General features: G+C 41.8%; 2 protein-coding genes across 2 annotated transcripts; one reads left to right on the top strand and one right to left on the bottom strand.

Moving 5' to 3' along the window:
• Positions 1 to 25,913: 25,913 nt before the first annotated feature.
• FAM120B (family with sequence similarity 120B) lies at positions 25,914 to 73,774 on the bottom strand. The gene is made up of 10 exons (XM_033054759.1): positions 73,728 to 73,774; positions 71,801 to 72,846; positions 67,269 to 67,449; positions 61,255 to 61,350; positions 55,406 to 55,578; positions 51,514 to 51,606; positions 35,808 to 36,014; positions 31,951 to 32,059; positions 30,586 to 30,699; positions 25,914 to 27,691 (listed from the first exon to the last, which is right to left on the bottom strand). The coding sequence occupies exons 2-10, from the start codon at positions 72,818 to 72,820 to the stop codon at positions 27,639 to 27,641; spliced, it is 2,046 nt and encodes a 681-aa protein (XP_032910650.1). The 5' UTR covers positions 72,821 to 72,846; positions 73,728 to 73,774; the 3' UTR covers positions 25,914 to 27,638.
• A 6,800-nt stretch (positions 73,775 to 80,574) lies between these two features.
• On the top strand, positions 80,575 to 89,061 carry DLL1 (delta like canonical Notch ligand 1). The gene is made up of 11 exons (XM_033054758.1): positions 80,575 to 81,031; positions 81,207 to 81,518; positions 81,719 to 81,779; positions 82,016 to 82,273; positions 84,728 to 84,788; positions 85,270 to 85,400; positions 85,544 to 85,713; positions 85,851 to 86,067; positions 87,012 to 87,804; positions 87,920 to 88,034; positions 88,383 to 89,061. The coding sequence occupies exons 1-11, from the start codon at positions 80,972 to 80,974 to the stop codon at positions 88,386 to 88,388; spliced, it is 2,184 nt and encodes a 727-aa protein (XP_032910649.1). The 5' UTR covers positions 80,575 to 80,971; the 3' UTR covers positions 88,389 to 89,061.
• Positions 89,062 to 144,179: the final 55,118 nt, after the last annotated feature.

The raw sequence follows: 144,179 nt of genomic DNA, 5'->3' as shown, positions 1-144,179 counted from the left end.
TTCTTTTTCTTCCTTCTTTCTTTCTTTCTTTCTTTCTTCCTTTCTTTCTTTCTTTCTTTCTTTCTTTCTTTCCTTTCTTTCTTCTTTCTTTTCTTTCTTTCTTTCTTTCTTTCTTCTTTCTTCTTTCCTCTTTTTTATTTTTTAATAATTAATGTATATGTTTAGGGATTTTGACATCTAACATATGTAAGGAGATCACCTTATATACAGCGATGTGATCACTATGTGTAAAAGGAGAAAAGGTGTATATTGTATATAGTGCTGAAAGTGTACTCATGCATGTGTTAATGTCCATATATACTATGTATTTTCAAGGGACCACAGGAGTGCTTCTTCTGGAATAATGAAGGGAGCAATAGATGATTGGGGCGGGTGGAAAAGTCACCCCATCCCCTTGCAAAACCAAGCATAGTCTGAACTGCAGGCTGGCAAATAACAAGCATTAATGCCCTTAAACAATGTGTGCTTGAAGAAAAAGGGATGGATGTATTGAGGGAGGGGAGATTTGTAAATATTGCCCACAAATCATTCAGTGCTGCTTTCACAGTGCAGTACTAAAGACAGACTAAATTAGCAGTCCACTTCCCCCGCTGTCCTTCCCACTCAAGTCATGTCTGTTTACCCTCAGTAATGACAAAACGTAGACAACTGTCTGCTAGGACTGTGGTGACATTGGCACACACATACCAGACAAGCAGAATGTTGTGGGAAACAGAGATTGAAGCATCTTGATATACGAGAAACAATTATCATGGGAATTGTTGTTTCTCAATGCAACAGCTATAATAAATAGTTGCCATATGCTAAGCACAGATGCCTCCTTAAAAGCAGCCTTGTGATGGCACAGCCCATGTTCTCCAGAGTCTGGGTCTTTGATGAAATGTCTGGATTTTTACAAGAACTGCTGTCCCAAAGAAAGGTATCTCAAGCTATTGGAGACCTTAAGGATAAAAAAAAAAAAAATAAACAAAAACGGCAAAGTAGCAGCTTTGTGTTTTGCTCCTGGGTTTTGCAGGGGAACCTGAGGCTGATTCCTTCAGTCAGGTGAGAGAGCTGGGATGCCTCTGTAACATGATTTTCACCTCTGCTTGCTTCTCAGAAAACCAGGTAAACAGAGGGGCACAGAAAACCTTTCTGAGGAAGAAGTACTGCCTGCATTATGCACGTATCAGATCTGCAAGAGGATTTGGTGCACAGTGGGGGTCTCAGGCTTTGTTTGATTTCAGGACTTATGGGTGGAGCTCTTCATGCACATGTATGCATGCACACACACACACAGGCACGTATGCACACATGCATGCATGCAGCCTGCAGCCATCTGCACCCACGTACCACAGGACTGTTCTGTCAATCTAGACAGGAAAATGTTATTTTTGTAGCAGAGGAAGATAAAGAAGCAAACAGAAGAGGATGATGTTCTTCCACCCTAATGCATAACAGGAGATTTGTGCTGTTCAATACAGAAAGCAAAGCAAACCAAAAAACTAACAGGTCCAAATAAACCAGGTAGTCTAATTTTCACAGTGCCCTGTTGAAGCTGTCAGAACTGATGCTATTTTATCACCACTCCTGACTGCATCTTTCTAGATCCCAGGTTCTTTAAAACCCCATCTTCCTGGCATTCACAAAACCCTGCAGGCACATTCCCAGCCTTTCCCCCAGCACAGTGCAAAAGCTAGATTGTTTAGGTGCCTAAGAAGAGCCCAGTCCCTGGGCTTCAGTGTCTGAAGGCAGCTAGCTACCCGGTTATACTGGCAGTTAGAAGGTTAGAGTCTTCTGGGGAAAAAAAAAATCTTATCTTTATCATTAGGCATCAAAAACTTACAAATAACCCCTGCTTCTGTATTCTTCAGATTTTACAGCACTCAGCAGTCTCAACCCTTGCAGGGTGCTACATACAGCTACTGGAAATTTCTACTTCACTTTTGCTAAAACGGAATTACAGCCTCATTCTGGGCATCCAGGTGTTATTGCAACAGAAACATCTGGTTAACTCTTGGGTCTTCCCTGCCAGGACACACAAGACCTGACTCTCCAAGAAACGTGGATGAAAATTTAAACCTGACAATGAAGCGGGGTTAGTGTGTGTTTTTGTGTGTGTCACTTTAAGAACATGGCGGGGCATATATTTGGAAAGCCAGCTGTAAACCCCTTAGATAGGCTTTGGAAAAAGCCAACCCATCGTGCACAGCAGATGCTGGCTTCATAAATGTCACAGAAGGCAATGATGTAACCTGCTGTACTGTTTGGCTGACATAATTTATGTGTGCTATCATACAGAATACTAATAGTATTTAAAATATATTTTTTAAAGTGTCAACCAAACGAAGAAACATGTTGCAAAAATGTCAGCTAGTTTTTAATTTCTCATATGATTAACACAACAGTGTTTTACAGCTATGAGGAATTTCCAATAACTTTTCACATTTTTCATTCATGCAGTCCCATTTAATCAGAAACTTTCTTTTATCTGAATTCAGTTGTATGCTTTGCTAAGAACTGTTACTTCAACAATACCAGGAACTTCCTTATTATTATCCTATTTATGCCAAGGATTCTGATTGCTACCCCCCACTCCCATCTCAAATTTAAAGGAAAATGGAAAACTGTTAAGGAAAATTAAACCCTGCCGAGTGGTTGCTATGCATTTTGAATAGCCCTTTTGTGCATGTATTATACATACATACATACTACATGAACCTTTTATTGGCTAAATTTGTATCTAGTGTATGTTTATTAAACAGCCAAAAAAAAAAAAAAGGCACTGTGAAGAGGCTGCCTGTTTTCAGCTCTTACTGGATTTGCAACAACACAAGATAGCTGAATAAAGAACAAATGCTGAAGTGTTAAACATCCTTTTTTTTTAGCATATCAAGACTTTACAGCTTCACACTTGAAGTTCTCAGAAGTGCCTCTGTTTCCAGGATCTTTTTGAGCTCTTAAACCTTTGTTTTTTTTCTTTTTTTTAAGCTGACCAATTGGTCAGTAAGTAAAAAAAAAAAAACCAAAACCAAAAACAACCCCAAAAAATAAACACCAGGATTTTTCCCATCAGCTTTTCTATTAGCCTATTAAAGCTATCATACAATGATGACAGCATCAATGCACAGGGTATTTTAACTCTGAATTCCACAGTGCTGTTATTTGTGAGGGACATACAGACTCAGATCCCACGTCTGCACTTGGCTGGTGACAGAGCAGGCTTTTCAGTCTCTCAGGGCTGAAGAGAAGGAATTAAGTTCAACACTGGTACTAGAGTCTGCTTCACTTTATACCTAGGGCTGGAGGTATTTTGCAGTTCTCACCTTAACCTTCTCCTCACAACATTTCTATTGAAAGCCAGAGAAACAGCAGCTGGAGTAAGAACCCCATCGCATTCAGCCTGTAGGTAATGCCTCGCAAAACAAGCTTTTTGCTGGAATGAGGTTGCTCCTGACAAGTGTGGCACAAGGAAGCAGTTTAGCCTGTGAAGTGCTACCCAACATTTCAGGGCAACACCTGCAAGAGAGAACAGAAAACACGTGGATAAGATGAAGTTTGGTTTCTCCAAATTTAGCTGGAATTTAGCTGCAATATGCGAGTTGGCACTTGCCAGCTGTGAACAGCAACAAAAGAATGAGTCGGGACCCTGCCTTTGCAGTCTGTTTGAAGGAGAAGTTCAGGCACATCAAACAGTATCTATGATGGACCAACTGTGTTCGTAGAAGGCAGGAAGCATTCCTCCTCTTTTAGCCCATGCTCATTAAGGAGGGTAATTTCCTTCTGCTTCCTCTGGATGAGAAGGCTTGCTCTGGAGATATTTGCAAGTGAAAAATCTGACACTCAGATGAAGGGAAGGGTTAGAAAACCAGTAGCTGGTGGAGTTAATGACAAGAGGTATCTGCCATTATGGTGTGTCTGTGAGGAGTGACACAAAGCACTCTGCAGGACAGATCCCGTTGGACAGGACACTCACCTGCTGAGTTACACATCTCACCAAGCCCTGCTAGCAGGAGCCCTGCCCAGCCTCCCTGAACAGATCTGCTAGCTGAACACACTGATCAGTCAGCAACATGTAGTGCTACCAATACATGACCTCAGGACCTAAGGGTTGCAGCTTTTGGAAAAGATACCATTTCCTAAACTATTCCCTTATCCATCTCTAAACCCTTTCCTCATTTCTTCTTATGAGCTCAGGTGGAAGTATGATTACAAGTAGTTTTATGGCACACTGTCTGCAAGAAATTCTCCATGAATGCCCTGAGCTTGAACTCTAAATGTAAAGCAATGCCTCCACCATCCCTCAACCCCTGCAATGGCTTGCAGCACACCCTGCTCCAAGTGTTTCCCGAGCTGCAGCAACTGTGGGCCAAGAGAGCCATCACTCCTATGTCTCATCAGCCACTGGTTGCCATGAAAGGGATGAGTATGAGTGGCACCAACATGTCCCACTATGGTCTGAATGCCACCACAATGCAAATACTGATGGAACAAAGGACTGGAAAAAGACAAGTGCAAAATGTTACTCTCCTGCCATAGTGCTTCTCCACAGCCAAACAATTTTGACATTTATCCCATCATCTCTAAGCAGCTCAGAGGATTTATTTCAGCAACATCTGTATATTTTGTGCCAGACCAGATTTCAAATATTGTTGCACACCTGTTGCCAGCATTACCCCATAGCCCTGTCCTGAATAGGGGCTATTGCAGCAATCCCGAGGGACACCTCCCGCCCCTGTTGTCCACCCGACTTGCTCCAACCAAGCAGGGCTCCCTTTCTTTCACCTCCTCTGTCCCAGACTAATTTCTGATGGGCAGGGAGACCTCTGGGGAGCAGGGATGAGCCTGTTGGGCACAGTGGCTTTTGTTAGCTCCCCGTTCTGACACCTTAAATTCGGACAGCTTCTTAAGCTTTCGGCTGGAGTGTCAAGAGTTCCTGTAGTGGGATCTTCTAATCTCCTCTGTGATAGTCTTAACTGCCTTGTTTTCCCTTTTCCTTTTCCTTGGGCATTGTTCTTTTTGGTTTGCATGTGGCTAAATTCTCAAGTTGACAACAGTTACTGAGAGTATGGAGGTAACTTCAATTACTTCTTTCATGGTGAGAAATCCCTCCTATTTTCCTCACCTCTGCTTTACATGGACTGAGTGGTTGCTTTGGCTAATTACCTTAATTGTCCTGCTCTAAGGCAGATATAATACCTGTGTTTGACTCTCAAGTTTTCAAAGGCATGGGGGAAAAGAAAAGGCAAGAATGGTTTCAAGCATGCAGAGAACGTTTGAAATAGGACAAAACCTCACATTTGTTCATTTTACCTTCCTAAATTTTCAAAGGAGAGGAGCTGTTAGCAAAAGTGACCTTCACATCAGATTCCTGATGGAATGGACACATCAGCAGATAAGAAAGTGCCCAAAGCATCAAGGATTCACAACTGCAGCAAAGGCATGAGGAGGATGGAATATTATTGCACAGAGATAAGAGCCTGATGTTTCACAACCATTTTAAACCAAGTTTACTAAAAAAGAGGTTTGTTCAATAATTTTTCTGCACATTTGCTTATATTCATGCACACTCAGCTCCCTTAATGGCCTTCAAGTTGACTGGCCACTCTCCACTAGGTTTGATGGACGTTGAAGTTACACTACAAGTTATTAAATTCCTACAAGTCTCATGCAAATAGACACTTGGGTTGAGGAAGGTGGTTCTGTTTGTGGCCTCATTGAAGACAAGTCCCTATCAAATGCTAAAGGTGCAGGGAATCTGTATGGGAGATAGTTCTCAGGCACAGGGGAAAACCTTGCCTAGAGCCAACATTCTATTAAATATCAGAGTATACAAACACAAAGGAAAAATCCTGCAGACATCATGCTCCTCTAGTGTCTCTACTCTTGCCATTAATTTCTTGCCTTAAATTTTTAATTAATTTGCTTAGGTGGATGATTCTCAAGTTTCCCTGCCTTGCTCATTGTGGGTCTTTTGAAACATCTAAATCAAAGTAAAAATACAAAGCGTTATACAGGCAGTCTATCTGCCTTATTAATCAGCTTATTTAGTCTTGCATGTTTGTCCACCCATTAAACCTACCATGCAAAGGCAGCTGATCCAAGAAAGGCTAACAGCTAACAGTGTTGTGCACAGGATGTTGCTTTCTGAGGGTAATATTTATTTCATTTATGGCACTACCAAATACTGCTCTGGGGCCTAATGAGGGCATTTGCAAACATATAATTTTTTGCTATATATGTCATTTTATTAAAGATTAAATTCTTCCCAGGAACATTTCCATTTCAACAATTTTCTGGTCCAGATCCCTCTAGTCACTTCTTATTACAGAAACAGTAAAGAATGAAAGGAAAGGTTTCAGTTTTCAAGACTGTGTACACGAAAATCCAGTAGCAGGGGAGTTCTCTATCTGATTCTAAAGGGGAGACAGAAAAATAATAGTAATATCAGAAATTTATGTGAGCCGAATAAAGCAAAGCTTTGAATGAAAGCAATTTGTTCTAATGGAAATCCATCTTTGAAATATTTTGCTGTTGTATCTTACTGAAGTTGTCAAATTCTGCCTTTTTGCTAAAATTTCACACTCTGTGATTAGGGGAAATCAGGGATAGTGTAAAGAATATTTGTGTTCCTCCTCCTATTCCTTTTTCAGTGTTCTCTGAGGTGAAAATGGAGCACTTTTCTTCTTAATCATTGACTCTGGTACTTAAATGGTATAATTCAAAAGGCCAAATTTTGAGTTAGTATGGATTTATTATATTTTATTTTTATATGAATCATCAGATTTTTCATTATCTCTTTGTTTTGGCTGTTGTTACAGAACTTATCAATGTGTTTTAGAAGTTTGATGAAAATCTGGTTAGCTTTTCCGAGATGGCAACCAAATAAATGAAACCAGAATGCCATGATGTCAGTTTCCATTATACATGTGCTCATTCTGCTTATGTTTACATGATGGCGAACTTTGCTGCTGGCTCCTGTACTCATCTTTTATTGCAAATTTGTTACATCCGTGAAAATAAGCAGTGGAGAGAGGAGGAGTCAACGTTTCTGAAACAACAGAGAGAGTGTGTGAGGGTCCAAACACTTCACACAATTTTGGAAAGCCAAGCTCTAAGCTAAAGAGCATTTGAAAATGCTCTTCTGAAAGCTGCCTAACTCTGCAGCCAGATTCTGTTTCAGGATGCTGCCTGAGGCTTGAACCAAAGGGAAGCATCACATATTCAAGATTATGAAAAGTATGAATAACCATGGCCAAAAATAGATCTTTTGGGGCGTCATTGGGTCAAAGGGTTAAAGCAGCAATGGCTGCATGGGAGACACTTCTAGAAAAACAAAACTCCAGGATCCTAGTAGTATGAATTTGTCTTCAAAAGGAAAAGAAGCACAAAACTTAAAACCCACAGCCCTCCAAAACACTTCCCCCACCTGAAATACCTGAGAAGACAGAGGAGTAGCAATTGCCTGTAAAGTGTAATACACCATGTGCATCAGCACAAGGAACACTGCAAAGAACCAGAGTCCTTGCCATTTTCATAGAGAAATTGTGGGTGCAAGAGTTTGCTAATTTCTGGTGGTATTGCTATTTTACTTTCAAGCAAAGGCAACCAAAGTAACAGCACTGAAAAATACCAAATGGATAATGGAATTTTTTTTATATTTCACAGGGAAAAACCCTTTTGCATAGCAAGCTATCTTTGCATTTTTCATGAAGTGTCTTTGTCAATCCAGATATGATGGCTTTCATCTCAAAGCAAGAGTGATTCTGTTGAAAGAGAAAAAATAGAAACCAATAAATAATAGTTCAGCTGAGAAAATAAAACCTTTGGAGCCCAAAAGACCAGGTTTGAAGGAGACACTAGGTACGTATCAGCTGGGGTGACAAAGGAAAAACAAATCACGTATCCAGACAACTTGTTGATGGATATGCTTGCCAAAGATAATTTAGTGCTGAACACAGAGCTGAAAGCAACCAAGTAAAAATCAATAGCATCCAAGTGGTGCTGTGTAGAGCAGTTTTACAGAGGACAGCAGACATCAAAGTACGCAGTGAGAGTGAGCTGTGGCCTTTTCAGTCCTCAGAGCCGAATTAAGTCGAACGCACATGGCTTCTTCATACAATGCTAACAGGATAGAAGGAACACTTAAGCCCATCAGCAAGAACAGAGCAACGGATAAACCTCTTTGACTAAGACTTAGTTTATTTAGTCAGATGGGGGAAAAAAAAAGCAATCCACCAAAGCCCCCCTGAAACCATCACTATCCCATCTGTCTGTGTTATTAACAAAGACTTGTCCAAAGGCAGAGTGGTGTTAACAAGGCATCTCTGCTCATTTGAACTATACTAAGGTGCAGAAAGTCATAAAGTTAAAACATTGTTAAGCATCTTCCAGACAATAACAACAAAAGGTACTGAGAAATCCAAGAGGATCCACTACCAGCAAATATTTCAAGGACACAACTGCAAAACATGAAATCCAAATTAGAGACAAGTTGTTCTCTTGTCCCATCAGCAAGTCAAACCTCATAAAATTCTTTCTTTAACGATGGGGTGTGTGGAGGGGGCGTATGTGTGTGTGTGTGTGTGTGTGTGTGTGTGTGTTTAAATCACAACAGTAAAGTACGTCTCAATTCCACTGTGATCTGTGGTCCTCTCTTTCTTCCTAGTCAGACACCACCACAAGAACGCAGGACTTGTCAGAGAAGGAAGATGCCTGTTATGCTGCATGCTCAAACAATGGGCACAACCCAGCAGAATTATAGATCTTGGCTAATGCATGAGAAAGTCAGAAAACAGCCACAAAGCATCACTCACTGACAGAAATATAATAGCGTGCTCCCCTGGGACTGATGCATGCAGGGCACTGATTGGCCTGCATGTCTTCTGGGGATGCAATGCTGTTGCTGTTTTTTTCAGACAAAGGAAAACTGGGAGCCCTAGAACTCATGCAAAGAAAATGTCATTATCAATATAAATTCTCAGTGTTTAGACAACCCTGGGAGCTTTCATCAGGCGTCTTTCAGAAATTACAAGAATTCACATGCCATCTGTTTGTCCCTAAAAGTGCAACAACTGATGCCATTATCAATCCTTCTCTGCCAAAAGGGATGAAATCGACTCCAGCCAGCTTCCCCCATGCAAAGATTGCTTATTCCAGCATGAACTGCATGCAAACCATTAAGCAGGCATTTGGAGATGATTCCTGCAATGTGAACCCACTCTGCTGGATCCAGCAAGTTATGGCTGGACAACTGATGCCAAAGGGAATTTGGACATTCAGTGGATGCCTGAATCATCATCACCAAAAACTGTCTTGTGGCTTATGAATTACAGATGTGTAGTGTCCATTCCTGCCAAACTGATGAATGCTTGTGCATTAGTAATGGATTCAAATGCACAGAGATATGCAAATTCCAAGCTGTATCAAGTAAAAGACTGAAAGGAACAGTTTGCAAGATCACTTCAGTAAAGATTTGACAGAAAGATTAAAAAGAGAATGTTATACAACACCTGTGAAGCAAATATCTGACATGATTCCACAGGGGAAAATATAATATTGTTTATTAGGGTATATTTAAAATTATCAGTTCCCTACTTGCATTCAGAGTCTCTTTTTTTACCCAAAACCTATGTACTCTGATAAAGAGAAGGCTGTTAACAAATACATGCTTAGCAGCTCTGAACTACCCTGCCGAGGAAGCTCGCACATCTAAACAAAGTCTAGAGGTAGCAATACCTTCAAGGAGCTTCAGAAGAATTTTGACCACAGGAACCATGAGCAAGAGGAATGCCTGACCTTGGCTCACCAGCTGTTGGCTGGACAAGACACTTGTGCCTTGTAAGATCTCAACTCTCTTCTTTTGAAAGGTGATCCTTTCAAAGCTGCTAAGAATGGGAAACTGTCCTTGTTTAGTGGAAATTAAATAAACTTCAGTGGAGACAATAAGATAGTGCTAACATAGGGAAAAAGTAGCCCTGCTCTCTCCATGTCCTGGCTGTCACTGTCCATCCTGGTGGTACCTTGTCCTCCCTACTGAAATGTGGGCTTGTATTCATGCAATGAATTAGACTGGGGAAAGCAGATTCAGGTACACTCTTGTCCTCTCCCAGCTCCAGCTGAATCTGCTCCAGTTCACCATTCAGCTAGTAAAAGTACTGTGAAAGGAAGAGAATAGCACAGGGTGAGAACAAGTAGTCAGAAGCAGAGGAAGTGTGGATCTACTGCTTTTATCAATACTGACAACTTATGCCATCTTAAATTATTTGTCTGACTACAATCCTGAGATCTTCCAAATAGCTTCTCATTCCAGCTTCTATATTACCACTCCATAATCCTGTCATCACCGCCTGAAGCTGGTCAAAACACTGCAAGGGAAGAGTTTTATGAAAAAGAAAGTTTCTTTTTAAAAAACTAAGCTCCAAGTTTTCTTCATGTGTGAAAAGGACTGAATACCTGAAGACTACTCCTGCACATGTAGATCACCCCAAACCCCACTTTGTCTCATTGTCCTTGACAATCACTACTGCCTGATTACTGAGCACTGAAAGTTTAAAGTAGTAATCATCCTACTGCAATGATGATTGAAGAGACTGAGGAAGAAAACCAAAACCCAAAAGCTAAAGCTGAATGAATTGCTCACACTCAGAGACCAGCCTAACCTAGCTTGAGCACTTCCCTCCCAAGTTATGGAAACAAAACCATCCCTCTATTTCCCTCTTTTCTTGCATGCCACACACAGTTTCTTGTTGAGCTCTGATAGTGTGCAAACCCCATGAAGGTCTCTCATCTTCAGTGGGAAAAGCAAGCATTATTCACATGGCTCTGCCTCACTAACATTTCTGTTCACAAACAGTGTCAGCAACAAGTGCCAGCTTGAAAGCTCCAGGTCAGGATTTTATGGTCAGGATTTTATTAGAGTCCCCATCTCCAGGATGCTTTGATTTTTACATTGCTATGAAAAGAAAATCCTTATACATTTAATTTTATTAATTTTGTCACAACTTCTTAGCTTCAATTCACCTGTTATTACAGTTAATTGGCTTTTGTAATGAAATAATTTTAAACACATTTTAATAAATATTTTGTTTTACAAACTTACTATAATCTGCCATATTTTATCATAAATTAATATCCCTTTTAATATTGCATTTTTGAGTGCTTTAATATAAGGAGCATAAAGGAAATGACATGACTGAAATAAGAATTTCAGCCTTAATAAAGACATTAAATTAATCTGAAAGAGTAAAAAGTCTCTTCTTTGACCTAGATAAACACTTTTTTCCTATGCTTTCTCCTTTTACATCAATTTGGAGAAAAAGCATCCCTGACATCCATGCCCCATGTATTCCCACCCCTGGCTGCGCTGGCTCACTCAGTGGAACAGCGGCTGCTGCTGCCTCTCCTTTGCACAAAGCACAGCTCCCAGTGCTCTCCCTGAGCTCCAGCTCACTACCAACAGCTTTTTTTTTGTGAAACTGATTGTTAGGCCAAGCTTCTGCAATCCAGCACCTGCACTACTCTTGATATCTGTGTACTCATGCTATAAATTTCTCACCACAATTGGGTAGGTCAATTAATAAGGCAATTTATTAGATCGTTAAGGAACAGGCAGGCAGCGCTGGGGATGTGGGGAGTCTGTGCTCTACCAACAAATCCATCCCACCTTTGGTCACTGCCCCTTTTATAGGCAGCTTCTTGGTGGGCTGTGACATGCCCACCCTGTGGGGGTACAAGTCCAAACAAGCCCTAACATGTTGGCCAGCACTCAAGCAGCAGTGGCTACAAGCACCCACCAGGTCTGGACAAGGCTCAAACATGTTCTCAGGTTGCAGTCCTAGCAAGCAGGTAACAGCAGGGACATGTTTGCTCATGTCTACACAAGCCCACGTTTTTCTGATACATAAAAGTGGATACAATTCATAAATAAAAATACATAAAAACAAAAGCCAACAATTCACAGCAATGTGATGAAAACAAATATATTGAAATCATTATATTTTCCTGTGTCTCATGTCCGTGCTTTAATCTGAGTCCAGTATTCTTGCTTATATTGATCCCATGGTGTATTTCCATAATGACACAAATCACTATGCAACATCTCACACTCATTTGCTTCATTGCTGAAAATAATACCAGAAAGAACTAGAAATTCCTCCTAGAATGCTGGGAGGGCAGCAGGTAACGCAGTTCCCTCTTGTCCCCAGCAGATCCAGCCCTGGACGGGAGCGCACACGGGAGCGTTTATGAAGTGCCATATGTCTAATTGGCTGAAAGGTAATATTCAAAGGCCCGCCGCTGCTCCCCGAGCTCAGGGACTGCAGCTGGCAGAGTGTTAAATCAGTGAACAGTTGGGCCCTTTGCGCTGCACCACTGCTGCTGCTGCTGCGGCTCCCGGGGCTGCTGCCCAGTTTGGCTCATTGAGCTCCCCAGTCAATGGAGAAGGCATCTCTATTGTGCACCTCAAAGCATGCTCACAGCCCCTGAAAGAGAAACAGGCCCCAAACTACTGGGGCAGATCGTATGACAGGATTACTTGCTTGTTGTTCCTCTTTCTTTCTTTTTTTCTTCTTTAAAGGACTTCTATTGGACTACAGGAAGGAATTACGTGAGGGGGAGACCGTATTACATAGTGACAGCTGGAAAACTGGGGATTGCAGGCTAGTAACGGAGCTGGGTTCCTTCTGTGCCGGCTGGACACCTACCTAAGGCATCTTTTAATTAATTTGTGCAGGGAGTGATCTCCAGATCAGGCAGTGCAGGGCAAATCCTCGCATGGCTGGTATCAGTGGCAGCCTGCCCCGGCACTGCAGTGAGGATGGGATTTTTTCCCAAAAACACACACAGCAGCTCCTCATTGCCAACCCTAGAGCACAGAAATGCAAGCATTTATTGTTCTTACAGGATCCAGACATCCAGATCCAGAAAATGTGTTTAAGCAGAGCTCTGAGTGCCTGACACTTCAGGCACAGCAGATATCAAGTTCTTGACTGGCAAAAATCAGTATTTCTCTAATGGTGTCAATAAACATTGCCTGGCTGATGAGCTTCCCCAGCACTGCTTCTGTAACTGGCTCTGACACACCTACCCTAGCAACATCCGACAGACAATTTGTGAGCACCCTTCTGCTTTCTGCAGGCTGAGGCTGTGTGTGCCCTCAGACCCCTGCACCTGTGCTTCCAGTAAGATGCCTACAATTTACCTTCCAGTGCTGTAAACAGGCACGGCACCAGGCACCTGGTGCATTGCTCAAGAGGAGGACAGTAATCATTCCATAGCTGTCCATGATGGCAGCAAGGGAATTGCTGTCTGGAGTTTCAACATCACCCTTGGCCCCTGTGCTTTCCCAGAAATACACAAACATTACCCATTTTTGGTAAATTATATGTGTATGCCTCATCTCACCTTGCTGGTAGCATCTCAAGGCTTCAAAGCTCTTTAATTCACCATTCTCACTGTTCAAATTGCACTCAGTTAAGACACAGCCTAATTTATCTTCTTGGCACATGTAGCAAGCAGTGCCACTGTTTAATCTAGGCCTAAAAACTGCATAAAATGTGCAGTCCTGCCCTGGGTAAAAATAGCACTTTCAGTTGGGAACTACAAATCCTGCTGGAGGCTGGACTTACAATGGCACATATCAGTTTTCCTTCACATTTTTGGACTGAGGGAAAATCAAGTTGTCAAATCATGCTTTGTTTTGATTCAAAATGCAGAGTTTTCTCGGTCTGTAAAGATACCACAGCTCCCAAGCTCTATGGCATTCTTGGAGAGAAGATTGGCCCAATTTTCTTCTACATGCTTGCACATTTGCACCATTCAACAAGCAAGGACACCACAGTGGATTTAAAAGCAGACTGGCATGAAACAAGTTGCCACAAGAGAGGGTTTGAATTGAGAGTGCTCAGGCTCCATTGTGGTAACTGTGATAAGCTGCAGATAAATGCTTTTATCATAACCACAATAAAGGCAAGGTAAGAGACTCAGCATGCGGCTTGACACAAGCAGAGGGCACTACCCACGTGCCACAGAGTAAGACCCAATACTCAGGCACTCACCACAAAGCAGATGAGGCAATGTAAATCCCCACCCTTGCTGGCTTTGTGGCAATTTGTTCATGTGCTTGTCCCCAGGGTGAGTAAAACCAGCCTGCTCTGCCAGAACAGCCTGAAATAGCAACATTTGCTGAAATTGTACATTATTATTAACACCTAGCATTACGTCAGAATGGATCATATCTTATCCAGCTCTACCACACGTCATGTAGTCTCTGAGCACACAACATTATTATACTATTCAGTCATTTAATTAAAACAATAATTGGTGCACAGGATGAAAAATAAAGAGCCTTTTTTTTTTCTGAAAAACTTACAACTTAGCCTTACAAAAAGATGGTAGAGATACCTGATAAAAATGAGAAGAGGATTTTTGTACTAGAAAAGGGGATTTCAGAAGCAAGAGAAGTAAGGGGAGCTGGTAGAAAGGCCAGGCAGAGTAGAGCTGACTGGCCAGGCTACAGGAATTACTGGATTGAGGTAGGAAACAGAAAGGACAGATAAAAAGTTTGCTTTTGCAAGCTAGGGACTGCAAAGGGAAAATATAGCTGATAAAAAATTTTCAGAAAACTTGAAAGGGGAAAGGCTGGGGGGAAGGGAAGTGAGAGAAATGTAAAGATGATGGGATAGAGTTCAGTTCCAAAGTTGGGACAAAGAGATTAAGTAAATGACTGCTGTCTTCCAGGAACCAAAACCCCAGGCTCAGTGAGGGAAACAATGAGGAATACCAACACAGAAAGTGAAAGACCAAGACATTTCACAACTTCAGAGCATTTACCATTCCCAAGCATCCAGACTTTCTGTATCCTGACAGCTGTCACATTTTACCCTACCTATCGCGCTCAGCTTCACCAACAGCATTCATTGATCAGGTGCTGCTCCATTCCCTTCACATATAGGATGGAAGGAGATACAGGGCAGAGTCCTCTCAGCCCTGGTGTCTGGAATGCAGCTCCTCTTGGCACCGTGGCAGGGCTGGGTGGGTAATGAGGGGCAATCTGGTCTAGTGATCTCAGCAGGCGAGGCTGGGAGGTGGGCATGCCGCGCGTCTCGTGCCAGCTCCCACACTCGCTTCTCCCTCTGGAAAGTGGGAACGCCACCTGCCAGCCCCACAGGCTTGTCACGAGGATTGATTAATGTTTGTAGACATTTTTAAGAGAGGGGGAAAGCTCACCAGACAGAGCTGCTAAAAGGCTGTGTGTGGGAAAATGGTTTTATCACCGCTATGGCTTAAACTGGGGCCCGCAGCATAAAAAAATTGTTACATTTGGATTCAGTTACGTCCAAAGGATCTGTGGCTGTCAGGCACAACTACAACATGCAAAAGTCTCAGAACAAGTGACTCTTTACCAAGGGAAAAATAGCCCATCCCTTGCCTTTTGCTTTTCTCTAAAAATCCCTCTGTAGCCTTGCATGTCTTCGGGGCTATGGGTGTTTCTGCATGATGCCAGTCCCAGTCCCATCACAAAAACTTTCTAACCACTACCAGACATGCTCCCTCCACCCTGGGCTCCCACTGCCTGGCACGGGGAAAAAGCATGCCTGGCCCTGCGTCCTAGCTGTAATGCCAGCAGTTAATTCACAGGCACATTAGCTCTGCTGCAGCCTTTTAGTAGCTTGCCCCAAAACTCGCATCCTGAATTTTGACTGCGCTCCCCGCCCAGGCCGAGGGAAGACGCAGGGATGGGGTAACCCCTGCCATGGCGGAGCTGCCATTCCAGAGCACAGATAAAAGTGAAACCTGAGCAGAAAATGTTTGTGGTGCCACTGGCAATCAAGGGCCGGGTTGTCCCAGCAACGGGAACACTTCATCAGCTCAGCTAACAGATGGTCAGTGAGCAACAGGCAGCATATGTTCCAATAAGCACTGACATCAGCACAGATGGAGGGTGGGCAGGAGGCTGGCCCTGAAACATAACCTGACATTTCCTTCTCATTTGGTGCTGCATTGTTATAACTCACACAGGAAGATTAGCAGGGAAAAGTGAATAGCATTAGGGAATCTGCTCAGGAACCGATTACTAACACTTCACTGCAGTTTTAGATTTTTACTTAACCAGAGTGCAACATTGTTAACAACATTCAGGGGCAGAAAAGGAAAATGCACTGGTTTTAACGATGGGGCTTTATTTTCATCACAGACAGGTTTTCCCAAGAACACTAATTAACAGATTGCCACCTTCTAGGAGTCTAGATCTCCAGTTCCACTATTTCTACAGCTTTTTCTTTTACTCCTTCCATCCCTTTCCCAACAAAATGCACCCAAATACCCCACAGGATTAAATAAAACTCCACAACACATTGTTACAAAGGGCATAACTTTCCTCAGCCCAAAATAGACTTTAATGCTTGCTACAAAAGACAGAAGAACAGCCACAAAAGGGAAAAAAAATAAAATAAAACATTAATTCCTGCTGACGAACATTCAACAAAAAATAGGTTTAAAGGAGACTGTAGTCCTTGGAATCAACAACAGATCAATCTGGGGCCCAGAGGATCAGTGTACAAACAGGTTACATATAAATACACAAGTTGTGTATTTATATGCACTGTGGATAATGGGCAAGCATGCTGCATGTCTCCAAAGTGCCTCTGTGACAGACAGCAAGATGTCACGTAGATACACACAAATGGTGTAAGTGTACAGCTGTATCACAGGCAGATATTAAAGAGAGGCAGCGTGTGCAGCCACAGCCTTCTGTTACCTCGTGAGATACCTTTAGAAGCCTTTTCCTCCGCCAGCGCGTGGGAAAGTTTAGCAGGCACCTCCCTTCAATGCTAATGGGACTTGTATGTACATCCATCTCTTGTGTCAGCAGAACAGACCCTCCAGTGAAGCCTGTCTGCAGTCCTGGGGGACTGCCAAGCTGTTTTGGAAATGGCAAGTGCTTCCATTTCTGTTCCTTGTGGCTTTCTTTGGAGAGCCTGAATTTGGTCAGAGATTTGCAGCCTGGATAACCCCCTGTGCATCCTCCCGTTTATTCACAGTTTCTTCTCTGGGGCTTTACCCAGATGCTCAGCCCAATTCACACAAGGATCTCCTGCCCTTTCTCAAACTACAATATCTCTGAGAGGTGAATACAGCTCTTTAGCAAACAACTGCACAGGCAATCATCTGCTGATATTTTCAAATGGCTCCTAGTTTTGTACAGCTCAGTATCTGGCCTCAGCATTACAGAATTATTGGGATAATACTCCACACATTTAGTGGCCACGCACTGCAGCAATCATTTCCCATATGTCTCAGCTTCCTAGGAACTTCTGAAGATGGATCTGTGCTCCAGCTGATGACAAATGTCACAAGAATCTGTAATATCTTGAGCAAGGTCACTGAGTTAGTAAATGACAGATCTAGGAAGGTGCAGGGAAATCAATCAGGTTTCCTAGCTCTGACCCCCATTAGACAGAATCCTCTCACAGCAGAACAAATTAGATACTCATCAACTCTGAACACATGCGTTCAGTGAGAACTCCCTAATGAACCAGCCATGTGTGTCAGAGAGGACAGACACAAACTGCAGATCACTGCATTGTTGCTAACTGCAACTCCAGCAAAGCCACTTGAGAACACTTCTAACCTGAAAAGTCTGAGTAGCTGAGCCATTTTGGATAAATTTCAAGGATGCCAAGCTGCTGAGAGATGCTCACTTTTTGCTCTGGGCTGTGTTATGCTTTATACCATCAATGACTGTCAGTATCAAAAAGGTAATCTGCAAGGTAATCTGGGACCGTGCTCTTGGAAATCCACCTCTTTTTGTGCTGTTTGGGGAACAGTCACAGGGGGTGCTTTGTTCCCTTCCTCCACTGCATGTACAAGCAAAGCTGGTACATACTTACTAGTTTGGTGCAGCCTCACTGTCCCAGTTACACCAAAGACTTTATTTCAGTCATCTCCATTTAGTCCTCTGGCAAATCTTCACTGATGTTAAAGCAGTGTAGATCCTTTATGGTGAATGGTCTTCTTAAATGGAAGTTGGAGATGGTCAATGATAGCCAAAGTCAAAACGAAAAATCCAAAGCATATGTTTTAATTGCAGCAATAATGCTGACTGTTTACAAAACAGCTGCAGGGTGAGCACATACAGCCAATATCTGCCAGTTAAGAACATTTGGAATTACATTTAACAAATGAAGTCTTTCATGATTCAGAAGAATTGGTTTGGTTTCATATAATGTGTTTTTTGTGAGTTAAAAAATTTTCTGTATCTCTGTTTGGACTACATGTGTTCCAAAACATGAGGCAAGTGGGACATTGGGAATATTTATCCAACAAAAAAGGCTCTGAGTGTGCTATTTCTGGACAGAGGGAGTTTTTCTAGGAAAACCAGCAGCCAAAGGATGTTAACATTGCTTAGATCTCCAGAAGTTCCTGCTTCCACATCCATCAGTTAATGAATCAACCTGGCCAAGATATCTGAACATTCCCTTCTAGTGAGTCCCTCAGTTCTCTGAAGCAGTATGGATAATTTGATGGGTAAGCATATGGGCAATCTGAGTAAGAAAGAGAAAGAGGGAAGATTGCTTCCACCTCTCCTTCACTCTCCAACTTCCTGATCCTTAGAATGAGCAGGATATTCATGTTTACTGAAAAAAAGAAGACAAGGGGCAAGGGGTACAAGTTGCATCAGGAAATATTTATATAAATAAATCACAGTATCACAAAAATCACAATTTATAGTAAATAAATCACTGTATTTACAATATAGTAAATAAATTCTTTACAATGAGAACAATAATTCACTGGAACAACCTCTGCAGGGATGTGGTAAAACCTCATCACTGCAGGTTTTCAAGATGTGATCAGACAGGGTGCTAAATAATCTCATCTGGGCTCCTTCTCCCATGGAAGGTTGGGTCAGGTGATTTTACAAGGCCCCTTCAAACCTGGGCTGTTCTATGATTCTATATCTCCCACTGCTTAAAAAGAAAAACCAAACAAGTTTTACAAAATGCTTGTGGGAAGTGAGACCGGTTTCACCTTAAGGTGGAGCAAGTCCTTCTCCTAAAGGGAAGGGAAGGTTCTGTGTTCCCTCACCTACTTCCAGCTCCCAGTGTCTGTCCCTTCTTTGTGCTGGCCACAAGAGACAGGTCAACTGGTCAAAAACTAGTCTGTTGTTGGTTTCTTGGGTTAGAGAGTTGCAAATAGAGGGATCCCAGCAAAACTTGCTCTGAAGCAGCATAAACAGAGCAGTTCTAACAAGGCTCATGCAATGTCAGGAGCATATTTGTGCAGGGACTGGCAGTGTCTTACAAGCAATTGCAGGTGCCTGATCTTAATGCTAGCAACTGCTTCTTTTTGTCTGTACTGTAGGCAGGACTTGTGAGCGTGAGAGAGATTGAATGCTTTGTAATGAAGGTATATTGTAACATTTCTCTCCAGGTGGCACTTTGTTAACAACAATTAGATCCTGATTCATCTTTGAAGGGCTAATTCTTATGTGGTTTGCAAGGGTCCTACAAGGAGCAAGTGTTGAGTGGGGGCACTTTAAAAGTATTAGTGAGGGGGGGAAAAAAAAGAATAGTGCCATAAGAAATTTGCAATACAATGCCCAAGCCTCCTTTGCACCCCACAGTAATTTGTTCTTATTCCTGTTATTATCCCCTCGGGCACTAATGGTCACTTTATTAATTAGTTGAAAATTGCATTCTAGGTCAAATGGCAGCTTTTTTCCCTCCCATTGTTGCAAATTGCTACTGGTATGGCCCAGTAAATGGCAGTGTTACTGCAAAATGGGAAAGATCCTTTGCTTTTCAAGATAAAGCCTATGGACCAGCTGCACTTTCCATGACATTTCTAAGCAGAGCATTTCCCCAGGCCTGCTTTTAAGCAGTTAGGAATTAAACAGAACTCACTGTCATTGTTAAGATTTCTAATCATAGGCTGTTACTGTATTTGCTCTCACTCTCCTCACCCTCCCCCCCATTTTAATTCTAGCTGAGCCTGTTTTCTAAGGTGCATCTCTGCAGTGCTTAGCCCCATTTTCCAGCAAAGTAGGCAGTGTATTTAGGTGCCTTCATTTCTGGTGCTCTGCTTTGGAGACATCTGCTTTTGCAGAAGAGGACAGATGCTTAGCTTATTTCTGAGAAATAAGGCCATGTCTGTGCCTCTGAAGTTAGAGACTCGAAAATTACAAATCACTCTTGAAAATATTTGCTGGCTACTGAATGTAGAAATAGAGCAAACCACAGTCTCAGAAAACAAAATGGAAATTACAGATTTTGAGAAAGTTTTTTCATAAAGAAAACTCCTACTGGGGACAATAGATGTTTAGCCTTTAAACCAGAGGATCAGCCCACCAGAAGTGAACATCAAAGCAGTCTATTTTCCATTAACTACTTTCTGCAGCCTACTGTGCTGGATGCAATCTGTCATGCCAGTTTGTAGTCCAGCAGTCAGGGAAACTACCAGAAGTCAGAAGGCTTGGGCTAATTTCTCAGCACTGTCAGCCTAACACATCTAAGAGGATGCAGCTCATATGAAGTAAGTTGCACAAGCCAAGAGAAAGCACAGCCTTTATTTTTTTTTGTTTTTCAACTATCCTGGCCTCCTAGCTGCTGAATTTTCTTCTGTAAAATTACTTTTAAACTTCTGTTCTGGTAATCTCTATTTAAAACCAACAGAATTCAGAAAACAAACAAATATTCAGGGCTCCCTCTGGCCCTTCAGGGATTTTACTGAAGTCATATAAAGAGCAAGAAAACTTTTCGTATGGGAGAAGCATGCTACAGAGTGTCTTACAGGAACTTCACACAGGCTACCCTCACATACCTAAGAGCACAACTGTTTTGGATAGATCATATCCTGCCCACAGAGAGGCATCTTATCCTTCAGCAGGCTGGGCACTCATCCTCTCAGAATCTAAATGCTTGATCTGGCACCAGCTGTAGTTCCTAGTGAGCATCACACAGAGCAGTCAACAACCCCCTGAAACACCGCTCTCCTCCATCATAAGGACAGCAGAAAAGCTTTATTTATCTTTTCTCTTTTTGCCCTCTCCTCTCCCTGCTCCCTTCCTAATTTCTAACATCATAAAGGATCAGCCTTGCTTAGTTGGACTCTTTCTACAGGCAGATGGGGGTGTTTATGAGGGAGAGGGATGGTGGAGTGATTAAGCAATAACACGTTAGTGTAAACAAATGCACAGTGACAAATTTGGGATTTCTTTCCTGCTCCCAACAAGGAAGTGTTAAGACATGCAACTGACTCCTGTTAGCACTTAATATTTTTGCTTTGATGCTATTTTTTAACTTGCTTGGAGCAAAAGTTTCTTACAGCACTATTTGTTGCCAAGAATTAGTATAGTAACCAGCAATGCAAAGAAGTAAAAGAATTCCCTCCTCAAAAAAAAGAAGACTGAATTTGCAGGTTGGTATTTATTTTGTTCAAAAACTTCAGGAAATCATTAAAATCTAATCTTTATTTAAAGCATAAACCACAATCAGTGCCTAGATTTGCACTGATGTCACACAGTTACAAGATAAGCCTCGATATGCAGGTAGTCAATAAAAACACAAACAAATCTGCATTAAGTGTATTCCAAAGCAGTATATACTCAAGGTTTCTGATTTGTTTTTAAACAGTTGCTGTTTTGTAAAACAGTTGAAGTTTTGGTCTAGATGCACTGGCCAGCTTCCAAACGCCCTGTGCTACCATACATCAACTGTTTAGCTGCTCTCCCTCTTCTGTTTGGAAACGCAATTTCGTAGTGGATTTGTTTGAAATTGTCCTATTTGCTCCTTTGTGAAATCCCCCCTCTGCAGAGGAAAAGTGGGGTAGAAATTAAATCACACTCACAAAATGAAGGCTTTGTTAAAGGAAGGAGTATTGCAAGCTGTTCAAAGATGGTGAAGATTTGGGAGTAGCCTTATCACCCTGTTTAAATGTGGTGATCTTTCATATGTGTATTACGTAACAAGAGGTTCAGCTTTGTCACCAGCACCCAGCCTCACACCTCCATAAATTTCACTGGTACTGAAAACCCTCCAGAGAATGTAGATCAGAAGGACTGAAGGTCCTGATGGGTAATTGAACTACAGGACAAAGATGATTATCAAAAGGCAGCACATGACACACTTACATCTCTGTTAAATGAGCTGCATCATGATCACAAAATGAAATACAGAGCCTGCTAGTCTTCTGCTATTAACAAACAACCTCTTGCTTAAAATAAAGCTGAGTGTGATGAAAGTAACTCCTGAATTATTACCTTGACCTAAGTTTTCCAAATACCGTAAATGCCTTGCAAGTTTCTCATCACTTTTCTGAAAACTATGATTGCTTTCACTGATTAATGAATTTTAAGCCACCTAAAGCTTAAACATATTTAGGAAAAACATCTGATATCAGAACAGCTCTCACAGTACAGTTTTGCTCTTTAATATGAGTCAAAAAACCAGCTGCAGACTTGGCTACCTAATTTTTAAGACAGGGTGCACTATTTTCTATTAAAATAACTGCAGCTATCAGTCATTTTCAGAGAGCTTGGTTTCTGTGCCTAGTATTTCTTGTGTCTTCTAGCATGAAAAAGAGAAGCTTGATACATTTGATATATCAATGTATTAATATAAAAGAGACCATGCCTAGATTAACTATATTAACAATTAATATATCCCTGTTTATCCATGCGACCACTGCTAATAAAAGATCATTTGATAAGTGATCTAATGTGTAACTGGGAAAATAAGAACCAATTGAAAGACAAAAGCCTCAAAATACTAAATTGATGGGTTCTGTGCACCTTGCATTGTCTTGTCCTTGCTTCCCTGGCCTGTGTAACTTTCAGGTTTGTGCTTGTGTCTGATCACCAAATCAAATCTCCAAAGGAATGGTAAATAGTTGTACAAATATCACCACTGAGGAGAGTCTTTTGGTGATGTTTATAGGCGAGATACAATTTTTATATCAAACATGAACACCCAGTGCAGAAAACAACTCTGTGTGACCGCAATTCTGCACTCAGAGCAGTTCTTTGCCCTGAAGAAATGCCTGTCTTCCTGTCTCACAGAATCACACAGAATCACAATATATGCCCAGTTGGATCGTTGAGTCCAACCCCTGGCCTTGCCCATCATCATCCCCAGGAGTCACACCACATGCCTGAGAGCATTGTCCAAACCCTTCTTGAACTGTGTCAGGCTTAGTGCTGCATATTTGTATTTGTAGTTTTTAGAGGTATGGGAGACAGCAGCTGCAATTGCTAGAGCTGATGTCCTGCCTGCACTCTGATTTCGGGCGTGTTGGGGAGTTGCAAGCTGTGCACCACCATAGCTGCTACCCAGGCAATGAGCAGCACCAGTACAGCATCAGGGTCAGTAACTGGCTTGGATTCCTTACCTGAACAAATATTCCAGACTGTAAGGTCGAGGGGTTTTAATAAAATAAAGATGTATTTTCCCAGCTGGCACAGCAAAACCAAATATTAGACCTTAATTTGGTAGTAAGATTAAATAAATTCAGGCTGGCGAGCATTCAGAAAGAATACCCTGCCAGTTGCCCCTGTCTTTTACAAACAACTCTTCAACTCATCATGCACTGTCTCAATGCCACACTTGTAGCTAAAAACTGTAGGCTAAATTAATGTCTGATCACCAGCCTAGGGCTCCAAAAGCAGTACAAGGCTGAAAGCTCTAAGAGTATCAGTCTCAAGAACAGAATCTTTAACAAATGAGATTCTGAAGCTGAACCAGCTTCACATTTGTGGTGGGCACAGTTGAAACACAGTGTACCCATCAGCCTGGCTATGGGTGAGAAAGGTCTGTGTGTCAGCTGCAAGGTCTAGAAAAGCAATGAAAGCAAGATGCTAATTCTGTAGGCATACACAAAGACATTTGGCTGTAACCATTTTCAGTCTTTCCAGCTGTTTTCAGCCCACAGGCCATATCTATTGTTTTGACAATATCAATGTACTGTGGTAATTTCAGCCAAACTTCCTGACCCCCTGTGCTGTCAGGGTCTTAAAGCTGTCATGGAGCAGCAAGGGGGGCCTGCTTCACCAGGGAAAGCAAGCCAGCAGTGGAGGGGCAACGTAGGGCAGTGAGCTCACTGCTGAGGGTACAGTCCCACAGCACCTGAAGAACAGCAGAGCAGGCCTGATGGTAGGAACCAGCTTCATCCAGCAGTCCTGTGATCACTAGACAAGTCCATGGGGATGGGGATGTCTCCATGTTGCACAAGGAAGTCAAATCATGAAGGCAAAGGCAGAATCAGACAGGCACAGGACTTAATTCCTGCAAGTAGATTAGGCAAGCACCAAGGGCAAGGACCTGGACTTAGACACTGTTCTTGAGTCAAGGGTCTCAGGAGACTCCCAGGAGACTTCCCACAGCTCTCTCACACAGGTCTTCCTCACTGACCAGCTGGATCCAAAGTCACCCATCTGCAGGTGTCAAACCCCTCTGCGGACCAGGAGGAGAGCCTGGCAGTGCTTTCAGGATGCAGGCATGGAGCTGTCAGTCACCTCTGCACCAGGGGCACCAGGAAGCACTGGCACTTGTAATCATCACCATCTCCTAGCCCATCCTGAACAACCTCAGCCATCCTGAATGACCTGCACTGAGGAGTTTACCAGGCCATCAGCGTGTACCCAAGGGCAGCCTCACCAAACTCACAAATCCTCTGGCGTTTCTGGGCTCTCAAACATCATATGCCTTTATGCCAGAAACACACCAAGGTTTCTGGATATTTACTGAGCTGACCATGTTTCCATAGAGCCAAAAGATACTACGGAAGAGGCTCTGCACCACAGAGGAATATCCCATCAAACTTCCAAGTGAAGGAGCATATACTAGCCTGTGTCTCAGTTTAGCTGCCAATGGGGAGTCTGTTTAAATGTGAACATGTGAACTTCTGGTTTTCCTCCCCAGCATTTAAATAAAGACCACCTTTGCAATATAATACCATATGTTGGACCATCCCTATAATTTTGCTCAGACAGCATGGCACAGAAAGATCTGTAGAGCTTTAGGACTGCTGTCCCCTCCATCTCAGCACAGCACTTGCTAAGAGCAGAGCAATTACAACTGTAGTCTCCTGTTTTATAAAAGAGGTGCAAACTATACGTTTTAATAATTGCAGTGCCATAGCACCCTCAGATTAACTCGTTGTTTCGTTGTTTCTTCAGTCCAGATTTGGATTCCCAGTGTGATGGTATCACAAATGAGCACAGCAATTTGAGAGGAAGGATATATAAAGAGAAAGTTGATAGGTGCGCTCCCATCAGTCACTTTCACAATGACCATGTCACAATTTCTGCTGAGTCACTGCTGACTAAATTATTGGTGTTACAGAATGTTGTCTGGATCCCCATCCAGAAGGGGAACACATAAAGCTAATAAATCAATCCACAATTTCACTGAACACTAGACAAAAGACAGCTACCCAGTGCACAGGCTAGAGAAGACTAAGCAGTACAGCTGAACAAGAATGCTTTTCTTCACAAACACACGTTCCTTCACTTCAAATCTGCATGGCTGTTTTTTTTATGTTCTGTAACCATTCAAAACAACCCTGTAGTCCATATATTAAGGAAACTCTATTAAACTGGAACCTTTATGGTCATGTTCTCCAATTTGATTTCTTTCTAGAGTCCATAAGCTTTGTAGTATTGTGAACAATTCAAAGTTCAGTGAGATGGCAAAGAAGCACCTCTATGTTTCAACTTCATGCTTCTGCTTTCCCTTTACTATGCCTGGTGGAGAAAAAAAATTCTTTTGGCTTGGAAATAATAATAATAATAATAATAATAATAAGCAGCTTCTGCTTATGGCCTAACATTAGGAAGAAAAACAACCTCATAGAGACGCTATCAATTCTTCAGTAGTCCGGGTAATTATTACCAACAATTCATACCACAGCTAGCACAGCAAAACTCCCACTCTAACTGTATTTAACTTTGTTTATTGAGGACAACAGACATCTTTTCTCATATCAAAGCCTGAAGAGGGAATTACCAACAAATTCTGGCACACAATCACATTTTTTTAAAATACTCTATTATACATCATGAGATCCCTGAAACCAGAGAAGTTTCCATAAAATTCCGACCACATTATTTCAAAAGGTTTGGAGGGGAGGGATAAAAACAATAGTAAAAAAATGATAGTACAATTACAGTCAGTGGCAAATTATTGAAAAAGGAAGCAGGAATACCCCTATGATGACAGTGCATTTCCTGAAATGCAAATCAAGACACCATGTTATGTGAAATGGTGCCTGCTCACACTTTTAATAAAACAAGAAATCCTTATTGCTTGCTTATTTAGTTGGATTGTTGCTATATATAGAGTATGAAAAATATATTTACTGGGTTACAAACAGAAAAATACACATGAGGAAATTGAGTATGGAGTTATGGATGTGTGACAGTGCTACTCATTTTGACATAACCTGGATACTAAACAGGAATAAAGTCCCAATGATAGTTGACTCAAAGGAGTTACCTGCCCAAGGTCTAAGAAACAACATTAACTGAATAATCACAGAATCACAGAACAGGTCAGGCTGGCAGGGACCACAGGGGCTCATCTGGTCCAGCCTCCCTGCTCAAGCAGGGTCATCCCAGAGCACCTGGCACAGGATTGTGTCCAGATGGTTCTGGAGTATCTCCAGTGAGGGAGACTCCACAGCTCTCAGGACAACCTGCTCCAGTGCTCGGTCACCCGCACAGTGAAGTTCTTCCTCATATCCAGGTGGAACTTCCTGCGCATCAGTATCTGCCTCTTGCCCTATTGCTTGGCACCATAGAGAAGAGCCCAGCTCTTCTCTTGATACTCCCTTGATTTTAGGACTAAACAAATACATATATTTCTGAAACTGAATCACAAAGGGAAACATACAAATTTTTAAGAAATAATTTTGAAGGCAAGTGTTTAAATTAGACTTCTGGACAGAAAAGAAATATTGAGCTCTCATATGTATTATTCATTATAGAAGTAGAGCATGATAGATTCTTTCCTCAGTTGAAAAAATTATAAAAAGTTGCTTAACTAGAAGTATAAATCTGCTTAATTAAAAATAACAAATGTAAATGCAACTTTTTTACTTTATAAAAAAATGTTACATTTTACAAGAAGGTCACACTTTCACTGGCAGATGATGTCATGTTTCAAACTTTTCAGGGTTTCAGCAACAATGGGATAACCCTTAAGATACAGATACAATCAAAAATCAAGACATAAACCACAATACAGTATAGATATAACACATTATTCATGGTGAGGAAAGTATTGTGATATAAACAATTATTACAAAAATATGCCAAAATTACAGTTTAAGTCTTAAATTTACACGCAGGAATACCTCACAATGTTATAAAAAACAATTCAGACTTTCCTTTGTCAAATGGACAAAGCAATGTAGCTACACTGGGATGCTACTGTGCCTCAGGTACCTGTAACTTCAGTTTTAGTGATTCTGGTCTCATAACAAGCTTAGACCTAACATGGTAAGTGATTAACAAGCTGAACAGCCTCAGCTTTGTGTGATTTCTACCACAGTCACACCGTTCAGTCACTCTGCAAATTCATGAAAACAGGTTTTTGTAAACAAAAATTATCCCAATGGCACGATTCCACTGTCCCAGTTCGCCACTTGTAGACGTGAATTCTTTACTGAGGAGGAAGGTGATATCTCCTCCAGTGTGGATGTCCCGATGCTCTACCTGGAGGAGTAAGGCAGCAATTAAATACATTCCACGAACATTAAAGCAGGAAAATAAAGGCTTATTAAGATAGCCTGCAAGAAAAGTTACATTTATACATATCTTAAAAAAAATACATGTCCCTGTTCAGCTGGTGTGTAATTATGGCTTGTATTCTGAGATCTTGGAGTATAAAGTGCATGGTGGCTCTTCTTAAAACTCTTGGGTGACTGTAACTTTTAAACCTAGTCCAATTAATGGGCTGGGAGAGTGAATTTCATCTGTAGCTGTTAGATCTGACTGTATGAATTCAAGTAAGGATAATATGCAGTTCAGAACCAAACATAAGCCGTATTTACAAATATTTTCATATTGATTTAAGAGTGCCTGTGCACAACAGTGATTTAGTTAGAGAGTTTTAGCAAACCAGTACTCACAATGTAAATTAAATCTTTTCTCAGCACTGAAATTCTACTAGGTCCCATCTGCATTACAGTTCTCCCAAAATCCTATTAATCAGAAACATACTTGAAAGCTACACCAGTGTGGAATTCTTGACTAAGTACCTTGCAAATGAGAGGCTGCTTGTATTATCAGCAGTTATGTGTTTTACAGTGTGCTATGACTGAAGTGAATGTACTCTTTTGATGCAATTACATTCTGTGAAGAAACAGATAATTAACAGTGATTTCCATAGTTCTAAATGCTCAGTTTATTTTTAGGTTCTTATAGAATGAGTTAACATTGTGATGTAAAACAATGTATTAGTGGCCTTAACTTCTATTAATGAAGTTTGTCTACCAATAGGGTATATGGGCTGTGGTGTGGTATTGCAGCCACAAAGCTAAAATAAACTATCAAATAGTAAATATTAAGGGAAAATCTACTTTCCTGAGGCTTAGATGGCCTGCTCTGAGTAGCATGGATGTGCTTTTACCCATTTGTAACACACAGCCAAGAACTTTACAGAGAGAAGTTAAATGAATGAAATCAAACAAAAAAACCCCCAACCCTCCCAAAATGCAAAAAAAGTCACAGCTGAATTCCCTGCACTCAGAATACAGCTAGAGGACAGACTGCTTATTACAGCAGCTGAGTGGTTACTATTGACCATAGAATGAAGAATGCCTGAGTCCAGTTCTTGTACTGCCTGAGGGCATTCAAGCTATCCTCTCAGAGAAATACCACTGCTTCTTGGGTTGATGTTTTCTTGGTGGAGGCACTCTTTCCTCCACTGGTGAAGCTGAGACATTGTCACAGAATTCTTAAACATTAACTGATAAGAGAGAGCAAAGGCTGCTTAATCATTATGTACACTCGTGACACAGAAGATATGGGTCCCATGGTTACTCTTCCGTTACTTTTTACTGCATTTAATCCAATGATTTATATATTATATGCAACAGCAGGAGCCATAATAGTGTACAATGGTACATAAAGGTACATAGAAGATGGGATAGAGAGATATCAGTAATATTACTAGGGAGTTTTATCACATAATCTACCATGAACAGAAAATGGCTACTTTTTTGTTCTTTTTTTCCCCTCTGGTGAGACACACGTATAGCAGAGACAACAGCTACATAGAGAAGTAACCCAAATACCTGTGCTAATATTAGCAAACTTAGGACAAGAATTTTGTCAAAATAAGTCATGTTGGCAGATCACATTAAAAGGAGCTCTAAAACATTGCAGGGCTTTTTTATAAGGACAGATGTATTTTTCCAATGAACCTGTTTTACTTATAACACAGGTAATTAAACTCCAGTTATGGGATCATGTTTTAAGAGTGTCCTGAGGGTAAGAAATAGGGCTAGTGTAGAAGAAGCCAAGATGTTTAAATAATGCTACTGAAAGATATTTGTAAGACAGCAGCACAGTTACTGTGGAACATACTTTGTGGAATACACCTAGCTGGTCAGAGATTATCTGACCCCTGAATATCAGGTTTTTTCCAATGGTCAAGAACTGGTAACAATGACCAGTTTGGGTTTTGCTTATGGTCAGCATACATACTCTATATTTTAGCTTCATATTTTACATAGAGGATCAAAGAATATTATTTGTGAATCGAATTATATTATCTAACTCTGAAGCATTCAACAGTGGCAGCCGAAACACATTAAAGACTTCACTATGTCTATTTATTATTTATCTTTCCTAATCACATCAGTGATCTTATTTGAAAATCTCCCCTGGAAACATAAAAGAAATTCAGGCTTTGCAGACTTAATAAAATAACTGATGTTTCTTAGACACCTCTCTTCTTTTTGCTTATTTTCCTTAATCTATGTGTATTTGCTTCAACTCACACTAATGAGGTTGTAAAACTGAATTAAGTCAGCTCAACAGTGTTATCTACAGTGGCATTTCACTGAAATGTCTGTTCTTTTCAAGAAGTGAGACTGGTGAATGACTTAAGATTAATACCAAGGCAAGACAGAACTTGCATTTGTATCACTTAGGCAGTGACCTGGAATTGGAGACCCTGATCTAGAAAACCACTTAAGAATGTGTTTAACTTTATTCATAAGCTTGAGTGTTTTGTTGAAGTATGAACGAAGATCTGCAGCTAAAGACTTCAGACACATTTCTTTGTAGCTGTACCAATTTGTTTTAGAACTATTACAATTTTAAACACAGTTCAGCTGAGACCAAGCATGAAAATTACAAATACCACATGAAAGCTTATTTCCCAGAACACTGAGTAGAAGACGACTGCAGATTACAATGCTACACTCCACCTCACCCCGCAGAGTTAGTTTTTGAAAGTGGCAATACACAACTCATGCAAGTTTTGGTGCTGACTGCTGTAGGGTAACTGCACACATAAACATGAACTGCAGGTAGACACAGAGCTGTTACACTGGTGATAGGGACAATTCCAAACTCACAAACATATACACATTTTTTACCTTGGGATTGCAGATGTCTTTGTGTGAACCCTCTCATCTGGTTATGATATGGAGAAACAAAATGACTTCTGTGTTGCTGTTGGAACCTGGGATTAAAATCTCTTTGTTCTCTTCCTGAAAAACAATATTCACTAAGCAACTCTGACAGTATGTAAGCTTAAATAAAGAAAAAGAGAGATGGTGTATTCTTTTTCAGGAAACAGCATTTCTTAATTTTGTGCCAAAATATTCATGCACAATTACAATCTTTCCAAACTAAAGTCAGCCTAACAAGCATGGTTCTTGTCCTCATTTCCATCTATGCACATCATGATTACAGGCTGTTAACAAGTGTATTTAGAAACCAGATCAAAATTTTATGACACAGATTTGGAGACTGCAGTCATTAAAACAAACAGAAATCTCTCTCCAAATTGGAATCACAAATCATAATTAAAACGGTTAAATATAGCTCTCAAGGAAAAGCAGATGCTACCAAGGTCTGGTATTATAAATCATCAACAGATATCCTCAATTTTCAGTGTCCAGCATGAGCTTGTTGTAGTCACATCAGAAGTATTGCTGTCACATAATGTAAAGTACTTAAATAGCAGAAAATCATTCTGTCTGGTGTAATTTGCTCAAGGAATTCTGAAGAGGTAATTTTTATCCTCACAGATGTTATAACTGATCAGGTATTATGCAAATAATAAATATAATATGAGCATAAACACTGAGATTTAGAATAAATTATTTAAAAGTCTCAAAGCCTCAACATTCAGGCTGATCCATTAAAAAACTTTTAGATGTTTTTTTCCCTGAAAGTCAGGAAGATCAGGTAGGGAAAACAAATTTGTATACTGAGTTCTTTAGCAAACTGAGACATAAAGTTGGGGGAAAACAGCAAGATCTCAAACAGAAAAGCACAGTTCTTCAAATTGCCCAAAAGCTCTCTTCTATTTTGAAATATGTCAGCGAGTCCAATAAGAAGTATTTCATCTTCAATGCCTCACTCAGACCTTCAACTATCAATGTTAAATGCCTCCCCTGAGGCAATGAAAGAAAAGTCTGAGTCATTTAATTTCTCCTATAAAAATATCTTTATAACTGAATAAATAGTGATGTTTCTGTCGATGAATGATACTTAGTGCATTTATCTCACTATGTACCTAGATGGAAATATTATTCTATGTAAACTTGGGTAATCAAATTCACATAAATTGCTAAAAAGGGAAATATTTTCTTAGATGCATTAATTGCTTATTGGAGAAAGAACTGAAAATTTACTTAGCTTAATTGGCTGCCTATGTAATAGCTGCTGCTGTTGTAGGATAATTTAGCTCATCAATATATTAACTTTATTGACAAAATTCACAAAATGCCAACCTGTGTTAAATCTGTTCCCTCTTGGTCTGCTCAGTATTGTTCTTTTCTTTGCCAGGCAAACCTTGCAAATGAGAGATTTCAGATTCTGGAAGGGTGTGTACAAAGACTCCTGCAGAAAACACAGTTAAAAATCAATAGCTCTTCTGCTCTTCTTTATTCAGGCGTAGCACAAATTAAACACATACACAACTGTAGGTCTTGTCTTAGCCACAGCTGTGCATGCATGAAGGTGGTAGATCTGGTTCACACTTTTACAGGAAATAAAGTTTGAATATTTAGTATTAAATGTGGATACTTGGAAGGATGAGTAGGGGTGCATAAGAAATGCTTTTCCCTTTCTCAGTGAAGCATTTTTTCCTTCTCTGCCCACATCTGTAAATCCCTTGCTGTCCTATTCTATGACCTTGCACCTGTAGATACACTTAACTAGACTTCCATCTGCAATACCTCAGGAAGAGATGGTTAAAGCCTCCAGATAAGGACAGATGAACTCATGGAAAATACACCAGTTAAAATCAGTCTCTTAATCTCATACATTAGAAACAAAACTTAACCCAGCAGTAATACATCTGCTCCAAGTCCTGACTGAAAAAACATAACTAAGTCTAAAAAGAAATGGGGGGATTAAATTCAAGTGTTTACCTTGTGGTGTGATGAAAAATTCTACTGTCAAAAGACCAAGCTGAAGCTATTTAAGGATGCAATATTGAGAGATGTGATACATCCTTAACTTTCTCTGATTTCTGTGAGCTTTGAAAAAGTGACCGATATTAGAATGTATTTCTTTTTTCCCTGATTGGTACCAGGCATGTGTGACTTACTACACAATGAAGAGAATTAAGAAAACAGAGATTTTAGAACAATAGCATAATTTGTGACTTTCATAAAATGGAACTGATTTTTACAGGATGACATTTCCTTTTTTAGGAGCAGGAAGGAGAGAAGAAGATGACAGGATAAGCTAAAAAATCTAATAGGCAGCACGACTGAAGTAACTAGAGAGGTTTCTTAAATCAGAACGAGTCTGACTCCCCAAACCCTGCTGAGAACTTCCCTAATACATTTTTTAACAAACATTTTTAGAGAAAATTAACTAAAACCCACAGATTTTTTTAAAAAATATTTGTTTTACCATACAAACTGGGTCTAGCCTGTGAAGAAGACCCTCTAAAGGAAAAACTTTTCATTCAAATCCTGGGTGAATAAATTCAGAATGTATGGAGGTTGGATGAAAAGCAAGATCAGAAAAGAACAAAACATATCATGCTGACCCCATGATGCAATTTGGTTTTAATTTTAGTTTTAAAAAATTGATTATGTACATACTCATTAGTGAGAAGCACAATAACAAGGCTAATAAAGTGATAATATCATTGCCTCACTTCTTTATGAGACTATTATAGCCAATTTTCTGTGTGGATAAACAAACTAATATGATTACAGTTTTGAAAAACAGAACAAGCATAATATGACCTTAGCATAATTTTTTAAAAAACAACATGGCTCTATTTTTATTCTTATCAGAAGCTGTCCATTTTTTATATCTTTAACAGCTGTTAGGCTACAAAGAGCTGAGCTACACAAAAAGTTGCCCATAAAAATATCAACTGTATTTAATGTACACATTTTCTTCTTTTGGTATAAGAACCTGTAGGAAGCAAACCCTAAAATGTTCAAAAATTTTGATAGACATGTAAATATTTAACCAGGATTATATTTCCACTGTAATTGCCAGAAACCTATTACCTGTATTTATGCCTATCATATTCAAAACAACACTGATTCTGAGATTGCCTCAAGTCCCTGAAGTAATGCAACTGTCCAGATAATAGACAAGGGACTCTAGGAGTTAGGAGACAAGCACTGAACAACCAAAGGAATAATTTTTTCCTATTGTTTTTCTTTTCCATAACAAAACATCCCATGTAGAACAACTTTCTACTTTTTTTTTTCTGACTACAATACTGTCACTATCACCAGATTAGATTTATGGTGCTCAAGGTTAGATTGCTAACAAACAAGTGCTGAAAGATCTTGGCTTCCAGCAGTACATTAAGCTCTGCCAGGAACTAAGTACCATTTTTATTTATTAAAGCTGAACTTACAGTAAAGTTGAACTTATAATAATAGGAAAAACCAATCACAGATACTTGTTGCCTTGCCAGTGTTCCCAGCTAAACTGGCATCTCTTGGCAATTCTCCCCAAAACAGATTCTTGCCTCAGACTGATAAGCTGGAAAGCTATTTTATTAGTCTGGGTACATATCTCTGCCATATATGTACCATAAAATTGTACCTAAAAAAGAAAAAGGTATTTAAACTACTCTGAAAGTTCACATAGCCAGAGTATTTTTCTTCACAACAGAACAGTTTATCTGGGTTTTTTTAAAAGCAAAGCATCAGGCTCTTAAATACCCGAACCTAGATATTTCAGTTGACCAAGCATATTTCTAACTCTGTTCAAGAAAAGTAAGATCTTTCTTCATCTTTGTTATAAAACAGAGTAAAATAGAACTCCAAAACTAACACAAGATTTTTAAAATGTTAACTAAAACATACTACATAACACATTTAAAAATACCTGTATCAGTTAGTATAAAAGTTGTACAGATTTAAATTTTTATTGTCCAAGTTATCCACTAACCTGCATTCTACCCAAATGGAAAACAAGTATCAATTTCACACAGATCTGGATACTTTTACATTTTTCCATTTATTCTTTAAACCCTCTATTGTTTCGCAAAGTCCGGCATAAAATTCCTGGATGAACCATTAGCCCAATCCAAAATCTACTGAAATCAACAGACCAATTAATAGGAACCACAGGATTTGGATAGAGGTTATGGTCCTAATCATATGATTGAACACATATGGAAAGGATTATTCTCCTCCTTCATGCTAAAAACATGTTCATTCCACCCACCCACAAGAGCTGCACTCCTCACTCTGGACCAGCATGGTATGCAGCTGGACACAAAATCACAAAAGAAAACCAGTTATACAAAAAGAACTGGCATTGAATGCATGAGATCAAAATAAATCAAAACCAAAACCTTTTTTCTCTGTAATTACTTTACTTTAACCTCAAGTGATGCATTCAGTAGCAGGTAAAAGCATTTCAAAGGTAAGATTTTTCAAAAGTAGTTAAATGAGAAAGGTTTTTCAGACACATTAATTGAAAAAGACACATTAATTGAAGGTCATTAGATCTACCTTCCCAGATGGGTACAGACCCATCTGTACCCCAGCATCTCTCCACACATTCTGTGCTGGTGGGGCTGAAGGCAGGTCTGTTTTGAGGCTTCACCAGTGCATCAGTTCAGCCTTGCACTGTGTCTAGCAGACCCTGCCTCTGAGCCTGGACAATGCACAGTGCTCAGCAGGACCCTACACCTATTCTAAAAGAATGTACCTTCTGATTTCCAGTTCCTCTTTGACTTTGCCAAACATCTCAGAATTTGGGTTCCTTAATGCCTTTAAAAATATCACTCTTAAACATTTGTTTTTTAAAATGTATTCTTAATATGTTACTTAAAGTCTTATAGGAGAAAGTTCTCAATATCTCAGTACTAGGAAACTATTGTGAGCATTTTCATTTTTGAAATTGACAACTATTTTCCTTATTTTCTGAGTAGTGGGAACAAAAATAAAAGTAAAATCAGAGCATCCTTCATAAGCTCAGTATTTCTACTTACTTTTTTAAATTATTTTTTGTGGAGAGAATGAAAAAGGACTAAGAAAGAGAAGAAAAACTGAAAGAAAGGGGAACAGTGTAAGCATGAATATTAAAACAACAAACAAAATGGACAGGTACATTTTTACAAATAATGCAGAACTAAAAGAAAGTGATTGCTTACATTGCTTTCCAAAAGTTCTTCCACAGAGCAACCTCGATGTGACTTCTGGTACTTTTCTTGAAAAAGTTTTCCATCAAACACTGCCCAAGGCATCAGATCATCCATCCTGAACGGAAAGCCACAGGCACTGTTGGCCATGAGCAAAGTCGTAAGGCCACGGATAAGGACAGCACCCAGATGTACAGCCCTGGGGTCGACTTCTGCAAGCTGTGAACACACACACACATGCAAAGGCAGGTCTCACAAATCAGGAAATATGAGCCATCTTACCATCACATGTAAACATGCAAACAGCAGAGAAAATTATCAACTGTCCCTCTGCTCCATGATGGCCCTACTCCACACAGAATTTGTCTGAGGGTTCTGTACCTAGTTTTATTCAATAAAGTGAAAGAAGTGAAGTTTAACAAACACAGCATCTCATTCAAGTTTTTAAGACAAATACATCCAAAATGTAAATGGGAAGATAGAACAAACGGCTCCGTAGTATTTTTCAAGCACTAGCAGTTCTGCAGGAAAAAAGTTCTGTTAGTGGAATGCAAAACATGAACTGGGAGTACAAATTGATTTGTACAGTGATCCACTGACCTTCCAGAGTTTGCTTACCCCGGAAATGTTACAGCATTTAGAGATCATTTAAATTGCAGGATTTGATAGAACAAAGTTTATTGTAGCCAAGCTTTTATTTTAAACACTCTAGAATTTCCTTTGACTGTAATCTGAAAGTCAAATTATTTCACTTCAACCTGGATGTCTCCAGAAGAAATACTGGAATCGTGTGACAACATTTAGAAAATGCAAAATGAGAAACTCAACAAGACAATTAAAACTCACAGTCAAAATAAACTCCATGGGTGAATTTAACATCCTGTTGTGGCAGAGGACAGCAAAATATAAAAACCTTGAATCCAGTATGGAGAAAACTCTGCTTTTAAGTATTGTTTAAACAGCAAAAAGCTTCTCAGTGGGCAATGCTTTTTCCAGTCTGTATCAAAGCAGTCTGTTAGGATCAGGAGAGATTGTGCAGCCATCAATACTGTAATCCCTGGTAGCTGATGTACCCTTACATTATAAATTATACCAGAAATAGAAGAGTATCCAAAACAGTCCAGCACAGAAAGGGCAAAAAGTGACTCAAATTGCCTTAGCCCTAGCTCCTAGGGCTGTGAACTGTTTATCTGAAATGAAATGGAAAGGGTTGGCCATTATTACTACATCTTACATCTTGAAAGATCTCCGAAAGACTTAAAGGTATGAACGTACACCATCAGTGCCTTATTTTTTAAAAATTAACAAGAAGTAACAAAATCCATTAAGTGCAGTACTGATGAATCACATTTTTTCCTTCCTAAGGTCCACATAACAAAATCAGGAAACCTTTGATAGCGATAAAGAGCTACAAAGCTTCTTCCAAAAATGAAAATCACAAATCATTTGGAGAATAGAGCTACACCCCAGTGAAGGAGTTAGGTTTTCTGCACTGTTATGCAATCAGCTGATTTGTTGCAAAATTTACCTAGGTGAAGCTGACTTCTGTGATGGGGTTTTCCCTAACCACAAACAAGGGGCAGTAGGGTTCTGTCAAGCTGACTTGAAGATACGAGGTGCATCTCCATGGGCTGCTTTCTGTAAAATGCAAATGCAAAAGAGGGCTCAGACATGAAGATGCAGGCAGGGAGATGCCAGGCAGGGAGGTTCAGAGCCCTCTGGGAAGAACTTCTTCTGTCTCCAGTGATTCCTGGAAAGGCATCAAGCTGGCCACCAGGGCACTGACCCAACATGACAGTCAGTAGTTGAAATTCATCCAGTGCAGACAACTGGAGACAACCACTGACATCCAGAAAAATGCAAACAACACAAGCTAATTTCACAGAATTATACAATGGTTTGAATTGAAAGGGACCTTAAGGTTCATCTAGCTTCAAGCCTCCTGCCATGGGCAGGGACACCTCCCACTAGAATTTGAGCAGTCATTTAGAAAACGAAAGGTTCATATTTTTCTGACACTTCATATTTGAGTAAGGAGACTCTCTTCTGCCCTCCTTTTAAAACTAATGCATTTTCAGTAGGGGACCAGGCCCTGAGTTTCAGGAAGTTATTGCCTCCAGATGTCAGCTACCATTTTGCCAGCTGAGACTAGTAACTATATGCATACTCATAACTCTCTTGGTCTGGCAAGTAAAGCAGGGGTTTGCAAACTGTTTAACAATGCTGAAGGGTACTCGAGAGAGGAATGTGGTTTAATGAACCAGTATTTGTACTAAACTAAACTGCTAGAGTGCACACAGTCACTTTTCATGTTGCAGCTGAGATTCTTACATTGCATTTACTAGATTGTTTCTGATCACCAGATCAAATCTTAAGACCTGCTAAGGAAGTGTGTCCACATAATCTACAACCCTAGCTGTGTTTTTTTTCAGTTAAACTTGAGACATATTGACCAAAAAGATATAATAATGTTGCTGGTGATAGGCTGTACAGTTAGACTCCTAAACTGATATCCCCAGACTTCATTGTCTAGGGATATCAGTCCAAAACTTTTCTAAAGCACTGTAATATTGGGGGGTGGAGGGTTTGTGTGTGAAGATATCAGGTAAGGCTTGGTGTTTTAATGGAAATTAATATGAGCAAGACCAAGGCAAGAGTTATCAACAGTGATTTATTTATTTTAATAGGACAGGAAATACATTCACTAAAGGGCAGTCTCTGTTTTCCATGTCTGGCAATGAAAGCAAAGAAAATGAAAGCACAGTGAGCCTGTAACAATGAGGCTGTGCACATGGCAAACCACAGAGTTGCCTTGCCATGGGAATGCTCACAACTGCTTGGTGCCTGCAATGTCAAGACGTCATGATGAGAAGTGGAAAATTCCAAAAGAAAAGAAGTCTTGTCTCGCAGGGTATTATACCCTAGAGAGTACTTCCTTTTGGAAATTGTGCTCTTTTTACCATTTCTATAAACTCAGGACCCCAGTGAACCATGTGAGATACAGCCCTGTGATCCTGCTGCTGCTACTCCTGCCACCAGCTGATGACATTTGTGTGAGAGACACAGGGAATGCGAGAACTGCTCCTCCTGCACCAGATGTTTGTGCTCCTGAACCTACCCTTGGTAGCTCCCCACTGTTCCAGCACCTGGGGAAAAATGCTACTTTTTCCTATTTGGCAGCATTAACTGAAGACTGAGAACTCAAAAGTTCACAGTCCTCTAGCATCACTGCAGCAGTGATTACTGATACCAGAGGCTTGATCTGAACTGGGTAAGCTACTTGAAAAGAGCAAGAGAAGTGCTACAGCATCCACAACACTATAAAGTTTTTTTCTAACAATTTCAGAAATGCCTTTGCTAGAAGAGTTATAGATTTATCTCATATCACTGAGTTCAGGCTGATCTCTGTGGCTGTGTGCATGTGCAGTGGTGACTGAAGGAGGACTGGCAGGCTGGAAGGCGTTTGCTCACAGCAGCACTTCGCGAGTCTAGACCAAGAGACTGCACATCCTGCTGAATTGTTTTAACTTACAGAAAGAGAAAATACATGGATCTTGTATATGAAGTGCAAATTTCCAGTTCAAATTTCATCTAATAAAATAATAATTTAAAAAAATAATCAAGATGTAAAAATACCCTTATGTTTTAAGGAAATACTATTAGTCCTCTGACTCTTCTTTGTAGATTCACATGGGATTTTTTCGATAGAGGTGTAAATCTTATACTATGCATTTTGAAAGCTGAACAAACTATTTCCAGGAGCATACAAAAAAAAAGTTTGCCCCTCAACTGATTGGAGTTTAAAGGCATCAAATTCTGTCAAAATGATAAATAGTTTCAATGACAGTTGAAATGTGAGGGTGAGTATCCAAATATGCCAGATGTCAGCAGATACAGCAAAGCCATCTCATGATCTGAATTTCTTGAAACCAAGGAGAAAATACATGATGACAATTTCACAGTTCTTTATTTGTGCTACTTTACATGTTCTCTGTATCTCAATGTACTAAATATAACATCTCATTTAAAAACAGGTTTGTTTAATAGGATTTTCAATAACATTCTGAGCATGCTCTTTTTCAATGGAAAAAGTTCATATTAATAATCGTTATTTAGGTTAGAGTTACTTTTTTCCTGCTCTGTTGCCTTCTTCCTATGGTGAAGTTGAATACAGAAGATATGACTACGGCTAACATTTTGATATGGAAATTTAAAAAGCAAAAGTTTTAAAATTACAAAAGGCATTTCTCCTACTCCTCCTTTTCCCACCTTCCTCAGGCATCTACAAAAGACCATACCTGTTTTTGTGACAAAAGGGAAAACATAACACTCAAGGAGAGGTTAGTATTTGATGATTTCTAGTTAAAATGAATCAATTCAATACCAATAGTTACAAATCAATGTAATTTGTCCCATGCAATAAACTGCTGTAATTAAAGTGGTAGTGATCAAAATCTGTGTACTTGTCTAGTTTAACCAGTTCCTTTTAGATTCATTTGAACTCAGTCGGTATATCATCAGTATTGCTGCTTCTTATATTAACTCCCCCAGCAGCCACCTGTATCTTAAATGATCAAATATTTAACCATAGGCAATTTGTGCTTGAGCAATAAAGGCAGCAGGTAGATCCTATCTCAGGAACTTGTCATTAAAACAGAAAGGCTTAGCTTTGCCTGAGAGCACTAAGGCACACTGTGTTCTAAATATAGAGAGATGCACGCTCCCTGATGACAAGTCTTTGCAACAGAAAGCATCACTAAAACACCTCAACCCAAGACAGAGACCAGCCTTCAGTCATTAGTATAAATTCCCAGTAAGAGCTGGAAAAGGATGCTAAAGCCCCTGCACACTGGAGCTCTATTCTCTGTTCTTGAGAAAAAGAAAACCTGAGCTGGTGCAATGTTGGTAAACTACAGGAGTGTCACTCTGCAGAGGTGGGCTGGTGAAATAGTGCACTTACTAGGCATCAGTCAGCTTTAAGCAGAAAGCTGCTGGGCCCTGTGAAACACAGCGGGGAGAGGAGCACCAGTATTTTGAAAACAGACTAAGGTTTATTCTGATAAAAGATTACGGCTTAAATTAAGCTCTTCCTGCTTAAACAAGGTGCGTGCAAAGGAAAACGGGAATTGAAAAGAGACCCTATGAGGGCATTGGCTGCAACAGAAACTAGAAAAACCAGTTTTTAAACACTTCTAAGACTTTGAAGTAAATATTTAGCTGTAAACAAACCAATTGTTTAGTATTTATATGTTCAGGAAAGTTTATTTACTGGGTTTTATCAGGACTTTGATGTAAAATGATACTTCTCTGTGGAACAACACTCATATTTACATTAAACCAAAACCACCCCTAAAGTAAACTTTTTAAAAAAAATTAAAGTTGCTTTTGCCATTAAGCACTCTACAAATAATAACACAAAAGTACTACTGCTAATCAATTTGCAACTAGAAAAAAATTTCCTTCAGTTCCAAAAAGATTACATCTCATTTTTTGTTTAATTTCCAGAAACAGTTGCATTTATCAGAACTCTTAATCATATCCAAAACAAATCCCAGCAGAAGTGACACTTCTGTGACAATGATTTTCACAATTAAAACGTTTAGTCCTCTCAGCTTATTTATTCAGTTCTGCAATGGACAGCACATTAACACCTGTAGAAAGACTGAAATAACATTACTTCTCTTATTTTAGCCACAACTGCTCAACTCTGATCTAAAGTGCTAGTGACAGTCCACAATATCTGTGACATCTGCAGAATGTCAACATCAATTTTGTATTATAGTCACAAGGCTAACCATCTGACTGTAGCCCAGCCAGCAGCCATGTCCCTTCTACAAAAGTGAATGGATTAATCTGGATTTTAATTCTTAGTGTCTTAAATATTTGCTCATGTTTTTGGTGACATATTTATCCTCGAATCTCTTCACCTTTCCATCATATAGATGATATTGAATTTAGTTAGTGGGAAAATGTATTTTATTTTTTGGGACTCTGAAAATTCATGTGGCCTGTAGCGATGTCTCCCTCTCACATGGACACCCTAATACAAGCAATGCCATAATAAACTTTCATTCTATTGGGCAACTTAGAGTGCCTTCTCCATCTTCCCTGCTGTCTATTTAAAACAACCAGCAGTAAGTACTGCTCTCCCAAACTCCTACATTTCTGTCAAATGCAGCTGAAATTGGCCAACACATTCAAACGTTATTAGGGGACACAGAGAAAAAAATTACAAAGCATGCAAAAGGTCACTTCTCTCCCAGTAACTTTCCACTGTAAGCCTTCAACCACCGAACTTTTTCCAATTTTTTACTTTCTGACACTCCCTATATATTTCTGAGTTCACACTGTCTAGCTCCATTACCAAAATCTTCAAAATGAGGGTGCTCATTTGCTGCTGCCTCATCCTGACCACTCTGCTGATCTAAAGCCCTTATCCGCACCTTAATCCAGTGCTATCCCTTTGTTTAATCCCTAGATTCAGAGTAGAAGTTCAAGATTTATTCAATTGTCCCAATGTAGGACCACCCCCTCTTTTAAGCTGTTTGAGTTTCTATTTCTTAAGGGTCTGATTTATTTCCCACTGAAACCAACAGAAAAATCAGTGAATATCAGCAGAATTAGACCAGGCAAAACTGCGCATGTCTGAAGCACTGCAGCTTCCAGAAACATTATCAGAACTGTTATTCATGTCATAAACTCTTCAAATAAAACTGTCATTGAACCAAGACACCTTGTGTAGAGAATTCCAGCAGAGTAAATATTGTTTGCCAGCGCAATATAGGTTTTGGTTTTTTTTTTTTTTTTTTTTTCTCCTTGGGTTTCTTTGTATTGCAAAGCAGCTGCACAATAAGATTGTTGATACTGCATTTCAGCCTTTGAAGTGATATGGTCCACAGTAAACACTTCTGGCTAAGGAATTTTCTAGGTGTTAAGTCCACAGGTTGAGGACGAAAAAGAACTTGTCTGCTTCTATTTCATGACAATACCAAGCTTCAAGACAAATCAATTGAGTCACATAGCAGCATTTCAGACAAGCTATGAAGGGAACTGACAAACTGTAACCTGTGATCAGGTATGTTCAAGATATCAGGATTTTATTTGTAACTAAGCTACAATAAAGTATCCACGTCCAGAACAGCTATTCCTTTCAAAATGGAAAACTGCCATACACAAGCTTGAAAGTTGCTGCCTTTTGGCACAAGAATGCCAGCCCTGTGCTATGGTTTAGACGAATACATACAGAAAAATGAGAGAATCCTGGTTTGGTGCACACAGCTGTTGCATAAAGATGGTCTTCTGAGCTACTCAAGAACTGACTATAAATTTAGGTTTTAAAGAAAATAAAATTATTTACAGGTAGTATTCTACATTTTCTTGTATTAGCACTATGTCAGAGCAAATTCAAAATAAACAGGGAAAGAGTTTAGGTGAGAGAAACTTGGCCATTTTTAAAGACTTATTGAATACAGAGAAGAATGCTGCTCTAAAGAAAATGCATGCTCTGTAATAAGCCAAACTTAACTTTGGCATGGCAGCCCTTCAGCCTGCATTGGACTCTGCAGACACTTTGCTGATAACATTTCAGCCCCAGGAACTGATCTGCAGCCATTTTAAAACAAAGGGTACCTTTTTTTTTTTTTTAAATGCAGAAGGTGGTGTGCCAAAATAAACTTCCTGCAGAACACCACTACACTTTCAGCCTCCTGTAATTGAAAAATACTACTTACCATTGCTCCTAGCCTGAACTATTCCTCTATTGTACTGAAGCCTCAGGGCACAAATACAACACACAATTGTATGATTTTGCTAGAAAGTTAAAAGTACTGAGCAGGTTGAGGGATGGATTTTTAAAAGTGCATTGGCATAGCTCTGCTTTTATTACATTCAAAAGTAAAGCCCTCATTGAGGAACTTACAGAACTTAAGTCCTAGCATAGTAACATTTTCTGCCAAGATGTGTTTGTGTATTCTAAACAGAGAGAGAATACAGAAAACTACTGTTAAATGGGAAAAGATACTTAGGTATGGATTATTTGTCCTTGCTAAAACCAGTACCTCTATAGCTTTGTACTTGGCAAGGAACTGAATATCTCTTCTTTTAAATTTATCAGGGTAATATACAGCAGCCTAGATGAATGCAATACACTTTTTTAGTTAATGAGCATAGTGCTGGTGACAATAGACATGCTGATGACATTACTAAACAATTAACTAAACCTCTCTGTAAATCACTAATTTTCTTTGGAGGTAATACACAACTACCTTTACACATTTGGTGTTTATTGTCCTTGTTTGTTCTTTCCTCATGTGTAACACTGGGATTACAATGTCTTAACAAGTGATGATGTTTTGAGATGCTAAAATATAGTGCTGGTAAGGGATATTATAATATACTTTTAATCACTTTTCTCTTAACACAGCTCCATTTCTTTATAAAAAGTTCCTTCAACTACATCTCAGTTGTTTCTCAGTGAACATTAAATGAAATAACCCCAAAACAAAGATGAAGGGAAGGAAAATATACGTATGACATCAATATTAATGTTAACCTATCAAAAATTCACATTTACACAGCACTTTTGGCAAAAAACTTATATTAGTGAGACTACTGGTGCATGACTGTTACAAGCAAGAACTAAAATACATGAAAGAATGAAACAATTTGAACAAAGTCATAGAAGAAACAACAGACAGAATCTGGGTACTGTCCGGACAGTGGCCATGTCAATCAAGAGTACATTTGAAGGGAAAAAAAGGGAACAAATCAGTTCTTGGTTAGCCTTGCTGTTTCTGCTATCTTCCAGATGAACATTTTCTACTACAGTAATTCGAAAACTTCCAGTACGCCCTCCAAAGCACTGCCTATAAATGCATCCACCTCCAAGTGGCTCAGTTCAGAAAACACTGGGCTTCTCTGAAGCTGCACACAGTCATCTGCTTCTGCAGGGAAAGCCCAGACAGATGTGCAGCTCGCATTCCTGCTCAGGCGTGGCAGAGGCGCGGGCAGGTGCTGGCGGTTCCCAGCAGATGCCGGGCAGGTGCGCGCGTGCCACCGCTTCCCAACAGCTCCATTCCCCCCTGCTCCAGCCCCTGCATGTCACCTGCCCCGGGGGACACAGGTCAACCCTCAAAGCAGTGGGGAGCAGCCCCACCTACGCCATGCAAACACCACTTCCAACCCTCATGCTCCTTCCAGCACACAAGGAACTATTCCCACATACAGTGGGACCAATTGAACTCAGGAGTAAACGTACACTTTGACCAACACAAACTTGGCAGGAAAATGTCAGTTGATACCAGAAATATTTATTTTCCCCTCTCTATAATAAGTTATCTCTGGCTTTTTCAAAGCTGTCAGTTTGCTTGATATTTTGGGAGAGCTTTATTACCCTCACTACTAATAACTATGTTTCACTTCCTGCAATTTTATTTCGCATGGCTTAAAAATTAACAGCAATTTTGTTATCTGAAATTCCAGACTGTCTTTTTCCTTAAACATCTTGAAATATTATTTAAGCTATACACAATCTAAAAGCAATTTATAACTGAAACATTGCTGTTATTTCCATGTTGTTGAAACCTTGTTAATTATGAGCAACAGGACTGTAAAGGGGAAAACACAGAAACGCTCAGCAAACTTACACAATTATGCAGAAAAATGCAAGACCATCTTCCAAAAAGGAATAAAAATCCTCTTTCTAAGGCCCTTGCTCAAAACCTTGCACAAGATTTTCTCCTGGGCAAACTGAATCCATCTAAATAAATGAATATTTTTTCACAAAATGGAAGAGATTACCTACAACTCAGCTCTCTACAGCTACCTGAAAGGAGGCTGCAGTGAGGTGGGGGTTGGCCTCTTCTGCCATGCTTCAAGTAAAAGGACAAGAGAAAAACAGCCTTAAGCTGCACCAGGAGACATAAAGATTAGATAACTGAATTTTTTTTCACTGCAAGAGTGGTTAGGCTCTGGAGTAAGTTGCCCAGGGAGGTGGTGAAGTCACCATCTCTGGAAGTGTTCAAGAAGCATCTGAAGGTAGCACTTGGGGATGTTGTTTAGGGGCGAATGTCGTGGTGCTGGGCTGATGGTAGGACTAGATCTTGGAGGTCTCTTCCAACCTTGACAATTCTGTGATCTGGTTAGGCTGTGGTTTGTATTTGTGCCAATTTTATATAATAGAATTTACACAGCTATGTGAATTCTGGTACTGGGGCTCACGTCAGCTGCAAAAAATGTTCAGGGAAATAGATTCTAATAATACTAAAAAATACACAAAATTTTGTCAAGAAGAACATGGGAAGAGTGGGGCAGAACGCCACTCTTGTCTGCAAGTTGAATAGGTTAGTTAAGCCTAGGATTTCTTTCTAATATGCTTATGAACCAGCAGTAGCAAAAAAGCTAAAGCTAGTTGTCAGTGGCCTAAAAAAACTTTCTTCAGAGATTCCAAAGATGCTTATGAAAATAGCCACAAATTTAGAGATGGGTCTGTGAAAAGTGCTGTAAGCAGTGAAGTAACAGCTCCCGAAACATAATTGTATTTGCACTAACGCTTGACCCATGTAAGTGCAGTGGAACTGCTCTATTTGGACTGCTTCATTTAAGACTGTCTTGAGTTTATGAAAAGAATATTTCTAATTTTAAACAGGGACTGAACCAATCCCAAGTTGAAATCACATCCCATACTGCTGCACTTTAGCTACAGATTAGCCCAGAACACTGAGGAAAACCTAAAGACTGCAGATGAGAAAATGGGCTGGGAAGCAATGCCAAGATCAGCAAACCACCACAATCCCCCCTGCCCTCCACCACCTGCCAGTTACAGTCTTGCCTAAAATATTTAAAACACTTTTGACAGATGCAAATTTTGAGGAAATATAAACCCTGATTCAGTAAAGCATCTGGGAATGCACTCAAATTCCATTTTAGTTAACACTAATGTACATCACAGAAGCAGGTCCTTTGTATATAAGAAAGGTTTATCCCTAAGATCTTTACAATATTCTTACTTTCATTTTATGTTTTAAATCCAATTAGACTTCAAGCAAATATTAATTAGGAAATAGTCACACAGACACAATAAACATATGCTCCCTGGGGGAAAAAAGGATTTTTTTCCAACAATCGTGTTTTTAAAAATACAGATAGGTCACAAAGGCTGTTTGGGATCTGTTTGAAAAATATCACACATAATGGTGTTGACAAACATAGTTTGTCTTGCCAACACACCAGGAGATTGAAATCATCAAGTGTTCAGAATCTGAGTATTATTTTTGCTTTTCTGTCTGCATGGCATAGAAGAAAAAACACAAACAGATATAGCAACATCCTTCTTTAAATCTGAGGGATCCCAACCAAGACACCTACACTACTCCTTATGACTCTAAAACATACTGCTATTTTAAATGGATGTGGCCAAATATCCCTCAGGAAAATATTCAGAGAAAAATACCTTGTGTAATACCAGTATAATACTGAAGTAAACCAAGGTATAAAATCAAGGTAATTTTGCTTCTGTGACATTTCACAATGAAAAATACTCAAAAGTTCTGTGCAACTAAAATTCTTACTAAAGCTATTTCCAGCTTTTAAGTTAGTTAACTAGCTTGCTGAGTACTTATTATTACTATTCCAAAAGCTAATTAAATAACACCTAATACATATTGTGTGAAAGTTCATTTGCAATCAAGTTGCAAAGACTCTCTGAATCCTATAATTTCTCTGAAGTGAATGTGCTCATTTCAAACCAGTAACAATTTTAAATAACAAAAATCTCTTAGAAAGATGAAGGAATATGTTTGGACCCTTCACTTTCTTATAGCCCATATGCAGCTAAACTGCTCCTTTTACAAGAGGTACAAAAGATGCCATTATTTTTAAGTAGATATTCTGGCATAATGGGATATTTTAAAGCAAAGCTATAAAGGGTTTGCAAATGCCCCAAATTCCAGCAGTGATGTGCATGCCCACCCACACACCTTCTATTAAACTTGATTTCCTATTTTCTGACATACATTTCACTTTTAAAATCATTTATCAAGACCCAAAATTAATCTACTAATTTCCAGTTCGTATTTCCTTTTTAACCAAATTTTTCCATCTCATCTTTGGTTATGACTTTCAGAAAAGATGTGATTCACAACTTTACGCTTCCAACACAATTTTTTCCATATAGTCATATATTTAGAGAAATCTTAAAAAAAATGTAATTGTGTTTGTAAGTCACTATGGTTTTTCCTGTTTGGGCAGTATTCTACATGCATTACTGGTGAAAGCTGACCTGTAATTGCACTTGTAAGCAATCAGGGCCAGCACAATGTAAGAAACAAGTTTGGAAGCACAACTGCTGGTGCCTCTTTTTCTCTGCAATGGCCTCAAAGTTAGAGTGATGGCTCTCCGGGCTTCGTGCCAACACTACACACCAGATGAAAATAGAAAGAAGGGAAATAGACAAACTGGGGTCCAAAATTTAATTCTGACCTTATGTATAAGCTCTATGGGAGGCTTGGGCAAAGTGGAATGCTAATCAACCATATAAGGGGGGCAGTACAAGAAAACTAGTAAAAATCTAACCAGAAAAATGTCTTCTCTATCATGCACACATTTTGGTATTTTGAAACCATCGATCTTGAAAAATAATCAAATCTTCATGTATAAACATTATGTTATTCTCAGAAAGTAATATTTAATGTACAATGTAGTTACATGTTCACAGCCCACTTTCTTTCAGCATGAGATAAACTAAATTTTTTATGGCTTTAACCTACTTTATTCAAACCATAGACTTTCTGTTTCATAGACTTGTGGGTTTATGGATCTCATTAACTATGAAATATGGATAGCATATTAGAAAGTAGATTTGAAAGTGAAGGCTGAAATGCTCCCTTCATTCCCTCAGAAAGGGCTCTATTTATATTTTCTCTTGTATTTCATCATGGAAGTTAAGTATTCTGCTAAAACATTTGCTAATGGACTTCTTTGCAGGAAGAGGGGTTTTTTTTTAACAAATTAGTGTTTTTCAACAGAACAAGAAATAAATATTTGTTCTACATTAAAATATTACTATAATGTTAAGTCCAAACTGGCAAAAGAGAAAATATCTTCATAAAATTTTGCAGATGCTGACTAAGTTTACCACAACTTCCTTGGAAGCTCTGTGATTAGGCTGTTTCTAGGGATCACTTTTAACTTTTCAATGGAAAATAAAAAGTATGGTAAACAGATTAAACTCTATTCCTGATTTCTTACTAGAAACTCCATTTATTAATCAATTACATGTTAGTGTAATTCATTGCACTTGGATCCTTTGATTTTAAACACAAGAAAAATTTAAAAACTAAGAAAACTTTAAAAATCTAGAAAATTAAGCTGTTAAATACCTATTCACTAACCTATTACCTTATACCTATTCACTAAATACCTTATTCACTAACTATTAAAATAACTCAATAACTATTGAGCATAACTCAATTTTGTGAAATGACTAAATAAACCCAGTAATGAGTAAAAATGGTTTAAGCTATTCTGAGATGGGATCTTAAAAGTTAGATGCTTGAGTGGTAATTCTCAGAAAGCTTGATTTATTGATCATTATTCTTAGAATATTTGTATAAGATACTCTATTTATTTAGTCTCCCGCCCTTTCAAGAGAGAATTCCCAGGATATATATTAAGTTCTCTGTTCTTGATACAGCTTGATAAGACACAGATACACATACAACTGAGAAACAGCAACTTTTTTCCACAGGGAAATTCAGGTCATCAAAACACAGGAAAAAAGGTTAATTTGAAGGCTAGGAGGGAAAGTTTTGAAACTATTATTTATGTATTCACAACCTCAGGAAAGAAAGAGACCGAAATCTTTCCTCACTATTCCCTTCAGAAGGATTTATTCTGGTGCAAACTATTATCAAAGGCACTGCCGTGAATTTTGATAGAGTAAGACAAAGAGCTGATCTACAAAGAGGCCTGATACAAAAAGTTTCAGCTACATTACATAAACCTTGTGTTGGTTTCTAGGACAGCAGAAGACATTGTGGGACAGTGCATGAAGAGCTTATGTAAGTAGCAGAGTGACAACTTTGGAAAGGACTTGCCAATGGCACGCAGAAGTCAGTTCCAACAACATTCTGTCCACTTCATAAAGGGATACCTGACACAGTGTAAGACCAGCCTCACACTTCATGCACTCCTGTGTGCACAGCTGAGCTGCCATCAGGTTTGTGGGTAAGTAACAAAATTTTGTGAACAACTTTCAGTCAGCGCAATGCTGGTAAGTAGCACACGTTGATTAATTTAATGTGTTTGGATGCGGATTTGTATTTTCCAAGAGTCACAACACAAAAGAATCACACAAAGACCTCGAATTCAAGCAGAATAAACTTCGAAGTACTTCAGAAACTTATGTAACAATCCCTGTAAGTGCATCTATAAACAAATTGTTTCAACACTTCCTGCTTGGGCTTGATTTCCTTTATGCTGCTGCTGAATGACTGCCACGCAGACTTGATGAAGTACTGATCCTCCCAATGTGGACTGCAACACTATGTGCAGTAATGTATCTGACAGAAATAAATCCTACATTTCTGCTGTATTCCATATTGCCTTTGCTCCACTGCTTCCTTTTTGTTACACAGGCAGCTACAAATCAAATTCGTGATGAGTTTGAAGAAACTTACAGGAGCCTGGACTTCAGCTGTTACAAGAAATCAAATAATGGAACTGGAAATCACACTGGTTTTATTATTTTGGTACTCGTGCACTAGAAACAAATGGATAGTAACAGGAGCATTACCTTGAGATCAACAAAAAGTGCTTTCCAAATACTTTCATGGACCAAATAGAAATAAGAAGAAAGAAAATAAATAAGAAATAGAAGAAATAACGAATTTATTGGAAATACAAGCTGGATTTACAGAAAGAAGATATGTTAAGGTTCTAACCCTTTCCCACTTACTTTTATGTAAATCCGCAACTCAAATAGCAATTGACATGTGGAGTTGGTGCTATACACTGCTAATACTTTGATTACAATTTCAGGCTATGAAATTGAAAATACTCTGGCATAATTTCATATGCAGGAAGAACTGTTTAAATGGTTCTTCTGCAATAAACATCTAGGAACATTCAATCCACATGTGGAAAGGCAGAAGATAAGAAAGGAAAAAACAGATTTGCATGGAGTGTATATAAAATATTTAAAGAACCTCCAAACAGTTACAGAACTGCAGTATAATCCAAATGGTTTTCACCACAGTGAGTCACATTAGGTAACTTTTTTCTGTTTAGGTTTGTACTGTTTATATTCTCCCTCAAGTAGTAATACCAAAATTTAATTTAATCTAGAGATTTTCATACAACCCATGTCCAAAACCAAAATCCTCCTCAGTTAAAAAAATTAAGCAATGTTGTAAGACAGGATTCACCGTTACCAACTTTTCATCAGATGGAAGTCTGGAAGCTAAGGAAGGAAAAAAACTGAGAATAATTTGCTCACTCTAGGACTGCAGCCACTACAAAATGTCCCTTCCATTTTAATTTTTTGTGTGATTAGCAAATATAAGTATTCACACAAAATACAGCACATGAAAAGCTTATATATTTACCCTGACTCTTACCTCCTGTATCTGTAAAAAAACTAACGTAGAATGATTTACCCCCAAAACATTTATTACAATGTTACCATGAGTATTTCATGCTACACGATTATTCCAGTCCATACCTGCAGGCCTATCAGTTGAGCTGCTGACTTCCCTTTGAGGCAGAGAACGAGTGCCAAAAATGCATTTAAGTCCTCCAGAGAGAGGCTACTGACCTAAAACAAAAAGATGAAGAAATGAAACATATCTGAGGGCTCTGAAGAGGAGCTTTCTGAAAATTGAATCCTCTTGCTCAAGCACACCAAACCTGGAACAGTGACCTCATGTAATGATGACCACCATGAATTTCCATCTAGGAGAACACACAGGGAACAAAATATCTTCTTTCACAGCTTGAATGAGATGGGTACCCCAACACTTGTGTATACACATGGATTTCCACTGTCCAAACAAAATGCCCACCCTTCATTTATTCCTTTCTCCACTTCCCTTGGAGTTTCTTAATAACAGGAAATTTCTCCCTCTCTGTAACATCAATTACAAAAAAAAAGATATTTAAAAAAAATTCCTTTATAATCAAGACATAGGATAAAAACCATCTCAATGAGTCATAGATATGATGACCATTAGGAATTTTAAAGATGCTTACACATTTATCTGTTAGAAATTTCTAAAATATTCTAAAATATTTCAATTACCTATTTTAACCAAAATTTCAGGATTTATCAAAACATATTTGATTTCTTTTAGATTTTATAGCTATATATGGAAGCAGGGAAAACTCAAAACGAAAACCTAAAGTGTTCAAGTGGGGAAATGGAAATTACGAATCTAGACTGATGTAACAGTTCACTTCTATCAGTGAAGGGGGAATGGGCACTTCTGCTGTGAAACTGTTTTGAGATTTTGCAGAGGCACATGATCAGCTCAGAAGAAAGACAGCACTTTGAGAGCAGCTGGCATGATTCCATGACAGTACCAGTTGAGTTCTAATCCTTTCCTTCCTCTTATAAAACACTATGTATTATACAAGTGCACCAAGACTACACATCTGTTACAGCAATTGAGGATATACAGAGAGCTACAAAGTGAGATCCAAAAAGCATTACAATTCCTTATCAATTGGAACTTGAGGAAAGTTTTCTCTTGCAAAATGTGGAAATGTGCATTGTGGGCAAACAGAACACTTAAGAGGCTGCCTAAAACTCTGCCGTGCCTTTCTTTTAATAGGATAAAAATCATTCAACCATTATTCAGAATTTTTTTTAATCAGATCCCACTGCTTGTCCCCATATAAAATATTTTCCCCTCTATGATGCCGTTAAATCTTGCATAAGGCACAAGAATGTGAGGGATATCAAACACATTTTAAGCTTTCAAAATACTCCTTGGTATTCATTAACTTCACCTGTCTGCTAAGATCTGATAATGGCTCTACTTTACCCTGTAATTCAAGTCAGGTGTCACCTTTGTGTAGCTGGCAACAAGAAAGGTTTACTAAACATACACATTTTATACACTGAAGTAACAGAAAAGGTGACTTTTATTTACAGAACAATTCTTAATGCTTGCACAATTTTGTCCTAAGAAAAGGAAATCAAAGATTGCTTGCAAGTACAACAGCAAGAAAATGCCCCAAACAGAGCAGATCAGCCAAAAATGCTTATGGATGTAAAAACACTTCTTTAGAGAAATATTTTATTCAGTAATCAGACTTCGTGAGTTATCACAATTCCACTGTCAGCTTTAATCCAAATCTGTTAGCGATTGAAAGAGAAAATTCCCCTTAGTCTGGAGGCTTCACTGTTTGATTTAAACTCATTCACTGCTTTGCCAGCTTGAAACACAAACCTAATATTTGGTAATTATTTCACTATTTTTGTTCTTAATTTAGAGAATATTTGAAAGGTATCCTTGAAAAAAAAAAAAAACATTTTTCATATCAACACTTCTTTTACATAGTTAAGATTTGTTAATTGGAATTGTTTTTCTTACTTCAAAAAATCTGTATCTGAGGTTTCCCTTAAATACTTGCACATACATTCTGAGGAACCTAGATGAGTTGGTCAGTATGCTGGTTCCTGCCAAACCCTCATTTTTATCTTGGATAAAATTATAAGTAATGAAATTTTTTAAAAATTTATTTTCCCTCATATGAGCTGAAGGAAGACTTCGGGCCTGCTTCAAGGCAACTTACAATTTTCTCAACTTAAATAATTTCTGAGGAAACAATTCACCTTCCTTCTCTAATAAAAACTTAAGACTGAAGTGTAAAGACAAGAGTTTGAACACGGCTAGACAAGCCTTGTTTTCTCAGCTATAAAACAAATGGAAGCAATATGGCCAGCTCAAAGCATGGCTACTGACACTCCTGCCCTCATGTTTTCCTCTCAAACATCCCAAGAGAACAAACAGACAAATAACCAAAGTTTAAAATAACTCAGCAATGAAAGACATTTCACTCCAAATCAACTCCCCAGTCTGTCTCCCAGGGCAGATTGTATCAGTGCAACTCCAAGGGCAGAAGAGAATCAGGAAAGTGGGGCAGCTCTTGAGAAATTGTCATTGCCATGAAAAACCTTCCATCGAGGTTTTGCATGATCTCTCTGCTGTTACTCCTGTTGAAAGCAAGAGCTGTAAATCTGATTTTGTCTCTGTTTATAACTGGCCATTGGATAATAAGTTCTGAAAACCATTTTCCTGACAAGCATTTTTTTTCTATTTTATTAATAGCCTGTGATTGTGGTTCAGTAAGTCTACATTTCTGTAGGTGTTCCATCCTATTACTCCTCCTCGTAAGCCCACTAAAGAAATCCTTCTCAAATAATTTAGTTATCATGCTATAAAAAGGTGCACAGAATAACTCAATAAGTAAGTGAAATAGTGATAAATTAAACGGCATTTTCATATTCTAATAGGAAAAACACTTCAAGTATGTTAAAAGGTAAGTACATCTATCTTGCTGACTTGAAACTGCAAGGCATGAAATTATGTTTAATAAGTATTATCTTTGAAAAAATTTCAATTTGTATTCTGTTATACAAAAATTAAAGAATAAAAGGACCTATACGGATCATCTGTGTAATTCCCGTATATACTTCCTCAATATGTCATCTATGATTGAGTAAACACATGAAGGAAATGAAAGGAAAAGTCAGGGAGAACTTGTTTTCATGTATCACACACTAGTACAAATCTGTTATTGAGGAAATTGAAGGCTAAAAAAGCAAAACAAAAGACAAAATGCAGTTCAGTTCAAGTACAAGTGAAGCTGAGCTTATCAGATTAGATAAATGTATAATTTGCTCATCCTCAGGGAGGAAAATCTGCTTGTGAGATCACCATTTGAAATGTGGCAAGTACAGACAATATATTAAATACCTAAGAGAAAAGTAAATAATGAAGCAATATTGTATTTAATCTTGTGTCCCTTTTTATTACAATTAAGGTAGTCTGTGAGCTGCCAAGTATTTGGAATTATAACTGAAGTACTACCTAATGATCCCCTATTACTCAGAATTTAATGAGAAGAGCCATATCCTCAATTCTGGCTTGAAAATTAGTAGACTGACAAGAAGGTATGAAAAAGTAGTGAGAGCTGACTAAATATTTATATTGTCTGTTTGCACAGTCTGCATAGTCACCTGAGGGAATGTCTCCTTTTGATGACACAAAGGAAACACAAAAGGAGCTGCTTTAATTTGCAAACAGGTCCCAAAGAGCAGGGGAAATCCCTCAGTTTATACTCTCTCTGCTAGACTGCCCGAGGGCTTTTGTCATGGGCATGTGAGAGTTATGATTAGCTACTAAAAACCCCAAGCATTTCTTCAACAGGATGGTGCATGTTAAGTGGAGTAATTAAAAATACTGTAATGCAGTATTATTATATTTGATCAGCTATGCCTACAGTAAGGATTAGGAGAAATGCCCAGCACAGGCTAGCAAAAACCAGTTTATTTGTCCTTTGCACTGATCAGGGGTGACAGCTGAGGAAAAAGCTACTATCCCTCTTACCTGCATCATTAGATAGGCCAGCAAGCAGCAGAATCCTGCAACAGGTGCTTCCAGAGCTTGGAGTTCTTCCATCTCATCTTGAAGGTGAAAGCATGCCAGAAATGTACTGTACCGTTGCTTCTCCACATCAGGCCCTTTGGCAAGCCACAGTGTTTTCAAATTAGGTGTTCCACCTACAAAAGAAATCCATTATTTTATTCTGGCAGCAACAAGATAAAACATGTCTACCTCATTACAATCTGAAAGGAAATGACTGCTCTGGCAGGAAAGGAAATTAAATGCTCTTGGCACTTGCCAGGACCACAGAGTCAAAAATAAAATGTATTTGACAAAACTTGCATTTGAAAAAAAAAAATTAACCAAAAAAAGAGCCTGTAATTTAAACAAAATTTATTGAATACAGGCATGTTTCAGCAGAGTGGACTGAATTCAACCCCTACAATAACATAGACAGCCTTGAGACAGCAAACATTTAACCTCTGCAAGGGCAAAGTTTGCCTGCAAGTGTGTCCTTTTCCTTGGGGATGCACAGCATTAAATGAGTCTCACTTCACCATAAAACAGCGATTCAGCAGAGAATCACTAGGTCTGTTTTTTTCTCTTTCTGCTAGAGTTAACATATCAGGGGTCCCTGCAGGATGCTCTCATTGTCTCCCTGGTGATCACCTGTTTTAATGAACACCTAAGCCATTTGGTGGTGAGCAGGCATTCCCCACAAGGCACTGTGTGGGTTGGACTCCTCTGCAGCACGTTCCAGTTTGGGAACGAAACCCAAGGCGATCTGGTATTTTTCACTTCCTAGGCTACTGTATGAAACACACAGTTGCAAGCACACACAAAAGAACTGTCATCAGTTATGAATAATGGACCTTTCCAGACTTTCTCTAGTACAATTCATGCTGGTCTCTAAATCCTTAATATTTACCCCATGCTGCCATCTCCCAGTCTGTGACACGTGTGGGCTAATGCAAAATTTGCTTCTCATTTAAATTACATTTAATCTGTTATCAAAATAAACACTAATGCACGTGAAATAACAGAACAGCTAACTGGTTATGCCCGAGAATCTCAATAAAAGCCAGAATCGTACCATAAAGTACGGCTGCTTCTGTAGTTAAATAAAACGAGGTGTGAATTTTAAATGTGGACTAATTAAGCTACATTTGGTAACACCTCTTCCTTTTTTTATGTGACATGCAGCAGCTGCAGACCAGTTAGGAACACTTGGTGATAATAAATGGTAAAGTGACAAGGTGTTGAAATCTACATAGATGATGTTTATTTAGCCAGGAAAGCCCATTAACCAAATGGTACTAATTCTTTGGAGAGTGGGAAACTAGAAGAAAAGTTTGTATTTTCTTTCTTTCTTTATCTCCCTGATGGATGTTTCCTTTACTATTTTTAAGGTTAACTCTCCTGTCAAAAGTTTTAACCATAAAAAGAACTACTATTATATAATTTGTAAGTTTCTAGCCATATTTCTAAGGGAAATGTATTATTAAGAAAAAAACCCAGTTGCTTGATTGGAGGCAGAAATGCATGTAAGAGATAACACAAATAGTGGCAGTGAGTGGGGTAGTAAAGACAGCACAGTAAGACTCACATTACTGGTTTTGATACTGGTAATTGCTGCCTTAAGAAAAAAAAAGAAAGCAGAGACTGACTTCCAGGAAGAAAATACAATAGAACATGTACAAAACCAAAACAAAGCCAAATTTTCCTACCAAGCCTAAGCAACCCTGATGTGTGAGACAATCTGTCCATGGGTAAACTCAAATAGTTTTTATGGTTTCTGCATACAAAGAGATACACTAAGAGTCAGTTAAAAGGAAAGTTCTCTTTTGCATCCAGGGGCATACCCAATAACAGAAATCCTTCTTTCTTCAGAGTAGAAACATTAACTAGGTCAATATTCAAGATTATAGATCTATGTTGAGAGAGCTCAACAAAAAATTCAAGACATCTCTTCCATAAACAGTTTCTTATGCTTTCACAAACATCTACTTGCGCCTGGGAAAAAAAGGTACTGATAAATTATGAGTTATATACTCTGGGAAAGAAAACTTGGTGCTGTCTCCTTTTGGAACAAACCAAGAGAAGGCGCTTTTTTTCTGAAGGGCTCTCTTCTTCAAGCAATAAAATTTCAGGTAATACCCAAGACTAATCTATTGTAGCAAATGAAAGATAAGTAAAACAAAGAAACAAATATCCTAAATTTTAATGACTGTTTCACCACACATGCAGTCCACAGCAGATCTAAGATTCATCTACAGTAGACCCTCAAAATGTTCTCTGCTTTAGGTACAGCCTCACTACATTACTTACAGTAATTAGAAAACATGTACAAAAAAAAAACTTACTTGGATAGGAGAAATATTTTATTTTCTGAACATGTCTATATGTTTACTACATTAACCTAAAAAACAACCAAAACTGAGTAACAAATGGAAAACACACCAAAACATATTTATATGTACCTAATTGAAACATCTTTACTATAAAGACTAGTAATGATAAAATTATCTGTTGAGGTTGTAGGACCCACAATTTCCCATGAATTACAAACATAATTACTCTCAATATACACAAAATTGTGTGAAAATCATATCCAGCACTATGTGAACTGCAGTCCTCAGGAACCTCAAGAAGAAGAGCTTTAAAAAGACCTCCATGGAGGTGAGATACTACTTGCCTAAAAACAAAAACAGATAACCCACAAATTAATAAAAAAGCATGGACAAATGACTTTTTACCATTTTCCTTTATATCCACACATTTAATACCATTATCATACAGAAAGCAGCATGAGAAACAAAAGCACTTCAAGGAACTACCTAAACATTTATTTCATCTGTTTGAATTTCAATAATCAATTTATGGATGTGCAATACATTCAAAAGTTGTGGAAAGTATCAATTCTATTATATCATTTAACTCAACACATAAGCAAAGGTGATCCTCACATTTGTACCAACTTTAAACACAGCATTACAGTGTATACAGATATAAATGTATAATAGTAAACATTCATGTATTTTTGAAGTAATGACTAGCGATATTTTATTTTATAACACCAGTAATAGAACTTTAATACTTCTTCATTTTTACATGCTCATGTAAATACTGAGCAATAAAAGTAAATTTATAAAAATGTACTTGCTAGGAACACTCAATAGCAACTTCTCAACAACTGTAGCCAAAAACTCAAATGCCAATTAAATCTGACTATTAAAGACACAGAAAGCATTTTGAAAAACATATTCATGACACATTCATGAAAGATTAACCAATTAGAATACTGAAAGTACATCCAAACTCTGTGGTATGAAGCTACAAAAAAAGCTATGTATTTTCAGAAATAAAATGAACACCACAGGCTTTAGAAGATTTTCTGTTCCACATAAACTGCACACATATCAGATATACCTGCAATGTTCACAAGATACGGATGTTAAACAGTATTTTCCTAGATCATGGATCTTCTAACAAAATTGATTTGCCAGTGTTGCTCTGTCAATGTGTGTAAATCATGATCATATTCATTCAACTAAAAAGAAACACTCTAGAAGGAAGAGACATAGATAATGCAAACAAGCACAGATGCTAATTCAGAAGACTATCTCTCTCTCAAAAAAAGATAATACATACTATATTTTAAATATATTTTATCATCTTACCATCCTGCCTTAAGGATTGGATATTTTGTCTTTAAAAAAAGCTAACATTCAATCTATCACCTGCAACCTTTCCAGATACAAGGCACTTCTGCTGTTTCATACACACACACAAAACGTTAGTAGGAATTCTACTTTTTTTTTTTTAAGATCAATGCAAAATTTAAAGTATTTATCATTATGTACACTACAGTTTAAAATTCATAGCTTCTTTAGAGTTTTTAATCTGAATCAAACTGGAAGAGTCAGGATTTTCCATATATTGTCAGTACAGCTCTAAAGTACTTTTGAAGATCAGCTTATCAGTTTTTTCAAAAAAAGATAAAGAGCTTTCCCAAATTAATTGCACTTTTGATGTTTCAAATAGGTTTTTGGTAATTTTTTTTGTCTTTTTGAGTAACCTGATCTTGATTGACAGCCTTGAACTCTAACTTCCTAAAACAACTTTAAATTTAGCTCTAAATATGATCCCTGTCTGAAAAATGTGATGTGCTGTTGAGAACCTTATTTGGTGAATTAGAAAGTCATGCTGTGGAAAATCAAAGATGCATGAGCGAATGTAAGGCATACAAATATGGACTGCAAAAATTTTAGAAAAATATTTGTCTGCTGAAGGAATGACAACAGAGTACTAAAAATAAACACTAAAAGTCCTCCTCCCATTTTTTAATAGTCTGCTTGAACAGCCTTTCATTACTGAGTTAGCAAAGATCGTATCTGAGAAGATTCTGTTTTTATAAACTCCACTTATGTGGTTACTATAAACAAACACACTTAAAATCCTGTTTATTGTCAACATGAAGGTGGGTTCTATGTGTTGTATGTTTACAGAGCTATAGAACCAGAGTACATGAGATTAAGTGGATTCCTCTCCAGACAGGGAGGAAGGAAGTATACTATCTGGGATGGAAAATTTCACATCAATAAATACAGTATATTTGCCAAACAACTTGAAATGTAACTACATAGGTACAGTTTATAATTTGTTGAGTTTTGTTTCCTTGTTTTGCAGCATGTTCCCAGACCACTGTATGCTGAAATAAAACAGTTGCACAAGATGGACTGATCAATTTTTACTTTCCATATTTATATTCCATTTGGAAAATTTCACAGCAATTTCATGCTATCATAAAGTCAATTAGATAATCACTCTCCTAATATTTTGTCAAGGATACATGACAGTGGACATGTATAACAAATAAAACCTCATTTGTACTTTGTCTATATAATCTATTTCTTTCCAAACAGCCCTTTAAAAAGAATTTTGAAAAGGCTGATATCTAAAAAGCAACTGGTTTTCCTTCATCTTTGAATTGAAAGACTCTCATTAAATATAAAGATAAATGCGCAATCTTTGGATACCTAAAAAGAAAATTTACTATAAATTTACAAAGAAGTACCTGCATTTCAGCTTCTGAATCTGGATTTAGACTAGATCAGCACAAGGACTACTACAGAAGGCTCTGGATGCTAAGGGAAGATGTAATTACTCTCCAAAAAAGTTGAGTAGATAGTAACTTTTCTTAACAAGACATCAACGGTATCAGTGGAACAAATGCATTTCATGTGAAAGACTAGAAAAACCTCTGAGCTGCCGATCTATTTGATAACAGATGACAGAGAGACAGAGCTCTGAGAACAAGGATGACTACAACTGCATGCACAAATGAACACTTAGAGCAATTTTCCCCCTGACATAACAAAAATGTTTGCTTCCCATCCTAACCTTATACTGCATGATGCAATTGTGTGTATATATATACAATTGTATATATACAGTGCTCAATCTTTTCACTGAAATGTATGATACTTCCTCATAAATGTAACACATTTCTCATAACTCTTATTTCACTAAGAGTATTCATTAATGTGTTTTTTTTACCAAAGGGAAGAAGATAAAACCACAAAAAATACTTGAGGCTTAAGAGAGTAGAAACAGCTTCACAGAAACAGATAGCCCAATTTTGTTTTTTTTTTTAATTAAAAGCATATATCTCAGAGCTGAATCCTATTGTAATTACAAACGGCAATTGAAAGCAACTACAAATGTGAAGCTCTTTAGGTCCTTGCTCTCCACAGTCATCCTGGTTTCTATATCAAACATATGATGGATTGTCCAACCTCATTTTGTGAAGTGATTCTTTCAGTTTACATTTATACACATTTTTATTTTACCTGTAACAGAAGGTTGTACAGGTTGTATCAGGTCTGGCTGCTTAAGAGGATTTCCACAATAGACAAACCACTCTTTTACCAAAGGAGAGGTCCCACCTAAAAAAAGACAGAATTGGATCAGTAAGTCAAATGCAAGTATTGACAGTAGTACAACAGCTGGAATCAGCTGTGATCAGGATTCTAAAGCAATAGAAGGCACTTCTTGATGACTTGTTTGCTCAGCTTTAGAAACAAACCAAGAAAAAATAGTTTTAGTATCTTTATGACAAATCATCAGAACAAATAAACAGAGTTTCAATTACGTACTATAAACATGAGTTTGGACTGGGGAACTGCAACCAAAAATGTAAGTACAAGAGTCTGTGGAAAACATTCTCAACAGGCTTAGGCCTTCCCACTCCAAGGCAGCTCAGGAAGCTCTGGAGGCATGTGACATAGCTCAGGGACCTGCATGAGCTACCTCAGTCTCTCAGCACTGTCACATTGCCACATATCCAGGCAGCGCTAAATATGATTCACCTCCCAACTTGCCCTGACATTTCCTGTGTCAGGGTTTGAACCAAAATCTTCATAGGGAGGCCTTGATGGCTATTTGAAAGCTGATAGCAATGGAGACATCCCACCATCAGATGCAGAGCTTTTACAGCCCATTGCTCCAGATCTTTCATCTAGCATAAAGGAATTGTTTATACACAGTAGCTTAAGTGGCTTTCCTAGTCCCTAACCTGAATCCTGTTCACTCCCCCTAGAGATGCCCCTTAAATTAAAAATTCCACTACAGGAATTGTGCATATAACTACCTGATGCTTAAAAAACCTCAAACAAATCAATGCTCAGGAAAAAAAAAAAAATCAAGCATTTAAGAATTTTTGGAACGCAGACTGTCAAATTTACAATAGTAATCTTGGAATCATTCCAGTGCAAGTCTTTATTAAAAAAAAACAAACAAAAAAACCCCAAAAAACCAACAAACAAACATAGAATCACTGTTACTATTAGTGGTGTTTTGCATTCTGTCCAGATTTTTGCTTATGGTAGCCATATCATAGGTGCCCTAAATTTCCACTCTCTGTAGTCTAATAAACAGAATTAATTAAAGAAGTTTAGCTAGTCCTGGGCACTTGGAGTAGTGTTTTCAAATATTTTCTCTTTTTCCTTCCCTTGTCCCTTTCCAGATTCACAGAATTGCATCTCTAATTTCTTCCAACTCTCTCCAATACTGAAGCTACTATCCTTAAAAATGCCCGCCTTTTATCACCAATTCCAATCTCTCTAAAACTTGCTACAAAAGTATTTTTGATGCCATGTTGTGAACTCTAATCAAAAACTTTCCCAAGATTAAAACAAACCAAACAAATCTTTCCAACACTGTCCTTTCCTCGTCCACCCAAAACAGGTTTTGTCACACAATTTCCTGATCTCACGCATAGCTCAATGCTGGAGATAACTGTTGACATGAATGAAAAAGTAGTGTGCTATGTTGCTAGTGAGCAAGGGCAGAAATTCCTCAGATGTATTTCTACTGTCAGGGGTAAGAGAGGGAAAAAGAACACGACAAAAATCTGTTTTACAACCCTGCTTTTTCCTTCCTCCCTCCCTCCCTCCCTCCCTTCCTTCCTTCCTTCCTTCCTTCCTTCCTTCCTTCCTTCCTTCCTTCCTTCCTTCCTTCCTTCCTTCCTTCCTTCCTTCCTTCCTTCCTTCCTTCCTTCCTTCCTTCCTTCCTTCCTTCCTTCCTTCCTTCCTTCCTTCCTTCCTTCCCTCCCTCCCTTCCCCATGGGCCTGCAGCACAAACTCCCTATAAAGGTGAGGGACTGAAGAACCAATACCTGGAGTATGAGGGGCAGTATTACACATGGCTTGCCATGCTTATCTGTTCAAAAACCAGTGGCATCAAAAATAAAATTAAAAATGCCTACACTAGAGGGAAAAAAGCCTTCAACTGTACATTCCAGTAGCTGAATAGTCTCACATCTTGATTATAAATCATTGACTATGATAATGCTATTTCATGACCAAAATCCTCCAATTAAATATCCCAAAGTCACTTTCAGAAACATTTTGACGTTTCAGCATTTTGTTTTAAGATTTAGTGTGCGGATTACTCTGCTTTATTCAATTTATTCAGCTCACTCAGACTCCTAAATTTTAGCCTGGTTTCTTAAGGAGGCAAACCTAATACAATTAGGACATCTGTCTTATAATTAATTCACGGATGCACTGCTCTGTTTCAACTAAATCTAACAAAGGAGAAGTGATTTCAAATGGATTAAAGTCCTAAACATTTTGTGAAACTGGAGACTCGGCTGACAGAGGGATCCTGTTAGGGAACCAACTGAAAGAAAGGCAGAAAGGTCAACTTACCTGTTGTATCCAAAAAGACTGAATGGTAAATCAATACACAAATAACTGTAGAAGAGCTAGAGCTGAGGAAAAAAAAAAAGTAGATGGGGTTTGGGAAGGACAGAAGGCAATAGGGAACATGCTTAGGAACCATATACTGCAGGAGGGAGTTGTCAAGGACATGAGGAGAAGTTAAGATGGTATAAAGAAGCATGGAAATAGAAACTCTGCTGGTGGGGAGCATTGCTCTTTATGAGTTTCACAACCCTCTCCAAATGGAAATGTCTTGGGGAAAAAACCACTAATTTTTCAAACTTTTTTCCCTACCATGCATATAAAGAATATCACCAATGAAATTAAAATAATAGCAGTTTCTTTGTTTAAATAGATTCTGCATGTTCTGTGAAAGCACTTCTTAGGCAGCCTAAGGAATGCTTCAGCTATGTGCAAACAGTTGGAAAATGTTGTTATGTTCCTCTATACCTGCAACAACGCCAACTCTCCTGAGCAGTCACTGGTGATAACTGGCAAAAATTCTGCTAATGGACTGTTTTTGACAGTGTCAAAGCAAGGATCAGTCTGGCCTGCTAATGTTAGAACTGGGAGTGATGCCAGGACTTCGAGGAGCTGGCCACGAGCTCAGGCTACATTACATAACCTCCTAATTGGCAATGGACATGCAGGTGCAGGTATTTCCATGGACTGCACTAGTGCCAAAACCTGCTGGCTTTGTTCTGAACTCATTGCACACATAAGAAAGCTTGGCTGGCCTATCAGGGTGAATTATTTACTGTAATTTTCCCCTCCTACTTGAATTTTTCCAAAAGTACTTTTTCTCAGAAGGATGCTAAAGCGCTGACAAATTTACTGCATGCAATATTTCACATATAGATCAGAAATGGCTCAATTAATTATAAACTTACTTTTGAAATACATGGACAACAAATGCCCTGTTGTCAGAATCACCATCAGCTCCCTATTTATTTATGTAGGGTCAAAAATCGGGCTGTGATTCTCCAACATTTCCATGAGTTAAGGCACATGCTTACCACACACCGAACTACACCAAGGGCAAGGTTATACAGGCAATCCTTTGAGCAGGATTGCTGCCTTTTACAGGCAGGCACTGATTTCCTCATTCCCACTCCCTGCCATTCCCTCGGGGTGTTTCACCACAGCTGTTTGTGGCTACACAGAGCCAGATAGGGAAACAGAACCAGGTTAGTTACCTGACTACAAGAAAGGCAGGGAAGAGAGACAGAGGCTATTTTCAGTTTCTCAAACTAGACCACCACACAGCTGCACAAACAGCTGCACCAGCACAACTGAGATGATGCACAGGGATTAAAATGAGTGGCTGTGCAAGAGAATTATTTAAAGTGGTGCTGGTAGCAAAAGCAACACTTTTCCCACTATGGCTTCAGGCAAAGTTGCATGGCATGGACTGATGGTTTCAAAGGATATGACACCCTGCTCCTGTGGATTTGTGGGTCTCTTAGGCACCCCTGGAAATTACAACCTGGGTGTTCAAAACTAATGGTCTCCTGTTTCAGAGCAGGGCAAACAGTTTACATTAGCTTTAACTTGTACTTATTAAACCTGTAATCACTGCTTTTACTAAATATTGTCTGCTTTGCCAATCAACAGCAAATAAGCAGATCTGCAAACTGCAAAGAAGTCAGTTTCCACCACATTTTAATTGACAATATTGAGGAGTAAAAGAGATGATTAACACATACACCACCACTGCAAACTGGAATCTTGCGCAGAGTTAGTGGAGTAAGCTTCAAACGCGCTACATCAGCAGCTGTATAATGGTGGCAGACTTCACATGGACTAATTTAATTTGTTGTCTTGTTCCAGTAAGCTCTTTTTAAAGGCTAATCTAACATGATTCTACATTATACTACAACCTACAGACTGTGTAGACTACTTCTTCCCATCCTATCCCTTATTAAATTATAAAAACCAGTCGACTTGACTTCATCTGAGGGAAACTGGCAAAGGATTCTACTTACTTTGTAAAGAACAAAACTTCTTAGTAGGTCTAGCAGTGAATCCATAAATAAAAATGCTTACACATACCTATGCATTCCAATACAGACTGTGACTAATGATCTACACTCTTGACATAGAAGCAATCATACACTGGAATAAAAAAACCCCATGAACTACTAGGAAGTGACATGGTTAAAGCAGTTATAGGTAGGTACATGCACTGAAAATGTAGATTTAATAGAGGCACCCATGCAGAAACAATCTATATACCTTTCTGGAAGGGTTAAGAATTGAGGGTGTACTATGACTTTAAAAAATCATCTCTGGAATTGGAAGCCTGAACTGAGAATAAATAACACATGCTATCTGTGGTTTTATTCTAAAATCACTTCCTTAAAAGAAGACAACTTTCACATTAAAATTTAATTTTCAATATGACTCTAAAAAAACGTTTCTGTATTTCAATTCTAATCTTCTTTGAGTATTAAAGCCACTGTAATACAAATGCTAACCTGCCTATTACCCTGCTGTCTTGTAGCAACAATTGTTAATTAGGAATTTTGGTCTGGGTGTTTCTGAAAACATCAATGAATATCCTGCTGTTTAGATGAATAAGTAAAACCCAACCAAGTTATAATTATCTACAAAATTTGGAGGCAGTACACCAAAAAATGAAAAATGACAGATGTGCATTATTACTGCTGAGATTTTTGTTATTCTCTCCAAATTGCTATGTAAACTCTGATTCACTTTTTCCTGTTATGGCACAACTTCAACCTCTGGCTGCTGAGGGAAGTAATGTACTTAATTACCTTTTTGTGCCTTTCTAAGCAAATGGTTTGAGTATTAGGCTTGATGGCGGTGCACTTTCATCAATAAAATGTACAGCGATTACCATGGAGAAATCAACACATTCAAAAGAATAAAAGTCCAGTATACTTTTAATTTTCAACTCGCTGGCTGAAAGACATTGTAAAGATAACACTTAACTAATGGAAGTCTTAAGAACATGAAATTGGTCCAAGGATGTGAATAAAGAACTTGGTCTTCAAGGAGATGAATGCAAGCACAGATATAAGTACCTGCTGCCGAATCTGTTTATACCACTGGATAAGGGAATTGTATTTTCTAGCACTTGGCTGAAAGAACTAATAATCGCTGGCATGACTACGTGCATTTGTATTATTACAGGAACTGTATTTGACTGTTCCGAAAATTGCAGGCTTAAAATCAACAGAAGGTAAAACTTTAACAGTGCATTATTGTTCCGTAAAAGTGTATTACAACTCACTAATTCGTCCAGAGCCACACTTATTCAAGCAACATTAGGCTTCATATACTCTCAAACTTTCAAAAATCTAAAGATCATTGATTTGGTCAATCTTTTTGATCATTAACAACTTTCACAACTTTCCAAGTAGCAAGGAAAAAAGCTCCAATTTTTAAAAATCACTTTAAAAGCACTGAAATGGAACAGCATGTAGAAAAAGCCCCACAGTTTCAATCTCACATTTTCTTACTTCCATAAGAACTACATTTCAGCTGCTCAGAGTTTTTATCTTATATGAATTTTCTATCCTAAATGCTGATAGAGCCATTGAAGCAATGAATTCAAGATTTCATATTTCAAAATCGAAAGGATACTTGCATAATGGTGTAAGTAGTTTAATCCTTACCTTTTCCAGATTCCAACAAGATAGAATAAATATGCTGACGAGCAGGGCGGTAGATAAGTGCCTGTCCAGGAATCTCTGTATCACAGTCATCTTCCAAGGAGTTGCTGCACTCAACCTGTCCATGACTCAGGATATTGAAGATTGTAAAATTTTCAGATTGGATATGCTGTTCTTTAGCTAACTGTTTGTTCAAAGAAGGGAGAAGGCATCTTCAAAATTAAGAAGAATCAAAAAGCAACAAAACGTATTCACTATTCGTAGAAATGGAGGGAATAGTCAGGGAGGGAACAAGTGCTTTTTCAAATAACACCAGTATAGTGTATTTTCAGACATCCATCTTTTTGTCCTGGGGACAGGAATCCCCAGGAAAACCATCACTACCTTTCTTAGTCCCTCCTTTAATTATTAAAACTTGTGAGCTTGAACAACAGTTTTCTAGAAAATTTCTAGAAAATTTCTTAAAATTAATTCTGAATTCCAGCATAGCTGCCCTCCTTTAGTCACCTGAAAATGTATCTTCTTTCTTTAAACAGTGAGTGAAGGCACAACAAAACATGAACTTTTAATTTTATTGCAAGATGAACTATATAAGATAGCTGTATTTCTTTCCCAACCTGACTTGGGGTAGTTTACATTCTGGTAAAATTAGAATACTTAACTTCACCACACTTTTACTTTGCAATAGCTCTCCACTGTGAAAAGAAATGCCATCTACTCTAGTGAGGAAAACCAGGTCTGCAGGCGTGTTGCTGAAAAGCAGAATTAACAGCATCACCCAGGCTGAACATTAACCACACACTGGATGCAGATGCATCTGGCTACAGCAGCTGGCTACCAGCAGCAGGGTCTGCTGGTCTGGAGCAGCCTAGGTGAGAAAGCAACAAAGATGCTCTCAGGCAGCACAGAATTCCAACCAGTAACACTGGCAATCTGGACTGTCCAAGTGCACAGACAGACAGACTTTCTACTTCACAACCCCAGACCAAAACTCTGGGGGTGCTCAAACAGCTGAGTAGAGTGAATACTTCCACGGGGTGCCACTAACAAATTCTCTAGGGCCTGTGCCATATGGTGAGCAGGCACTGATGTTTCTCTGCTCTGCACTCCCTGCATGTGTTGTGTTCTCTGTATTGTTTGGGTTGTGCCATCCTGCCACAGCCACCACAGATTCTTTCACTAGGAGTTACTGGACCACTGGCCAGAAACAAATTCACCATTTCTCCAGAATTCCTGTATCTGAAAACCTGTGAACTCAGCAGGTCAAAGCTGCAGTCATCCACTGAGTCATTAGTGATCAAAACTAATTCTCCTAAAATGTCCTACTTTCTGTGTACAGTACAAATCAATAGAGCGCTTGCACAATAAATTAAAGGTTTCCCTGCAATAAATACTTCAGTATTTGTAATGTGTGTAAACATTGTAATCCCCCAAGTATACTTCTGTATAAAATAAAAACAGGGCATCAAGTATTTATAAGCATGATTTTAATGAAGCACTGAACTATTTCACAGAAACCAGCCACAGATATGAGATCATCAACAATGCTAGTTTATTGCAATTTGCCAATAATCTACACATCCTTATGTACTGAAAAAACAACACGCTGATTTCAAAAGTATTGCTGTATTCAGTGTCTGTATCTCGAAAAATATTTCTGATTCATAGTTACAATCAGCTACAAAGTTGTGCTCTTCTGACAGAAACAGCAACATGAGGCTATGCCCTCATGGCTGGAATTGAGCTGTGTGCCATTTACATGCAGTTCAGACAGATGTGCAAGGTAAGCAGAACTACATATGAGTTTCAACATACAAAGCAAAGCACACACATTACATATACAAATATTTGTACACTTGTAACAAAAACAAAAGAGAAGTTAACATGTCTAACATTTTGACTGTAATTTCCTTGGCCCAGCTGGCTTCGTGTAGGATTCATGCAGCAACAGTGAAACATTCTTCAATGGAGTTTCTAAACATTATTATTTTATTAGAGCAGTAGCTCAGCATGATGCTTCAGAACTTCAACCCTTCAAATTAAATACCAAGCCAAGAAATAATGACCACTTGTCATAAAGACCACATGGTACATTCTTTTAAGGAATAAAGATATTGCCACTATTGTCCTGGCCATAATCCAACCTAGATAATTGCATTCTGGCTGTTTTTCCCTTGCACTTCAAGCTGAAAGAGGATTTTTCAACACCTCATTATGATGTATGGCTGGTGATTTTTAAAAATATCTTCTGTTTAACTACAACAGTCCAAAGTGATATGTATTGTATCGATGTGTGATTAATATAAAAGCCCAAATATATCCACAGGCTAGCTGAAATAAACATTGCATAGGTTACAATGTAGCTATAAAACGTTTTATAGTCTTTTTAAAAAGGAAAATATAAATTATATAATTACTTTAGAGTAATACAAGAAAACAGAAAAATCATTTTAAAGAAAATGCTCAAGATAAGCAAGAGAAAGAAAAAGAAGTTCTGTGTTTGAAGTCTATAAGGACCTAATAAAATAGGGAGTAACAGATGGCTAATATAGGGTCTAAAATACACTTCCTTGTATAGATTTTTTAAAAAATCTCAATATGTTATCTTAACTGGCACGAATTTACAGAATTGTACTCTAGACTTACTACTATTCCATAAACTCTGATGCAAAATAGCACATTTTCTATTAGCCAGGTACACCACCCTAAGCTAATACATCCAATTTCCCAGAGTGACTCAATCTGACATACCATATCTCACCCCAACACCAGTGCAGCTATGTCCGTGTGGGATGCCCTAACTAAAACTTGTTACTACACCTCTACCCTTTAGGAATTAATAAACCCATTGAAGTGCTTTTGTGTCATTCAGGGACAACAAAAACAAGGGCAATTTAACCTGAACCAAGAATGACAAAATACAGACTTACTGCATTTGACATTGTCCTGCACAACATCCTTGTCCCTGAAGTAGAGAGGCATGGATTTCACTGATGGACCTCTTGGAGGATGAAGAACTGGTTGGATGGTTGCACTGAGAGAGTTGTGATCAATGGCTCCACGCGCAAGGGGAGGCACATGGAGTGACAAGCAGTGTCCTCAGGGGTTGGCACGGGGACCAGCACTGTTTAACACCTTTGCCATGGACAGTGGGATCGAGTGCTCCCTTGGCAAGTCTGCTGGTGACACGAGGCTGTGCGGTGCTGTCGACATGCAGGAGGGCAAAGATCTGTCCAGAGGAATCTGGACAGGTTTGAGAGGTGGGCCTGTGCAAACCTCATCAATTTCAACAGGGCCAAGTACAAGATCCTGCACGTGGGTCAGGGCAATCCTGACCACAAATACGGGCTGGATGGAGAAAGGATTGAGAGCAGCTCTAAGAAGGGCTTTAGGGTGTTGCTGAATAAGCAGCTTGACCTATGATCTTCAACAACATGTGCTCATACCCCAGAAAGCCAACTGAACCCTTGGCTGCATCCAAAGCAGCGCTACCAGCAGGGCAAGGGAGAGGATTCTCTCTGTCTACTCTGCTGTGGTGAGATCCTACCTGGAGTGCTGTGTTCAGCTCTGACATCCCTAGTACAGGAAGGACTTTGACGTGTTGGAGTGAGTCCAGAGGGCTACAAAGACAATCAGAGGGCTGGAGCACCTCTGCTAAGAAGACAGGCTGAGAGCTGGGGCTGTGTAACTGGGGAAGAGAAGGCTCTGGAGACACCTTAGAGCAGCCTTCAAAAATACCTAAAGGGGGCTACAAAAGAGCTGGAGAGGGACTTTTCACAAGGGTATGTAGTGACAGGATGAGGGGAAATGGACTTAATATCTGATCTAACCTAAAAGTAGGTTTAGATCAGATATTAGGAAGAAACCCTTTGCTGTGAAGGTGGTGAGGCACTGGCCCAGGTTGACAAGAGAGGAGTTGGATCATCCCTGGAAGTATTCAAGGCCAGGCTGGATACGACTCTGAGTAATCTGGTATAGTGGAAGTCTCCCTGCTCAGGGCAGGGTTTGGAACTAGGTGATCTTTAAGGTCCCAACCCCAACCACTCTATGACTCTATGACATGATTCTGTAGGAGTTTCCATGTCTCCACTATGAGCAATTTCAACTTCTGCATTCTTAGCACAGCTACCTCTGATACCTCCATTGCAAGGCACAGCCAAGCAGATCACTCACCAGCTTATGGCTGATCTGTGGGTTCTCAAAGTAAAAACCAAGTCAATACACACATAATATAAACATGGGAAATCATAAAATACATGGGAAGTACATTTCTGTGCCCAGCTGCTGGCCTATACCGGAGCTGCTCCCCATTATTTGACCTAATTGACACTTCAAAAAGAGAGGGACTACTTTTTATTAAATGTGTTGCAGCTGTGCTCATATTAACACACACAATAGTAAGTGGGGCTCTACTTAACAGGCAAAATATTTTTGCACAAGTAAATTTAAATCAATAGGACTGGTGTACTCATTAATAACTTCCACTATCTAGTCATGGCAATAAAGTGATCATTAAGCTTTAAAAAACAAGTTACCTGAAATATTTCTTTATCTTGACAGAAAGCTGATTGTTGTTGAAGGGATAACATTTGACAATTTGATACATTGGGAGGAATCCATGGAGACTGCTGCCCAGGCAAAAGGTAGGAGTTCACTCCTCTGCAAAGCAATGTCTTGTCTGATCCCAGAGGTATTATCTCTTCCAAGTGTTTCAGGCTGCTGTACGAGCACGGAATTTTTGAGATGTAATTTGCTACAGATAGCAGTATGTTTGTTCTTCTGTTGTAGCTCTTATTCCTATGAGGATTGGTGGTTACACATTTGTGCCAAAAGCCTTCCAATATGCTTTCTGGAACAATATCATTGCCAAGCAAGCATGCAAAGAGAGGAAGGTGTGTCAAACTAATACCCAGCACACGGCAAAGAACTTCTCGAGAGTACATGACAGTGACCAGTCTGTCCAAACGGAGGTTCTCAATGGAAAAGTAGGGACATGTGTTATAGATGAGGTAGTCACTATCTTGCCCCAGAATTCCTATACAGTTGTGCTGCAAACCATATGCAGCCACCTCAAAGTCTGCCTCTTGCAATGTGCAGACTGTTTTTTGACCAAGTGACTTCAGGGCATAACGTGTAAAAGTAGGCAGTGCTGAAGGAAGAACAAACATTTCCCTCCCTGGCTGTTTCCTGTGAGTCTTGATAAACTGAAATAATCTGGTTATTTCCTCAGTATTCTTCATCCTCCGTTTGATCCACTCATCTCTCTTTTTCTCTTCTACCACCCCATCGAAGTAAAACACCAACTTGATACCAGCGGCCATAAAAGCATTGATAAAATCCTGTAAAATGGCAAGGTACTCCCGCCACTGGCCACCACACACCCAGGATTCCGGTGTGTACCAGCGTCTAACGCAACTCATGGCATCTACTACGATAACAGGTGGGGAGTCGGGATGGTCAATGCGATGCTTTTCTGCCATTTCTCTCAGATCTACCGTTTGGCACGCATCAGGGCAAACTCTTGCCACAAATCCCTGCAAGCCTCTAACACCCATGGCTGATCTCCGAAACTTACAGCAGTCTGAAAGAAGAAAAATAAAAACAACATTCTAAAATGCAATACTGGAAAACAAACAAATTCTACAATAATATTTTTCAAAGCTGTTTGGAAACAGAAGTGTTATTTTTCTGCTTTTATGGGCAGCTCATTGCGGTATCCAGGCTTTTATACATTTCAAGCAGTCTACTTCCCATCAGCAAACCAAATGTAAGTACTCATTCATTTTCCCTTCCACTTTTTGTTTTTGTATCAGTGAAAAATGTAAGTATCAAAAGATTCCCGGAAGAATGACCAAAGGAAATTCACAGAATCATTGAATGAGTAAGGCTGCAATGAACCAGAGTCCAACCTCCCTGCTCCAGCAGGGTCATCCTAGAGCACACGGCACAGGATTGCGTTCGGACGGTTCTTGAGTATTTCCAGTGAGGGAGATGTCACGTTAATAGCATAAAGAGAAGTACACAATACTAGGAAAACAAGGCTAGATTTTTTTATTATTATTATTTAAAAATATACATGCTTACGGTATTCAAAAAGCAAAGAAAGGAAAGTGAGTTTACAAAGTATTGTGCATAGACAGCTTTTAAAGCATTCCCGAATCCTATCAGTTAAAGACAGAGTTCTGAATACCACCCTCTTTAATTTGGAAGGGCCTTTAAGAACCCCGCAAGGCGCGGGGGCCGCTGCGCGCAGCCCCGGCAAGGCCGAGCCCCTCGCCCCGGGGTCCGTGCGGCGCCGGGGCCGCGCTGCCCGCGCACCCCGGGGCTGCCCGCGCACCCCGGGGCTGCCCCCGCCCGGGGCTGCCCCCGCCCGGGGCTGCCCCCGCCCGGCCCCGCCCGGCCCGGCCCGGCCCCGCCTGGCCCCCGGAGCCCCCGGGCCTCGGCCCCACCGCCGGCACTGACCCGAGCGCCGCTTCCGCTTCCCGCGGGCGGGGCCGCGCCTGCGCCCGGCGGCGGGGCCGGGCCGGGCGGGGCCGTGCCCGTGAGGGGCCGGGCCGCTGGCAGCCGCGGCTGTCCCCGCCCGCGGGCTGCGGTCCCTCGGCTTTGTACGGCCACAATGGGGCCGGAGGGGCCATTGTGCCCCTGAACAAACCCGGCCGGCACGGGGGGACGGGGCGGGGGACATGAAAGCGTCGCGCACCGAGATGGCTTCAGCCCCCCGAGTCGCACTTGCGAGATTTATGTCCCTTCCTTTGGCAGGGGGGGCGGGTGGCGGGTTCGCTTTGTCGTGCCCGGCGATTGGCAGCGGAGGGGAGCCCCCGTTTTCCCCGGGCCGCACATCCCGGGATAACGCCCCGGGTGCGGGGCGGGAGCGAGACCCGCTCGCAGCCCGGCGGCAACAGGTGGGGACCTGAATAACTTCACATCTTTCCGGGAGGGGAAAGAGGGACACGGGGGAGCCCATGGGAAGATTAGATCAGATGTTATCGCCGGTGAAAAATTAAAGAGAGCGGTGCTCTGGGGAGTGCAGATTAATATATTTGGTGACTCCGTGTGCACAAAGCCTCACCATTGTAGCGGTGTCTGAATGCCTGTGAATAGGATGGAGCATATGTGGCCTGTCACCGCAGGTGCCCACATCTGTTCGTCTCCGGGCAGATGCTCTCAGAAAAGGGGAAAGCATTTCCAAAAGCTCAGGCCCGCCCCATCCATACCCATCCTCTTTCTCACAACCACCTTCTGCAGAGGAGTTTTTGCCCCCACCTTCTCCCACCCCCTGCCTACCCTGAACGTGGAGAGATGCAGAAAGAAATAAAAACTGCACAAATTGGAAGTGGCTTGGAAAGCTCTGGAAGCATATAATCAAACTGCTGTCCCCTCTCCTCCCCCAAAGTTTATTAGCAGCAAGTTTTGTGCTGCAGCCAGCATACAATGCACAAGATACACACCCTGTGCAAAGGGGGGAACACAAAAACCCTTCATGCATGAAATGCAGCACAGTACAGCAGCACTCTGTGCTGTCACAGGGCTCTAGAGAGTGACCTGCGCTGCAGTGGTAGTTTGCAGCTACTATTTACAGTTCTGGCTTAACAGGATGATTAATAATGCTGGGCAGAAGAGGGAGTTTTCCTACAAGAACTGGCAGAGGCAGCGAATATTGCTACTGAAGTGGGTAGCAGAAGGGGATCTTTCCAGCCATCCAGGAAAATCTCATAGCTGCAATGCACAACATTTTTCTGAGGAGTGCCATCACATTTTTTGTCACCTGTACATGATCTGAGTCCTATTGCTCACTCTCCCGCTCTGTGACACTCCTGCCAAGACAAGCCAGGCCTCAGCACCGCATGGGGTTACACTGGGCTTGCTTGACAGGGCAAGGTGCTGGGGCACAGGATAAATATCAGGAATAAGGAATATTTTGTGTGGTAAGGCACTTCAGAAAGTTTTCAAGCTCAAATGTATTCTGTGGCTTCTGGTGCGGTGAAGATCTTGAGTATCCTTGAATTTAAAGGCGGGCAAAGATGCCAGTACTCCAAATGCAAGGCCGAGGTGCTCCCAAGAGGGGCATGGGCAGGAGGAGCATTTGAAACTGCGTGTCCCAGAACAGGGGCCAGGCGAAGGAATACTCAGGGCACCCACGAGAAATGTTATGTCCCAGACCAAGGGCTGAGGAAGGACAAGGCAGGGGGAAACCTTCTTTCCAGGAACCCCTTTTGTCCCGTCGTTCCCTGGGGGGTCCCGTGGTTTTGCCCCCCCGGGCGGAGGTAACCAGGCCTTCACCCTTCCGACTTTGGGAGAAATGACAGCTCACGCACACGAGTGACCAATTTTATCCCTCTTAGTTTCCCACAAGCAAAATCCCGTCGGAAGCGAGCCAGGGCACAAACCCAAACAAACAAGTAGCGCAGGGAAACGGGGCCGGGGCCGGGGGGAGGGGGTATCTGGCTTTCTCCTCGTGTGCAATCAGTAAAACACATATAGGAGCCACTTCGGGATTTGCCCGGGGAAGGGTTGGAGAGCAGCTGGCTGCGGTAATCTCCTCGGGAGACAAAGGAATGCCCCGTCCCAGGATCACAGGTAAACACACAACCATTGTAATGAAAATGAGGGGCTAGGATAGGGCCGGAGCAGATGATTTGCGGTTTCAAAAAGGGGACTGGGGGGGAAGGGAAGACCTAGAGCTGCTTATCTATCATCTGGCCTCGCTGTGTGCCAGCTGAGCCACGCGACTGCCCTTTCTTATTCTAATCAGCACATGCCTTTGCAACTTTGGGCTAACCTACACGCTAAACTTCTTAATCCTCCTCCCCGCACACGGCAAGGGCGGCGGAGCGCCCTCCGGCACCGCGGCCCCTCCGCGCCCGTCCCGCACCCGCCTCGGGCCGGGGCGCCGGGGCCCGGGGCAGCGCCAGCACCCCGGTCACGCCGCCGAGCCTGGGGCCAGCGGGGCAGCCAGAGCCCCGGCATCCTGCCTGCCTTCCCCCCGCTTTCCATCCCTTTCCTCTCTGCCGCCCGGCCCGGCTTGGCCCGGAGGAACAGGTGAAGGGGGCGTGCGGCGGAGGGGCAGCCGCGCACACATACCTCCGTAGGGACTATAGACCTAATTAAAATATTATGCACACTCGGCTACACATAGCTCCACACGTACACGTCCCTCCGCCGACGCACCGTTCGCCATATGCCCGGAGCTCTCCGTCCCGGGGAAAATCAGGGTTGCACGCCAGCGATGGCAGCGCGTCGCCCTAATTAACACACGCACATATCCCGCCCACCCCCGTTTTTAAGTGAGTTTTCCCATAATCTGGCTCGCTTAGAAATAAAAGCTGCGGCCGATGGGGAGCTCTTGGTCGCGCTGGTGCGCGGCGCGACCGTAAATACTCGCCGAAGCAAGAGAGGGGGGCCGGCGTTGCGGGAAGGGTGTCAATTAGGGGCAGGGAGGGAGAGCACAATACCCCACCAGCCCCAGCGAACCGCTGGCAGGCGGGGCCGGGCCCGCCGCGTCCCGGCCGTGCGGGGTCACCGCGCCCTGTTGGGGCCCCGCGCCCGCCCCCGGGGGTCCCGCCGCTGGCTCAGCCGGCGGGGCGGGTGCGGCCGCGATGGGCGTCGGGCGGGACGGGACGGGACGGGACCGGCAGCGGGGGCCGGTGGCGGTGCGCGGGCACGGCTAGCAGCGCGGGGGCGGCGGGGGTGGCGGGGGGCGGCGGGCGAGCGCGGTGCGGAGACACGCGGTTGGGAGCGAAAAAGCGCCATTTGGTTGGGAGCAGATGGCTGGCTGGGGGGCTGATCGCGTCTAAAGGCGTGTCATCCCCCTTCAGCGAGAATCCCTAAGGGCTCCCCTTGTCTTCGAAATCAATGAAAATTAAAGTGCAGAGAATGGATGAATAGTTAGACCTCGAGTCCCTCCTTTGTTCGCCTCAGCTACTGGTGGGCAGGAGTTAAACTACAACAGCCTCCTATAGAAACACTTAAGTTAAACAGTCTCCCCGTTAGTCCAGCATCTGAAAGAGAGAGGGAGAGGGGGGAAAAAAGCAGAAAAAGGAGCTTTCTGCTTGATTTCCCCAATACAGAATCGCGTGGCATAAATTAAGCCAGAGAAGAATGAGCGCCGTGGGCAGGATCCTGCCGGCTCTCACGGCGCCTTTCAGTCACGCTCAGCAGCGGTAATCGAGAAATCTGTGCCACGTCAATTTAACAAATACCCGGTACCGAAGGGGGGTTGTTAAGGATTTGGGGGCAAGTTTTTTCGGTTTGGTTTCTTTTTTTTTTTTTTTTTCCCTATCGCTAGGTTAAAGCCCTCGCGCGTGTAACTTTTTATTTCCAGTTTTTTAAGCAAGGGGATGCTAATGGACCAACTTTCTATCTCTCGTAGATTAAAAGATCCGCGTTGATATATCACTTCTCGCGTCCACCGACGGGTCACCACCCAAATTTCAAGACAGATATTGCCGCTCACTCCCGCCCCCCCGCCCCACTCGCTTAGTAAACCTCATACGAAGTGATGTTTTCCTCCTCTCTCTTTTTCCCCGGGATAACGCCGCAGCAAAGTTTGCGAAGCAGCGACAAGCCACTTGAAAAGATGTTGACGCTAGGTGGCAAAAGTAATGTGCAGTGAAAAGCGGCGCTGCTGCGGGATGCGCCCCCCCGCTCCCCGCTGCTGAGGCTGGGCACGGCGGGGGCGGGCGGCCGGGCCTCCGGGGATCCGCCGCCCGCTCCGCTCCGCTCCATCCCGGGCCGCCTTCCCTACGTCCTCGCACTGTGCCTGCGGGATCGCTGGTCCCCTCTCCGCCCAGACACAGTTCCGGGGTAAAAAAAAAAAAAAATTAAAAAAATCAAACCCAAACATTCCTGTACATTTTAAACTTTTGCGAAGAGGGGCGGGGAGAGGAAGAGCACCTGGATGTAGATGGTTCGCTCGATTACTATTAGATGTAAAGGACACACGCTGAGTGGCAAAACGTTGCAAAGATCTGGATGCTGGTACCAAGGGTTGGGGTAGGTGGCCCGGGTTTGGGGTAGGTGCCACGAACCCCTAGTAAATGAATGTGGGCAGCTACAGTCCTGGAACAGTCAAGAAGAGCTGGGCTGAATGAACTCATTAGTGATTTTCTTTTAATTGGTATTACTCAATGCTTTTACTTTAAGAAGTCTTTAAGATTTTTTTTTTCCTAGCGCATTGTAAGATAATTTGTGATCAAGACATCTGCTTCAATGGAAGTCACATTTTGCCATGCAAATGCACGTTTCAACCCAATAAACTCGCCATAATAAGGCTTTTAGCACGGCATACCTACAGTGAGGTTATTGTAGCCAAATCCTCTCCTTTCGCACACAAGCTTAATCTGTGCTGAAATGATCTGTTACAATTAAAATGACATTTACAGAGACAGTTACACCTTGCATCCTAATGAATCCGCCTGCGCCTACCAAAGGTGTTTAAACAGAGGGCCTAAACAAAGTGGAAAGCCCTGCTTCGAGTGACATGCCAGAGTCGCCCTCCAACTTTTATCCCCTGCTTCCATCCATCATTAAGAAACTGTTCAGATGGTAATAGTCTCTATCCCTTTTTCACCGCACCAATAGACTCCTTTCCATGTTTTAATGATCAAAACAAAAGTTGTACTGTCTGATACGTAAAAAAAAAATTGTAAAGGTGACAACGAGTGTAAATTTGGACTAGTTTATTTTGTGTGCACGTATGTGTGTGTATGTGAGTATGAGAGAGTGTGTGTGTGTGTGTGTGTGTGTGTGTTGCGGAGGGGGGAAGTGCTGGAAGGGATTTCTTTAAAAAATGTGCGGACATTGTTGTAGAGGCAGTAGCGTGCGCCGAGGGGAGCTCTTTCTCTCCCTCGCATTGTGCAGGGAGCAGGTGCTGTCTACATTACCATACAGCTGAGAGCACAAAGAGCTAACTGATTCAGCCCTCACACAATAACAAACGGCCTTAATGACAGCCACGCGAACGACACACACCAAACTCACTTTTTACTAAGCTGAAGGACGAAAAAAGAGAGAGGGAGAGAGAGAGAGACGGAGAGAGAGGGAAAGGTTGCTGGTGATGATGATAATAATCATAGAGGGGTGCGGGTCCCGGGCGCAGCGAGCGGCTCTCTCCGGCAGCGGTGGTGGCGGGGACGGGACCCGCGGAGCCCCGCAAACGGGTCCCCTCCACGAGTCTCCGCGGCGAACCCGCCCGCGTCCTCCCTCGCCGCAGGACCCGGGGCATCCCCCGTGCCTCCGCCGGCGGGATGCGCGCCGTGAGCGGAGCCAAGGGAAGAGCGAGCCCCGGGTCACTTCGTCCACGTTCGATGTCCCCTTTCCCCAGTTACCCCGCTTCTGCCAGGGTTAATGCAGTGTGAATTTCACGGGATGGGACTCCCCTCGTTGTGGTTCGCTGGCTCCCACCTCCCTCGTCCCTTTAACGCCGGAGATGCCCCTTGGAGTAGCCACGATCACCGAGTCACTTTTTGGGGTCACGGCGGCTGCTCCGCACGTTCCAAGAGGCAATTACAGCCCGCCGTCCCCGGGGCTGCTCTCTGGCCGGAGCGTGTTGCACTGCCTCTCCCCGGTGCAGAGGGGGTGTTACCCTCTCCCCGGAGCAGAAGGGGGATTCTTGCGGTTACCAAATTTGCAGGAATGTAAATGAACACGTTTTGTGAGCGCGAAGGGGAGGGGGAGGAGGGTTGCACATTTTACAGCTCACTGACCATTTGGCGATCCATTGAGAGGAGGGTTTGGAAAAGTGGCTCCTTTGTGACAGCTCTAGCCAGATTGGGGGGCTGCTCATTTGCATCTCATTAGGCATGCAGTCGGCCGGCGGGATATAAGGGCGGCAGGCGCCCAAGGAGAGGCAGATCCTTAGCGCTTCACCCTCGGAGAGAGCCGCCGAGCCGAGCCGAGCCGCGGCGCGGAGCGGAGCAGAGCAGGCACCCCCTCCCCCGTAGGAGCACACCCGGACACGCTCTGTTCGCTGCTGTTGAGACACGAGCTTATTTTTGTTGGCTGGGATTCCTCTGAAAACAAAAGTAAACCCACAACAAGGAAAGAGAGCTTCGCTTCCTTTAAAAAAAAAAAAAAAAAAAAAAAGGAAAAGAGAAAAAAAAAAGAAAAAAGGGGATCAAGGCTCCGACGTGACCTGCCCGCCACCGCTGCTGTTTGACACCCACCAGCCCCGACGTGCGCAGGGCGAGCGCAGCCGCGCAGAGCCGCTCCCGAATCGCACCGCCCCGGGAATTATCGCCGCTGCCTCCGCCGCTGCCTCTGCAGGGATTTCCAGATCGCCAATTTTTAATCTTCCTTGGGAAGCCTTTTCTCTGCCTCTGTTGGGAATTAAGTTGCTTTTATTTTATTATTTTTATTTTTTTCTTCCTGGAGAAAAGGAGGAGCATCGTGGATTGCGAAAGAAAAAGAGTTTAACAGATAAATCTTAAATATTTTTTCTCGTCCTTTTTTCCTCTCTTTTTCTTTTGCCATCCGAAAGACCTGACAGTTGCCGACAGGCTACATCTAGAGATATCGACAAAAGGGAAAAAAAAGTCAGAGACACTCCTGAAAGAAGGAGACCGTGACAGTAACTCTTCCAGCTCTGCTGGGACGAGCGGCTTTGGCCGCTGTGTTTTTTCCCGTACCCCGAGAGACACTTTCCCCTTTTCCCTCTGACGAGAAGATAAGGGGGAGGAAAGCGAGGGCACCAGAGCTGCACCTCCAAAATGGGAGGTCGGTTCCTGCTGACACTCGCCGTCCTCTCGGTGCTGCTGAGCCGCTGCCAGGTAAGTGCCCGCGGGGTGGGGGACAGGAACGCCTGCACCGGGGGGTCCCGTGGGGGATGTCAGGGACCGTCGCTGCCTGTCGCAGCCCTGAGGAGCGGGGAGGGCTGCCAGGGGCCCGGATCGGGCTGGGGAGCGGGCTGCTCGGTGGCTGACGGGCGCTGTCCCCGCCCCGCAGGTCGGCTCCTCCGGGGTCTTCGAGCTGAAGCTGCAGGAGTTTGTCAATAAGAAGGGGCTGCTCAGCAACCGCAACTGCTGCCGCGGGGGCGGCCCCGGCGCCGGCGGGCTCCAGCAGTGCGACTGCAAGACCTTCTTCCGCGTCTGCCTCAAGCACTACCAGGCCAGCGTGTCCCCCGAGCCGCCCTGCACCTACGGCAGCGCCATCACCCCCGTCCTGGGCGCCAACTCCTTCAGCGTCCCCGACGGCGCGGGCGGCGCCGACCCCGCCTTCAGCAATCCCATCCGCTTCCCCTTCGGCTTCACCTGGCCCGTAAGTGGGGGGCGATGCTGGAGGGGGCGGCACATACCCATCCCGTCCCGTGCCATTCCAAGAGGCCACCAATCCCCTTGAAGTGTCAAGATGGGAGGGGGACAACGGCTGATAACTCCTGGGGACTGGTGGCACTGCCCCGTGTGCCTACCTGCTCTCATGCTCTCCTGGTGGGTTGTCTCTGCTCCTTCTTTCCACAGGGCACCTTCTCACTCATCATCGAGGCTCTGCATACGGACTCGCCTGATGACCTCACCACCGGTAAGTGTCCTGAAACACACTTTTCCCTGCCATAATCCCAGCCCTGCAGCCCTATTTGGCCCTTTTCTCTGCAGTGCGTAGCACATTCTCCTCTACAGTAGACCTGTGGCAAGAGAGGCCAACCTGTTGGCACGCAGCAATGTCATCCTGCCTCTGCAGTTCCCCTCCCACCAGAGATGCCCCTACACCTGCCTGCTTTGGGCGCTCTAACCACTCTCCTCTCCACTTTCCCACAGAAAACCCTGAGCGCCTCATCAGCCGCCTGGCCACCCAGAGACACCTGGCAGTGGGTGAAGAGTGGTCCCAGGACCTGCACAGCAGCGGCCGCACTGACCTCAAGTACTCCTATCGCTTCGTGTGTGATGAGCACTACTATGGAGAAGGCTGCTCTGTCTTCTGCCGCCCCCGGGACGATGCCTTTGGCCACTTCACCTGTGGAGAGCGTGGAGAGAAAGTCTGCAACCCCGGCTGGAAAGGCCAGTACTGCACTGAGCGTGAGTATCCACCTCCTTGTCTCCTTGGGTGCCCCTTGCAGCAGTGTCTCTTGAGCTCTTGGGGTTGGTGGAAGGGTGCTTCTCTGACATCAGACCCCATGGGGAGGGAGAACCAAGCAATGGTGGGTGGATGTCTGGTTCTGTGCCCAAGCCTTACTAGTGTGAGGGATGGGAGATCCTTGGCGTTGCCACAGAAAGTTAATGCAGACAGCCCCTTCTCAAGCCAACCAAATGTCAGTGCCAACCAAATGTCAGTGCCAACCCTACACTCTTGCTCATTTGCTTTAGACCATTTAATCTGGTCTCAAACAATGTTCAGCAGTTGCTTGAGGATTTATTGAAATATATCAGGACTACTTTTTACACTTCCAACCACACAACTTTGATATCATCACCAACAGGGTACAGCTCCAGGGGAGGGAGCTTGGCTTTGGCAACATCCATGTGACAGGCTTCTTGTGGTCTGATCCTCTGTGACCTTGTATTAAGAAAAATATTGGGAAGTCCAAGACATTCTCTATGGCTTCTAGACTGTACATTTCTCATTTAGGGTACTCATGTGCTGGCACTAACAGAAATTGCTGCACATGAGGCCACAAGAAACTTCAACTTCTTCCCCAGCCCTCTTCTGTGCCATTGCCATGATAATTGATACTAATAAAGTAGTGAGGGACATGAAACATACCCCAGAGCTTGAAGTTTTTGAGGCATGTGGTGTGTTGATACAGCAGGAAAAGCTGGGACAGTAAGCAGATCACAGACAGGATAGTCCAGGATGTCGGATACTTTCCGGTTGTACAAGATTCCGCCCTTTGTAGATCCGTAGTGGTGTACACCCAAACGTGCACACAGAGCCCCTGCTGCAGCGTGTGATGGCATTCTGTGTTTGTGTGTATACACGGATCTGAAATATGCTGGCAGATGACGTATTGGGCCAGTGCTCCTCCGCAGTCATCAAAGGGCCAGGCAGGCAGGAAGAAAACAGTTCCAGGCTGTAAAGCAGCCTTTCAGCTTTCTTCTTGTTGTGTTTTTGTTTCTCTTTAAACCACCTACACTGTGGTCCCAGCTGAGCTGCTATCAAACCATTCCTGATTGATTATTCACACTGTTAGAGATTGCTAGGATGCTTTTAGCAGTTCATGGTATGATGGTGCACAATACACAGCAGGCAAAGGGGCTTGCATTTTCTTTGATAGTGTTTTAAACAAGAGCTATAACCTTTCCTATGATCAAAAGTGCCTAGCCCAGTTGTGTCAAGGGGTGGGGAAAAAGGAAGCGTTTTGATAATGAGCTCTTTTGGGGCTGTCAACACTTTTGAATGCCTGTACATCTCTGCTATTCCCACAGCGAAGCAGAAGGCTGTCCATCTTTCTTGACTCATTACGTACGTTCTTTGCTGTGTTTTCCCTCTCAGAAAAAAAAAAAAGCTTATAACACTGACACAAACCTACTAGGCAGGGGAGATGTGTTTATGTGTGCATGCAAAAAGAATGTTTTGCCGTTAGTGAGTGGAGCTGCCAGTTGCAGATTGCTTCCCGTTGCCTTGCCCCCAGCTCCATTCTTTCCAACTTGGAGGCGATCTGATTATCAGCACTGATTCTTTCTTTCTTTTTCTTCCCCCCTCCTTCCCCTCGCATGCCATTGTCTCCGGCTGGCTTTGTTGAATTAAAACTTTGCAGTGCCTGCTTAATGAGTTCCATAACCAGGCGAAGTAATGAGCAGAAGTCCCTTTTTTCCCTTCTCTCATCCTCCCTCCCGCTGGCCCGCTTACCTCTTTTACCAGGGCTGCACCCACCCGCCCGCCCCTTTTCAGAGCAGGGCGGAGGGGGGAAGGAGGGAGGAAGAACTTTAGACTTATTTATTTGAATAAGTGAAAAAAAAAAAAAAAGTTTTTTTGCAGCGAAATCACGCGCGTGCCATAGATTAGCTGTGGGCAGGGATAGGCTGCCCGGTCGCCGGCCGCCGGCCCCATTGGCTCCGGGGCCGGGGTATTGTTGCAGTGGGGCAGCTGCTGGGAGAGAATAGACAATAGAGCAGCTGTCTTGCACTGGCACCCTGCACACCAGCTGTCCACTCTTATCTGCACACACAGTTTCGGGGGATATTAAGAGGTGGAGCTGTGTGCATAGAATTGGAAAAAAGGACTTCTGACCCTCACTGGGAAGGGAAGGGGGGTGAGGGGCTGTGGGGAAGGGAGCAATTGTGAGCCCTCTTTTGTCTGTGTGCAACTGTATTAAGAAGAATGCTCATCCCTGGTGATAAGTAAAGTGCCCAGTTACGGGGCAAGATCAATACTCCTGCAGGCTCCAGAGATTAATTCAGCTGCGCTTAACTGCCCCAGCCTAGTAAAAGGGACTCCCTCCTCATCCACAAGGTGCTCTCAGACTCAGACTTGTAAAAGAGAGTTGTTTTGGCACCAGTGCTGATGTCTTTCCCTGCTTGGTTTGTTTACAGCAATTTGTTTGCCTGGATGTGACGAGCAACATGGCTTTTGCGACAAGCCTGGGGAATGCAAGTAAGTTTTCCCCTCCCTTCCTGCTTCCTTCTTTGTCTTTCACTGTTGATGCTCTGGTGTTAAATAAGTCATTGGACATTTGAAGGGTTGGTTTAAAGGCTTTTCTTCATATTAGGTGGAAATTTGAGATATCCAGTTGATGCCATATCAAAGTATTATTCCATAAGTCAAACATCAGTGCCATTAATATTAACCGAAAGGCTTTAAAGTGCTGGGTTTAAGGTTATTGTACTCTTTGTTATTAGAGTAAACAAATTAACTATCTGGAACCACGGGTCTATCTAAGGAAGGGGAAGAAATAGCTAGAACCTATGAAAGCTGATGCTATGGTTGGACTTGGTGACTTTCTCACATGAAGGATCACTGAGGGCTTCTAGGAAACTTGATCCTTGGCATCAGTGTGCTTGCAGAATTTGTGATACGGTTTCCAACTGTGAGAAGTCTAAATCTGATGAGACTTTGTTGTCATCTTTTTTTTCAGATGCAGAGTGGGCTGGCAGGGGCGATATTGTGATGAGTGCATCCGATACCCAGGCTGCCTTCATGGTACCTGTCAGCAGCCGTGGCAGTGCAACTGCCAGGAAGGCTGGGGTGGCCTTTTCTGTAACCAGGGTGAGTTCTCAGTCCTTGCCTGAATGTGTGTTCTAAAATGCAGAAAGCAGGCAACTGTTTTTAGCTCACCCACCCTCTACTAGCCTTGCAAAGTGGCAAGCATCTTAGCTGCTCTCTTTAAAAAGAAAATGTATCTTTTACAGACCTGAACTACTGCACCCATCACAAGCCCTGCAAGAATGGTGCCACGTGCACCAATACTGGTCAGGGGAGCTACACTTGTTCCTGCCGACCTGGGTACACAGGCTCCAACTGTGAGATTGAAATCAATGAATGTGACGCCAACCCTTGCAAGAATGGTGGAAGCTGCACTGTAAGTTTGAGTTGTTTGTGTCATCTCTAACTCCAAGGGAGGAGTTTATGTCAGTTTTACTAATTTTCAAAATCCCTTTTTGGATTTCAGAGCGAGTTCAGACAAAGTTTTGATTGTTTCTCGTTTCTTCCCCCCAGGATCTGGAGAACAGCTACTCCTGCACCTGCCCCCCAGGCTTCTATGGGAAGAACTGTGAGCTGAGCGCGATGACTTGTGCTGACGGGCCGTGCTTCAATGGTGGGCGCTGCACCGACAACCCTGACGGGGGCTACAGCTGCCGTTGCCCGCTGGGTTATTCTGGGTTCAACTGTGAAAAGAAAATCGATTACTGCAGCTCCAGCCCTTGTGCTAATGGTAAGGCCAAACACGATACAGTCGTCTTCTGGAAGGAGACCATACACTTACTTTGGCTTCTGGTCTAGGGTGTTCTGATCAACCATAGAATCATAGAATGGCCTGGATTGGAAGGGACCTTAAAGGTCATCTAGTTCCAAGCCCTGCCATGGGCAAGGACATCTTTCACTAGACCACGCTGTTCCAAGCCCCATTCCACTTGGCCTCGAACACGGCCAGGGATGGAACGTCCACCACTTCTCTGGGCAACTTGTTCCCGCACAGTAAAGAATATTTTCACAGCATCTTATCCAAACCTGCCCTCTTTCAGTTTAAAGCCATTCTGCCTTGCCCTATCACTACATCCTCTTGTAAATAAAGTCCTTGTCATGTCAATAATAGACTTAGTGGAGGATCTGTACTAAGAAAGCAATGGCATGGCTTGGGTGATTGCTGCAGGCTGCAGTTTCTGATGGAGTGGCTGTGGCCAAGGAACTTGGTCTGAAGCTTCATGCATGAAAATCTGGAAGATTATACTTTCAAATCCTTTGCAAAGAGTCTTAGAGGTCTGTGGATATTACTTGTAATCTGGTAACAGTAATCTTCCTGATTTGATTAAACCAGTGAAGACTTTCTTTACTGTAGTCCTCCTTATTCTTGCCACTCAAACTCTGTAACGTGAGATGTGGCATTAACCTCACCTGGACTAGTGTTCTGGTTTGAGCTGAGTGAAATGTTAAAAAAGGAGTAGGACTGAGAATGAAAAATGAATCTGCTTAACAAAAAATCTTTCTTAAAAATATGTACTTTTTATGTTGGATCAGACTTGGCAAGGGTTGAGCTAACCTCTCAAAAAGAAAACTTTCCTCGGCTGCTGGTTGTGCCAGTTGCCCCGAGAGCAGCGAGTGGAGGGCTGTTGTGTCTGGCTGCCCATCACTCAGCTCGTGCCCCTCCCTGTCTTGCAGGAGCCCAGTGTGTCGATCTGGGGAACTCCTATATCTGCCAGTGCCAGGCTGGCTTCACTGGGAGACACTGTGATGACAACGTGGACGACTGCGCCTCCTTCCCCTGTGTCAACGGAGGGACCTGCCAGGATGGCATCAATGACTATTCCTGCACCTGCCCCCCAGGATACAACGGGAAGAACTGCAGCACCCCGGTGAGCAGATGTGAACACAACCCTTGCCACAATGGGGCCACCTGCCACGAAAGAAACAACCGCTATGTCTGTGAGTGTGCCCGGGGCTATGGCGGGCTCAACTGCCAGTTTCTGCTCCCTGAGCCACCTCAGGGACCCGTCATCGTTGACTTCACTGAAAAGTACACAGAAGGCCAGAACTCCCAGTTCCCCTGGATCGCCGTCTGCGCTGGGATTATTCTGGTCCTCATGCTGCTGCTGGGGTGTGCTGCTGTGGTTGTCTGCGTCAGGCTCAGAGTGCAGAAGAGGCACCACCAGCCTGATGCCTGCAGGAGTGAGACTGAGACCATGAATAACCTGGCAAACTGCCAGCGTGAGAAGGACATCTCCATAAGTGTCATTGGTGCCACTCAGATTAAAAACACAAATAAGAAAGTAGACTTTCACAGCGATAACTCTGATAAAAATGGCTACAAAGTCAGATACCCATCAGTGGATTACAATTTGGTGCATGAACTCAAGAATGAGGACTCAGTTAAGGAGGAGCACAGCAAATGTGAAGCCAAGTGTGAAACGTATGATTCAGAGGCAGAGGAGAAAAGTGCAGTACAACTAAAGAGGTATCTCACATCTGAGAGCAGAGGGCAGCTTGCCTTTGAAGGGGGAGTGTATATCACATAGGTAGCATTAAGCAACAGCCATCTGACTTGTTCTTTCTCTTTTTGCCTTCAATAGTGATACTTCTGAAAGAAAGCGACCAGATTCAGTATATTCCACTTCAAAGGACACAAAGTACCAGTCGGTGTATGTCATATCAGAAGAGAAAGACGAGTGCATCATAGCAACTGAGGTTAGTAGGGTTGGAAGAGCAAAGTCTTGGTCTGCAGCTCCTATCCAATCATGCCAGGGCAGATAAACTCCTTTCCATAAAGCCACAGTAGTTTGCACCTGTTGAAATCCAGCCAGCTTGAGCCTGTGATGCTGTGAATGTTGGAAAGATAAGCTCAGTGATTTGCTGCTGTGGATGTTGTGGGTTTGACAAGTTTTGTAGACCAGGGTGCAATGGTAATGTGGTTGAGGTGTGCTGACCCACCTCTTGCTGTGCTTCGTGCAGAGTCCTGACCCTCTGCAGCCTTACAGCCCTCTTCATATGTTTCATTAACCTCTTCTGATCTCTGCTTGTGTTTTCCCTTTCCAGGTGTAAACCAGAGGTGATATGGCAAGGTGGTTGTTCAGAACAATTTCAGAGGAGACGTGCCCCAATGAATGCTGCTGAAAGAGGAATGGGAGATAGATTCCTTCACTGACTGCTGCTGAGAAACTAAATTCAGGCTTGAGCTGGTTCTCTACTGAAGTTAGCAAAGTGACTGCAAAATAAAGAAACAAGATGGACACCAGGCAAGGGTCTGTGTTCAAGGATTACTGTTGCACTGCCTTTTATGAATTTTATCATTGCACTATGGTCAGTTGCTTTTCTATATATATTTAAATGAATGGACTTAATTACTACATAAGAAGCATGCACTGCCTGAAGTGTATATTTTGGATTATTATGAGCCAGTCTTTTCTTGAATTAGAGACACAAACACTGCCTTTATTGTCTTTTTTGATACTAAAATGTGTTTTTACTAGGTGAGGAAAAAGTGTGTTATTTTTTTGAATCTGTAAAAATATTTTCATGATAATTGTAAAGCTTGAGTATTTTGTGATGTTCATTTTTTTATAATTTAAATTTTTTGGTAAATATGTACAAAGGCACTTCGGGTCTATGTGACTATATTTTTTTGTATATAAATGTATTTATGGAATATTGTGCAAATGTTATTTGATTTTTTTTACTGTTTTGTTAATGAAGAAATTCATTTTTAAAATATTTTTCCAAAATAAATATTATTAATGATAACCAGAGTGCTATGTTTATTCCATATCTGATGATGAACTGACTGAACTTTGCAACCCGGCATCTGGCAGGCCTCTGTGGAGTCATGGGGACATTAAGTAGGACTGAGACTTATTACAAAGACTGGGGAACAACTTATTGTATATAAACCCTCCATCTTTCCCCTCCTAACCTTCTGACCTATTGACCCCATGGTTGTGCTCAGTCTTACCCCAAAGGCAAACGGCAAAACCTTGAGTAATATTTGCCCAGTCATGTTGTGTGTGTGTTGTGTGTGTTTATATAAACACATATGGAGTCACTTCCTGAGGAAGAGCAAGAGTTGAGTGCACTCCACTGCAATCCAGACATGGGGCTTCTCATGACTCAAGTCCTCATTTTTTTGCAAGCTGAAACTCTTGCCTGGAGTCCAGGGGAGTTTGGGACACACCAGCTCCCACGGGCTGTGAGCTCCCCCAGACTTCCCTCTCCAGGAAATGGTAACAGTGAACTCTCTGGTGGCCATAACTCCCCTGACTATAACACCTACTGAAGTACCAGCTGTGTCTTTGGGTTTTGCTGTGACCCTGGTGCCTGTTGCCTTCATAGTGGGACAGAGTGTGATCCCATTCCTCGGCTTGGCTCTGAATGCTCAAGCAATTTCCCCAATTTGGTTTGCTCTAACGAGCTCACCCTCACGTTGTGTTGCATATTAATCAGCAAAGACCCTTCAGAAACAGGAAAAAGGTTCTTCTACTTCAGGAAAATATAGGGAATAATCTAATTTTCACTCCATTAAAGCTGAACCCCAGTCATTGTGGGCCACCTTCTGCAGCTTTGTGAAGATGGTGAAAGTCCTCTGTCCCCATTCACTTCAGGGGAGGGGGATGATATCATAAACACAAAGAGTGGGATAGCAGATATAATCAAGCAATTATTGCAGCTGGTGACCTTTATGTATTCCCCTTATTTAATGTGCATAAGTACATGAACCACTGGAACTCCACTTTGGTGTGAGGTCAGTGGAAAACTCACACTGACTGCAGAGGATTGTCTGTTTAAAAGCTTAGCTTTTTGCTAAGTGAAACCTTAGACAAGACATACAGGCTCACTTCTCACAGTGTCCTGACATGGTTATCATCTTCATCTATCCCAAAGTGTCCTTTTAAGGGAAGTTTTTATAAGGAGAGTGATGTGAGGTATTGAAAACCAGCCTGTCAGTGACAGTCTGAACAGCAGTTTCAATTTGAGCAGTGACATAACAACCTGCCAATAATCAGTCAATGCATCATATATTAAATGAGGCATGATGGTGCATATGGCAGCAGGTGCTCAGTGCAACATAGTCTCACAGATTGGACAGAAAAATGAGCCTTGGAAGGTGTTGTTGCTATCTTCATTGCTCATTTGTTTTTCAGCACTTTAATTATCTGTATTTCCTCTTCTTCCTAAGCTTTATGGAGCAGGCTTGTCTCATGGTGTACTGCACTTTGCAGTCAGTGCCATGGTCTTGGCTAGGCCTTCTTAATGCTGCTTCTGTAGAAGTAGCAGTAACAAAAGGAAGGCCATCAGTGGTTGAGTACCTCTGTAACATCAGGTCTTTGGTGCTACAGCAAGATCTACTTTAATTTACTGTCAGGTAAAGGTCTGGAAAAGCACACAGCTCCTTGCTCTTGTGAAAATGCACAGCATTGGCATCTACCTATCTTTGCTTAAAAATAAACAGCTTTAGAAACATAAGTTTTTCCAAGTGTGCTAATTATCAGCAGTGCTGAGTTTGGTGAAAACTATAGGCAAAGGGGAGGGCATGGTCCCGTCCTTCCGAAACATCTCCTGAAATGATGGCTACACAGATCAGCCCAATGGCTTCTTCTGTCTTGAGCAGGGTTAGGGCTAAAGTCATACACAGGATTTGTTTCTTCCACAGGATTATCAATTCACCCAGTCCTGAGTGTGTATGTACACAGTAGCTCTCAGTGACCAGAGGGGATTGAGGCATGCAGTGCGGAGCACTGGTTCCGCTCTCCTCACCCCTAGTACTTGGGCCTTACTGGGATTAAAAAATGGATGAGGTGGACGTGGAGCATGTCTTTCTTGAGAGAGAGGATGGCAGATGCAGGTGTGGAGCCGTGTGTGCACACTGTGGCCAAGGGGTAGTGATGGGGCTATGCGCACTCCAGGATGGGAGCTCTGCTGCCAAAGAATGGTGGGAACCTCCTGGTCAGCAGGGTCTCCAAAAGGCCTCCTCATCCTAAAACGAGAGGAGAGCCTGCCTAGGGAGTCCATTTAGCTGGAACAGCTGAGAATTCAGGGCCCAATCCAAAGCCCATTAAATTAATGGAAAGGTTCCAGCAAACTTCAGGGACACATGGCACCGTGCCCCTCCTGACACAGCACATCTCTCCCCAGGGAAGCTGCACGCTCTGATGCAGTGCATGGTCTTCAGGGTGGTGGATATGAAAGCCTGTGGCTGGCCTAGGCAGGTCTGTGTCCTGGGCACCCATCCCCCTGGAGCCAGGACTTTGGGGTCCCTCCTCAGGCTGTCACTGTGGCTCTGTTAATTCATATGCTTACCTTGACCTGCAATGTCTCCTTCTCTCCATCCTGCAGCACCCAGGGAGGACCTGGCCTCCTTGTTTGGGGCCAGTTCCCAACAGGTGAACAGAGAGGGCACCCCTCAGCCCACACCTCTGCCAGCCTGTGTCTCTGTGGCAAGTGGCATTCGCATTGTCGGCACAGACAGGACATGCCAAGAAATTAGGAGCACTGAACAAGCAGGAGAGATTAGCTGCTGGGAGGTATTAGCTGCCCTAGTGGTGGACACAGATTTCTTAAGAGTGTCACATCTTTCAATACATAGAAACTTTAGGTTCAGACATCAGTCTTACGTTTAACTGCAAGATGCAACTTCATAAATTGATTAAAATTTATATTTGTGTTACTTTGTACACAGTGCAGGGCAGTTGGTGTGTCAGGAAACTTGGGTGCTATTCCTGGCTCCAGCACAGACCTGATGTGTAACCTTGGGAGAGGAAGGATGGTCTTGTGGTCAAGGCACTGCAGAGGGACTCCGGAGGGCCCCCTTCTATTTCCAGAACTCCCTCCAGACTTCCTGTGCAACCTTGGACCTGTGTCACTTAATCTTTCCAGGACCTTAGGAAAATGGGGGCCTCCTGGTTGCTCTAATAGGGAGAAGGTCACTTGCTTGTGAGAGGATACTGTGGTGGTGGGGAATGTTAAAACACCCTTCGAGGCAAGTAAGGCTATTTCCTATTTCTGTGCATCAGACTGCCTGTCTGGGAGGGGTGAGCTATTTTTGCAAAGCACTTTCAATGCTTGTATGGAATAGAGACCCCTCTCACAATTGAAACATCCATCATCTCAGAGAGGATATGCAAACCCTGCACTGGCAGAGGAGCGAGGAGACAAACTGGAAGGGGGAGGGAGGCAGCTGTGGTGGTATGTGTATGCAGGGGGAATGTGATACAGCTGTGTGTCCATGGCCCAGAAAGGATGTCACACACCACAGCGTTTACATGGGTGGCCACAGTGCCAGCAGCCTCCTCTCGCAGATCAGCATCTGCGATCAAGGTCTGTAGTCGTCTCTGCTGTGATAGGTTCTCTTACAACAAAATAATTTTGCAGGTAGAAATAGAGATACAACTCAGATTGGAGCTGTGAGGGCCAAGGAGGAAAGCTGCAGAAATTATACTGATGGGATTTTTTTACTGACAGACCCTGGGAAATTTCCCTATTGTTACAGCCTAACATCCAAAGTCATGTATTCCAAATAAAATTACCTGAGAACTATTCCTAGGCCAAATCCCAACCTGAGAAATAATCTCTTCTGACACCTGACATCTACTTGTATCAGAAGAATGAGGAGCCACTCTGTTCCCTTCCCTCTTTGGGAGGTACACTTTTCTCCTTGCTATGCAAATCAGGGAAATGAAGAGGCTGGCCAGAAAAGACCCAACACCTACTGTGAGGCAGATTTTCAGATGAAACCTGGAGCCTACTGCTGTGACAACAGGATAGCTGGTCTTGCTGCTCTCGGTGAAGCAGAGGTGGATGACAGACTCACTGCCATGTTGGGGCTTGCTGCCTTGTCAGTGGGGCAGGGTGGTATGGGAGGTGGGGCCGGAGGTCACAGCATCCTCCTGATGGGTTGGCTTTTTTCTTAGGAAGAAACATCCTTTGTCTTTTCTCCTGCTGCTGCAGCCTCACCTCCTGCACCAATAAATTCAACACTTCTGGGGTTGCTCTCTGGCCCTGTAGCCAGTCAGTATGGATCAGTCTGTACCCATAGTGTTGAACTGCCTTACTCGACCAAATCAACTGCTTACATCCACTCTGCCTGTGAGGGATGGCTCCTGTTTTGTGACAAGGAACAGCCTGGGACTCTGCGAACTGTGGGGGCAAAAGCTTGGCAAGGAGCACCATAGCAATGCAACCCTACAACTGATTGCATTTTAGAGACCAGAAGCTGCTTAGTTTTCCAGGACAGGTGTACCCAGAGTATTAGTGATGTGTTCAGAAATGCCTTACTTCTTGGCACAGATGAGGAATGATGCGTGTCAGCTATGGGAGCAACTCTGAGGGTCAGTGCAGATCCATTTCACCTGCTAGGACAACTATATAAACTGGCAATGCTTACTTTAAAGCTTGGCTATGCATGTGTTACATATGAACAGGGTATATTTTTTAATGGTATAAAACAGTACCATGTGAATGGCCAGTGTAGATGGAGCTAGATTGAAAAAAATCATGTACATCGGTGCAGAGACCTACCCTTCCCTTTGTTATTTATCTAAATTGTGCCAGTAAAGGTGAATTTGTACCATTGTGTTGTCTAGAAAGTGGCTGTGCAGCTGTAAATAATCAAGTGTCATTCAAAAAATACATGGCTGTTCGGACAAGGTTTGAGTGCTTACAGCAATCTTAGTGTATCTTCACACGGTAATTTCCCAGGGTGCTGGAGGCTGAGGAGGAGAAAGGATCAGAACTGGGCTGACCTGTGTTCCTTTTCGTAACATGAAACTGGAACTTTGTGAGGACAGCACTTTTCTGTGGGAAAGAACACAGCAGATAGACAAATCTGACAAGTCCTTATTGAAGCAAGGATGTGCTGCAGAGCCATTTCTGCTCCCAGCATTGCCAAGACATTCATGCTGGAGGCAGCTGATGGTAATTTCTAATCAGAATTTTTACTTACCAGAAAACTATGTTTTTCCATAACACTTACAAGTCAATGCTTTTACAAAGGAGATTTTCAGTGGGAAAACTATTTTTCAGCAATGGTAAACTGAAATGCCCTCTTGAAAACCTCTTATGAGTTTCATTTTCTTTGTGAAACAAGATAGCAAAATGACAAGTGCTTCCCAGCAAACAACAAATTATCTGGAAACTTCCTTTTTCTTATTTTTTTTCCCCCAAAAATAGAACTGATCTGGGAATTTTGTCTCATTAAAAAGTTGTATATTTTAGCTTTGATTTTGCTTTAGAATGTGAGCATTTTTAAAGATAATTTCTCCCCTTTATCCCATTTTCTGGCCCTAAAAAGCACTTCAGTGTCCTGACGAGGGTTGTACTTAGTATAAGCAAACTGCATTTTTGGCCAGATATCAGAAAATACTTTTAATGGTAGCCTGGATAAGGAAAAACTGGTATTCTCAAGAACAACTAATTACATGAGGCAAAAAATGTTATGCGGTATGAACTTTACCATAATTCTTAACCATTAGTCTAAATAATTCAGAAAGTTTTCAACAGCTGCAGAGTGAAAATACCTTAACTAAAACCCAAGCTATGTCAAAGCATGACACTCATCTACATTTAAAATTAAAATTGTATGGAGGAGAATCAGGCCTTCCACATGATCCAAATTCTGCAACCAAGATAATTTGGCTAATAATTGTGTGCTTTCCTTTTTAAGGCACGGAGAGATTTTCCTTCACTAAGTTTTCCATGCATGCAAACGGGGGTGTTTACCAAGGCCACCTGTCTGAAAAATGTAAGCCTCTCACTTCAGTCTGGTTTTACCTTAGTGTGAATCAAAGGGCCCATGGAATTCTCCATTGCCCTGCAGTGGTGATGGCTTGGCACAGCTGCTGCTTCTGTGACTGGATGTCTTTGGAAAAGTCGGATGCCCATTACTCTCACTCAAAGCGAGCAGGATTGTTCAGAGCAAAAACTAACACAGAACAACTACATAGATGCTTGTCATAGCCTATATCTTAATTTTCTTTCTTTCTTTCTGTATCAATTTAAAGAAAGGAACTGTGAAAAATGTATGATGTTGTGTAAGTTCTAATTGACTTCAGGAAGTGTTATCTGGAATGGCAGTTGTGAGCACACAAACTCAGCAGACTTATCTGCGTTATCTAATTACCAGACTATAAAGTTCTGCTGACATTTCCTTTTGATAAATACAATACACTGCTTTCTTTATCTATCTGTATTAAAAGAAACAATGTTCTCCTAAATCCAACCCCATGCATACTTTTTACTAAAACAACATTATAAACCCCAAGACTAACAGAAATGTTGTCACAACTTCAACAGTCTTAAATGAAAACAGTGGCTTTCAGAGGAAAAGGATTATCGAAAGGTGGTGGGAAACCACTACAAATCTCAATGTTTTAACTGTGAATACGCATGAAACAGATTTAACAGATATTTATTAAGCAAAAAGAGAGACCTAGAAAAAGAAAATGGTGACAAAGAGCAGCAGTATTACATGTATGCTTACATTTCTTCAGTGGTGCTGTGTTTAACTATGCACAGAAATTTGTGATCACAGAGTCATTCAGGTTGGAAAAGATCCTTAATACCAAGTCCAACTGTTAACCCAGCACTGTTAGATCCACCACTAAACCATGTGATGGAACCCAAATGCCACACCTACACATCTTTTATATGTTATTTTATACTATAAATAAATCACTACTTACCATAAGGTTTTTAAACCAGGCTTGCCTTTCAAGCCTTACTTCTGCACATGCCCAGGAGGGTTTTGGATGGTTGTGGAAAGCAGCTGTGCCAAACTTGCTTTGCTGCTGGAATCCTACAGGTAATGGACATAAAGGAAAGTGCCTCTAAATGATGCTTGTTGCTGTTTGATTTTCTGTTTTCTCCTGATTCACCAAGTTTAGATGCCTCCTGCATTGGGAAGAGAAAGAGGCAGCCAGGGATTGTTGTAGGAAGAAGCAAGGCAGGACATGGTTTTGCCTGGGGGACCCTCCAGACAGTGTCAGGGTGGGGAAAGGCAGGTGAGGAACCTTCTCCACAGCTCTGTGGGGTACCCTGGCCATGCTTGATCTGAGCAGGGAGGCTCTGACAGAAGACAAAACTGACACAGAAGCATTGCAACACCTATAGCACTGAAGTTTTTATGCTCTCTGCATTTGCATTTACCTCAGTGAGAATTAGACACTGGCGGGGGGGTGCCACATTGGTTGGGAATCCTTTGGCACTTGTACACACCCCACAGGCACTGTGTGCCCCTGTTTCAATGACCAGCTAACCAGGGCACACCAAAAATTAGAGGCTTCACAAATATTCAACAAAAGATATGGTATGTTCAGTGCTTTTAGAATCTACATTTTAAAAAAAGAAGGAGCCCACAAGTGAAAAAGAAAAGCTGTGAGAAGATGTAAATGCATGTTGTAGATCAAATATAGCCACCGAGTTCTGGGGATGTTCCAAAGATCACTTTTCTATCAGTTAGAAAAGATACCCATTTCTGTCAGAAATGCTAAAGGAAGTGTTAATGACGGGAATAAATAACAGGTGCTGGGAGCAGCTGCTACTGATTAATGACTTGTCTTTTTTTAAATAGGTTTTCTGTTGGGGGAATCAGAAGTTTTCAGTAATACTCCATTGTAAGACATTGGAGGAACATTTTTTCCTTTTTCTAATAATGTGCTCCCCATTATTTCTAAGGCTAAGCAGATTCAAGATTTAATCTAAACTAATATTTGAATCTCAGGCCATCAATAATTATGGAGGATTCAAACCATAATGCTTCTCAATTACACAAATTACTTGCTTTTTTAAATTTCTTTTTTTCTGACAATTTTATTCTCACTCTTTTTTGTTCCCCTCTCTCCCCTCTCCTTTCTCTCCTCACCTTTACCTCTCTACACCCTTCTTTCTTTTTACCTGAAGTATCTGGAGATGGTGTTTCCAATGCTGGTTATATTTGGCTGAAGTTGGTATTTTAATAAGCATATGAAGAATGATGAGATTGAATGTCACAAGAAAGACTGCCACTTTTGCCATTTCTCAATGATGAAGTAATTTAAAAGTCACTGAGGACAGCTCAGTGAAAACATCTGTGCCTTGGGGCCATCAGGGAAACAAACAAAACAGTGTGATGGAAAATAATATGGAAAATACAGTAATACAGTAATAATTAGAATTAATACTTATTTAATAATTTTTATTTTATATGCATGTAAAACCACTTCAGAAATAATGTCAAGTACCATAATATTTCATTTTTAGCACAAATGGCACAGGGGCTTCTATCCTGGCCTCTTTGAAATCAATGGCAAGGCTGGCATTGACTCAGATGGACACAGAATTTCTTACAGAAATTTAGGTCACTCAAGACTGCCTTTCCAGTCTAGAGCCCCATCTCCCTGCATCCTAAAATAGACAGAATCCACAGTCAATTCCCATCCCTGCATTTCAAAGCAGGTGGCCTCATAACTGAATGGATTTCAGGGACTGGTGGAGGTGGTGGGGCATATGGAAAGACTTCCATATCATAATAAAATGTTAGCATTTCCTCACTAAAGGGTAGGTAAATATGAACAATAAGAACAATTTGAAGAGCTTAGCATGGTTTAGAAAAGCATTCTTGTTCTTATAAACTGTGAAGCAACAGTAGAGACAATAAATACTAGAATACAAGTCTTAATATAGTGAAGCATAACTTTACCATCCCTGGGGGGCATGTCATGTGTTACATCCTCTTCCTAGGTGAGTTTCTGTGCTTACTGTTCATTAAAATTATTTTTCTCTTTCTTTTAAAGGGGTTATTTAAAAACACCACCAAAGTCAAGATGCCGTATGAAATAAACACAATTTTTTTTTTCCAGTTTAGAGACAGAGCTGAAGTTTTGATTGGCATCCTGACTGTCTGTGAGCATGCAAAACTCTGAGTTATCTTCATCTGAGCTTGTTTTTTTTCACTCATCTGAAGATAATATTAAAAATGCTGTCAAGCCATGACTTCCATATACTGACTCAATTATCTTTGCTCACATTAGGAAAACAACACACTTATTTTGCAACAGAGCCATAACTGGTGAGAACACTGCACTATTCTCTACAATACCAGTTAGTTGTGACAGTTTTGAAGAGAAAAGCAGATACAACTGTCAGTATGAGGAGGGGAGGAGAAGGTTATGGCTAGGCAGAAGACAATGACATGGATAACAAGGGCCAGTAGCTCATGATCTATGAGGATAAATCAGCCCCTGTTGTGTGCTGTGTGTTGTGTGAGTGTGGTTCCAGGTGTAATGTCACTTTGTACGTCCCCACTGCCATCTCCCAAGTGCTGTGACACCAGGGCTCTGTGTGATCCCACTGCAAACCAGCACTGCCCTCAGCCCATTTGCAAAATGTAGAGATTGCAGGTCAATGCAGCAAAGACACATAGATATGGTCCCAAGTAATTCTAGAACATCCTGCACCATGGTGTCTATTTGCCATCCACCCACTGTATTTTTCACCTGTAACCACATCTAAGATATTTTTTTTTAGCCGACACGACCAAAACAAAAAGAGTCGCTACATTTAGCATTACTGGCTGCTATGAACACTTCACATTGGTTCCAAGAAAACATCCTGGGCTTAACACAATTTCCAAAAACATGATGTGCCAACCCTATGGGATGTCTTTGGATGTACATCCTAGTCATGACCATCCCAAACTGGTTTAAAGTTCTTTAAGAAGTATTCCCTCTCCCCAAAGAAATCCATTCCACAGTTTTCAGCATCCCTCTCTGACAACCAGGATTTCAAATCCCTTTATCTGGAGACAAACAGAAAGAGTGTGCTTGTGGTGAATAATTTGAGCTGATATTCTTGCCAGCTGTTAAGGGACACATGCAAAAAAAGAAAAAAATCGGTGACATCTGGTCAGCACTGATATGTCCTAACAGAAGTATTTGTTTGAGAGTGGGGAAGGGGTGGTGGGGGTAAAGAGAAATACCATCTCCATACACCTCCTTGCCCCCTTTTGAAAAGTGAAAGCGATAACATTGACCACGGCAACTGGAACAAAAATTGCAACTTACATCATGGGGAAACAGTGACATTACATTAGCCCATATTACACAATGGTTGAGCAGTTGCTTTCACACACTAAGCTTTCAACTTTAATTTTTTTTTTCCCCTTAAGCTACACAATGGATTTTTTTGCTGAGTTGGAAAATATCAGGAGACAGGCAGAAAACCTTCCTTTTGTTCCTTCATCCTGCCAAGCACCTCATCATAAAGATTTTTTCCCTTCTGTTCTGTTTTTCTTTCCCAACTTCCTTTCCCCTTTTCACCCTCCCCCACTTTTTTGTCAAATAAATGTGACTAATTAACAGCATGGCTTTTCTCCACTAAATCGTAAAACCACCTCCTTTAACTTCACGAAGGTGATAACACTGCATCCTGGTTTCTTCTTGGGAAGCAGACTTGTAAACTACCTTCTGAAGTGCTTTGATTCAAGGGATGGTTTTCTTGGGCCTCAAACTGGAGGACAAGTTGGCTTCAGTTCAATAGGAACTTCAGCTCTCTCCTTCTCTTTTGGGCCTGTTCACTGAGGTACACCCAGCACAAGTCAGTAGATAATAGAAATCCCAGAATGGAAACGCATAAAAAAAAGTTGTTTCCTGGGGTCAACAAAGGACAGGAAAAGAGCCAACAATCACTTAAATAAACAGTATTCAGAGAAACAAAAAACAAAAAATAAAACAAAAAAAAATCCCCAAAAAAACCAAAGCCCACACCAAAACCCAAAAAACCACCAACCCACAAAAAAACTCCCAAACAAAACAAAAAAATAAAAAACCCCAAATGCCCACTCCCCCTTGTCTGTATAAACTGGCTTACATGTCAGGGTTTAAAGCAGTCCACTGCTCATTCCGCTTAATACTGTTAGGGAAAGGAAATCAAAATCAAATAAAATTTGAAGAGCACTTATTCCCGGAAAAACACTTTAACCCCTGCTTCCCACCTTATAATTATAGTCTGTTTTTGTGTAACACTTTTCATCATCAGAGCAGTAATGTCTGCAGGGTGGACATTTCCTGGGGATTATTGACTAGCTGAAGGTTAACGATTTTCTGCCGCACCTCAAACCAACAGCTCCTCCCAACTTCTCAGTAACTCTTCAAAAATATTGCTCATCAAGATTAGAAGAGTGGAAGACTAAACATGAATTTTGTACCCTAAGGGTATCTTAGAAGAAGAATGACAAGAAAGAGAGAGATGAAAACTGTCTCTAGCTGCAAGAAAAAGGTACAACAGGGGAATTCAGTGTTTGCTTGCTAATGACTATGATTTACTGTCAACAAGGCAAAAATCACCCATGCTAGCAATAACTCTAGTAATTTCTGGCTTCCCAGAGAAACCATAGGGCAATTGCAGGGAGAACAGGCAAGTGAATTTACTCTGTTGTGAGAAAATGCTTTGCCTTCATATCCAGAATGCTCAAGGAAAAATCCAGATTTGACAACAGGCGGATGATCTGGGAATTTGAAGTGTAGAAAGCCATTTGCTGTGCAAATGCACTGGCTCAGCTCTCAGAAGATATCCTTTGAGAGTTTCCCAGTTGGAAAAATTTAATAGCCTTTTGCAGAAAATGGTGTTAAGGCAGGAGACAAGAGTCAGGGCTCTGAGAAATCTGTGGAAAAGGTGAGTCTGGCTCTTCTTGAGAACCTGTGTAAAGAAGGGCATGTGAGGACAAGTGATTTATCTTTGTCATTCTTTTGAGCTCTGCTTCCTACATTTCCCTCTACTCTTTGGCATTAGAAACCGGCTCTCTCACAAGGTGGGTAAGGTGTTCTGAGAGATCCCATTTGGTATGATAGACCTGGAGTCTCCTTTAAAGGAAGAAAGCCTAACTCTTGAATAGCTTCTTTCAGAAACACAAAACCTATCAGAACACATGTGAAGATCAGCTGAGCCACTCAATTCTATCTAATACACTTCTTTCTAATTGTAATCTCTTTTTGGAAATATGAGTTCAAATGGGTGGGGTATTTCAGGCCAGCTGAGAAGAGGAATACTTGTGTCTCCAGTTTGCTGTGATGCCACTTTTTACCTTGTGAAGCCTTGTGCATGGAACTCGTGTCTTGCAGAAGATCAGTAAAAAAACCTATAGGTCCCTAGCATTTAAGTCCTCAAAACAAGAATTCACTGGCACACTAATTCCTTCTGTCTGTATGTTCAGAGGCTGTTTTTGCTCTATAAGAAAAATCCAGTATATTCCATATCAACATCAAAAGGTCCAAGAAAAGTCATTCTTGACTCTAGTACTTAGAATTACTTATTTTAAATTTATTTATCAAACACCTAGAAATGAAGAAATGAAGCAATAAAACTAGTGAGAAACTAGGAGAAACAATATATTTTTTTCTACATGTGTATTTTTATCTGTATCAGTATGTCTGACATACATGCAAACATACACCACACATATCACCGTATTCTGTTTCTTACTATGAACTCAGCAGAGATTTTAAAATTTGTTTTATTAAATTGAATTGGTCCTTCAAATATTTTTGAGACTGTCTTCAAAGAATTTCTCGTGGAGCTAGTGGCAACTATTGTCTTCCTCAGAGCTCCTACGACTAGAGTATATTTTTGGATGAAGGTGTTCTCACAGTCAGAAGAGGGGTCTAGTACTTCTGGATCACAGTTCTCACACTGAATTGAGGACAAGATATCGGGCTCACTGTTGTGCTCCAATTTCTTATCTCCAAAAAGCGAATTGTTGAACTTGCACTTGTTGTGTTGTAGAAGTGCCTCTGAACATTAGCACTTCATTCATTCTCTGCAAAACAAAGTAGAAATAGCAATGCGATCACTTCTGTCAGGAAGTAAGTAGCAGCCCCACAGAGATGGCAAATAGCCCTTCAGAAAGCCTCCAGCACTCCAAGTACAGTATAATCAGCACTTCAGGTGTAATGGCTTGGGAAGAAAAGTGTTGCGTAATTAGGTAAGCAGAAGTGCTGAGGTTCAGTGGTGAGTGGCAGTGAAAGCCTTTCGGATTATGGGTTCTTTCAGAGCAGTCAGAACTAGTTCATTAAACTGTTGATCTTGTGTAGTTGATTTTCAATGTTTTTGTCACTGAAGTAGCATTGAATTACAAAGTGTCACAGGTCAAATATGAGAGCAGAACTATCAGATGATCTGATTGATAAGAAACATTTCTGCAGTAGAATAACAGAAAAAAAATAAAAGCTAGTCACATCAGGAAGGTGTTAGAGCTCAGAACTGAGCTTAGCTTTATGAGGATGTCTGAAAGTGATGATAAAAAATAACCAAATATTAATCTTATTGACATGATTCATTCAACTGTAGCACCTTGAGTCAGTAGTGAAGGATCAGGTACTAACACACGAGAAAGGCATAGGGTGGGATTGAAATTATCCCTTCCAGGACCCTGTACAGGAACTAAACAAGATTGAGGCACAAAGGGATTGATTCAGAAACCCAGTTCCCCATTGCTGGGGAGACACTTGGTACAATTCAGCTTCTGAGTTTTGGATCACATAGTTCCCCAAAATTCCCCCACTTCCACAGGAGATTTATGACTCTGGAGGCAGGCACTTGCCTCCAGGCTGAGTTCACTGAACTTTGGTGACATCTGTGCTCTACCTGGGGAACCCTATGGGGCTGACCTTGCAGTGTGTCTGGATCCTAATGCATCCCAAGACATGGAGTGCATGTCATCCTGTACAAAGGATGCTAGGTAGGGTGGAGTGGGTGATTGCTTAACTCGCTGACCACACAAAGGAAGATAAAATGTGAACATAGAGGGATAAAATGTATGGGTTGCAGGCATTGTAGTTTGCTGATAAACTGGCAGCAGCAGCAATGATGGAAATGATCCTCTCAGTTGAAGAGCCAGGAAATTTAGTGGGGAGGAAGGCAAACGTAGTCCTACATTGTGCCTCCCAGAAGACAGTCCACTTGGAGGTAATGGCATTCATGCAAGCAGTTCATCACTCATAACCTGCGATAGTCAAGCTGATATCCAAATTAAATAGCTGAAAAAGATTCTTGTTTTAGGAGTGAGAGAAGAAATCCTGCTTTGACAGAACTAAAGATTGGCCTATCCAAACTAGAAATAGAAACAAAGGCAGATAACTTCTGCAAAGTTATATAGAAGAATGTGGAAAAATCTGAGGAATTAGAATGGGCTAAAAAAAGCCCGCTGGGAACATTTTGCCAATAATCTCTGACTACATTATTCCTATGAAGTTGGCAAAACTTTACAAGCAACTCAGAATTAGCACTAATAGAGGCACTTTTTGGTCATGGAGGGTTTTCAGTTGTGAGGTATTTCTGATTTTTCTATTCCTCTTTTCCTCTTGATGCTTTCTGATCCTCAGCTGCATTGCAGAGCCTGACATGGCAGTGAGGTCAGCTTCAGCAGGTAAGATCAAAGCCCACAGGCAAGCACAGCTTCACACTGTGCTCTCCGGCCAACCCATTTTCATTAATGGAGACACAATCCAAAGATTGCTGCAATTCTTGGCACATATGTAGTTGTGGGACTAAATCCCTCTGTACTGGTTTTTGCAGGAACACAACAGGGATCTCTGCTCCTTGCTCTGGCCTGTCATCTTTTCAGTGATTGCAAGTAACAAAAAAGAAAAGTGTGTGTGTGTGGGGAGAGAATACCATTCTGCAGTAGGTGGATGGGGTCACGGCGCGTGTGCATGGCCCGAGTGGCAGTGTGCAGTGTACGCCTGAAGCAATGTGCACTTACAATTAGTTGAATTTCACTGTGTTGGAGATGGAAGCTGACAGGCCACCACACAAAACCTCCCTGCAGCCAGACTCATGCTGAGATCCAGAGCGGAAAAGGATTTTAACTGAAAGGCTTTGAAGGCTTTAAATATGGAGGCAGTGAATTCATGCACTGTTTACCTTTGCAGGCCTGGCTTTGACTCTGTCTTTCATTTTGTTTTAATGAAGTAGGTGGTCTCATGTAATTCCCAATTACCGTAAAACTCCAGGGCCCTAAACCCCATAGCTTACAAATTATGAATATTCACTGAAGCTCACCCAACTTCTGAAGAGCTGACAATATTGCAATATTTAGACATAAATAGCTCAAACCAGGTGTATCTTCACAGAACTGTCCATTACAGGCACGTAATAGCTTCTGAAGAAGCATGTGCTGGTGACTGCACTGGGATACTGAATTAAATGGACCAGAGGTCTGAACAACTGTGGCAATTTCTCTGTTTCCAACTGAAACAGCATTCTGCCACTCACAGCCCATTTATCCAGTACAGATCTAACTTATGAATAGATCAAATTATTCAGAGAAAGGTCCGAAATATGACAGGTGCAATTCACCTCTGGATGATGTTTCCATCTGCCTCTGAACTTTTTTTCCGGTTTGTAGTCTAAGAGATGAAGACTAGCATATAACATATAATGCATGTTTTAGCTTACCCATTTATGGTATCTGAATGACATTCCTCTTAATATAAATCCTTACCCTTTTGTGAATCACAGACCTTATATCCCACAGCATACTAGGGAGAGGAGCTTATCCTAGAAACTCTGCATCCTGGCTCTGCCATATAACTTCCTTCCCCATGGCAGGACATTCATTCCAACTCTTTATCTATGGCAGCAAAATTAATCTTGCACCTACCCTACTGGTAAGCCTCTGAGAAAAGTAAGCTTAACTTCATTTGAACAGAGAAAGGATCCTAGAAAGTAAAAGACTTCAGCCAAAGCCCAGATAGCTCAGTTGTCATCACATGTACCTCTGATTTGCAGTACTCTTAAGTGTTTGCTCTTTGTCCTTCTGCGTGGAGATGGACTCAGGCTCAGGTGGCACCAATGCCTACTAAACCACTGCCTCTTCCTATGGCCTTCAGAATACTTTTAGCTAGCAGGCAAGCAACAGCCTGAGAATTCCCACTCTTCACACTGTGAGCTACAAGGGAATTCAGTGTGCACAGACAGCTTCACTTGCGGACTGTTCATTAGAGTCCAGACCAAAGGAGTTCTATTTTCTTGACAGAAATCAAATTGGGGGATCACCACAGAAAACTGAAAAGGAATGTCTTCCACGCAGATGTATCACTTATTTCTCTCCAGCTCTAGAGAAATGCAGTAGAAGTTATATATGCTAGTGAGGATCACTTCCAGCCTTCCACATGAATTGCCTCTAGCTACAATCTGTCTGATGATGGAAAGGGCATTGTGGGAGCTCAGGAGGGCACCACATGAGGGACAACCATGTCTTTTTTTGAATCTCCTTTGAGAATTGAGGGGCTGCTTCCTTAGTACCTACTCTGCCAGTTAAGAGTAATGCTTGAGCTAGGTGCTGAAAAGGACATTTGTGTATATGTGAGAGGAGCATGTACGGTAAAGACTTGCACAAGGCACATTGTGCAAAAGACAGATTCCATCTAATTTCCATATCCCATGCATCTATGCCTCATAGCTGTACTAGCACACAATCTTCTTGTAGTATAATGTTGGGAGTAGCCCATACAGATGTCAGATAATCCACGAGCAGCATGGATCCTCCCACTTGGAGATTGCCGGATGGGAATTCACCCTCTTGATACTTCTGTATGTGCCTCTGAAAGGAAAAACAGATACTTACAAGGTGCATTTTCCACTTGTTGAGGTCTAATTTAACAGCTTTGCTGGCAGTTCTGACACCCTTCACTGCTTTTCTTCTTGTCTGCAGTGGGGCAGGCACAGATTTACTTTGTGGAAAACATCACTGGACAGCACCATGTGGGCAGGCTTTGGATCACCTGTTGGTGCCCCAGCTAAGCCAGACATTTCTGGCATCTCTATGATGTCTCATGGCAAAATCAACATTCCCAGGAGGAGTCTGACACAAGGTAGGTGTCTGTGGCTTACAGTGTAAATGAAAGTCCTCCCCATAATATCCTCTTCCTAATATTTTCTCTCCTCACAATGGGATGTATCAGCTGCTCAGAGAAACACTGATCAAATCGAAGATTAAAGCTGTCCTCTTCAGGGCATTATTTTTTATTAAGCTCTCAAAGTTCATTTTTTGTTTTTTCCTATATTATTTTAACATCTTAGATCAAGCTCACTTTGTCAGGTCCCCACTCACATAATCTTATTAAAGTTCTTTGGACATATCAACATTTGAGCCCCAATGTCCTTCCACTGACATCAGTGAAAGTTTGGCTTAGGCTTTGGTCCTCTTTTGCAGACAGAATTTTAACTATAGACCCTTAGGCCCCGGGGACTGGGCTTGATAGCCTGATGGGTCTTTTCAGAGTCCCATGCTCACACCAACACCCTCCTGGGGCCCCCAACACACAATGGTATCCACCTGCAGGGCACTGTAGGCCTGGGGCTTTACTACCCCTCAGCCTCCCCAAGATCTGTGTTGACAAGAGGTCTTTACCACTTCAGAGGACTCCCCTTTGCCCTGAAGTCTTTTGTTGGCCCAAAGAGCAGATGTGGTGCAGGCAACAGCAGTGCCAGCTTCCCCCAGCACTCACCTGGAGGGAGCAGCTGAACGAGAGGAGGAGGTGGTTCAGCCCTACTGATTTTTCTATTCTTCAGCTTTTTAGCTGAGCTGGCCTCAAAAAAGCACCAATTACTGCCACCTGTAGCAATGGCCTTGATGATGGGGAGAGCTGTCAGCTGGGAAGTGGACTGACACAACCAGTTCATTTCACATAGGTCAGCAAACAGCCATCAGATTAAAATGATTTTTGTTCGCTATCGACCTGGGCTCGATTGGAACCAGTGACCCGGAGATGAAAGGCTCAGAAAGAAGGGTTTCTATCTGGTGTATGGTCACACATCACTTCTGTCTCCATCTCACTCATTTTCTTGTCCAAAATGCTTTCTTTTCTTTTTCTTTTCTCCACCCAAAAAATTAGAAATCCATCCTCCACTCTTTTAATTGCAATGCACCATATGGGGATCTGTTGAGGTTTTGTTAAGGCTTCAGTAATCTATTAGTCATTCTCTCCCCTTTGTGTTACAAAAGATCTATCCTTCAAGAGGCATATATTGATTTCAGCATTTCTGCATCTTGTTTGAATTCGGAGGATACTTGGTGAAGTGAAGCAGAGCATAGGTTAAAATCAACAATGGTAGCAAAAAAGCATGAACAAGAATCAGTCTTACAGAGGCTTCAACATGCAAACTACACAAGGAAAAGTTAAATAAATGGGACAGGAGTTCTGCTAGTAGCCCAGACCTTCTTTTGGTGAATAAAGCAATGTTCTCTTGGGTTTGAAATGTCTCTATCCAATTTTAAAAACTCTTTATCTTATCACCCCATTCTCTCTCATTTTTTTATTCCTTACAAACATTTCCCCTACATGTTCCCCCTAAACATATAAATGAAGCTTCTAACCTTTTTTTTTTTTTTTGTTAGAAAAAAGAACATATGCTGGGAAATGAATATGCTTAACAAAATTTTTGTGATAATACACTGTTCTGTAGCTTCTCCATTTATTCTTTGTCAGAGAGAGCTTCCCTCCCATCTATGCTTAAGTCCCACTGCAATAATAGGAGCCCACATGTTCTTCTGAATTGTTGCTTATGAAATTCACAAGATGCTCACAAATCTTAGTTTTATTTTAGCACATCGGTAGGTTTTTTTTTTTTTTTTAATGTCAGGGACAAAACAAATAATGCGACCCAAGTAAAATTTTAGAGCTTATACAAGTGATGCCAATAAAGATGCGGAACTCTGCAGCGATTCTCCTTGCCACGATCATGACATTAATACCCATTTTTTTAAGTACGGCAAAGAATATCTACATAAAAATGCTATGTTCTCTCTTCTCCTAAATGAATAGTGCAAATATGGTAGCCCACTACTTAAATCAATGTAATTTTCAGGCATTCAGAACAAGGCATTTTTCTAGGACCATATTCCCCTGTAAAATTCATTATCTGTGATAAACTATTCATTTTGATTAAACCTGTAATCCGTCCCCTAAAACACTGGTTATTATCATTCTTGCTACAGTTCAGCAGTACCATCATCATCCTCACCGCTATCATTACCATATGAATCACTGGTAATAACTGATTTTGTTGGGATAATTGCTTCTTTGTCATGTCTGCAGTTGCATTTCCAGCACATGGGTGATGGTTGAGAACCAGGAATGGGCAGCAGTTAATTCCTCCAGACACTTTCATTTAACCCACAGAAATCTGCTGGCACTAGTACTTATTCTGAAGCTTTTAGCACTTACAAGCTGGAGCTTGCTAACACGCTGGTCTTTGGGTCTTTAGAGGGAGAATTCTTTCTTTTTTATGGAGAGTGAGCTCTTTACATCCAGGCTGTAATACTGAAAACACAGAAAAACAGTCCTGGAAGGTACCCTGGGAGATCTTCAAGTCCGTAGCACTGCACCAAGGCAGGATCATCCCCCTTCCTGAGAAATATTTTTTATCTGCTTCTTTCAGACTTTTAGTGACAGAGATCCTACAACCACGCCTAGTGATCCAGTTGGGTGCCTCACTGTCTGTCAGAAAGTTTCTCTAAATTCATAATAAGCTCCTGACTTGTGGATAAGAAGAGTAGATTATTTTCTCCTTTACTGGAGACCTTTTATGTATTTGAAGACTCTTATCGTAGTGCCAGTCAGACTTTTCAGAATGTGACCAGCTGAAATTATTCAGCCTTCTCTCATCTTCTTTGGGATTACTCCAATTTCTGTGCATCTTACTTCAACAGCTATATTCAAATTTGGAGAGAGCACCAGTGGTGAGCTAAGTTCAGGACTGTCACACACTTACAATACCTGCTGTAAAGTCAATGTATATGTATAACATAGAAGATAGACTACAAAATTACATATATTTATGAAAATAAACAGAACATCTTACCCATCCAAATTAACACAGCACTGGCATCATTCATTCAGAGTGCACAACAACTGCAGTCTGGCACAGTCCCAGCATGGGGCTGATACCTGTGGCTTTATCAGTTGTTTTTCTTGGGAAGAACACTATTCTGCCCTTGAAAAACTGCTAGACTACATTTGTTTGACTTTTTCCTGGAGAAGTCACTTCCAGATTAGAAGATTTTGACCTGTTTTTTGTCTAACTGCAACAAATTCTAGAAACAAGATTTTTTTCTTATGAATTGTGCAGCAATATTTTTTGCGGAGAGGTCTTATGTAACGGACTTTCAAGTGGTTTTAGTCCATCTCTTGTGCACACAAGAGTATACAGAATACCTTTTCTTATGGTGTTGTGTGATAATCTGCTTGTTCAGTGAGGCAGTTGGACCCATGGCAGCTCCAAACTGAAATCTGTGGCTAAAGGGATGATGAGCCCTTGCCAGGAAGTCCTGTTGAGAGATGCAGGAGAAACCACCTTCGATCCATGCAGCACTAATACAGCTGCATGGCCGCTAGAACAAAGTTTCCTTGGTTTTGACTAGGGTGGAAAGAGTTTGTGCTTGCCTGGAGTGTGGGCAGAGCGAGCTTGTGTCAGCCTACAAAGGCTTTTGCAGCCAAACCCTAAGACTGTGATGCAGAGTCTAGGCATTTCTTTAATATGTTGTGATTCATTTCAAAAACTCTGTCCCCTGGAGCCTTTATGAAATACTGCCTAATCATTTGTGTTCCAGCCTGAGTGCAGTACACCATCAGCTGTCCAAGGAGCTAGTTTATAAAGCAATATTCCCTTTGGAGTGCATTGAGCTAAAAGATGAATGTTTAAGGTTACCTCATGACAGACAGTAATGTGAATGGCTGTCACAAATCTCTGATCCAGAAAGTCTGATAACTTCCACACTGAGAAAATCTCCCAACTCTGCATTACTTCTCCAACCAGTAACTGCAATACCACAAAATCTGGTATTGTTCAACAGAGTGCTGATGCCTAAATACAATGGGTCCACAAATAGGACTCTGTAATGCTACAGAAACATAAACAACACAGGAGGCAGTGCACAACACAACTAATGATGGATTAGTTCAAGTATAAAAAACTTTTTATTGATAGATATTGTACAATTAAAAAAAGAAGTACACATATCACTGAAGTCTCCTTATTATTGTGCTCAGTTCCCTTGCTGACTTATTTTTAGGCACAGATTCTGCCTACAGTTATTTTTGGGTAAACCAGGGATTGCATGGTATGTTGACCAAAGTAAATTGTGTGAATGCTGGTAAATGGAAACTGTAGCTTTGTTCAGCTTTCCTGACTATCTGCTGTGAGAGGAAGTTCACAGTCTCTGGCTGAAGTATTAGGAATAAAAATGATGTAGAATAATAATTATAACAGCAAATATTATTATATAACCAATATATACAACTATAGCCACTTTTTCTCTTTCCTCATTGATTTGCAAGAATAGTTGTCTTCATCCCTTTTTGTAATACTATGTTGGGTTGCAGTTTTTTGCTATAAGAGGCATTAGTGCTGAACAGTGTGGTGACTCCTCTTAAAACCCTTCCTCTAAAGGATATAATAAGGAACAAAATTTAGAAAATTGATAAGGGAAAGCCAAAGTTCAGTAAATTAGTATCTGGAATTGCTAGAGACAATGAACAGGAATTTTAAAACTACAATAGGAATGAAAGAAATTCTATTGATGTGATAAATATTAAGAGATTAAGATTATAAAAATTGATTACTTGGATGTGGAAAAATAGGTATTTCACAACTTTCTTTTTTTTTCATAGAAGTATCAGACACTGAATTACTGATGAAAAACAAGGCAAAATCTTCCAGTGACAGTCATTTATGAAACATCAGGGATCAGTAACTTACACACAGAAATTCAGAAACCACTGACTGACTAAATCCTCGGTTTGTTGATATTCAGTTTAAATTCACCTCAGAGCCAGATACTCTGTCTGTAAAGAGTGCAAAACATTCAAAGAGAGCAAGTAGGATGATACAAGAAACAGTGACCCACTTAGACTATAATTTATCTGATATCTGAGGGGGAATAATGCTTAGGCTGGTGAAGATTTTAATCAATAAAGCATTAGATGATGGAAATATTTTTTGGATTAATGACACCAAAGAAAGCTGAACTTGCCAGACAACTGCCAACTCCATTAATGAGATTCGAAGTTCAACTTTTAAAGATAACTACGAAAATATAATACACTTCATACCACATTAATGCCATGGGACACTAAATAAGACTGAAATCCTTTAAAATATCACAATAGATCATGTTACAAACAGATCAATAGCTAGACATTGGACTGTATGAAAAAGGTGTCCCTGGGTAATTACCTTTTAATGAGATTGTTCCTACTGTGCTTGACAACAGCCAGATGCAAGCCTCATCCTGCTTATCTTGGAGTAAAAAATTGCCCTTCTAAATATAAATTTACATAAAAAGATTAATGGAATGCTTGAGGACGCAGCAGTTCATATGGGGCAATGTGATTGTGTGTCAGACAAACAAAACATCTTTAAAACTCCAAAATGGTGCATGCTTAGAAGGAAAACAGGTGAGCCACTCCTGAAAAAAGTGGGTTTGCTTCCTGAAATATGACAATTTTGGAAAGAGGTGGCACTTACAGTGGACAGGTTGCTTGAGCTATGGCAAAGGGGTCAAAGATTTGCAAGTGACAGCAGTCAATCCTCACTTAATAGCCCAGGAAGATCAAGGAAGTGGTTTTCACTGCACACCTTAAGGAGTTCAACCAGTTTATATTGTCAAAAAAATTTAAATAGCGACACAAGTTTGCAAATCTATATATTTTTACAAGGTGAAAATGTCAGGTTCTGGAAGGCCAAATCAGGCAAAAATGGACATGGAAGCAGGGCCCACTCAAATGAGAAATTAGGCACATGTTTTTCAAACTTAAAGTCATTAAAATACTGGCACAAACTACCCCAGGAGGTAGCAGTTTCCTTTAAAAAAAAAATTACTCATTAAAGCAGGATGGGTGATCTGTTTTAATCAAGTACAGGTAATTAGGCTCAATATGGGAATAACTGGGAAAAATATGATGGCATATGGTATGCAGAAAGTCAGAGCAGATGATCTAAAAATCCCTGTGGTCTTTGACTCTGTGCAATTATGAAATATGCCTGATCAAATTTAGTGCTAGTCAAGTGCAGACCTTCAAATCTGGGCTTGGCCCAGGACTGTCTTCAATGTCTTTGGACCCAGGCTGGTCAGCCTGGTGTTACCTTAGGCATCACAAGTGGACGGACTCATTGAAGCAATGGAATGTTGAAACTGAGCAAGTTTACAATATCTACCAGCTCTGATGGGTCTGGCTGGGTTGAAGGAGGAGGTAGGCAGCAGCAGATGTTTACCTTTTGGCAGTGACTGTATACAGATACACTGTATATACAGTGGTAGGCCAAATCCAGAAAATCAGCAAGATCAGTGGGAGGATTCTCACTGATTTAAATTGATTTAGGATTATGCCAAACCAAGGTGATGGTATTTCCACTTATTTAAATAGGAACAATTCAAATCCAGAAGAAGTGATGAAGGGTTAAATGTAAATACCATATACATGCTGCTGATGGAAGTTGATGATGCAGTTATTCTAATTCAACAGCTATTAGGTGCTGAATGCTCCTCTCCAACATAACAGACATATTGGGTTTTTCAATACTTACCGTACTGTAGGCTCACAGATTGCAGTGTCATCGTTGCTGTTACGTGTGACACAGAGCCCAGGCTTTGATCAGAGCAAAGCTGAAGGGGAAAACACTGCAAAACTAAAGAGCACTTAGGGTCAGGCCCAAGGTAACTGGAGGCACAAACCATCATGCCCAGACTGACAGCAGGCCCCTCCCTGCTCCCCTTGATGCCATAGAGCAAATGGCCTCACAACTTATGCTGGCAACAGGACTCTGCTTCCATCCGAATGACACTCCAGCACATGGTGTGGTGTTGAGTCAAGCTGCCCTCTCCAGGTCTGGCCAGCAACACTCCCTTCTTCACATTTCATCCAAGGAATGTATTGAAAGTAATCAAAGCCATCTCCTTTAGCAGGCACTCTCTGTCTTCAAGTTAAAAAAAAAAAGAATGAGTTAAAGAAAGGACATCAGACACGATGTTGAATTTCCTGTCTTTTGTGGTCAGCATCTTACAACACCCAGACATTATTTCCAGGCTGTAGTGGAGAATGATATAGATTTGTATTTATTAATGATTTTAGTGAATGTGGGGGCTAGTCACTCTTGTGTGTAGTTTTGCTTTTTAGAATTTTTTATTTCGTGTTCTGTTGTTTCTGCTGCTGCAAACACTTGTGCCTGGAGAAAAAAAGAATTAAAACGGGGGAGGAAAATAGATCAGCCTCTATCAATTGGCCTGTTCAGCAAAGAAGGAATAGATTTTACTCTAATCTGTACCATTAGCATAACAAGAGAAATGCTGGAGCAGTTGTTAATAACAGCAAAGAGGTTGTTTAAGTCAAGCATGTGTTTCAGCTCCACGGGCTGATTAATCTTGTCACCATTTTTTTTGGTGGGTTTTTTTTCTTTTTTTTTTTTTTTTTTTTTTTTTTTGTGTTCAGAAAACTTTTCACTGGAGGCAGTGGGGAAAGGAGGGGGAGTTAAAAAAAAAAAAAAAAAAAAAGAGGCAGCAGAATAGCCCCGTCCCCGCCTTCAAACCTGTCTCTGTGTCTACCCTTACTTCTGCCTGGATTAGTCGACATAAAGCTGTTTTCTACAGGCAGGGCCCTCAATGGCAAGTTAAATTCAGACAGATTGTGAGGAGTGGAGAACATGGGCCTGAGAAAAGGGCCCCGGCTCCCGCCCTGACCCCGCTTTGTTCCCCCGCCGTGGTCACCTGCCACCCCGCACAAAGGCCCACGCCGCCGCCACCGCCCGGCCGCCACCGCGCCGCCCTGACCCGCCATGGCCCCATTGGCTGCCGCCCCGCTGTTGCCGGGGAAGGAAGGCCGGCGAGAGGCCAGGGAAGGCCGGGAAAGGCCAAAGGAGGCTGGAGGAAGGATCCCAGCCGGCCCCGCTGCTGGCGCTGCGGCAGTGGCCGGGGGCAGGCTGCAGGCTGGGCCTCGTGGGCGATGGGAAGGAGGCCACTCATGGCCTGGGGACCTGGGGCGAGCACCTGGGTGGCCACTGCCAAGGTGGGGTGGGCAATCACTCGTGGTCTGCTCACCTTGTGATGCCTTCCCAATGCAGTACAGGCCTCTCGTGCAGCTGCTGAGCTGTGCTTCAGCTCTGTCGGGCAGGGCGCTTGGCTGAAGGCACAGGGAGCAGGGCGTGGGTGAGAGGGGCAGCCAGCAGCCCTCGCTTGCCATCCAAACCTGCCCGCACACAGCAGGGCCCCTTCTCCAGCTTGCGAACGGATCTGCTGGCAGTAACGCTGCGGGGAGGAGGAGACTCAACACTCCTCACCTAAATACCCTGCACACCCATCCTAAAAGGAATTTTGTCCATACTTGTTCCCACTGCTGGAACAACAGGGGCAAAAAAAACAACAATCACTGCTGCCTCCCTGCAGTATTTCCTGACACGCAAAAACATTTATACACAGGTTTTTCTGTAAACATGCCAGTGCTGCTCTTCACTCGGGGGAGCTGCTGGCAGGCTGGCTGACGCTAGTTCAGGTGGGGCTCTTGCCTCTGGCTGGCACCTCTCACAGGAGCCATGCGCTGGCTTCAGCCAGGCCACCAGCAGAGAGTGGTGAAAAGGAAGAGCATCAGAATGTATGGTTGGCCTGAAACTGGAAAAAATACCCAGTGAGGCTTATGGAAGTTATGTTATGCCATTAGGGTGCAAATCCCTTTCTGTTGAAAGCAGTGCTGATGTGCCTCCTCACATCACATCTGGGGATTGCTGTGTTTTACTGAAGATCTCAGGAAGGTTATGACAGGTCTTACCTTGGTTCACCTTGTTATAGGAAATAATAAACACACAGGTCCTCCTGCAAAAAAAGCTGGCAATACAGGATCGCGTATCTTAATGGCACTAGCAAAGGATACAGTGGTACCTCAGGGAACTACAGACTCAGGAATGGTGGGTGGTAGGTTTGCAGCAACTTAGCTCTCAGAGCCGACCTGGAAAGAATCTGTAGCTTCAGATCTACTGTTCAGAGCATGTGTATGTTATAATTCTGCTCAATGTCACAAGTCATGTTTTCTGGCTGCTAAGATAATTTTGTTGCTTTCTGCCTATGGATATAAAATTTTATAAAAATGGATCATACACAGTTTGTATGTGTGAATTCCTTCACATGCATCTTCTCTTTTTTAAAAAAAGAAATAATGAATTTCTCCATGCAAATGAACTTGTTCAAATTTTGTAGCCATTGTGGAGACTAGACTAAGTCCAGGGGTCCAGCTCTAGATAGTCTGTGCTTCCCCAAGCTCATCTCATTGTAGAAAAGCTGCAAGTGAGTTACCCAGACATGTTTGTCTGTTATCTGTTGCCTATGGAAAAAGGGTTTCAGACTGCAGAGAGGACCTCGACCAAGGATTCAGCAGTGTAATTTTAAATGGTCTGAACCAGCAGCAGCTCAGCAGATCCATTGTCTAACATCACACCTGGTTTAGCCTGTAAAGTGGCCTTATTCTCCCTAAACTTGTTACATGTACAGAGAGAACACAAACCAATTTAAAATCAGAAATCCTCATTTAAATTTGTAATAAAACTGAAAGTGGACCTTAAATAACTTGCAAAGATGTGAAGGCAAGGTGATCTGGTGCTTAAAGAGAGTAAAATGTGTGTATAGTACTTGTTCTTCACATTCCTTCCATGCTGGTACTGCACTTGGCCTTATTGGAGCTGGCAGTGTAAAAACACTATTAAAATAGCATGAGACCCCATTTAAAATACGAATCACAGAGATATTAAATGCCACTATTTTTTCTTTCCTCAGTCTTTTTCCACCCAAAAATGTGATAGAGATGATGCAACATATAATACAAATGAGACTAAGAGAAACAGTAGCCAAATGCAGTCTTCTAAATGCTTCTCTGATACTTGTTTTGTCACCATGTGCTGTATTGCACTGCCTGACAGTTCCTTGAGACTAGGCAGAAGGAGAGATGATGATTTGGGGAGTTGAAGGCTTAGTTTTAAGAGCCTTTTTCACAAGTCCCATAGTTGTTTCTTCCCCTCCCTCTCTCTACTATTTTGGTCGGCACTAAATGAATTTGAAAATTCAGCTAATTATCATTATTACTTCCAGAGTCACCCACCTTGGCTACTTTAACTGCTATGAAATTTTAACAGTACCTCTGAGGCAATTAAGTTTGATTTTATGTGTAGTAAGTAGCTCCAAATTAATGAAAAGTTGGAAAGGGAAAAAAAGAAACTAAGAGATAAAACATCACTTGTGATCTGTGTATTATAGGGAGAGATATTTAGAATGCTTATGTGGATATAGAAATTGCCATAAATACAGATGTAAGTGATAACTATATTATTTGAGAGTCCACAGTGTTACAGATGATTTGGGGGCAATGTGAGAGAGACATACATATGAGAGGTGTGATGTCTATTTTAATAGCACTGGTTCTCTGCATGAAGATTTATGTGAACAGAATTGACTTTAAAAAAATCCAACCAGTAGGAACCTGGCTGTCTTTTAAGTGGGTTTTGGTCAGAAGGTACATAAGGGCAATAACTTTACCGAATTGTAAACATGGTTTTACTAGTAACATCTGTTGCGCTTTCTTTCCCCTTGCCCCATAGTGGGCTATTCTGAGCTGACACCAAGGATATTGTCGTGAGTTAAAAGTGGCTCTCTGGAGACGGGACCATTCTGCACTTCCAGTCTCGTACTCTAAAAGTTCCCAGGAGAAGTGCTTGACACACTAACTGTTTGACAGAAGGACAAGGCAAGATGACAGCTTGGGACGCCTATGTCCATCAGAAGTCTCAGTCTGTATCCCACTAGCAGAGGGTATTTAAAGATCAGACACATAAATAATAGCATTCACACACATTTGGTTACAATGCTTAATAGCCGTATCAGGAATCAGGAGAAAAAACAATGCATCCTTTATAGTATTTTTAAAGGAATTAAAATTGCTAGTTGGGACATGTTTTGCTTTTTGTATCTTTGTTTGTTTTTAAACCTTGACTTAATGCCAAAGTGTCACTATTTTAAAAGCAAAAAAAAACCCCCAAAAACCAAACCCCAAACCAAAACAACCTAACAAAAAAAAAAAAAAAAAAAAAAAAAGTCAATCTGCTTCATTTTCCCATCCATTGCAAGCTCTTAAGCTTTTCCTACCAAAAATGGTCCAGCCTGTTTCTTTTTATTTTAATGGTTTGATGCATAGGAAAAGGGTTAACTGCATAACTCAATCACACAATATCTTAGATTACAGATAGCCTGCAAGAAAAGGTTTTGCAGCGTGGTAATAACTACCACTGCATCGTGGGAACAGGCTGTGGCAGACAATGATGGAATTGACAATGGTGCATACAAAGGCCACCTTTGGGAGAAACCATATCTCACAGCATGCTGGGAAAAGTGAGAAATAGTAGCAGATGCTGTCAGGACTATAAGCAACAGATGCCTCCTGGCCAGCGTTCAGCCAGTACAACCAGATCACACCATTCATAAGCAGGGAACATTTTTTTTCTCCCTCTCTTTGTAGGAGGGAGGTAGCAAATACAAATATTGCAGAGGAATTAAAAACAGCAGATGGTGGCAGCAGGATTTGATGAGATCAGGGTCAGGTATGGGTATACATTTGGTAGTGGCATTAATCATCCTTTCCCTTTGGGAACTGAAAGTTCAGGCCACTAACACAGCATTAAATTGACCACCTTCAGGTTATGTTTTACTTACCCAGTCACCCTCAATACCCCCTTGTCATCCTCCCCCTTTCCTGAACAGCATGGCCGCATAGCTCTCTCGTGCAAGGCTCTGGTAGATTTAAGAGAGTTTAAAAGAACATATGTTCAATATTTGGTTAATTCAATTTGTGCTTAAATCATTAATAAGCCAGCCAATCCCGAACAGGAAATGTTAAAAGCCTCCTATTAAACCCACTGCATTATCTCCCTCTCTCTCTCTTCCTCTCTCCCTCTCTCTCATGCCAAGCTGGTTGTTTTCACCTACAAATGCTCTCTGTTTATTATCTGCTTGAATATATTTGGTCACCTTTCATCTTCCATGTATTGCTTGAAACATTTAGCTTATAGCTCCTGTCGTAAATGCTCCAAAGGCAATGAGGAGGTAAATAATACAGCTTCCTTGGAAAAACAAAGTTGGAAGTGTAAATGAGCTTTTTTGCATGGGTTGCTCAGTGCATTGGGTTCAATACAGTCAGATCATTAAAGGAATGTAAATGAACAGTTCATTTCAGAAAGTGACACAGATTCCTTTTCAGAAGCTTGTTTCAGATTTTAGTTTTAAGAGTGGTTTGAACTTGTTACAGGTCTCTGCGTGAGGACTTGTCAAACCTCTGAGATAATTTTCCAAAACCAAAGTCTATTTTCTCTCAGTCATTGCTCTATTACTGGATTGTTGAGTAAACAGGATGGTGATGACGGCATAATCATACCAGTGCTAGGGTTGTGGGTTTATTTGGCAATTAGAAGAACACAGTCCAGTAATTAGAGGATCTGCATTGTAGCATTGTCTATGATGCTGGTTTCCTCACCTTAGGTAGGTGATATTTTTTCCATTCCTCAGTTTTCTCTGTTGTGAAATTGACATTTTCATTATACCCGCATCAAAGGAGTAGTGTGGATGGTTAAACAAATTATTCTTCATTTGCCCAGTGAGTTTCTGGAGTCTGAAAAACATGCCCAGTAGGCATGTTGTGTCAGATGCCAAAGTCTGACAGAAAGGCGCTTGTAATCTGAAACTTTGACACATAAAATGTAGGTTCTGAAATTCAAGGTGCAGGAGAGGTGAGACTTGACTTCCCTTTGTTGAATTTCTTTTTTCAAAATCTGGCCCCAGGCTTGCGTGGAATGTTCTGGGAAGACACCCAGCATTGCTCCAGCACCCTGACTTTCCAGGCCAGTGGAGTTTCCTGGCCATCCAAAGCATTGATTCCCTAGAGACATAACAGGCTATATGGCAATGAGCTGTGGGTCAAATCAGGTCCTCCAATAAAACAATCAGATTTAACTTGACATCATGTGGTCGATATTTGCTATGTGAATGATAGCAAATCTACATCCTCAATGGAGGTTTGTCTTTTAATTCTAATTTTAAAATTAATCCTATCCATGCTGGGGATAGACTGGAGATTAGGGAGGTACTATTTAATTTATTAATCTATCTGTTGCATAAATATGCTGAGATGAGCAAGAATGAAGAAGGTATTTTGTGCCCAGTAGGGGAAGAAAATATTTGCAGTCTCCTTTTCATATGTTTTCCTTCTCCCAGAATGCTATCTTCGGCATCATCAAATTCATTTGCCTCAGGGTCTATTCCTGCTAAGGCCAGGTGACTCATCACTACTGAAAGGGTAAAAAACCTGAGCTTTCATTATCCAAAATACTCTTCTCTCTAAATTACTTAAAAAATGGGGGAAATCTGTGTTTTCAATGGGAGATTGCACTGGAGATAGATTTTATTTCCTATTTACTCTAGCACACAGAGTACATGAAAAATGAATTGTCTCTGTTAAAAGGCAGTGGATGTAAAATGAGCAGAAGGGAATGATTTTTTAATGCTAAATCATTTCACAGAGCTGTGAGCCAGATGAGACAACTAGAAAATTTAGTTTGACCTCATGTTTATCAGAAAAGATTACATTTTTTTCCAGTTACCTTTCTCTCAAGCCTGGTTCAGTGCATGCTTGCCTAAAGCACAGCTTGTGGTCTCCTGATGCACAGGTGATTATCTAATGAAAATCACAGCTTTAGGATATTACCAAGTGAAAAAAAGCAGTAGAGACTTGTATGGACAAAAAGATTACCTGCATGAATACTATCCAGCCTTTTTTTATGAATGACAAAGCTCTTCTGGGACATTAACATTCAAGGTATTTACAGCTACAATATTAAAGGGTTTATGACACATTTTATTATTCTTTTGAAGGCTTTGACCAAGCCATTCTTTTATGATACTGGCAAAGTTATGAGAGAGGAGTATTTATTCTGTTACTGCTGTGATATCCTGCTATATGGCAGGCTTCTACTGGATCTTACGGGAGGAAATATTTGTATCACCATCTGGGCAAGCACTAAGTTTACAACTACCAGCAGCTAAATGTCTACAGAGTAGCATAATCAAAGAGACTGCTTTTCCTAGATAGACATGGTTCCTCTGACTGAAGGAAACCAAGGAACCATGTTGGCTCTGACACCTTCAAAATTTTGAAATGCACTTTGTTGTACAAAGTGCCAGACTGAAAGTGAATTTATGTGGAGTCTAAACCAGACCTTTTTTTTCCAGAGTTATGGATAGCATACTAAACTGATCCCTAAATCAGACACTATAGAGCCCTGTAAATATGAATTTGAATGATGATGTTTTGGAATCCACTCAATTTGGAATTGAGCTGAGGAGCCAGCTGTTCAGAAATGAAAAAAAGATCATCCTGAATCCTGGACTTTAAGGTACTGAAATCTTGCAAACAGAGTTATACTTTTGGTCTCCTGAAGTAACTTTGCTTGTAATAAAATGACATGTTTAAATGTGTTGGCTAAATGATCCTATTCCATATTACCCTTTGATAGGATAAGAAAGATGTTCGGTATTAAGTACATGCCGCCTGGACCATAAAAAGACTTACTGGGGATTGGCAACAAAGACATTTCCCACCAGAGAAGGCAGAGCTGGGTTCAGGGTGGTGCTGGTGGGCTTCGCAGCATAGAGGCAGAGATGAATGTAGTCAAGGATGTGGGCAAGATGAGACATGTCCGTGCTCCGGTGGCAATATGGGGATGCAGCTTTGGAGACTTTGGAGTGACTGCAGTGCTCTGTGACTCTGGCAGAGTGCAATCCATGTTGAGATACAGGTATCTAGAGTTACCCCCTCAAAGATCTGGCCTGTCTTAAAGAATACTGAGCTCTCTTTTGACTTACATGGAGGTTACCAAAAGCTTTTTAATGCTTCTGTAGATCATATTTTTGATTGAAGTTCTAACAGCTGGATGAAGTTCTGACCTCCCACACCTGTCTCAGACAATCAGCAAGATCCATTTTATTAATTTCCAAATTGAAAGAAAATGGCTTGTTTGGGAACTATTTTTTAACAGCCAATTGTGTGTGGTCAACACAATTCTTTTCCCTTGCTCTTTCCACAAAGTTTGAAACTCCTGTGATTGCGGGTGAAAGCAAAAATTAAGCCCCAGATCTTTTAAAGCCTGCCCAAGCTTAAGTATTTGTTTTCTTGCTAGTTTTGGGATAAATCTTTCCACCCAATAGGAAGTTCTTTTGTTTTAACTTTCTGTCTCAAGGAGCCAATCGTCAAACTTCCCCCAGTGCCCACAAGTTCAGCTGTCATTAGTCCTTTCTTCTGAAATGACTAATTTCCATCACTCCATGTCATCCATGAATGGGAAAGTAATCAGCACCATTTAGAGGGAAAAACCACTTGAGCTGCAGGATCCTTTTCTCTCTGTCGGCTGATTGTGATTTCATATCTTTTATGTAAAGCAGACTTTCAGAGCTGTTACCTATTTAAGGAATTTTTCAATTAACATTTTTTTTCTTCAAGAGTGACCAGGGCCTTTCGATTCCATCACAAAGGATTGGCTTACTTTTCATATAACACTGTGCTCAGCTCAGTTCCTTCATCCTGAAAGTCTTTTATTTGGCAGTGATAATTTAGTTTAAACCCTCACCAATCAATAGCTGATCAATGCACAGCAGGAGAGGATTTCTATTGAAAACCCATTACACTTCAAGGGACTAAAAATTTCTCATTTGAACAAAAAGTCCTCCAACCTTATTCAAAATCTGTCTAATTGGCCCTTGGTTAAAAACAAAAATAAGCTTAAAAAGGGAAGAAAGTTCCATATGAACATTAAGGAGAGACTGAAAGCTGGTCTTGAAAGGTAATGAGAACTTTTAGTTTTGGAAGAACGTGGTCTATTGGGACATGCCAAGGTTAGGTTCCAATGTTAAAGTGCATATTATGAAAAAGGTCATATTTATTTTTAAATGTCTGCATTAGGATTAGATTTTCCTGGAGTGTGAATTATATTATTTCTGAATAGTAAGACTTTCATAGTTTTTCTGCCTTCACAGGACAGGACAAAATCAAATCCCAAACAATGCAGGTAATCCATTATTGCTAGCTAGTTTTTCTCTTAACCAAGGAGAATCATAATCACAGGGTGTAAATATTGTAAAGCTGGGCTCAACACTACTTGTGATGTAGAGCTTTGTGCTTTCCTGCAGAATGATCTTCAGCTTCCTCCTGTGCTGTGAACCTCATGTAACTGACACTGTGGGAAACTTTGTCATTGATTTCTGTGTCATCACTTCTCTGTTTAGCCAAGATCACAGAACCACACTGCCAACAGTTTTACCATATTTCTGAGGTTGCTCTCTGAAATGCCCATTGCTAACTCCTGTTTTGGTAGGTGCTGGTGGTATCCTGCTCTGATTCCCCTGTTTTGTCTCCATCTCACTTCTTGTTCCTGTGCTACTTTACTGTCTCAAGCAGATAAGGCGAGACATCTCCACAGCTGTAAGAGCGTGTGCTTCTGGCAAAACCAGTAGCTGTATCTGTGCCCCAGCTGTGTGACTGCTGCCACAGAGAGTGGTGACTGCCCCTGGCCTTAGAAAGAGCAGAAGTACCAGCAGTGCACCCGTGCAGGTGGTGCCACAAGGAAGCCTCCTGCTGAGTGTTACTTCTCTGAATACGGCACCCGCTATTCCCCTAGTCCAGGACAGGCTGTGCCTCACATCACCTCCCTGTGGAATCACCAATGGTCGCAGGTTTCTCAGAGGTGGGGGAAAATTGTACTTCTCCACATGCTCTGCTAGACAAGGGAACACCTTGGTTCTCATCTTTAACCCTACCGGGCAGCAGATTCTTGGGCTCTGGGTTTGCTTTGTCCAGCCAGATTAACCCAGAGGCCTCACAGAACACTGGCATCCTTTTTGGCCTCCTGAAGTGGGAGACCCCAGGCCAATGAAAAATCTTCTCCTCCCAGCTTCTCTCTCTTGTAATCCATGTCCTCTGCAACCACTGATAACCCCCAACTGTGAGACCCATACCAGCCTCACCACTGAGAAGTGAATATCTTGTGTCACAGTGGAGTTCAGATTGCCCCTCCTAGTTTGGCATGATTCATATTTGGACTTAGGTTCCTCTGTGCGGAGTTGATGCCCCAGGTTTCATGTCAGGAACATCTTTTTGAAGAAGATCCTTTAAATGCCAGAGACAGATCAGACAGGTGTTAGGTAAAATGAGGAAGCATGGGAAATCTAGAATGGATCCTGTTTTCAGACTTCAGTCCCACCTGCAGATCCTCTAGGACCAAAATAATAGTAATGTAGTAATAACAGCAACAGAAGTAACAGTTGCACATGATGCCTCCTTTTCAGTAATTTACTCAGGAAGTCTCACTGTAACTCTGGTCCTTGAGCACTTTTTTGCAGGAAATGTCACAGGTTGTCATTTTAGTTCTCTTGATCTTCCATGACACTTTCTTGCCCATTAGGCAAGATTCATTTTCTAGGGTGATGTTTACTTTACAGAAGAATTTAGTACCCACATTGTTCTATTGCTTGCTTTCTTTCTTTCTTTCTTTCTTTCTTTCTTTCTTTCTTTCTTTCTTTCTTTTTCTTTCTTTCTTTCTTTCTCTTTCTTTCTTTTCTTTTTCTTTCTTTCTTTCTTTCTTTCTTTCTTTCTTTCTTTCTTTCTTTCTTTCTTTCTTTCTTTCTTTCTTTCTTTCTTTCTTTCTTTCTTTCTTTCTTTCTTTCTTTCTTTTCCTTCCTTCCTTCCTTCCTTCCTTCCTTCCTTCCTTCCTTCCTTCCTTCCTTCCTTCCTTCCTTCCTTCCTTCCTTCCTTCCTTCCTTCCTTCCTTCCTTCCTTCCTTCCTTCCTTCCTTCCTTCCTTTCTTTTTCTTTCTTTCCTCTCTTTCTCTGATTTAGCAGCAATGAAGTAAAGCCACTGACATTTCCAGAAATGCAATCATCCACTCTGATATAAATTAGTGACTATCAACTTTGTACTTGTCTTTCTACACACTTAAAAAATTCCCGGTCTGGGCATCTCCAATGATGGTTAAAAAGTAGATAAACAAGCATAAGGAAGAGCATTTATTTTGACAAGACAAAGTTTTGGCACCTTTACCCGCACTCCCTAATCCGTTAACCCGAGCACTGGCTTCAGCAGGCTCCTGGGACAAGGTACTATTCAAGAGGGCAGACTGAAAGCCCTTACTTTAGTTCTGAGTAGTTAAAATCCAAAAAGATGCATTGTGCTGGTAGTCCTTTCATAGCCCTGTGCCTTTAATGATAGCCATTTCTCCTTATTGAACCCTTTCTACTCCTTTTCATCTCTGTTCCTCTCTCCTCCTTTAAAGGCTCCTTTGAGTAAGTGCTGTGCCTCTTATTTTTCTTTTCCTTTTCCTGCTTCCTCCCTCTTATTTGTTTAAACCATTCCCTTGTTCATCTGCTCTCATTTTCTTTCTGCCTTTAACCCCCCCATTCAGTGTTATTCTCTGTTGGTTTTTTTCTCCCTGTGTGGGTGTGAGCACATTCTCCTGCCTTATCAGCTCTCTGGCCCTTTCTCTACAACATCTGAGTGGATGCTGGAATGATCTTTAGCCAGAATCTCCCTAGGGGTCTCAGTCCCAGGCTCCAGAGCTTCTGAAATGAGATGGAAAAAGAGAGACACCCTGGCAGCAGCTTGTCCCTAATGGCCAGATGGCCAGCACTCACATTAATACAATATCAGGCATTGCTGTAGTTCTGCCTTGGAAACTGCTTGCCTGTGCTGGCATCTTCTCACACTCCTCTGACAGCCATGCCAGTCCCAGCACCCTCTTGGGAAAAGAAATGGAAATGACCACATAAATACTTTGAATTCAAGTCACTGTGCAACAAGAATCATCTAATATTTTCATGCGCGAATGTTTACGTTATCCCCTCCCCCTGCACACCCTCCCTTCTGTCCCCCTCCATTTCCATTATACATTGTCCTTTCCTGTATGTTTTGCTGATATTGAATTCAGCTCCCTTGCAGCCTGGGACTGGTGTTTTTGAATTTACCCTAGCTTTCATGTGTACATCCTTTCACACTGTGCTTTGTCGGGTGGGACACCAGAAAGCGATTGCACATGTCAGGGCTGGAAGCAGTCAACTATCTACAAAGGAACAGTCAGTTGCTAATGTTTGGCTGTGCTGAGATGGAGGAACAAGCAAGCAGGCAGTACCTTTTTTTTTTTTGGGTTGCCTTTTTTTCATGACCTTGTAATAGCATGGAGCTTTGATTTGTGTCATGCCATTCCCATAAAAATACAGATGCGAAACAGAAAGTTTTGTGGCTGATGGCGGATCAGAGGAGGCAAAGGTGAAAAAAAGCTGTCGAGTTCATCTGTGCTCACAACCACTCTTCCTTGTGCCACCAGGAGTGCATGACTCAGCCTACCTCCAGGGCCAGATCTGCCCCTCTGGGTCTAGCTTACCAAAAACTGTGCTGAGCATGGTGCAGCATGAGCAGGGCTGCCTGTAGGGCTCTTTTCCCTGGCCTTTGACAGGCGTACATTTTGGTTCAGCTTTGGCTCTTTTGAGCTCAGACTTGGCCTGCTGTAAAGAAACATGTTTGGTGCCACTCCAATGTCCAAGCTGCAGTTGCTCACCCCTGTGTGTCAGCTTGTCAGTGTGCAGCAGCCTCCATCCTGTGTGCCAAAGGAGGAGATTACCTGCCTCTGTGGGAACATCGTCTCCTCCCATGGATCCTAGAACTTCCCATACTCGTGTGTTGGGATGAGTGGGCAGCACAAGCACGTAGAAGCACCTCAGTGCAGCATGAAAGCATAAACCACTGAGCAGAGAGGTGAAATGTGAAGCACATTTTAATTCCTCCGGAGGAGCTGTACATGGAGTCCCTCATTCCTGTTGGTAAGGGACTGGTCAGGTGGACATTCCCCTGCTGGTGTGAATAGGGGCACCACCCAGTGCTACGCATGCAACTTTGTTTGCTTTTTAACCTCTGCTTGTCTCTTTCTTGTCTGTCTCCCTGACAGCTTTCTAATCTTTTCTGGTTTTCTTTTGCTTGGAGTGGAAAGAGGAGGGAGACTTAATCCTATACTGCTTCCTTTTTTTCCCCCCTTTTTTTTGTAGGATAATCCTTGCTTGTTTAGGATCTGACCCTGTTCCCCTGAAGTAAATCTCAAAACTCCCATCTAGTTCAGTGAAAACGAGAGTAGACTTTTAAACCATTACTGTTGTTAATTACATTACCTTGATGCTAAATGCAACTGCTATGGCTATGATGTCCTCTACAACTGTTAGTATTGCTGGTACTGTTACTGCAACTAATAATATGGCATTGCCTATTTATTTTCTCTTTGGAGCTCTTTGTCAAAGCTGGGAGCAACCTATGCACCTCAAAGGATTTCTGGTTGAGAAGACAGAAATTATTTGGTGAGAATCTAGTCAGGAAATTACCTCTTATGCTAAAAGTGGCAACAGCATTTAGTTGAGTTTGCATTTATGGAGTGTATAGTGGATGGAGTTAAAAAAGACAGAGGCTGAAACAAATAGAGCTGGGCAGATCTGACTCAGCTTTGTTGAAGATGTTCATGAGCCTCTGAAGTGACCTGAATGTTGTAGGTCTAACCAGGCAGTGTTACCTTTAGACTTTGGGAGACATAATGAGAGGGGAGAACAGGTGGCCTGTCACTTTATCACAGAGGGTTAGTAAATATTTGTCTGCAAACAGGGCAGGCATTAGCACACAAGTCTGAGTGGGGCTTCATTAAACACAGTTTCTGCTTCAGATCATTAATTCATTTTAATTATGTGTCCACTGGTCAGCGTGGGTTGGGGCAGACGTGGAGACACGTGGGAGTCTGCAGGGATGTCCCGTGTGCCGCAGCTGGAAGGGCGCCCTCCACGCACCCAGCCCACGTGCACCTTTCTCCTCCCTCTTCCTCTCGCTCAAGAGCTAGCAAATTTTGTGCAGAACATTTCCTCTGGGATTAAATAATGCCTGGCTGGGGTTAATGGCACTTGGCTGTGCTTCATGTCAGCAGCTCCACCTAGCTGGTCATTAATCCATGGCCTCAGGGGAAGTCCCGTATTTCAATTATTGTTGGATTAATGAGATTAGATCTAGTCTGTACCACTCAACACTAATTTCCTCATTTGAATGTTTAAAATTGTGTGAGTGATGGGAGAAAATTTTATGCTCTTAAAATATGAAAAATTCTCCTCTATGTAAACCACATCTTGGGCCTTTGTTTGATTGAGGCAGCACCTGAGGAGACAGCGGGTTACTGAGGGAATCAGAAAGTGCAGGAAGGCTAAGGTCTGTGTTAGAAACAGAAATTGCACTAACCATGGCTGTCACATTAGAGCTGGTGCAATGGACTGACAGTGAGTTCCACTTAAACACCAATCAATATTAATAGCAATGGAGAGAGCAGCTTCTGGCCTGAGCAGCGTGTGAAGTAGTTCTTGTGCATATTTATTAGGACATATGTGATAGTATGGGATCTCTTCTGCTGATCTAATCTGATTATATTGTCCAAGACAGCCAAATATATGTAGATAATAAAAGCATATGCTGATATATCATTAACTTGAACAACAAATATGCTCGATTATCCTCTATGGTGGGAGACATTCTTGATTCATCTGTTATTATTTCTGTCTCTGGATTGTGTATCTTTTGTTCATGTCTTTTCTCCAGGTGTATGACAAGGTATTAATCTCCAAGTATTAATCTCAAATGCTAACATACATGCACCTTTGTATATGTGTATCCTGAAGCCATTTGGGTTGGTCTTCTCTCCATGCTGGCCTCTGCCTTTGCATTTCATTCCCAACAGTTAAAAGTGCCACTGTTGCCTACTTTTCATTCCTCTGTGTTACACTCATGAGGTGCTGCTGTGTCCCTTCCTGGAGTCCAGACTTGGCCTTCTGTCCTCTGCTCTTGGCTGCCAGTGGGCACAGACAGGAGATGCACCCTGTGGGCTCTGGGGTGCTGTGCAGCACCACACACTGACCCTTGACTTTCCTGACAAAGAGGAGGGAAGCACACTGATTTCTTCAAACTTCTGATGTGTTTTCAGGCAAAACTGAAGCAGCTGTGAGAGTTCTGTGAGAAGAAATACAATATAGGCCTGATGTTCTTTTCAAAAACCTAACTAAAGACAGGGATATCCCCATAATAAATCAAAACGAGCAACTTCTGTCCAAAGACCAGATCATGTTAAGTATAAATCCACAGAGGGGTAAGACTGAGAAACTGAAACTCATGCGCGCTTGTAAATGTGAAGACTGCAGCGCAGGGCTCTGTTTGACACCGTTCCTTCTAGCCATTGAAGCCTTCATGCAGTGGCCTCTTGAGGGAGGAAAGATGGAGGCATTGCCTCTCCACTCAGCCTCTTCCTCAAGGCTTTACATCCCCAGACTGGTGAGAGCATAGGAGCATGTCCTGTGGGAGCAGGGAAGGCAGCAAGTTGGGTTTTCCACTTTCTTGGGGGGTGTTCCTAGCCCCAGTACGCCACATCAGAAAGCCAGAGGAACTCCTGACATTTGTCGTCCAGCTGTGCTTAAAGGGAAAGAAGGTCCTGTTCAGCCCTGGGACATAAAGCACTGAAGCATTAGCCTTTAGAAGGGCAGTCAGGGTGTCAGGTAGGCGTGTGGTTTGTACAATCCACAGCAGTGTGGTCAGAGATTAGGCATGCTTTTTCCCTAGCTGCTCTCTGAGTCCATCATGGCATAAACTGCTTTGAACACCTATGGGCAAAAAACGTGCAAAGTGCCTGGGGTGTGGGGAGGCTCTGCACTTACTTCTTCTTAATGCAGGTGTTGCCAAGAGTCCAAGGGCTACAGAAACCTCACTGGGGTTGAGGCCAAAGAATGAGAAATGAATGGACAAGAAGATTGGCCACCATTCCTTTTATCAATATGAAAAATTTGTATTAAAAAATAGAAGCAGATAAAACCTGCAGGTATCATGGGGATCTCGTCAGTCATCTTATCTAGCCCTTTGTCTTGTCTTGATAATGCTACTCTTAGGAGCTTGTCTTCATTAGAGGAAGATGTAGTAGTCTCCTCAAAATAGTTACAAAATAACTAATTCTGGTAATGTCAATCATTGCCTGAATTACATTGAAAGTCCACAATTCTGTATATCACACATATATATGTACGTAAAATGATTCTGTCTGCTGTAACCAGATGTCCCCATTATCTGTGTAAAGCATAGAGGGCATCGTGAATTTTTCATGCAGAGTGATTTCCTTTTAAGTGCTGATCTGGATAACATTGATCTGTAGTCCCCTGGTCATGCTATTATTCTTTCGTAGACATGAACAGTTTTGATTCTTCTAAAGGAAATACATATATATATGTATAAATATAATTTTTTTTTTTGCCTCTAGATTGGTGTAATGAATAGGACACAGAAAGAAAAAGAAAGGTTGAATGGAGCAGGAAGCTGGCGTGTGACATAACAAAGAGAAGAGTTTTATAGAGAACTTTGTAAAAAATGCAAAATGTTGACCAGAAGTATCCTTTAGGAAAGTGATACATTCGATTATTATAGCCGTAACAATGAGCTTTAGTTACAGGAGTGGTAAATTGAGTATCTCACTGGGGACAAGGCTGCAGATTAGACTTCAACTTGGAAATGATATACATTCAAGTAAGCTGAATTTGATCCCAGCCTGACTGTGTAATGTGGTTGGGGGGGCAGGGAAAACAAGAAGAAAAAGAGAGAGAGATTATGGGGTGTGTGGACCATATAATGCTTGTGTTTGAACTTGATCCACCTGAGGAACCAGCAGGAATATAGTAGGGGCCCACCTTGTCCCTTTCATCTTAAAATTCAGAGAAAGGAACTGTTTGCATCAAAATTTGTCCTCTATTAGAAGTTTCTTTTGTCATAATCCTCGTCTATGCTAGAAAAGGATGGGCAAACATCCACTTCCATGTAAATCATCTGCATCCTCAAACACACAGCAAGAGGAGAACTGCTAACATGTGCAGAAAGGTGGCAGAACATGGTGAGGGAGATCTTTACTATCTTGCTTGAAAGTCAAACTGAGGAGAACAAGAAAGCCACCACTCTGTTTGCCCAGACCACTTTTTCTGGGTAGAGATGACAAATATCCATCTCACCTTATGACTGTGGCCCATATCCTGTGTGGTGAGATGCTGCTGAGCAATGGAAAACGGCATCTGTGAGAAGTGTTCCACGTGTTCAGACTCTCTTGAATGTTAGTCACTATTCCTGGCACTGTGTCCGAGCTGAGCACTTTCCCAAGCATGTGCTGCAAGGCTTTGCCTGCTCTCCTGCCACAGCAGAGCCAAAGCTGAAAGGTGGAGGGTTCTGAGGCAGGACTTAAGCCTGTAGCATCCGCCCCCAGAGAAAAAGGAGCGGTGTGTTTAGTCTCTCACTCTTTTGTACAAACATTCCCTGAAATCAGCGGATTTGCTCACTTCCACGAATTTTTCACTTTTGCTTCCTGTGCTGAGGATGTTGTTTGAACAGACCCCTGGGTACCAGGTAGCAAGAGGGCCGAGGCAATAAGATGTCCCTCCCTCTTCCCCCATCCCCCTTTCTTTTTTTGGAAGCCACCAAATTTTACACAATCTGTTCAACTCATCTCCAGAGGTAAAAGACAGAAACAGTTGCCAGTTATGTGGGGCTCAGTGATCAGCGGTATCAATGCAGTCCCTTCATTTGCCTCCTGGCTCTGGCTTCCTGATCGGTATGGCCGTTAGCAGAGACAATGCCAGCAGAGCAGATGCAGAACTACAAACCACTGAAGGATGAAAGGGAAAGAGAAAAGTCTGTTTATTGCAGCCAGCTCTAAAAGGGGGGAGAAAAAAATGACCCAAACGCCATCCAATTAAATTTTCTAATTAAACTGGGGACACACACATTCTCTCCCTCTCGCATTCCCTTTCTGCACACATGCACACGCTCGTGCACAAGCGCACCCCAGTGCTTTCAAAGTGGGGGTCCTGCCATGGAGCTCATCCTCTCAGCTCCTAGTGGGGCACAGTAACAAACAGAGAAGCCTGGTCAAGCTGTAGAAATGATAGTGAATTCTTTTTTAATAGGAAAACCTCATTGTTTCAGCAACAGCATTTATGGGAAGAACAACTGATAAGAAAAATATAGAAGAAGCAGTAAGGAAAAGAAGAAACATTGTGAAATAGGTCAACCCCTCATGTTTTATTAGCAGAATCATAAAATTAAACAAACTCTCTGGAAGACTTAAACATTCTCTATCTGACACTGTGTTTTGTTACTTTTCCAGTTCTGTGTGTGGCTGGAGAAATCCTGATGTGACTAGCTGAAAGTCCTTGGCTGTGCAGCTGGCCCTCACAGCTCCCTGCTTTGACTCTCTCATTGGGAGAGTGTGGCTGGGGTGACACAATGCTGGGGCCACCCTCTGCCATGCCATAAGAGTCTTCAGGCTTACTTTTCTTAAATAGGGCTTGGAGATGGATTGGTCTCACTAGAGCATGGAGGAACTCCTGTTCCCTGAGTATCTTCTTCCAAAATAGTTGCAAGGGAAATGCCAATTTAGAAAAAGGAGAGCTGTAATAATATACATTTGATAGTAAATACATCCAAGCTAAGCATGAGTCCCTCTGGTAGTTTAGCTGTGCTTTGAAACTGGCAAAAAAATTGTCTTGAATTGAGATTTAAAAAAAACTATAACCAAAACACAGTATATGATCTCAGACATCGTTTGTCAGCCTGAGCGATGAGCATCTGTTGATGAGTGTCTTGGGACTTATCACCATAAACATGCAGCCTGCTGCCCAACACAGGAACTTGAATTTTGCAGGGTTATACACCAAGTATAAATGAGAATCTGAATTCAAGTGTGTCCAGCATGATGAGAATAACAGAGGCCAGGGCAAGGGCACTGAGAGCAGATCATGGCAACACCCAAAGCTACAATCAAGCCAATCAAGCACCGGTCACCTCCATCACTTTCCTTCAGGAGATCCCAGAGGCTTCAAGTGTCCAGTCCCTGAGGGTGAGCCAGCAAGAATCAAGAGTGGTGTCTGCAGCATTGGGCTGAAACCTAGTGGGATGTTTTCACTACAGTGGTGTTGCTGGTGTGGTGGAAAAGGTACTCTCATATTTACAAAAGATTTGGGCTGAGATGAAGGTTAACTGGCAGGAGTTCACACAAGATGACACAGAGGGAATGGCAGGCTACAGACAACCACCTTAATCGTATCCAGACAGACTGGATACATTATATTACTCCCACCAATTATGTATAGGAAGCTATGATTTATGAATCAGGCTAAAAAGATGTCACTGTTTACTAGGGCAGCCTAGTAAAACTCTTGAGTTCCCAAGTAGCCTCTGTGTTGAAGACCCCACTTAGGCTCAGTGATGGTGCTTGTGTGTTCGCCCAGGACTGTGGCACCTTCAGGTGAGACAAGCTGGGATGGGCGTACCATGATCTCTCCAATGCAAAACCACTGAGACTCTGATCCTGTGACTTGCTTTCCTGCCTCATTTGTCCCTTCTCACAGGCTCCACAGTGTGGGCTGGGGGGTCAGGATTGGCACAGCCTAATAAAACACTGAGCTCAGGCTGATTGTGGGTTTTCTGTGTAATTGCTCAAAGAGAGTTAAGATGGATTTGCAGACTTCTGGTTTTTTTTTCTAGTAAACATAAAGCTTGAGGTCAACAGCTCTCAGTTTGGCAGTTTCTAAATCAAAATGGGTAGTGCTCCAAGCTTTCTGGTCGTGGGCAGCTCTGTGTACAGGATTGACACAAAAAAATAATAGAACTGAGAAGTAGGCAGCAAGTCCTCATTAATATGTCAGCACACTGGTGACCAAAGTGAAACTGATATAAACTCAATATGCACTCAGCCTATAGAGTGTTTTTTTCACAATCAATCCCCTTTTCAGTCCTTCCAGCTGCCCTCCATATAGTCTTTTACCTGAGCATCTGCTCAGGGGACACTGCCAATTATGCCTGTTTACCATTTTCCCAATATAAAAAACACCTGGAAGTTTTTCAGGGACATATTAAGACTCTCTTACACTGGACACATCTGTTTGTTGGGAGAATTGTCATATGTTTTAGGATGTAATTCTGCAAAGGCTGTTGAGATCCTACCTTTTCAACAGGTTGAAGCACATAGTTTTTCAGCCCCATAGACAGTAATTATCCGATATAGGTGCTGATGTTCTGCCATATTAATCTGCAAGACTGACTCAGATTAGAAAAGTAGGTTTTGCTGACTGTCACCAGTGAAAGGAGGTGGATCAGAAAAGAAAATAACAGTTGACCCAGTTTTCAAATCAGAACCAGGTGCCAAATTACTGTGTCTGAACATTCAAATGAGTGCACTGGTCCCTAAATACCTGTTTTACTAATCTAAAAGACACTTGAGGAATGTGTTGCAGGGTCAGGGTGCTGAACTTCATTGTCTGAGTTTGAAAATGGGCCATTTCATCCCAGGAGTGCAGAAGCAGAAAGGACTGGTCGCCATCCACTCCAGTCTCAGAGCTTCACTGGCAGCCAGTGAAGTGTGCCTCAGGCAGAGGCTGAAGCAGAGAGACAGAAGTCTAATTTTGGAGAGAAGGAAAGGTCTGGGATCTGGGGATAGGGCTGGGTATAAGGGCTGCAGGAGAGATCAGGCTGGGTTTGGGTAGTACGGCCCATGGGGAAAGTGTTAGTTGAGTTTAATGGAATAAATGTTTAACAGCTCTCTTGGCATTTGGATACTCCGTGGCTTAATACTCAGGGAGCTGATCAAACCACCTTCAAGATGCCTTTAGTCCTGAAAATCTGCTGTTCATACTCCTGACTCATCTGACCAGACACAAGCAAACATAATTTGTGCCACTGACATCTATGTGGACTGCACCACAGTCAGATAAGGGAGTTATTTTCTGAACAGATGACAGGTTTGCTTATGTTTCTAAATATTAATGACTTATTTGTCCTTAAGATGATCAAATGCCTGTTGTTAGCTGTGTTGATCCATGCTGCCCCTGGGGATAGCCTCTAGCCTTTCCTTTTTCTGCATTCTTTTGGACAAATAGGAAAATACATAACTATTTTCTTTAATGTAGCTCTCTTCTGATTCCACTGACAGCGGGACCCCTGGATGCTTCTGTCCAATGTTCCACCTCACCTCCTTGATAAGAAAGTGGTACTCCTCATCAAATGAGTTGCTCTCACCTTTCTGAGGAGTTTGAACTTATTTACATTGGAGGTGTTACAGGTATCTCTGTGGGCAGAACAGATGGACAGACAAAAAGATATACAGAAGAATGATCTAGAGTAGATTATTCTAGATATAGACCTAGGATATTCTAGAACGACCTAGAAAATCTAAGTCAGACTAGAAAGAAGTAACAGGAACCCACTATTTTCAGAAATAAACGTTTTTGTTTCGTAAAGGGGCAATGGTTTAATATTACAAGATAAGTACCTTCCTTAGGAGTAGATGTTAATTGACATGTAGTAGGGTTTGATTCTGTGCAAGGTTTTCTTCATTCAGTCTGAACTTTTTTGCTGCCATGAGGCTAGGGCAGTATTTTTTATACTTGAACAGAGTAAAAACAACCTCACATTTACATTCTTTCTATGAAAAAATAGTATATTCGGTTTCCAGAGGAAGACAAATAACTCCTGATGTTTTTCAGTATATTTCAGGTAGATACAAAAAGCAATTTCACTTTCCAAGAAGTTCTGCACTGGATTTCCCTGTGGGAGGGGATTCTCTGCTGCCTCTAGCAGAGACATGTTTCTATTCCCCTCTCCCCATCTCTGAGGTCCCCTTCTTCTGCCTGATGTGGTGAGACAGTAGGGGATGGATCCTCTGCTTCTTGCGGTGCAGCTGGCTGGTGCAGTTGCCACAGGGATGGTGCAGAGTGGCTCCACCAGCCAATCTCCTCCTCAGGGTCCCTGATGCTTCTTAACCTTTCCACCTCCTCTCTTAGGGCTGCCACCATGATGAGCAGAACATCTGCCTGGTTGCATTGCACACAGCTGTTGTCTCTGCTGTCACCCAGTTCCAGTGCCAGACTCTGGCACTCCCTGCAGCCTGAGACCTGGGCAGCTTTATGTTTTTGTGGGAGCTTAATCTGCACCACACATCCTTTCCAGCGACTGCAGAGGACATTGCTCCTGCCAAGTGGATGCCACAGCTGAGCTCCTTCTGAGAGACTGATGACCACCAACTCAGCCCTTCTTTTGAGCTGGTGGTCGACTGCACTCTCCCTGCCTGTCCTTCCTACTGTGCCCACTGCTGCAGGGAGTTGGGCTTGAAGATGGGATCGTCAAAGATTCTAAAAGGAAGTAAGGTGCTGACTTTCTGTCTTCAGCTCCTTTGAAAGCTACCACCTGGATTCATTTCAGTGTTGCAATAATGTGTAAAACACTTAATTTGGAAGATGCCTTTTAGCTGTGAGGTCAAGAGTGGAACAGTGGAAAAACAGGCAGAAAGTGAAGCTGTTGGAGCATTTGAGAGGGTCAGTGTCTTCAGGAAATAAAGCAAACATTTCCAGGTAATACTGAGTCATGTAATATCTTTCTTGTGCCTTTGAGGGTTCTGCCTTGCTGCCTTGAGTGAAGCTCAAGCTGATCAAAAGATAATGACACAACTTTTTGGATTGCCTTTTTTTCCCCCAACTGAAATGCCTTCTATTTGCCTTCTGAGAAGTCTGCTCCTCATAGGAAGCTGGAGGGGGCTGTAGATACCTGGATGGTCAATTTTGGAGTGGAGTGCAGTTCAGTAAGATGCAGACCAGACAGGTCTGCAGAAGGAATCTGGCCTCTGCTTGGATTCTTTGATGTCTAATAATTGCTGAGAGACCCTAGAGAGCAGGGTCTTTCACAAAAGCCTTTCACAAACCTTGTGAGAAGGTGAAGTACAAAATATCTCTATCCCTCTGACAAAAGTAATTGAAATTTTCCTATGAATTCAAAAGTTTTTAAACAAAAAATAGACATAAAGTCACAACTGCTGAATTAAAAGGTAACTTGAGGTAGAAAACTTGCAGTGTAGGATTATGTTTTCTTTTCCTGTAGCTGTTAATACTGTACATTTGCTTCTCAATAGTGTTCCTGTGACTGGGTACCTTTTCTGCATGACACCTTAGCTGACAAGATGATATCCAAGAAGATACTTGAAGAAACAGAGCACAGAGACAAGAAAGGTAAAAAATCTTTTTGAAGAAGGAGTTTCTCTCACATGCATGTCTGTGCCTCCCACCAAGATGGAGATTACAAGTAAATAAGAGCTATTCATTCTCTAACCAAAGTTTGATCTGTCTCTGCATCCAAATCGGCAGCTCAGCCCCACCAGGTCCCTGAAACACTGTTTGCATTGTTTACTCTATGTGGTACCAGGAAAAAGCTGGTGTTACTGTTATTTAGCACCAGCATCCTCCAGGCTGCCAAAATCCTTGTGCCAAAAAAGAAAGGTCATTTGAACCTCAGTGTCTGACAAAACAAGCTCAAACTGTCTACTGTGGGAACATGCTTTTTCTTGGGCCGATCCCATTCTGCAGCCAGAATGGGTAATGGCAAGCTCTTCCCCTCCCGCTGTGTCTGGAGGTGAGTTCTAAAATCCCAATGAATCATTTTGTTTGTTTTGTGATGCCTTTTATTTTTTAATAGACACTGCCTTTTGTTAATGACAAAAAAGAGGCTCCTTCCATCTCTGTGAATAGCAGTCGCTGCTGCGGGCGGCGTGTGCGTCTCGTGGCTGCTGGGCTGCGCACTGGGGCTGCGCCGGATGGGAAGAAAGGCTTTTCCCAAACAGCTCTCCTTCTCTCCAGATGCCTGCTCTATACAGCTGCATCTCTGACGAGACCTTTACCTGGCTGCAGTCCACAGAAGTCTGATCCCGGGCTGCTCTATGCCCCTCCAACTAAGTCTCTGAGCACCGTGGAGGGGTTAAAATGATTGATCGTGGGGAATAAAGGCTCCTAAATCCACATGTTTCAGATGCTGGGTGCCTACAGCTCCCACGACTCGCAGCAGACACCGGATCTATTCCGTGGGTCTGGGAAAATGAAGCCACAGAATCACTTAGGAAGATGAGGAACTTGCTTTGTGGTCTCATGTGTGGTCTCGTGAACCTGCCTGTGGTCTCATGGAGCAAGCCATATTTTGGAGAAGGAAGGGAGCCCTCTCTTGCAGGCATGTCCCTCGAAAGCAGTCTGTTGCTGCATCACAGCAGGGTTGGGACAGTTTTCAAGCCTGGCTGGAGGCACATGCAAGTGGCATAGTGTCTTGCAGCACTTGCTGTTTCCTGCAGTACCAGGATGGCAGCTTGGCCCAGCTGAGGGAAGCACTGACTGGGGTTTTGGCAAGGCCAAAGGGCTATAGGCTCTTTCCAACCCCAGGGGCATCCAAGTTGGACATGCCCAGCCCAAGCATATTTGGTGACTAAAGGAAAGCCAGGTGAGTTTTATTCACAGGACACTTTGTCTCCAAGTAGGCAAGAAATGCAAAAAAGGTTGTGCTTGAAGTCACTCCCAATGGTAACTGAGCTTCAGGGGAGTAGTTTGTGGCAATTCCTGTGGCTGGGAATGATTTCTCAGTAAGTAGCAAAAATCTGTTGGGAGACCAGTGTTTCCAAATGCCAAGGCTTAGGAAGGTTTTCAATCAGCCAAATGCAGACTCACTCCCCTTTCAAGCACTAGTGGCCGGGAAGCACTTCACCTGGTGAGTTTTACAGCACCACATTGCTCCTGGGGTATCACCAAGGAGTCCACAATTATGGCCTCAGTGATAATGCTCACTAATGTTTACTAATGGGCATTTTAATGGTTTCTGAACCATTGTGGTTGTGGAGTGTCCTTCACTGGAGATATTAGAGAACTGCCTGGACACAATCCTGTGCCAGGTGATTTAGGATGGCCCTGCTTGAGCAGGGAGGTTGGGCCAGATGAGCCCCTGTGGTCTCTTCCATCCTGACCCTGTGTGATTCTGTGAACTCATGTCTGTTTATCTCTTTCATGCAATGCCTAAGCAGTAGAAGATCCCTAAAAAGAACCCTACTGAGGGTTTAGACTTTGTGGTCTAAACAGAAGTTTATTTTATATCTGTACTCTGGAACTGTAGATACAAATCTGGGTAAAATTGATACTGCCTTAAGCCACTCTTGAAACTGATGAACCAAGCAGTTTGCTATGCAAAAGTGGCTAAGCCATGCAGTTCATGGTGTTTCTTATAAAAACAGGGGTTTACTCAGAAGGACTCTGAATAAATTTCCTTTTCTCTGAATCAGGCTTGGCGGCTGCATGAACTTCAGCTCCTTAGTTTTCTTGATATGCAATGTGCAATGCTGCACATGAATTTTCAAGCCTCACAGGATGCCTGTGTTGTATACATACATACATACATATACATATACTTAATACAAAATAGCATTACACTTTTTTCAAAGATATGGATAGCTCCTGCTCTTTCCATGTCTCTATTAGTCTTTATTCATACATCCAAAAAATAACCCCTGTGTCCTGTCTTTTGTAATGCTGTCATGCCCCTTCCAGCACTGCGCACACATCTCATTTACTTTTTTGGAAAAGCCTTTCCACAATAAAAATATCCCCTCAGAAGTAGTTGAGTGACCTTGAAGAGGGTATCCCCTAGTGCCAGTGGAGGAGTTCATTTGCAGAGCTCTGCTTCAGCCTCGTGCCACACACTGCAGCGTCCTGCAGGAGTGTTGCCACCCCTCAGCACTGCAGCTGTTTTCCTTGAACATAACACTAGAAAGGGAACAGGGCTGGTTTGTCTGAAGCAGAAGTTGGGCGAGCCACTTATTAATATCCAGTAGTATCCTCTGAAAATGGGCTTTCAGTGTGTCACATCTGCTGGCAAACTGCCACTGTCCTTGTGGAAACCATGAGTGCCAGCTGAGCACTATTAACCAATAACCAAACCATTGGTGCTGCAGCTTATTTGCAATATAACAGCTGAATATGGGCACAGTTTCAGTCACCTCAAGGGGAGTTTGGCACATAGATAAAGGGTAATGAATGGTGCCTTGCTTTGATATGGAACAAAACAATAAATTGTTCAAGCGTAAGTAGCAACAGACCTGCACTGTGATGGAGCCTCACAGGGGGTATGCTCTTGAAGAATAACTGCACGTCAGCTAGGTGAGAGGTTCCATCATGGAATGTAGGGGACAGCTTTCACAGGAGACTGCAGTGACCAGAGATTTCAAAGCAGAGAACAATATAGGAGAAAATCTTGTTCTGAGTACCTCTGCACCTGTCCTGGTAAAATAAGGGTGCTTATAGTCTAGAGGGGCAGAAAAGAAAAGAACAAACAAGATGGTGCCCTGCATTTCAAGAGTCTCTGTGCATAGCTTTCCTCTACTGAGGGCTAGCATACTCCAGCTTTGCCTTCCCTTCCAGAAGGAATGCAATAGCACTAGCAAGGAAATATAACTGCAGCTTACAAACAACTGATAGAGCACAGTCAAGGCTGTCAGCATAAAGGCTTTTGTGGCAAAGCCTACTTTGCAACTATTGGTGCCTGTTCATAATTTCCAAGCCCTGGTGCAACACTTTCCCTGCCTGTTGGGGGGTGTGTATGTTGTGTTCAGACTTGGCTTAGAGCCCAGAGCAGCCTGGGTTTTATTTTCCTTTTGTATGATCATGGAGAAGATTTTCCAGTAGGATGGATGGCTTAGGAGATAATGCACTGGCCTTTCAAAGTTGGGAACGTGGTTTGGGTTCAGTTTGAGGTCTCAAGCAAAATGATATTACTGGTCTAGGCAATTCACGGTCAATTTTATACCACAGTCTGTATGCTGTAAATTTGCCTCTGATTTGCCTTGCATAGGTTTACTGTATTTAAAGCACAGTGCCAGCAAGGTAGTGGTGTTACATCAGCCTTAGCTACTTCCACCCCACTCTCTGCCCTTCTATGGCAATTCATACTAGTATTTGAATTCTGTTTGTGTGCAGAACTCCAGGGTGCTGGGATCTTCAACCTTTTTCATCTGAGTTTGGCTTCCTCTTTTATTGTTTGGGTTTTTTAACTGGCTCCTGTTGCTCTTCTCAAGTCCCAACAACCATTTTTCAACCCCCTTGTTTTTCCACAGGAAAGCCAGGAAGAAAGGCATTTTCAGCAAGGCCTCCCTCCTTGCTGGGTTTCATGCACAGACTTTAATCATTGCCTTGCCTGGAAAAGGGAAAGAGCTTTTCTTAGAATGTCCTACTGCAGCATATAAAGACTTCCCCCCTTCTCCCTTCCTACTCATTAAAGCACAATTGTTGACTGCTTTGGGGTCCCTCTGGGTAAGGCTTGTTTGTAATGTCAATTACCTTGAGTTTATGAGTTAAGAGCTGTTGCCGGTCCTCTGGAAAAAGGAATCCTTCATTTAGCTGTCACTGGCATACACTGCGGTTCATTCGGCCAAGAGGAAACGGGGATTAAAAGACCTGGTCCTGCTGCCGCTGGAGGCAGGGGTATGGCTCCTGGTGAGAACAATGGGAGCAGACCCCAGCCTCAGAGGAGAGGGTGGTCCTAGCTAGGGTGCTCCCCTGCTGCCCCTCTTCCCCAAGTGAATGATGATAATTACGGCAGGAGCGTCTGCTTGGTTCACTTCCTCCAATTGTTCCCAAGCTCTTATTTTGCTTGATGCTCAGAAAGGGTCATTTGTTTAGCTGCAGAGCAGAGCCTGTCTGGAACGACTTAATGTGTTCCCGAAATGCTTGAAAAGGTGGGTGACCACGGCAGAGAGAGGCAGAGAGAGTAGCTGAACAGAGGCTCCTTGCACACTTTGGCCCATCCTGGTCAAAGTGATAGGGGCGGCTGACAATGCTGGTGGCACGAGGCCAGTTTTCTGCTGAAATATAAAGGAACTGTGACCTCATTTCCAGACAGAAACCTACACTGGGATAGCTTGAGTCAGTGTTCAAGAGCAGTTTTTTTAGGAATTAAAGGGGTTCACCTGTCCACTAACCAGGTGCTTTGATTAAGGATTGCTTTTTGTCTGCACCGGTTCCCCACTGCTCTCTTAGGGACCAGACAGAGTGGTAGAACATGAAAGAGGGAAGTTCTGTCAGCAACCCAAAGCTAATGAAGGCCCAATTATGACACTTTTCACTCTAGATGACTTCATTGTCACTGGAATGGGCTAGTCTGAATGGGGTGGAAAAAATCCCTTTTGTTTCAATTACTGAACAAGCATGGGACTGTCTTATATCACACCACTATGCATTGGTATAATCAAGTAGACTTCCAGCCTGGTGTGCTAAGCTTTGCTTGCAAATGCTTCCTCTGCTGCTGGTAAGACACTGGGTATTTGTGTTCATTTTTCCATTGTGGAAATGTGTTGGGAAACATCCTCAATAACAGCTGAGCTTTAATTGCTGAGAAAGCCAGCAGCTCCACTCTACGTCACAAGTTCTAGTAACAACAGTTGGAAAGTGCAGAGATTTTTTTTCTGTAGCAAGAGATATTCTTACCCCATGGACAATACTTGTTAATAATAACCCTCCCTTGCATCATCTTCCCTCTGAGGGCCTTATTTGCTGAGCAGGCATTAAACAAACCTCAGAAGACCTCCAGTGAGGAATTCTGGAGTTACTTCATTTCTTTAGAGAAAGGATGTCAAGGTACAGAAATAAAATCAAATGCTTAAAGTTGTGGTGCTGTGATTGCAGTGAGCCCTGATGGGAAATGAAACTGAAACAGACTTCCAAGTCTGAGTGTCCTAGGCATTTAATGGTGGAAATGTGGTCAATCTCCTTCCAGCTTAAATGGGATCTCTCAGCTCTCTTATCCTCAGATAGCAGCACTTTCCTATGCAATTCCTCTTGGCAGAGTGATGGGCTTTTTTTTTAGCTTTGAATTGCCATGAATATTCCTCATGTGCAGGAAGTCACTGATGATCCATGGGCTGTATTACAGCCTTGATCAAAACTGAGCATATTCAACATCTTATTGAGAAATTTGGAAATGTTATGACATTTTTGTAATCAGCCATGGGTGCATCTTGAGAACTCAGATCCTGTGCAGCCCCAGCATTCAGTGGCTTGGGGTTTATGATTTTGTTGTAACGATTGTCTACCACATCATTAAAGACTCTGCAAAGAGTGCTTTGCTTAGAAGCAGGGAATATTTCACTACTCCATGCTCATTTCCTAGGCTTCTCTAGTTCCAGGCAGCAAAACTTCCAGTGAAAGACTTCATATTGAAAATATATCTCAGTGGCACCAGATTAATAATGCAACCTCCTGAACCTGGATTTCAGAAAGGAAATGTTAGAGGACTATGATAGTCTTCACCCACCATTCTTGGTTTCCACCTGATTGTGTGAGCCTCCTCTACATAGTGCCCTTGTACAGAAACCATTTGTCAGCTGAGCTGTGGCAACCTTGGTAGCTGTTTGCCATGCATGGTTTTGCTCTGCCCTAGATGCGAGGTAATGCCATTTGGCTGAAAACTTGCTGAAAGAAGCTTAAACTGAAACAGATTAAAAACACAAACATGGACAATTACAGAGGTTTGACTGACATATAGCAACTCCATAAGCCCTGCACACAGGCTGTGTGTCCGAACCCTTGAGCTGTTTGCTCACAAACCTTGGTTTGTTCACCACACATGCACATGGGCTGCGATGTGCAGGCAGTGCTTTTTGAGAGACACTGGCTCTGGTGAACCTGGTGTGCTGCTTGCTCCTCCTATGCTCTCAGGGATCCATTTTTCTGGATGCAACCTAAAGGACTGACTGATCTGGTTTTACCAAATGTGCTGATCATATGGTGATGTGTGTTTATGTCAGTATGTGCTGATTGGGAACATTCTAATTTCCAGTGATCTTGGCTAGCAAGTTAGCTATTTAGTTTCAACAGCAGCAGTGTGTTGAAGGTAAAACAGGCAGAGCAGAAAAACTGTGCTGCTCACAGAAAACAGAACAAGACCAGGCTCTAGTAATTTTTTTAAACCAGTTGCTCCAGAGTGAAAAAATACTGGATATTTTTATCTAAGCAGGTCACATTTTGATGAGGAGCCATAGGGTCTAGGGTTCAGAGGGCAAGAGCGAGTGTCGCTAAGGATCTTGCTGTGCTGTAATCCCTCCTAAGCCATGGGTTTGCAGGGTCACCTTGGGTGTGACACTTGATCAGTCAGCTCAACCTTAAGCAAGAGGCAGCCAGACTGTCCCCTGCCAGCCCAAATATCACAGTGTCCAGCTCTATAAGTGATTCTTCCCTTTCCCTAGCAGAAGTAGCTGTTGGTAAGTTATAATGCAACATCAATCCCTGGTTTCCAGTGCCTCACTAATAAATAATTGGCATAATTATGAGCATTGTGAATTTGAAAGACTTGACAGGCAAAAGTTGATTGTTGATAATAAAGGGCTGCTGTCTTAAATGGATAGGGATTTTGAGTGCTCCACTGTCAGATTCTACAGTTTGGCTTGATATTTGCTCTATTGATATTTACTGTTTTTTGCAGAAAGGCTGACAAAGTGCTTAATCAAGGCTTGCAAGGAGCTATAGGACATGATTATTCTGAAGTACAGAAGTTTTTTTAAGATACATTGTCAGTGTTTTTAGAGTAGGAGAAGCAAATGTGGTTAGTTAGAGGCTGGTAGCTCAGCCCAGAGAGAGGAAGAAATGTAGTACCTACACAGAGGCATGCACTGCAATTCCCTACACCCACCTGGCTTCCAGCTCCCACTCCCAAAGGGTGCAGCTGTTCCCTAGATGTGCTGGCACATCCCAAATGACATTGGACACCTATGCGTTCAATTTAATGTTAAGAGATGTGAAAAAATCCCAGCACTGGTGAAGTGGGATAGGAGACAAATGTGTTTCACCCATTTCTTAGGCTGGTTATGTGG

This window comes from Catharus ustulatus, chromosome 3, assembly GCF_009819885.2.
Source record: "Catharus ustulatus isolate bCatUst1 chromosome 3, bCatUst1.pri.v2, whole genome shotgun sequence".
Taxonomy (NCBI): domain Eukaryota; kingdom Metazoa; phylum Chordata; class Aves; order Passeriformes; family Turdidae; genus Catharus; species Catharus ustulatus.
Note: the sequence above shows the minus strand (reverse complement) of the source record. Positions and strands in the feature narration are given on the sequence as shown.

Bases quoted from the DNA above. Each gene is read 5' to 3' on its own strand.
- FAM120B (XM_033054759.1), bottom strand. From the start codon at position 72,820: ATGGGTGTTAGAGGCTTGCAGGGATTTGTGGCAAGAGTTTGCCCTGAT. The intron at 36,015-51,513 runs GTATGGACTGGA...GTGTGTTCACAG, and splicing joins CTCAACTGATAGGCCTGCAG to CTTGCAGAAGTCGACCCCAG. The intron at 32,060-35,807 runs GTAAGCAATCAC...TGTTTTCTGCAG, and splicing joins AAGAACTTTTGGAAAGCAAT to GAGTCTTTGTACACACCCTT.
- DLL1 (XM_033054758.1), top strand. From the start codon at position 80,972: ATGGGAGGTCGGTTCCTGCTGACACTCGCCGTCCTCTCGGTGCTGCTG. The intron at 82,274-84,727 runs GTGAGTATCCAC...GTTTGTTTACAG, and splicing joins AGGCCAGTACTGCACTGAGC to CAATTTGTTTGCCTGGATGT. The intron at 87,805-87,919 runs GTATCTCACATC...TGCCTTCAATAG, and splicing joins AGTGCAGTACAACTAAAGAG to TGATACTTCTGAAAGAAAGC.